The sequence below is a fragment of the Pungitius pungitius genome, chromosome 9 (genome assembly GCF_949316345.1).
Source record: "Pungitius pungitius chromosome 9, fPunPun2.1, whole genome shotgun sequence".
In the NCBI taxonomy this organism is placed as follows: domain Eukaryota; kingdom Metazoa; phylum Chordata; class Actinopteri; order Perciformes; family Gasterosteidae; genus Pungitius; species Pungitius pungitius.
This window is the reverse complement of record NC_084908.1, coordinates 9,972,489-10,097,262: the sequence shown is the minus strand read 5'-3', so window position 1 is coordinate 10,097,262 and position 124,774 is coordinate 9,972,489. Positions and strand designations below refer to the sequence as shown.

Genomic DNA, 124,774 nt, shown 5'->3' with positions numbered 1-124,774 from the left:
GCATTTCAACTGGCTCTTTAGTAACTGAAATCCAATAGAAGAATGTACTTTTTCTTCCCTGCTGTGCAGTGGAGCTGGTATGGATTCAGAGACACTGCCTGGGTGTGTCTGCATTTGTTCTCGCTCCTTTGCAGCTAACTGTAAGGCGGAGCGGTTCCCTCCCAATGCTCAGAGCTAAAATTAAAATTCCTCTGCAATCCCAGGAGTAAAACTCTGTTGTGTTTGGTTTTTCTTATTGTTTTTTACCCCTCCAATATCCCAGAAGCGTCCCAGAAGAGTGCAGAGCTTTCAAACAGATTGTACATAGTGGCCAAACCACATCTTTACCACATTCGAGACAGTCACATGATGTCATTGGGCCTGAAAACACTTTCCCATAGATTTACATCTGGTAGCAATGTCTGTACTTAAGAAAATTCAATTGTTGTATCCAGTATACATCCACAACATCCCAACATCACATTTTTGATCAGAGTGAAATGGGCTGCTCAGTAATAATTCACATAAAAAAATTTCCTTCAACATTGGGACTGTGTTTTTTTGTACCTGACTGCGTCCATCATTTCTGTGGTGGTCTCTTGTGGTTTTTAACTAAAAAGCCCATGTATAATTTCTGCATCTTTGAGAAGGGCACCTTTCTAAATGAATGCACATGAGGAGCCAAAGTGTCTTAATCTTCGTATTATCAGCGTCTGGTAAATGCACAAATATAAAAAACAGTTAGTTGAAGTCGAATAATCTTCAGAAAATTGCAGGCCTCCAAAGATGTGTGGGGCCTGAATCATATATCATGTTTTAGTGCACACCTCAAAAAGCACACTCCTCACACATTTCACCCAATGTTACAATATGCGAATTGAGAAGAATCTCATTAACATTAGAATGTTCTATTGTATTTATATGATGGAGTCGTATGGAAATGTGTGTGATTAGGACCTTCATTTAGAAGTGACATGTCAAACAGTTTGCCATACCAAATATTATGGTAAAAATGACGTTACCACATCAGCATTGATCTGCAATTTTATTTTCATCCACATAAACATTGCATGGCAGTATTCTGCTGCATGCAGGACAGATGCAATAACAAATGTAAGCAGTAGACATGAAGGCTACCATCCTTCCATATCTTACATCCATATCTGAGCTGAAATCATTAACCTTTAACAACATTCTACCATTCGTGTTCATCAGCAATACACTTTAAAAATTATTTAAAGAAGTCAACACGTGCCAGCCAATCAGCCATATATGGTGGGGAAAAAATGATCAAAGTACCATTTCAAGCCACGCTACTGCCAATGGCTGTGAGAGGGTTCATTTGCCGTGCAGATGAGATAGCACTTGAACAATTCCCCCCAAAATGGGCTATTTATGAAGTTTCTCATCAAACCGTTTAAACTCTCTTCAACAATTATTGCAGGTTTACTTTTAAGTTACCACCTGCCACCATTGCCAAAGGTTCCCTACCCCCTGTCGAGAGGATACAGAGAAACGTTCATTAGCATTCATTTGGATTCATCCTGGTGAATTAAGTCAAATATTCACACTGTTTAGTTCTACTCTAGTCTCCACCTATTTCTTTTCTGTCTCCTTTTTAGGCAGCTAAATGTTCCACTGTGTTCAAAGGGTTGTCTCCAAATGGGTAAAGCCTGAGCACACTAAACCAAACTCCCCCCACGAGGACCCCATTGTTCTCCTCTCTACCCTGGCTAACAACACTGTGATATTTATTTAAAGGCTTTGAGCATGCTAATGTGAAAGCTCCCACAACTGTTTCAACGGTGGCATTGGTTGGCCTTCCCATTCAAAGAAGACTTGTGTGTGATATTAAGGTCACGGTTTCATTCATATTCAAACAAGAACTGAAGCTCTTAATAAAATTGCTGTAATGTTACCAAGATCTGACACACAAGGGATGGTTACATCAGACTCCTTGTTGATAATTGAATGAACCCCACATTGAGGCATTCATCATCTTTACTGTGTTCAACAAGTGATAGAGCTTTGGGCAACTAAAGTCTGCAGATGGGATAAATGACTATAAGCAAACAAAAAAGCCCCATTGAAATAGATTTGAATTTACTTCGCTATTACGTGTATTTTTGTGGTGTAAGGAAGACCTTGGATGACTCTGTTCCCTGTGAATCGCAATTAAAACTCAGAAAGCTTTGGGGACAGTGTAGCATTATTCAACACTAAAGAAAGGCAATACTCTTAACACTTAATTGAATAGTGCTGAGAAAACACACTGACACCCTCATAAAAGATGTCCCTGGTCAAAGCCATTATTGGTCTGTTTGTTTCTGAGCAACAAGCCGCTGAGGTGAAAAAATAAGATTGTGGTCCTGACACGGACAGCAGATACAGCTTTCTGACACTTTGATAGCTGGTTATATGTTGAATGACAGGGAAAATAAGGTAATTGGGGGACAAAAACAAGAAAATTGCTGGATGTGACACCAGACAAAGTTTAGCATACATCAAGCCTTGAGCTGGGAAGTGAATTATATACTGTAGTGGCTGCTGAAACACTAAGTTATTATTAAAAGAGCCGTACTGTGGTTTTCATCCCCAGGATTTTCTCAGCTGACACGCAGACAAAGCACTAAAAGCAAAGCCCAAAACAACCATTCTGTAGGAGACAAAGGCAGATATTTCTGTCAGAGTGCGCTGACCTTGTGCTTCTCAAATCGACAAGGCAATTAGACATTCCTCTCATTTGCAGAATTACTTTTGGGCTGCTCACAATAGCTGCTCATTTAAAGCTTAACTGTGTGTTAAGCGTATCCCTGTACTCTCGCCCCCCGTATCAAACCATTTCAAACAATGGCCAAATGAGAAAGGCTGTCAAACTGTAGACAAAAAGAGGGGGGGGGCAATTCCTTCCTGTCAACAGTTTTGCAGGACATCGCATAGGAATATAATATTGTTGGATTGTAGCACTTCTCCAAAAGGTTGAGAAGTTGAGAGTCTGAGATAGGAGGAGAGAGAGGGACAGTGAGATATCGACAGACACAGAGAGAGGGAGAGAGAGAGAGAGAGGGGGAGAGAGAGAGAGGGACAGAGAGAGATCGACAGACACAGAGAGAGGGAGATAGAGAGAGAGAGAGAGAGAGAGAGAGAGAGAGGGAGAGAGAGAGAGAGACAGGCAGAGAGGAGCTGCCAACAAATGAAATGTAAAGTTGCTAATTACGGTCGAGATGAGAGACAGTATAAGAGGAATGAGGCAGGAGATGCATGTGCTGCCATAAACGAGAGCAAAATGAAAGAGGAGCGAGATAAGGAACAGTTACAAGACAAAACTAGATGTAATTGGAAAGAAGGGCCAGAAAGACAGAAACGGGAGAATCAACGCGTGGCAAGCTCGCCTAAATTAGTAGAGAGCCCGCAAGTGACAAATGAGACAGACTGAGAGCAGAAAACCATAACCATCCGTGAACTCAATGTAAAGAGATTACAAAACTGAGAAAATAAAATAAAAACAAGACTGAGAGCCAGCTCATGCTCCCCACTGCCTCTCATTAGCTCCGGCTCCGTTGCTCCGGGGACCGAGTGGGCCGACTGCCGCCACGACAATGGTTGCCGTTCCCCGCGGCAACAAATGCTGATTTTAATTAGAGCCGACCTCTTTGTCACTCAGACAGATGGACACGCGCGCGCACGGACTGACCAGAGTGGCTCCCCGCGCGACTCAAGCGAGCACGAGGTAGATGGCGAGACAGATGAGCAGCCAGCTGGTGGAGTGCGTCTGGGACAGGAGGAGGGAGGGGGGGAGAGAGAGGGAGGAACCCAGGGTGGGCTCCGCACACCACCCGCCTGCAGCCTCAGGCGTCCCGCTGTAGGACACCACAGAGCGTTCAGTGTTTTATGTAATCAGGCAGCGCGCGGACTGGAGTGGAGTAAGAACACAGCGCATCACAGCGGCGGACAGGTGTCCTTGACAGCGAGGCCCCGGGGGAGCAGAGAGAGCCTTTTTCTCTCTCACTGCGGTACCACAAGAGACGATAGAAGCCAGTGGGTTGTTCTTTTTTCTGTCTGGTGCTATTCTATCCACAGTAGGAAAACACGTTTTTTATTACTATTTTGGTTTTACTTAACTTGCTGGGCGCTAAGAATTAAGACTTTGCCTTTTATTGCCAGTGACGAAGATTGATCCCTTTTTAGTTTTTGAGAGTTTTGAAGGCTTGTTGGTGCTTTAGTTTAAAGCTGTTTTGATGATGTTCTCTAAACTCATAGAAATAGGAGTGAAATGGACATTTAATGGTTTACCGTGGTCATGTGATCAAGAACGTCACACTTCAATGGAGAGGTATATTGTGGTCATTGCTCATCAACACTGGTGGCCATCCTGCTATTTGAATGGCATTTATTTTCCTAATGCTATTTTGTGTTTAATGCAAAGCTCTTACACCCAAACAACAATTATCCATTTATACCTAAACATATGGATTTCCCCCCATTGGCAAAGTTGCTGTCTGTCAAATAGCCAGCAAGAGGTGACTTCATATGTCATATTGTATTGTATTGATGAGACCAAATGAGAAATGAGAAGCCATCCTCTATACCTACTTTAGACAAGAAAAACAAGGTCATGCACTTATGCCTGTTCTGTGTCCCAGAGCTTTTACCACCAGTGCCAGGGGTCACAAAGGTCACAGCAAGGTTTCTAAAAGGCAGTATATTCAAATATTCCCCAAGCACATGAGACATCGTTGATGTGACAGTGGCGCAGCGGTGGCAGCTTGCTGCAGTGATTGGCTCATTTGCCGAGTCTGGTGATCTGAAGTCAGTTATCCCATATGGTGAGAGGGCTGCACATCAGCTTCCAGTGTGCACGTGTGCATGTGAATGTGCTTCCTGGGGATATGGATGTATTCCAAGATAGTAAGCTTTTCTCACTTCAGACAGCCATATCCTGGAGGAACACAGCACCTCTTATCAGGCGTACAGCTAAAATCACCACCAGGGAAAACAGGCCGATGTGAAGCTGCAGCTTCAAAAGGGCAAACGGATAAAGAAGTCTGAAACCAGCAAACAGAATATTTCCATCCATCTTAGGTTTTTAAAAGTGGAAAACCATTAAACCATGAAGAAATGTATTTGCATATTGGTGTGGTGATTTGATGTATTGTTTGGAATGGGGTGGTATTACTATTAATATTATGGTATAATCTGGTTTTATGTGTCTTCATGTGGAAAAGTAATTGGATTTCAAAGCAATCATTTTGGTCCCAATGTTCTCTTTAAAGACAACTGTCAACATAGTTGAAGGTCAGCCCTTGATTTGTTACTGTTGCTTAGCGACAAAAACAGCACATGTTGAGTATGCTAGCAAACATTTCCATTAACAGAAGTTTCTTATTGGATAACAATAATTATTTGTTCTGATAATTGCTTTGTTCTTTCTCCTTGATATGAACCTGTCCTCCATAATATTCTATTTCCTGCATTAGTAAACAGCAAACATGCTCATCATTTGTTTTTTGTTGACAGCAGATAATCACGACAGAGAGTTTCACTAGAGTCAAGTGGTGACGCCAAACAATAGCAACCATTGAACACCATTCGCGCTAAATGCTCACATCAGCATGCTAACATGCTCACACTGACTCTGCCTGCATGCTGATATTTAGCAGGTGTGATGCTGTACCCTGTCACGCTGGTCTCATCCAGCATGCACTTAAAAGTGGAATTCCCATAAGAATGACGTGGTACGAGATCCACGTGAACGTCAACAGAGAAGTGTAATGACACAAAGCAAAAATCCCCAAATCCTAAAATCCAAGCGTTCCCTCTCAGAACCCGACGGTATGGATGTGGTGTCAAGTCATGTCGGCAGTATTAACCTTTGGGAAATAGCACAGTTCTCTGTAGTTTTATATCTATTAGTAATGGTATTCTATGACCTTATAGCTATTCTGTTTGTCCCAAGTCCTTCAGTGAACCTCCTCTCCTGAGGATGCACCAGTTTACAGAGTAAATTTACCCTAGTGCACCTTCATTAAAGAACTGAATAATTTATCCTTCCCTCCAGTTTTTCTGCCGACCAGACAATCTAAAGCACAGTTAAATAGTTTTAAATGAGTCAGACACACACTGACGTCTTGTGCATTGCCATCCTCTCCTCTGATCATGAGTTATTCATTTGACATAGAAGCCAGAGATACATTGATTATATCAAATGGACTGCGTGAGCTATGCCAGTAGGAAGATATTGTATTTCATACAAACAGAACCCTCCATAACCCAGTTGAGCATTGTACTTATATTGTCACCATATACAGTGTGTACTTTGAACCGAAATAAGGTTTTGGCATCATGAGGCACAATCTAATGCTTTTGCTAATCATGTTTATTGCTAAGGCATCACTAAGTCATATACATACACTACGTTACCACAGTGCTGGTTGGTGGATCTTTGCCTGGCTAATCAGCTTTTGCTAGGTTGTCTGTTTTTTGTTTTTGTCTATAAATATAAGGACAATAGCAACAACAACATATACAGATAATAAATATAATATAAAGTGTAAAATATTAAATGGGGCCAGGTGGTGGTTAGCTTAGCAAAACGAGTGAAAAGCGCTGACATGGCTCTTTTTAGGATGACTCAAATCCAAAGCAATAATTAAATAACTGATGCATTTTATTAAAGTTAATATGGGAGAGGGTACAAATCAAATAGTTACTTGGTCGTTCCACTTTATTCAGTATTCAGTACCTTTTCCTTTTAGATTTTCACAGGTTTAACTTTTCTTCCCCAATGACACCAGACGACCCTGATTTAAACCCTGAATTCCTTTGTATTCACTCAGCTCCTGGCGGATTCCTTTCATCTGTCTTCCAAGTGAAGAGTTTGTCTAGCCATCGCCTGGTCTGCAGCAGGAGCTCTTTCACCCTACATCTCTACTTTCTCTCCCATCTTTCTCCATCTCGGAGGGAAGGAGGGGGGGGGGCCCTCCACTTTCAGCCCCAGGGCCCTTTTTTCTTGGGCGCCGACGTACCAGAAGCGGCGTGTCTGCATCTTCGATCTCAGGGAACATTTCTCTCCTTCGCTGCTCCTCACAGTCCTCTGTGACCAGGCAACCTTGTTAAATTAGCAAAAATAGAAACACCAGCGATGATGTGCGAGAAGCAAGACACTGTTTATAGAAAGGGCCGAGGGAGGGAGGGAGGGAGGCAGGTAATGAGGGAGTAAGAGCCTGGGAAATATATGTGCCAGCTACAGAAGCCCTCAGAGCAGCCCATCTTTCAGCTGCGTAGGTGAGAGAGATTATATGCCCCCGCTGGTTTGCCTGATTAGCAATGACCTCTGCTACAGAGGCTGCGACGTCGCAAATGGCAGAGTTTACCTCCCTTAGATCAGAATTCAAATTGTGAAGCTTTCCTATTTGAATATTAAAGGGAGACTTTTTATGTTACTTATGTCCCTTCTGTCGGGAAATTATAAGTAAAGATCTGTGGTTATGGAGTCAATAATTGTTGCATTTAAGGCTAAGGTATAAAATCAATCTAAAAAGAAAAAAAACAACAGATGGTCTTGAACGGCATGCATTTCCTCTTGGTATTTAAAAGAACAACCTTGGACAGGACATTCTTGCCTGCAAAGCTATCAAATACATTTGGAAACTTCAGAAGGTTAAACTTTAACGTTACGGCTGATATCTCAGGGAACGTCCTGTTAAAGGCGGCGTTAAAAACCAATTTAGCTTCCACCCAACTTCTTCTCTATCAATAAAATGCCAGTGCAAGCGAAGGAATGAATTGGGAATTCACATGGTTTTGTTCCTCCCCCTCGCTAGTCTCCGCTGCTGTTGTGTTTCCGCTGTTGATGCTGGTGGTTAACTCTTCCCCCTGATAATGGAACAGCGGACTGCTTATCGATTTGTTTGTCTAGATACAAGTCAGCGCGCTCTCTCGGCTGAGCGCTGCTGCCACGTTTCTGTGCATTGTGTGGCCGCCTGGAGCGCCTATAATTCAAATTAGGGAGTGACAAGTTGGGGTTGAAAATAGGGCACATGTCAGATAATGACAAACATTGTACAGTTTCAGCCAATTTGTTTTCTTTGTGCACTTGATGAGTTCAGTGATGAATCTAATCTATAAATACCCCTCGCACTGACAATGAGCAATACCTCCCTGGCAGGGAGCGCTGCATGCATCAGGTTAGTCTCCCTCTCTGAGCATTGTGATGAATGAGAGCCGTTAGAGTTGATGCATGTGATTTCTGCCCCACTTAGACCTTTAATATTAGACCGACACCCTAAATGTATATATAATGGGGTTTTTTTTTTCATTTCATCCGAGCCCGATTTCCCTCTCTCGCTTGTTCTGGGCAACAGTAGACGTTCAGTACATCTGATATCCAGGTGGCTCTGTTCCATCAACAGGTCAAAGACCTATTATGCGATAAATGGAGTTGCCTTTTAGCAACAGGAGGGCAGGTGCATGTGCTCAGAGTACGGCATATGGAGGTGTGTGTGTGTGTGTGTGTGTGTGTGTGTAAGGGGGTTGGGGTTGTGGGCAGCTTTCATCTCAGCAGTGCTTTAAGGCCAATATAGCAAATGGCGCGGACTGACCAGCTGCTTGACGTGCTGTTCAACCGGCAGACTTTCTCCAGAGTCACCACTGGCTCGCTGCCCGCATCTACCTAACTCTCTCCTCCACTATCTCTCTGCTCCTGCCATGCTTCTGTCTTTCTCTCTGTCCTGTCATTCAATTAATCAGGGTTTGTCGTCTATTTGATCTCAGGCTTTTTTATTTTTTTCTAAAATTTACACAGAAGAATTTGACTCACCTCCTGTCGCCGCTACTTGTCCCTGAGCCTGCACATTAGATGGTTGTCTACTTTTCAGGCAGTTGTCCCCCCCCAGGCCTTTGTTATCTAATTCTACGTTACGGGCACTATCATAATTATCTTGACAGTCACGTGGTGAGAGAGGCCTACAAATAAGTGTGGGTGGAGTTCTCCTCACACACAGATTTAGCGCTGTCAAGGTCCTCCTGTCCTTAGCCCACAGCCTCTGGTCATGGCTGGTTCTGTTGTCTGAGCAGATTAGCACAGCGCAGTCATGCAAAACCATGCTCAAACAATACAAGCAAATACACTCATGTGCTCGCCTATGCATGTTGCTGATACATGCACCGTAGGGACGCATCGTAGGAACTGCCCGGTCGCCGTGGCTCTTTGCCTTCGGACGACCCAAAAAGGATGTTTTGAACCAAAGCTGTGTTTTGGATCGGAATATGTTTATTTGATGATTCAGCGCAGCTGAGATTCTCTCGCCTTGGCGAATGAGTCTCTCGTTTATCGGACAGACAGCAGTCTATTCCTGGACAGAGCTCCGCTGCTTTTTGGAGTAGAAATTGAGGATATCATTTAATTATCTTCCAATTTTAAAACTGAAGAAAAGATTGCCCTTGCCAGCCTTTGTAAACAAATAAACAACAGCTTCGCCCCCCCCACACACAATGTAGAACTTTCCATACTGTGGCCCAGTGGTGGCTGGTCCATAGAGGGCAATGGGGGGCGGGGGGGGGGGGTTGGCCCACCTTGAGCCCCTCCCCCCAAAAAGATTATATATTTTTTAATTATTATTAATAACAAACAATCTTTCTACATGGCTCATGGCACACAAACAAAGCAATCAATTAACAGTGCACCTGTTAACAGTCTGACAGTAAATCATAAAGACAATTAAATTCATAAACTGACTCACGTTAATTCACGTAGACGCACACAGTACACATCAGAGTGTAGTGCAAAGAATGAGGCAAAGGGTTCAAAGGGTTCAATTTATAGGCCACAGGTGAGGCGGGCGTGGTCAGGTGGCGAGTATCTCTGAAAGAGCGAAATGGAGTGGAATGGAAACGGAATAGATTTTACAAATGGTCTATTTGGGATTCTACTAATATACCCGGTATTATTTGTAAATTAAGATATCGGCACAAAATCTATGCTTTTCCTGCACGTCCTCGCCGCATGTCTCAGCTGGGCTCAGGTCCCAAAGCGCCGGGTCTAAGAAGCAGTTTAGCCAATCAATACATATATTTAGTTTGTCATATATTTATCCTTTTATTTAATATATTTATTATATGATATTTATATTAAATATTTATAATAGTTACAATATGGAAGTTATGTCATATTATCAATAGAGTTTGATACTCGTTTCCTGAAACTGATTGGCTGGTCCTACCAAAATAGAAATCCAGCAGCCACCACTGATGTGGCCAATAAATACGCCTTTGATAGTTTATATTTTAGTTTTACAGACAAAGTGGGTAGAATTCTTCTTTAGTTTTACCCTTTACTCACCGGAGCGGGTGTGTGATCAGTATTTAGCGGGGTTTTGGGTTGAACGTGACTCCCACAGTCTTTACGTTTCAGTTGAGACCATCTCTGCTCCAGTTTGCCAGCTGTGACTTTTAAGGCAGGCTGAGTGCTTGTCCCTAAATTGCTGTTGTTGTCGCTGACTTTGAAGCAAGGTGATGACACAAACATCACTCAAAATGCAATTACACCCAACCTCTTTCTTTTTGAGACCCAATGGAGTGTTAAAGTGAATGAAGGGAAATGTAGTGTGAAACCAGTTAGTCCTCATGGGCCGGGCTGATGGAAGCCACAGGAACCAGTCTATCTACGAGGACTCCCTTCTCCTTTTCCTTCTCCCTTTAAAAGTCACATCATGTTGATGGAGTGAGAGGAAGATGGCGGGAGGACTGAGTCAAACTCAAGTGAGAGTAATTGAGGATTTTATACAAGATGAAAAGCACTATTCATCGGAACTGGGATATGTGTTGAAGCACGGTCAGACCCCAGAAGGTGTTGTTATGAGGGGGGCATGACTTGAACGTGTATGTTCAGTGTGTGTGTCTTTAGCCCATCTGCGTTGGGGGTATGTCACTATTCATTTCTCTCACTTTAGGCACCATTTTAAGTTACAGGCACGAGCAGCATCCTCTTGCACGTTGCAAACCGCTGAGTGTGCGGCAACAGCTCCATTGGCTCTCTCCAGAGGGATGAGAGAGATACAGAGATGGGGAGGAGAGAACTGTAATAACATGGTACACACTACATATGAGGAAAAAAGAAAAGAAAGAAAGAAAGAAAAAAGAGCCATAGTACAACAAAGTAATAAGTGAGAAAATATTAATAGAATGTAGCGTGTCTCTGCAGAGAAGCCAGACTCGCAGAACCACCAAGGGAAAGAATGGAGAGAATGGCCTGTATTGTTTTCCCTTCCCTTTGATTTTCTGCCCTCAGCAATACCCACACCCCCCTGTCCAGTTACTCACATGTACAGAAAGATTCAGGGTTTGTTCCTAACCAAAGATATTTCCCTCCGACAGTGACCAAAAAACATGAAACACTCCTTATTTGCTTCTAAAGCTCTCTAATGTCTTCAAGGGATAAAATAAAACAGCTCTCCAAGAACCTAATATTCAAGAAGGTGCAACAAGTTCAGTTTTTAACATGCACACCTAAGTTATGCACACCATCACACAATAATGACTTGATATGTTTGAAATTAAGTCATTATTATATATATATATATAAATTGCTGTACTGAAAGATTCTTCTAATCTTTTCTGCAGTCGCATTTCTGTTTTTGAGCATAAAGTTTCCTTCGTCTCAAAATGGTTACTTCATGTCCCAAAAGGGACATAAAGTCAAGGACAATTACAACGTAGCCACACCCTAAAGCATACCGTCCTTTATGGTCCATTTTACCCTTGATGGGACCATGATCTACTAAATGAACATCAAGCTGTAATGAAAATGATTTGCCACGAGCAATTGAGGCCATAAGCTCATGTCCACAATGTTTACGAAAGTAATAAATAGGCAGCGTAATTTTCTCTTGGACTTCAATGTGACCTAATTTTACTAAGTGAGAAGTTGCCCCTTGCCGGGCCATTAGAGTGAATGCCGGTTTAAGGCACTAGAGAACTAACACCTTAGAGTCAAAGTAACCGTGTGGACGAAGAGTTAAACAAATTAAGTTTACTAATCAACCTCGCGATTAGTTGCCAAACTGAAATTTACGAGTGAAACCAAACCAATCATCAACGAACCAAAGAATTTCCCTCTGCTGCTCACTAAAAATTGTTGTACTCGTACTTGTCAGAGAGAAATGGCGCAGGATCACCTCAGGACTTCCTGTCCGCTTCTTGACATCTTACAAAAGCCTGGCGGGGCGCTGAGGGATGCCAGGCACGAGGACCGGAAGCTGTGCTTCTGAATGCCAATCAGAGACTCTGGAGACACCTGATCCCTAAAACCTTCTCTCCTTTCCTCTCATCTCATCTCTACTTTTTTTTGTGTGTATGCTCAGGGCTACACGTGTTGAGCAGATGTGAGGGAATTGGTGAAAACATCAAGGTTAAGATGAAAGGTGCAGAGAAAACCCCAGGCACCTGTGTTACCTGTGTAAGTATTAGTGTGGTAGAGTTGGAAGGGAAGATTATTTGTTTGCATACAGTTATTTGTTCACATCAGAATCAGAATTAGAGTCAAAAGCCATTTATTGCCACATATGTTAAACAGGAGAGGAGTTTGACTTGGTGCATTTGTGCAATATAAGAATAAGATATAAGAATAAAATAAGAGTAAACTAAGATAAAAATATAGAGGCAAGAATAAACAATGTAAACAGATAAGTACATTAAAACATGTACGTATGTCGATATGTTTCCATGCTGAGAAAAACCACTCTGCAAATGTTCCAGGAAGTATTTGGGTCAATGAGGGACACGGACTTGGTTTAATAGACCAACTGCTAACGGGAAAAAACTGCATATGTGTACATGTGTAGCATGTTCATTAAGTGCATCCCATGGTTGATGCAGGTCTGTTTATTTATCAGTGTTAATGTTCATTTTAAAGAGCTTCTATGTTGAATGTGAAAATAGGATATTTATCATCAAATTTAAATGCCAGAGCGCATGATGATATAAAATAAACAAAAATTCATAGCCCTAGTTGTGCACGTATTTGTGCAGCATATTTTAAAGATATGTATTTGGTGTGTTGGTGTATCTTGGCTCATGTATCGCTAACTATAGTTTAGCCAATGCATACACACATGCGTATGTGAATGCATTAAATGCAATGTACTATGTATAGAAATACAGGATATCCATGAACCCATTCTTATAGAAGTAATAATTAAATAGATGTGTTCTGGGTGTGCACCTATAGTTTTCATAATGGTATATAACTAACCATTGTAAGTGTCATGTAGATGCCATAAGGATGTTTATTAATAATACAGGGTGTTGGGAGTGGAGAGCAGTACTGTTCACACATCTGTCAGAAGAATCCATGCAATCAGGGTGAAGCCTGCTCGCATGGATCCAGCTAGCGTTTCTCTCTGTATGTTTAATGAGGATGACGATATGATGATACAACAACAACTGCATTCAGCCGCATCATTTCAACCAGCTTCAAAACTCTCTCTGATGGGATGAGAAATCCTCTGCTGTCTCCACAGGTAACGGTGATGCTGACTTAAGTTGTGAAGAACAAAACCTGGATAAATAATGGACTTGTTCTGAATGAAGAGCCATAGAGGAGCTTCATGAGGTTGTTTTCAGTCTATGACACTAATGGCTAAGGACCTCTATAATGTGTAATACATCCAGTTCAATTTGAAATATCTACTTTCTATGTTTGAAATCAGCTCTTGACTACATACAGAAGTTATTATAACTACTACTTCAATATATATGGGACGGAATCACAAGTTAAAAATCAATGTGGCATTCTGAACATTCTGGTCTAAGAGTATCGACTCTCTTTTGGAGCCGGGAACCTACCTCAACAGGTTTTCCAAAACTAACAGGACTGTGAAGGCAAAGTCAACCAAGCACATTGCCCAACCAGTCCCAAGAATAGACCTGACGGGAATTATTCAAATGAATGAGTCGTCCGATATACCTAATCTATTTTTTTTTTAATCATCTTACACACCTTAGATCCTTGGCTGCAGTTTTTTTTAAATACCAAATCACACAAAAATCAGAAAATTGGTAGCTCAGAATCTTTTAACGATGCAATAAATCTCTGCAATTGCCAAGGGTATAAGAGATGGTAACTAAAGGAACTTTGTTTTTAACAACAATTCTTTCTTCTATTTTCCTTTGGGCACTTGAATAGCTTCAGCCTCAAGCACATCCTTTGGCAGGTGTAACAAAAATAACCGGAGAATGACAGTGATATTGATTAGCTTAACTCTCACAAACAGTTCTGAGAAGAGTGCTAATTAGCCTGAAGTGGAAACACCTGTGTGTGTGTGTGTACCTATGCTGCTTGAGCATTGTCTTTCATCGTTATGGTAGAAGACCTATTTACAAATGCTGATAAAAATATCCATGTCTAAATAGGATTATAGTTGAGCTTCTCCGACCAAGTGCATTTCTCACCATTCTTCTTGTAGAATTCTTTTTGTTGAAAAGGTGTCTCATTATTATTATTTAAAAACTGCCACCGAACAGGGAAAGGGTACATTAAATCCAGATGAAAACTGACTGAACTTATCTATTCATTAAAAACAATATGTCGAGTGCCTTTGGCAGCTCAGGTTTGCTCTTTTATCAAAAGACTTCCACACCGAAGTTCATCAGAATCAGAAAGAAAGATTTATTGTCAAGTATGTTGCATATACAAGAAATCTTTATTGTAAAATAATGAACATCATCAACAATAGAAATAAATAGACAAACATATACAGACAAAAAGTGCAAGAAAAGTTCGTATATATTAAAATAAAGTGCTGTTTATTAGATGTTAGAAATTAAATAAAAAGCAGAGAGGATGTGCAAAAATTGTCTTTGGAATGCAGGACGTGGGAGACAGAGTCATGAGTCCTAATTTATGAGCCCAAGAAGCTGCTTTTATGGTGAGAGGTCTTGGTCTTGATGAACCGCAGCCTGCTGCCAGAAGGTAGGGGCTCAGGGAGGGTGCGAGGGTGCGAGGGGTCGGCTACAATCGTCCTCACTCGCTTCAGGGTCCTAAAAGGGAACAATCCCTGCAGGGCTGGCAGATTTTGCCAATCACCCTCTCAGCAGAGCGAATAACATGCCGGTGCAGATGGCCGTGTGGAAGTGCACCATCTTTGCATTTGGCAGCTTGAATCTCTTCAGCTGTCTCAGGAAGTCCATCTTCTGCCGAGCCTTCTTGGCGATGGTCCTGATGTTCAGCTCCCACTCAAGGTCGTCTGTGATGGATATCAGGTGGGACAGGTCAAAGCATTCAAAAGAAAAACTGTGATCAAAATTAGTCTCATTTCTGTTTGTCATAATATTCAAAAGATATTTCAGTTACACAAAGCATAAACACCTATTCTTTACATTAAGCACCACTAACAACCTCACAATCTACATATTATCCCTGTGGTTGTCAGCTTTCACAACAAAATGTCAACAATTATGAAAGTAAACGGTAGTGTCAGCAACGACAAACAACACAGCCTGTGAAACTAGGTTGCACAGTATATGTGATCATAGAATTTGTTAGTTTTGGTTTCAAGCACCATGCCAAGATAATGTAATTACTGATCAGTGAATGTCGTCAAGAAAGCACTTCAGTTTTGGGCCGTATAGCTGAATTTATAATCAGATGAACCCTTCAGATCAAAAACCCATTTGATGTTTTGCTGATAGCAGAGTACACACAAAAAGAACGATACACACGCACACAGACACTGCATGGATTAGTATGTAGTGTATGTCTACACGGGAGATGACAAAACACACATACATGCACAACAATTAACATGCAGATCTGCCCTTCTTCCTTTTCTTCCTCAAACATGCTCTGTCTGATGAACACATGCTGAATAAATACACATTATCATAAATACAATACACACATCTTTGATCTCACATGTTCTGCTGCCTAATTAAGATTAGCAACTAAAACACAACATGAATGCTAGCAGCAGCGTGTAATATTCAAAAGTCCACAAGTGCCCAGAGTGAACAGCGTATACCAAAGAGTATTCATACCTGAGGCGAGTGAAACCCTCTTCCTCTTCCTCTTTCCCTGTTTGGAACCAAAGAGTTAAACCAAATCCTAAACCAAAACTTTTCTGGCCAGCCCGTCCAAACCATGCACGGGTCCCAGCTGTCGCTCTGCAGACATGCGTCCCAGAGAGAAACAAACATAGAGCGCTGCTCCTTCTCTGAATGCCACCCATCGATCATCAACAGTGGCGCCCCGTGCCTTTGTGCGTTTGTAGGTGTGTGCGTCTCTGTGTTTGTGCAGATACAACAGATGACTGCAGGACATTCTGGAGACATCCTGTGCGGTACCAGCCAGACACCTGCCACCTCCCAGCCGCGTGCCCTGCTGCTTCCTCCAGCAGGTAGACTCCATCCTGCTCCCACCATATGTGTGAGGGCGGTTGCGCATTGGTGGAGAGGGACAAATAATACAGTGGGAGGTTGAAATGAGATAGTGAGATGAAGTAAATGAAAAATGTATCCCACAGGGACTGAAGACAGGAGATTAAAGGGGTAAACAATACAAGTGGGTGGGGAAAGGAGAGGAAGAGTGGGATTAGAATCACAGCGATGGATCCCTTTCTTCTCGCTCCATGCTCACATCCAGGGGCTATCTTCATCCCCGACTCCCCCAGCCTCATCACCTGTACTCCCTCCCCCAGCCCACACGCCTCCAGGCTGTCTTCTCTCTCTCATCACACCACCCTCTGTCCTGAAGAAAAGTTCAATCTTTGCATTTTCATCCAGGTTGCACACACCAACCCCTGTGCCTCATGAAAGTTTCATCCCCCCACCTCGCTCTCTCTCTCTCTCTCTCTCTCTCTTAGCCTCTTGTCACACATGCATCGATGGCTGGATACTGCTCCCCAGGTGAGGAATGATTATGAAGAAGCAGCAGGCAACCAGCAGAGATATTGCATGCTGGTCTATAGCCAGCTCTGCTCGGGGGTGAATGAAAACAGCCCGCGTGGAGAAGACTGGAGTTGACTTCATATCTACGCCACATAGCCGAGAGCAAAAGGATGCAGCTCGTCTGATTTGAGACCTTTTTGCCTCACTGGTACAAAGGTCTTTTGGGAAAATACCTCCCTGGATGAATCCAATGTATGCTCGGGGCACACGGCCGAGATAGCAGACACGAACGGAGACTCTTAGTGTCAGGCTCATGCATGCCAAGTGAAAGTCTGCATGCACATGTAAGCGTTTGTAATATTTATTCATGTTCACATTATCACAAAACAAACACTGGCAGCTGAGAACAGGCCCAAGTTGTCGTGAGCCAGAGGGGGCCTATAAAAAGGCCCCTGCTAGCATGCCAGGCATTCACATTATCGGGAAAGGTTACCACGGTGACTACCTCAAGACGGAAGAAATTTGATATGATTAAAATGGCAGAATCCTTTTTCTGTTCCACCTGGTAAACAGCATTACCTCAGCAGAACGAATCCAATCTATAGCTCCGATGTCACTGCAGTAATTCCTCAACTCAGTGGTTCCCACCCCGGGGGAAGAGGAAACATCGCGAGGGGTTCACACACACAGAAAAGTGCTCCCAACTACTGCTGCTATCGGAATTTAGATTAGCACTTATTTAGACAACATGTTAAGTTACAGAGTGGTTTATTTTTGGCAGCATAGGAGAAAGACAGAAGTGTTTTTTATTATCAAAAAATGGCAAAACCTTGTCTCAGCTTTGCTTTTTCATCCAGATCTAATAAAGCCTGTAAAAAACGGAAGATCATGATTGGTTTCAATTAAAAATGACAAAATATCTAATATCTTTTTTGCTCTGGTTCATAAAAATGATTAAAAAAAGAGACTACTACAGCCATGCTGGAGGTTGTACTTTAGTACAGCAGCCTGAAATAGAGTTAACATCCTCGCTGAGACATTCACTGACAGATTTTCTCCAAACCGGTGAAGCTCTGCCTTTTATTGATTGTTCAAATCATGCCTCCTGCCCAAAGAAGCAGCGAGAACAGCTGTCATGGATCCTCTATTGGATCCCTGGAAGCCAGCAGGCACCTGATGTCAATTCAGATAAATCAAGCAACCTCTAACAAATAAAAAACCTCCAGCGAGAAATCATTTTGCTTATTTACAGGAGCTCCTTAAACCAGAATGTCAATGTGTTGCTATTACTAAGAGTGGGAGGGAGAAAGAGACGGAAGAAAAACATTACCTACTTAATACCAAATTATAGTGGGCCGTCAGAATGAGGGGGAAACACTATCATATACATGTCAGGGTGACGGCTTGAGGATCTCTGTATCAGGTGCGGTTGCCCATGATTAATCTTTAATGCCAATGCAACACGGCCTTCACTCCTTCACTCCTGCCGCTCCCCTTCTTTGGAGAAGAAACCCTTCTTCAGTCGTGTTCACATCCTTGCACCGCTCCTCTTCCACATGTTTGTCTCTCTCCCTAAAACTCTTGTTACATTCGTTTCATAACCCTATCCTGAGACATCCTTAATGAGCAAGCGGAAGAACTGGATATACTTGTAGCAAAAAGTCTCTTCTCTTTTACAGTCCAATATCAATGAGTTGATTTTGCATTGTTCTTGTCAAATCTTTTGCTTGCATCTACACTTTTAAGCGATTCGATGAATACCTACATAGAGGAGTAGGTGAGACAGAGGCAGATGGGCTGTGCAGATAAAAATGACAATGCAATAATTGGCATTAAGACACAATCTAATTCATATAAAGATTTACTACTTGGATTCTGGAGTATCAAAAACATGAACAATGCTCAAGCATCTCATAGGGCTGAGTTGGTGGCGGTGCCTTGGAGCAGATTAATGGACAGATTACCCTGCTTTTTTTAAATTTTATTTTTTATTATTGATATGGGAATCGATTTGTCCAAATCAATTTTCGGATTTGTTGGGAATGCCTTCTGTCTTTCCTGCCATAAATAATCATGTTCTCCTTCAACAGCAATTCAAGGAGGGATAAGGTTCAACTATACCCTCCATAGCTTTAGCCTACAAATTAAACTACTGGCTTATTTATCCTTCAGATTCACCAGCATTGCAGATGTGTTGCTTCTACACAATTAATATAAACTTTCTCTTTTACCTAAAAAATTATACAGGCTTGTGTATCTTTCTATCTGCCTTGGATCGATCAATATGCTGCAATGAGGAACTAAAAACAGTGATAAAGGTTATCAGACCTATCAATAGCTCAGCCTACAGCTTAGCCTCACTGCTTCGTGCTTTACGGCTGGATCTATAATACTATTCTGCACCTTGTGCACCATGATCACTATCTGGAGTGTTGATGCTGCGATCCCCACGATGCTGGAGAAGACTTATCAGCAGAATTCCCACTGCACCGAGAGGTCTGGTGAGAATCAGGTGGGCGCCTTAGCTCTCTCTCTGGGTCCAGTGTTTGGTTTATCATTTTTCTGGGACCTGCTCCCATCTAGATATGAAGTGTTCTTTCTAATGAAAACATTGTTTTCACTATTTCATTCCATTTCTGTTAATAGATTACTCCGAATGCTCACACTGGCCCTTTAAGATGGTGTCTAAGTCGGTAACCATTACAACATCAGCCAATCCAGCAAAACCCTACTGTCTTCACATACCCGGTCTGTTGCTCTGATAACATGATGTGTGCAGTTGCCATCTGCTACCAGCACTTGTTCCTGTGCGATTATCTGAGAGGTGTGTACCATCATCTGACTTCGCTTCCATGTGGCTGTTATGGATCCTGAGATATATTCAGACATTCTTGAGCAGCTCGACAGAGCCTCTTTGTAATCAAACGCCGAAGGAGGGGGAGGCAAATCAAAATGGCTCTGATTTCCAATCATTTCAGCCGTTATTGAGTACATATATTGATGGGCAATGATGTGTGTGTCATTCGAACAGAGCTCCCAACCGGGAGGGCCCCCACAGTGAGAGCTGGGGGGGGGGGAGGATAGAGCTTTGGGCAACGCGTGGATCAAGATGGATCAGGAGACAGAGACAATTTAAGCACCCGCGAAACGGATGGGTGTATAGATACAAGAAAAATGAAACAATTCAAGACATCAAAGGAGAACCTGAAACAGAGAATGCTGTTTGAGTAGGCGAATGTGTAGCGATAAAGGGGGGGAGGATGCTGATAGCTGGGATAAGATGAGTCTGTCTAGGCTAGGTGAGATGGATTAGTGTGTCTCCTGCTACCTGCGCGGGGGTCAGTGTTAAACTGCCGAGGCCAGATAAGAGCCTGGCAATAGCGCCAGTGTGGGCAAGCATTGACTGGTTACCTCATTGATTTAGCTTGGAGGGAGCACAGAGCGATGAGCAGAGGTCAGACCTGCACAGGTGTTCATCAATGTGTCAGGGACTGCAGCGCCCACCAAGGCCCAGGCCCTCTACGACACAATCACCTGCCGCTCACTCCGTCTAACGCCGACGAGACGCCAGGGACTGAAATATGGGGCGTGATCTGAACCTTTTTGGACCTTGGTGTACACAATCTAATCCAAATATAATTTGTCACCCATTTTCTCGATTAGACGTCCAAAATGTGACATATTGTCAGATGTGTGTATTACTTACATGTTACAGTAAACACATCAGTACGCACACATTTCAGTGGTTTCCATTAAAATGAGAGGGACGGAGAGATGAATTACTCACAGAAATGTAATAAAGCGTTCAAACGGATCAATCACTCAAAGCCCACTAAAATAAAACATTTCACTTTCTAATAAGCCACTCCGTCTTACATTAGACTAATATATTACATGGCTGCATGACGGTTCACTTTGGAAGCCCACTTGTGCTCAGCTTAACATACGGACTAGAGGCAGAACTACACAAACAAGATATAATATGTTAATTTGTGAGTTTGTTAGAATCCAAAAAACATTAATTTATGTATAAAAATTTAATTTAAGTATACGAACATTCCATTTTCAATAAAATATAGAAGAATGTAAAATAGAAGGATTTGAAATAAAAATAAAGTGCACAGTTGCAGTTTTTGAGAGTCAGCTACAATCTTTCAAGCTCGCTTCAGGGTCCTTGAAGCGAAACAAGTCCTGGAGGGACAGACGACTGCAGCCAATCATCATCTCTGCTTTGAGACATTGGATGAATGACCATTTTTCTGATTATTTTGATCAACTTATTATTTAAATCTCATCTTGTTGTGCAACTATTCCCTTACTCCATCTGTTTTCTTTAGCTTGTGTAGCCTTGAGCGTTTCACTCAATGAGGCATTATACAAAACAAATTAAATGTGCACAAAGTTGAACCAAATCAAGAAGAAGCAAAATGCTAAATGGCTGAAGGACACACAAAACTGTGCATGTAGAGACAGTGAATCCCCCGAAACACAATGCTGTACTCAGCAGAGAAGTCTTCTATTTCTCGCTTTCTCCTTCGGGGCGCAGTGCTGTTCCGACATTTGTTGTGGTAGTGGTGGTGGTGAGGGGTGGGGGGTTAGGGGCAGGTGGTGGGAGGTGGACGCTGGGAGAGGAACGGCCCAGGGTAGGATGTCTATAATTACATATTGATTTCTCGGGGGCCGCTGTTCAGCCAGCACTGTGAATGTGTAAAATAAATCACTTGGCCCTCTATGATAGCTAAGTATTTATTCTTTTTAATTCTGTTTATAGTGATCTTGATTCATGCCCTCCAACCCCGGTCACGCCTCAACGCGGCTGCCACCTTCATGTCAGGGGAGACGCGGTACGTTGCTTTTCGTGTTTTAACATGCACGAGTATGAGGGACAGTGGGTCCCTGTGAAAATGAAGGCTTCTAGAGTAAAGGGCCCTTTACAGTAACTGATCCTCATCCCAGTCTGGGAGATTATTCTTAAAGGCCTTTTCCTCATAAGTGTCAATGAAAACAGACAGTTACGGCTACTACTGGAAATGTGGCTTTCTTTCTGGATGCTTTGTGAAGCAGAACTGATTTTCTAAAAACATGTTCCTCTCCTCCCTGCATGGTGATGTTTCCAAAGAAATTAAACCCGATTCACTGATGATATCTAAGACAAAGTCCATTAAACAACTGGAGAACTGACAAATAGTGAAAAATATAAAATGTGTATAATGGCTTGTAGTAGACAATTCTATGGCTGCCCTGTTGTTAGTGGAGTATTGATCCCTGAGGATAAATCTAATAGTACTGCAGCCAAAATATTGCAAAGATAAAATATAGTGCAACCAGCGTATTTACTGATCATATTAAAGATTAGCAATAGGTTGCATCTAAAGGATTTCCAGCTAAAGTAACAATTTACAGATTCGGCTGCAGATCTTTTTCAGTGCACTGCAGCAGCATGCTGGATGTACTTTGTGGAGATGTGTATCTTTGTTGCTGTCTAAGTGATGGCTAAAGGCTGTGTAACGTTGGCTGTGTAAAGATGAGATGAAAGTGAACAAATGCTTCTTTGGCTTTTTGTCTCACTTCAAATTAACAATTTTGTTTTATAGCACGCTCTGTTTAAACTCTGACATCTGCACTTTATACATACCTACAATGGTTCTAATAGTTACACTCATTGATAGCTTTCTTTCTGGTCTTCTGGATGTGTGTAAAGCTCTTTGCGGTTAAGTTAACCATTTACAGTCTATAGTGGGATAAACACTTCATTCTGGCCTAAATAACATTTGTTGACATGTTATCGCATGACAGTCTACCAGAGTGTCTTATTTAATTCAAAGGTGAAATAAATTCATACCATTATGAAATAAATCTTTAATTTAATTCAAATCTGGTATGATTGGCACCATCCATAAATAGAAAGATGTTACGGTATTGAAAGGAAACGCACATGGAACAACCAGCTTGTCACTGCGTCTGGCGGTCATTATTTCTCTGACTGCCTCGGGTGCACTTTGAGCAGCGCAGTGTCATTTTGTCAGCTTCTGAATTTGATCAAGACAGAGGCACAATGAGAGGCACCATTAATGTGATTTATAGTTCTCATCACGGTTGCTATGTCAACCCAACTTTCAATACTCATACCTCTGTAAAAGCAGGCTGGATCCCTATTGCTAGCCCACTAATGCACATTAGTGTCGGCACACTATGGTACGTATGTGAAAGCACACAGAGACCATTAACTCTATATAACACACACACCACACTAACTAGCACCCACACATAGCTCGGTGAAAGGCGCACTATTCTCCGAAGGACCTTGTGAAACACTCATGTGACACCTTGAGCTAAAAGCATTGCAATCAAATATGAATTCAATTCATTTGCCCTAAAATAAGAGCACACAAACAATTTAAAAACACACTTTCCTCCCTTCACTGCAGCAGCTGAGTGGCTGCACCCGTAGCATGAGTCATGGCTGGAATAAAAAGACAGAGAAATCCAATCCACCAGTGCTGTCATTGTGCCTGATGAGTATGTAACCGGGGCGGCTGTGCGCCTGATCACAATGGTGACAACGCCACGTTGGGATTCTCACCCAAAGAATACTGAACGGTTCGTTATAATAAAAAAGGACCAGAGAGGTGAATTTCTAGTTTTGAAACAATGTCATTTTTTATTTACAGGTAAGTTTAATATTGAAAAGATGGTCAGTCCAAAAATATTGGCTTAAAAGAGATCACTATACTGAGGTACTCTACCAGCACAAGGTGACCACCAGAGAGGCCTACAGGGGTGGGGGAGTGAAAGGGAAAAGGGGGCCACCACCAGGTAAGAGGGAAAACGAAAAAAGAAACGAAAAGAAACTAACTGGAGAAAAACACAAATTAACGATTCATGATCAAAATGCTATATAGACAAGGTTACCATAGGTTCACAAAATATATTTCAAACAAGGGCACAAACAGCAGTGACTAGGGCTCGGCGCTGCAGCACAAGAACATCACTTCCGTTCCTGTTACAAGAGACAAAGGTAAATAACTCCAATAAACATTGACACACTGCTAAAAGAGCATATTAAAACATGAAACGATAAGGAAACCACTGCTCCAAAAACCAGACATACCTGTAAATTTCGCTCTAAACAGGCACCACTCTACACATGGCGAGCGCTGCACCGATGCCGTGGGAGCCCTACAACAAGCCATCATAATGCCACCTCAGCCCATCCCTCAAACTCTCACTTGTGTTTCGTCTGTCTGAGCCCCAGCACCTCGTTGCTGTTTTGCTCCTGTTGTCACCCATCAAAGTCAAGGTAAGGTTTCAGTCATGTGGCTGTTTTCAGCTCTTATGTTTTCACCCAGGTGATGCTTTTAGCAATCGCCCCCATTGGCGTTCATGAACTGCATCGCCACAAGACGGCACAGCGCAGCAATTCGCACATGACGGATATAGAGATACAAAGTGGATTGAATGTGTAATCTGCGAAGGGAGGGGTCGAGCAGACTTTAAGAGTCTCTGTGAGGAATGAGAGACTTTCGCGTTTTATGACAAATATCCTGTCTGAGAAATCCGCTGGCTGCTTAGAGGGATTACATTGTTCCATCTAAAATGTTGCTTAAGCGACATTGCAGTAAACAAAAAACTTTCCCCAAGCTAAGTTGCTCTCAATGCCTGAGGTACACTACTTAATAAAAAAAGTAAAGCCGAGAAAGACTGTACTGTTCGTCTAGAAAAGGCTGGATCCGAACATCGGCAGAGCGAAGGTGCCCCTTCGCTGTCGCAGCAATCTCAAAACACCACATCAAACTGTATCCAAAACACCATTACAGTTTATTGTTGCTTTAATGCCGCATCCATGTGAACATGAACTCATCCGTGACCCCCTGCATTCATTTCATCTCTACTCTACTTCACGCTCAAAAGGACCATGTAGGTTCTCTCATTTAAAGCATCACAACAGTGATTTGCCAAATGCTAACCTGAGTAATGCTGTGAGGGGTGATGAACTGATTTAGTCATTTTAATGTCTTATAATAGAGTAAGTAATGTGAACATACTAAGCAGAGGTAGCCTGATATTTGTATTCCCTCTAAGTGAGCTGATTTCCTGTCAAGAAGGGGGATTACTTTGCGGTTTCTAACCATAACCATCGGCCAAGTGCAATAACATCACATAGTTTTTGTTAGCCTCTGATGTAAAACTACTTGTTTTAATGTAAGGTTTAATGACTAAATGACTGATTGATTTCAGGTAAAGACAACTTTGCCAACTCTGACAGTGAGTGACATTGCCATCCCAACAAAGTCATTTCCGGTGTAAACTGTGCAATTTCTGAGCCATTCCTATTTAAAAACATGTATTTAAGTGTTGTTATTTATGCGTCTACATACAACCAACAGCTGTGTTGGCTTCTTTCATCTTTTTCTGTAGCTAGGTGGCTAGCTAGTGTATGTAGAATGATGAATTCCCCATTAATAGTCTTGCATTATAAGCACATATTTTCACAGTAGGAAAAGCACAAGTTAAATGGATTCATTTACATTACATTAAGGATTCCATTTAGCTATTCCAGTGAGCCAGTTTGCAGAATGCCAGCGCCTCCACTTAGTGGAATGAAACTACCATTAATGTTATTGAAAACACTTATTTATGTCAAAATGTCTGCTGTGAAAAAAAGGTCCATTGGTAGACTGTTTCCCCAGCGATGGGATGCATCCTTACATGAGCGCAGCACCACGCACTGCAGAACCAATCAGAGTGTGTCGGCAGGAGTTTCTAAGGATTAGTCAGACACCTCAAGTGTCTGTAGGATTTCACAGATGAAGTAAATCAATCCGAAACATTTGGCCGTAGTGTCCCAGTCTGCATGCTGTGCTGTGCACCTAGCGCCTTCAAATTGGTTTTAGGTTGATGTGATGTATCAAATCAATGCAAAGTGCAAAGTCATACAGAGAGTGATTAAAACAACGGTTGTCCGGATATTCCTCAGTGCTTGTTTACGTTTCCCTGTAACTCGACATGAAACTTTTTGCCAGGTCTAGCGTACTATTGTTTAGGGGTAAAAAAAAGACAAACAAACAGCCAAAACATCAACCCAAGGTTTGGTTTGGATTGCAATAATAACTTTGTTTAAAGCCAGCCGAGGGTTTAATAATCCTGTAGCAACATTTTACCTGCCAAATGATCCATATTATTTAAATGAGTCAATGGTACAATGAAGATTAGCCACATGGGCATACCTGACCTGTGAAGTACGCTCCATCCATCTCACCCGTCTCCGTCTGTCCTCCCACTTTATCTTGTTTCATACTGTGTCCAGGTGTTTAGCTCTAGCCTGTTTTTATATGATAGCTTTTCTCTCTTTGAATTTAGAAACGTGGTAAAACTGGACATAATTAAAGAATTCCTCCCATTGGTTTTAAAATAAAATGGTAAAGTGGCCGTTTCACATGTGTGGCATTTTGCAAGGTTGTTGTGGGTGTCGATTTGTGCCTGTGGACTATTATTTCTCTCTTTGGCCTGTCCTTTTCTTGGCTGCCTTTACCTTTTGTTTTTGCCAACAAAGTAATTTCACCTCAGCCTCCAACTTTATTTACATCTCCCTCGATTCCCTCTGCAATAAAGGCCACAGCTCAAGGCAACCGCAAGGACATGTGCTCGAGCTGGGGGCCTTGCTTTATACGTGTTTATGCATGCCTGCGCGTGGTATGTGCGTGTTGTGAATTCCTAAAACTCTACTCACACACTTTACATGATGTTCGGAGGAGAAGAAATGTTAAAAAGGGTCATTTAGCATATGCAGAAAATTCGAAAGCATGCGAAATAAAGTCCGCCCTTCAGCCGTTCAGACTGTCTCGTGTCCCTCAACCTCATCTCTGGGTCAACAACCTCCTCGAAAAGTCCTATCAGAACTTCACAATTAGTTTATTGAACCTGCCTTCAGTGAGACCTCTGCCTGGGCACACAGTGGAACTGATGTCCTCACCTGCCAGAGGCAATTAACTCTAAATACGGCGCTCTCCGCTCATGCACCGCAATTCTCCTCCCAGCTGAGTATAATAAGGTTGAACTACGTTGAAGTTGAAGAGGCGGCGGGAGGCCCGCTGACGGTCCCCAGACGCTGATGGGTATTTACTTTCATCAGATTTACTGGCAGTCGTGCGGAAAGGTGGACGACTGTCTTTTGACCCCTGTGGGTAAGAGGAAGCTGCGATCTTTTTTCCCCCTGCGGGTCACCTGGTACAGGAGGGTGAAGAGGGATGGAGGCGAGGCGAGTGGTGGCTTCAAGGGAAGGTTAGGTGATTAATCGGAGGAGCAGCTCAGGGTCAGCCTCCATTGTTGGGGTGATGGGTTAAATGAGTGCGACATTGAGTGCGTCACCTGATGTATGTCCTCGTCTATGATTGAAAGATGAAGTTGTAACTCAGAGCGGAGAAAGTGAGGAAAGGAAGGTACTGGAGAGACAAAAAAACAGATTCCTCTGATTTGGGGTCCCCGACTCCCGACTGACATTTCAATTAAATTTCTATCAAGAGCATTGTTGACCTATATATCTCAAATCTGAAGGATTTGAATTACTTCAAAAAGTGTAGGGAACAACTAAGGAGAGTTGTAAGTCGAAGTAGTAGAACCTACTAGACTGTCAAAAGCAACATTTTCATTCGTTCGAAAAACATATAAAAGTAAGATCATTCCTGTTCACTGTTCTATTTAGTTTTTCTCCCTTTATTCAATTCCTCAGCGGTGTCTATGGTGCAAAATCCACTGCAGCTCCCTTCAGCCGCTGAGCCATACGACAGATCTTTGACGGCTCACCCCTCTCTCGTCCCAGGTGACGTTCCTCCGCTTTGTGGCCTGAAATGAAGAGAACTTCGAGCTGTGTGACATTACGATGCTGTATGTCAAACCCATTGCCACACTCTTGACAGTGGTGCATGTTTCTTGACTATTCCCTCTTTATTCTTCACACTATCTCCTGCATGCCGAATGTTATTTTTTATGGTGCTGTATACTGTACCCCTGATGTCCTTGGAAGAAAAAAAACAATGAAGATCTAGAGAATTCTATGATGAGGCACATGGGCGTATCATTGATAGCAGCGGCGAGCTATCAATCTCTGAAACAGATGGCCTATCAGTTGCACGGCTTTGTCCTTGACATGCCTAATATGCTGCATAGAGGTGACCTTTCCTAGATAGGGCCCAATAAAGATGATGGCATGTGCTTGATTCCTTCCAAAAGTAAATATACTTTACTTTAATACATGGAAAGGGTGCATATCTAAAGTAGTTTGATACAATTGATAATCACAATGACTGCAGATAGATTAACATTATTCAATCGCTTTCCATGCACTATTTTCCTGGAAGCTAATGAAAGCTGGGATGAAATGTGAAATAAACGACGAGGCTGTAACCAGCTGCCCATTGTTCCAGCACCACATCCGACTTATCAACAGCTCCATGTTGGCTTTCACGGCACAAGAAAGAGCAGCCATGTCAATCCTCATTAATTCTCCCAGTGAATTAGAGTAGATGATAGGAAATTAATGTCTGCAAGGAGATACTTAAATTATTCAACAGTAACAGGATTATGATGAAAGATCACTCTGCTGGATTCTTTCTCTCCATCCCCATCTATTCTTCCTCCTCTCAACCTCCCACTCTTTTTTTTTGTGCATCCTCGCTTTTCATTTATTACTTTCAGATGGCAGCCATTGCCTGTTGTGTGTGTGTGTGTGTATATATAAATATATATTAAATCCTGCCCTATACTTGTGTTGTCCCTATTGTTGGTGTTCAACCCACGTAATATTACTTATCCTTTAAAGTTTTTTTTTAAATATGTTCAGTAGAAGAAAGAGAGATTATCTTTGCAGTCCTGATAGCAGGAGAATCTAAAGGAGGAAAGACAGTGAACTGCAAAAATGGTGAGTTTGCCATCTATCAGCGGACTTGTTACTTTTCCAAAACAAAAAGACTTTATTTGCTGGAGAGCAAAACGCAGGGATGTGCATGTAACGAGACTCACCAACAGTGAATGAGGAAGCGGCGTGGTTTAAATCCACCAGGGAGGTGCAGGTGATCGGACACAGCAGGAAACAATCAGTAACACAGCAGACAATCCCACTCACAGGGGAAAAGAAGGGAAGTTAAGCCAGGGACACGAGAGGCAAGGGACTACAAAATAAAACAGGAAACAAACCCTCACCATGACATCGGCTGTAGGAACAGTATTTTGTTTGTGTTATAAATCTGGATTCATATATTTGTTCAGAATTTGTCACTCTCACTATGATAAGATATATACAATCGTGTAACAAATTGTTTTGTGAATAAATAATGGTACATATGTATATGTAGTTGAAGTGTTAAACTGACATATTATGTCAGTTTTGAGGAGCCTACTTGGATTAAACATGAAATTGTTTTTTGTACAGATTTGACAGACCAGATGTAGCTTGTTCAACAGTGATAGTTTACCTTTTTTTCAGTTTCGAACATGACAAACTATTTATTTAAAAACTTTGTTTCAAAGAATTAACAAATAATCTGTAGTTGAAAATACAGACAGAAAAAGTTAGAGCGTGCTGGTGTTCCTGTACTTTTTAGAGTTTGTGAGGATAACCTGAACTTGGGTGTAGCTTCAGTACTCAGCCGACCTTCATATGAGGAGAGAACAAAACACTTTTTTCAATGAAATACCAATCTTTAGTTTTCCACCTGATAATTACCAGTGTCCACAGGTGATAAGAGTATTTTTCCCAAGTAAAAGTACTGTTCATTAAAATAAATGATTCTACTCAAATGAAAGTGTCAGTTTAAAAGCATTACTGGGTTATTTAAAGAACATTGTAGAAAATGTATCTTATTAAATGTCACACACCGTTTATCACAAGTTTATCTTGAGCCTTTTTTTAATTTACAGGTAACATACCTGTTAGTAATATGACACATCATACGTTTTCTTAATCTTGAAAAATCTGACATGCTATCTTTTGGAATAGATTATGAAGCGTGTTACACAGCATTTAAAATACACTTTTCCGACACAGTCAGGAGGAATACTTAAATGCACAACAGTTGTTTCTGCAGACTGTCGCATGAAATGATAAAATGCAGCCATTGCTTTGTCCTCAGACGGCACTGCAGGATGTCTTCAGAGGAGCAACCCGAGGCCACGGGGTGTACAACCACTGTGCACCAATTATTAACTGCTTCTGAAATTAAATATTCATCTGTGATGGGCTACTGATACAAGACAACATTGTGAAAGAAAATGTTTCAGAGATCTTTATTCTTCTGTATCTTTATTCCAAAAGCACTATTGGGATTTTGTCTGTTAACACAATAAAGTTGTCAGGCTGATGGTTGTGACAACATTTGATATCATCCATGTCTGACTTTATTTACAGTATCGAGGAATCACAGAATTTATTTTTCCGTGACCTTATCGAAAAACCTAATAATTAAACATTATATTGAGTAATGGCACTTGCAAACAGCGTAGATTTGGAGTGAATAACTGGGTGAACAAAAACAAAAGGTCCTTCTAATGTCAGGGAGCCTGCAGGAGAGTGGGGGCAGGGGAGGGGGGGGGGGGTAGATGTGAGGCGTTTGATGAATTAGCTCTTTAGGCTAAAAAAAAAAAGAATGAAAAAGAAATGATACGGGCAAGTGGAAGAAAGGGACAGTGAGCAGTTGGGTTTCTTTCATTGTTTTTCCTGAGGTGAGAGAAAGGAGAAGAGGAAAGAGGTGGATGTTCAAAGGAAGGGGTAATTGGACACTAAGAGCAAGGAATCTTTTACAGCACAGCGAACATGCATCATGCCCTCGCATTGCCTCCGAGACATCCTCTTTAATTCAATAGTTTTCCTGTTCGTTGACTGAGCTCCACAGATTGAACTACAAATAATGTAAGAAGGTAAGAAGGCTGACTACCAGGCAAAAAAAGTTTCTTCAGGCCACTGGAAAAGCAGCAAAGATTTATGTTTTTTTCCAAGATATTAACACTTTAAATATGTTATCACTTTATAAAGTTGTTGTTGTGAATGCGTTGCATAGTTGCCAATCCAGCAAATACAGAACAACATGAACATCCATTTGGATTTCCTTAAACTCCTGGTGGTCTCTACTAATTTCTAATGGAAATATCTGACTCTCTATTCCCATCTGTCTGCTGTTTTTATGCTGCATAACGGTATATTTTGAGAGCTTCTCCACTGAAAATAGTTGACTGTTGCAGTCAAACAAACCACACTATAAGAGTTGAGACAGTGATAGCGTGTAAAATACTAAATACCAAAACACTAAAGTTACTAAAGTTGGGGGTCTGAAAACGTAAAACGGGCTGAAAGACATATAGTCACTCGAATCATTATTCATATAAGAAGATTTCTTATTACAGTTTTAAGTGGGAATTAAATATGACAAGAACCAACATTTGATTTGTTTGATTGAAACAAATTAAAACTCTCTGAAAATGTATGAGTGTGTGTGGTGGCTTAAATTCTTAAACTGATGTCTTTTATGACGCAGTTTGGCATGTCTGTTTCATCATCGTTTTTATGAGTTGGTGATCTGATCAATTTAAAGTTGACGCATGCGATAATCAGACCTTATCTAAAGTTTTTTTCTTTCACTCTTCTGTTTTCATGTTGTTTAAAAACATTTCCCATGTGTTTTTCTTGTCGCTGCTACTGTAACTACTATATGGTGTACAGTTTGTATTACAATATTTTATACTTCATACACAAGATATTCATTAGATATTTCATTTCCAGCAGCAAGACATAAACCAGCCAAGAGTTTCCTTTTGCAGCGACAATAACACTAAAACACCAAAAGTAACATGAAGGGATCAAAAATAGCAGCAGTGGTTCTGAAAGAAAGACACGCTATTTACATGTAAACCTTCTCCCCACATTGAAACCTACTCAAAAAAGCATCCACTTCGTCGCCAACTGAGAAGCTTTCCTAGCACCTTCCACAGACACTGCTCAGCCTAATGTCACCTCCCTTATAGAAAAGAGGGAGTGAACGCATTACCGAGACAGCATCTATTCAAAAGCAGCCGATCGAGTAAGCCAGATGTCAGATGTGTTTTCATATTAGTCACAGCTCACTGGCACAGAGGATGGAGTTGGCTGCAGCAACAGGACACTCTGGCAAACCGCCGGAGTTGTGCAGGCATACGCAGGCGACAGCCCCATCCACGGGATGACAAAGCCAGGGGGCTAAGATAATGTGCCGTAATTCATTGACATTTGAAGTTTGCTGAGCCATTCAAAAGGCTTTCTGCAGAAAATGGAGCTAACAGATGCCAGATGAGAATATTAAGCTGGCTGGAAAAAAAGATTTTTGAGAGTCTCTCGTCCATATTGATGTTCAGCAGTGAGTATCAGCATCGGCTTTGTTTTTTCCCCAACTCTGAACACAGGTCTCTCTTGCGTGAAGAAGAGTAAAAACAACATGCATGTTTCAAGCTGAAACCTGCAGCGGTTTCCTTTTTTTTTGCCGAAACTACACCACCCTTTTGTTTCTGTAATCACCTTCTGCAGGTTAAAGAACTTCGAAGAGATCTGACAAAGGTTGTTCAGGGAATTACCCAGAGGCGTTGTGCGCTAAACTGTCTTGGTTTTTCCCTGAAAGCATGCAACGCTCTCTTCATTTTGACAGGATCGAGGGCCTGGAGCAGCTTGGGAATGCAATGATAGCGTAGTACATACTTTTCTTGGTTTGATGTAACGTACTGTGAACCCTTGGAGAGGTGTAGCTGCTCACACTTGTACCCATATTCAAACAAAACGTGCAATTATGAATATTTTTGCCCTTACGAATGCTTTCTCATTGCAAGCGTGAAATGCTATGTTAATAATATAGTAGATAAAAGGATCAGGGTTTTTTTTCTGATGAGTTCTGATGAGTTTGACCAGAGTTTGGTGGCTTTGGAGATATCCTATTAGTTGTATGATTGTATGTAATAAACAATTGTGCATGGTACATACCTATAGATTTTACATATCACATTTTCAATTCAACACGTAAAACATAGCATTGCAGCAGAAAAGGGCGTCCACAAGGGTTTCCATAACTTCCCGTTGGGTGCTACAGCTATTAAAGGAAGTGGTCTAATATGAAATAAGCTGTATAGACTGTCAAGTACAGACGAAACAGGACATGTAGGTGGCCGACAAGATGGATACAAGTGGAGTGTGAATACCTACTGTTTTATTTTCGCTCTGACAGTGGTATTTTTTCCTGTGGGTGTCCAGCATTGAGAGAAACAAACTCTTGTCGCTTGAAACAAAAAACACCAGAACATAAATTACAAAAGTGCACGGGGTCAAAGGTCTGCATGTCTGCAGCGGGACAAAATTTAGCTTGAAGCAGGAAAAACAGTGAGGTGAGAACGAAGGTCGGGTCTCTGGTTAACAAGGTCAGACCTAACAGTGCAGTCAATCCACTGCCAGACATGAACTCCACTTTGATAAAAGACCTCTATACAAAGGTCAAGTCACTGGACATGAAAGTTGCCTGAGTTTCATTTTGTAAGAATAAAATCAACACTGCAACAGGCGCATATTGTACAAAGAAGCTGTTGATTAATCTCCTCAGTGTTGAATGAGATGGATGTTTTAAAAGACCTCAAAAGCTTCATACAGGGGGAAAGGACATAAAAAGAGTTATTTAACTTCTCATTTCAACAGTCTAAAGGATTTTTGAAGGCATCTTTTTTTGGATGGTTGATTGAACTCTTGTTAACGTAATATGCTTTAAGGTCTTTAAAGAGCATTTCATTAACCATACTTCACAGTAAAGTGGTTCTGGTTCATACTCGCTGCCACTCACATTTCCTCTGCATGCTGATGACAATAAATCCCCCAAAAGCCCATTAAATGCCTCTGTTGTGAATAAAAGAAGGACCAGGCCAACAGCTTTTCTGATGCAATCAGTGTAAATGTTTTCCTAAATGTTACAGGAACAAATTTGTTACCCATGGACTGCCATTGACCTGGAGCCACTGTCTCTGCTCTGAATGGCACCACAATGCACTGAAAATAAAGCACCTATGAGTCACTACAGCGGAGGTGGAGAGAGCTTCATTTTTGTTCACGGCAACGCAAATAAAAAGTGGGATACATAATGTAAAGAGTTTCCTGTGACAGACTTTTGCCGGAATGTCGGTGGCTGAGTAAGAAGAGAAGAGAGACAGCGATTTTATCAAGATTATGGCTCCCTTGTCCTTGCAGTAGGTTTGTGAAAAAGGGCTGATTCTGAAAAGCAAACCCATCTGCAACCATTTCGGCGTGATTTTAAACTACCCCTCTCCCCCTCCCTCCTCTCGCCCCCAACTCCAAGATATTCTTAGTGATTTATTACCCATGTATTACCGTATCTCCATGTCCACGACACTGGTCCAGCCCCCCGTAAATAACCTTGTGTCCCCCTCATTAGCAGGACAGCCATGTCTCCCTTGGTCTTATTGGCACATAAACACGCGCCATCCCCCTCAGGACCGGGCCGGCCATCATAAATCCATCGGGCTCACAGTGGGGCAGCGACGGTTGGGCCGCAAATTATTCAGTCAAGTAGGGAAGGGCATGCAGGGGACCCAGGCTCTCCGGGAAACCCAGAGATACAGAGAGCGATACACGCTGAGGGAAAAGCCTATAGGGTCCTCCACTCAAGGGGGGGGCGGGGGGGGCTCTCTACTGAAAAGGAACTAATCAATTGTCCACTTGTTGCTAATTAAGAGGGTCTAAAGTTCTGATGCACCGAGTGGATGGACAGATTTTCACCCAAATGAAAAAACAAAATGAAGGGAAAGGTTCTTAGACATTGTACCCTCTTGGTTCAATGCGTGCATTGTAAGTTGCTTTGCATGCGAGCGTCACCTGAATGAAAAAATGTATTATTGTGACATGTTTTATAACTAGTTAAGAGGTTGCCTCCTCTTTTATATATTAGTCTTTTAGCTTTTGGTTTATGGGGTGCCATTTGTAAAATGTCTCACATTCTAAAATCCTGCTCAGTTCTGTTACATTTAGCATTATCATATAATAAAAGCAGGACAATATTCATATGTCACTTTTTTTAACATTTACAGAGAAATTCAGTAACTTTTCCAAAGATAATTGTGAGGAGCGTGGGTCGTTCGGGCTCCTGGACGGAGGTGACTCGACACCAGGATCGTGGTATAGAATGCTTTTTATTTTTATCGGCAAATGCGCCGGCGTCCAGCTCACTCGTCGTTTCTCTCTCCTCACTCGCGCTGCCTTACTGAACATAAAGAGAGGAGAGCACACACACATCAATCACCGCCAGCTGATTGTCATTGTTTCCACCTGGCACTGTTCCCCGAGCCACTCCCCCTCTCTCCCCCCTGCAGTCGAGCCGAAACCACGGCCGCCACCACAATAATGACAGTAACACAAAGTTGTTAAATAATATAAATATTCAATGTAAATGTTAAATGTAAATGTTAAATGTAAATGTTAAATGTAAATGTTAAATGTAAATGTTAAATGTAAATGTTAAATGTAAATGTAAATATTATATATACATGTTAAATGTAAATGTTAAATATAAATGTAAATGTTAAACGTCCTTTCGTCAACGGGGCTGGGGGCACAATCGCGAATTGTCGCGCAACCCTCGTCTACAGGACCATCCCTATTGTGCCCCCGAGGCCCGATGGTTTCACTGGTCCGGCCCGCGTGACATGATAATGCTAAATCAGAAAATTTATATACCAAAACTTCTCAGGATTTTAAAACGTGCGACATTTTACAAACGGCACCCCATATGTTGTCATTATTGTACTGTCTTCTGTCATGCACCAACCGCCGAGACAATTTCCATGTATGTCCAACATATTATGGCAACGTTTCCTGATTCCTGATTACTGATATTTGTTGGCTTAGTAATTTGTTAATTGTAATAATCACTTAAGATAACTGTAAAAAAAAACAGCAGATCCAATCACTACACCATTTTTTACCTCACAATTTACATTCCTCAGGAACGCGAATGCAGGATGCCGTGTGCCCTTTATTGAGCAAGATGGAATGTAAAAGCATGATGGATGAGCAAGTGGACTTGAATGTGGACGACCAGCGCTCCTGACAAGCAGAGAACAGAGTGTTTTTAATTAACTAGCCGTAATCATAACTTAATCAGGAGTAATGTGCTCATCTTTAATTCACTATAATCCTATTATCAATGTGAAGGTATTTCAGATATTTGGCATTCCAATATGTTGAGAATTTTCTCAGCAAAGTAGGTTCTTCGTGTCTGAAAATAGATTACATTAAGCTTATTTGTTTTCACTCCCCTCAGGCGGGAAGCTGTTTCCATGCGATGCAACGCTGTCATTCTTTCTTTCTGTCTTCAGCGCAGCCTTTCATTTCAACATCCCTCCATATTGCTTTGTTCCCTGTTATATCCCAGCACGGACTAAGACTCTCTGATCATCATTTGATATTAAAAGTGAAATTCAGCCCAGAGTGAGATCTTTGAGCTTGTGAAGCCCCATCATCTATCACATTTCTTTCACTCCTACCGTCTCCTGTCAGCACCTGTTTCCACTGCAATCAGACCTGTGTTCTGCACATTGCACAGCGGCTGGATACAATTTGACAACCCAATCAAGACAACCAGTGGGAAACCAGTAGTAGGTAACCACACTCAAAATTGTACTACAGCTCAGTTAGCAGCCAACCTAAAGTCACGGTGTCTTGATGATTTCTGAATCATCATTTTTCCTATTTCTGTTCTTTGGTTTGGGTTTGGGCGGAAAAACATCTTAAAAAACAAACATGTATAATCTCGAAAAAGCCCGCTATTTCCTTTTTTTAAAATTAGGTCTGAAAATGAACAGGTGGTTCTGTTACGAGCAGATGCAATTTCTTCAACCACTTTCACTATCACAACAGCCCAGAGATTTGAATCAAATAGTCTGGGCTCTGTAAAATCGCTAAGGCTAAGAATATAAGTCTACTGCAGCCTAGAACAAAAGCTGTCCCTCAGTGACACCCTTGTTCTGCTGAGGAGCTGAGCAAGCGAGGGCTTACTCCTCGCATAGAGTGTGTGTGTGTGTGTGGCAGAAAGTGCACGGGAAGTCGAGGTTTGACTCCTGCCACCTCAGCAGTCATCCGACAAATCCATTTTAGCGACACCGCTCTTTAAACTGTGGACCTGCCAACCTCAAACACCAATCAGAAAGAACCATGCTCATTATTCAGGACAATTAGCCAATGGGCTGGGTGTTCCCTGTCGTTACTCATGGCCCATTTGGTCCCAGTCGGATGACGGCGCCGTGTCCAGTCAGGTTTTATGTCACTCAAGGGGGCTGACACAGAAAGACGGAGAGAGAGAGAGAGAGAGAGAGAGAGAGAGCGAGAGAGAGAGAGAGAGAGAGAGAGAGAGAGAGGGCGAGAGAGAGAGGCCAGCTCGAGATCAGGCTCAGCCAGGAACCCGGCCCTCGTGGAACGCGTGTTACAGAGTACACACACACCTGCCTGCTTTGCTGAACAAAGTGAAAAAAGGAGAGGCAAAGAATCTGCTGTTAGGGATAACAAGCCAATAACAGCACAACACAGTGAGCATGATCAAGTTTCTGAGGAGGCAAAATATCTTACATCATTCATCAGACCTGAAGGAACTCTAGTTGGCAGCCTGGCGGCCAGAAATACTGTTTATGTGCGGACACAGAACTACACATACACACACAAATTGACAGATGAAACTGTGTATGCATGACTAATCCAGTTAACACTCTGGCCCCCGCCAGTCTGACACGTATCAACCAGTTACCCACAAGTTGGATGCTCCACTTGCGTGTGTGTGCACGTGTTATTGGCCATTTATTATCGACATAAAAAGCCAATGCCGGAAATGAATCATCAACTAAAGATGTTGCTCAAGTACTTTTGACCTCAGTGATTTTTTCTTTAATGTATCAATTTATCTACAACAAACTAAACGCAAATTATATTTATATATATATTTGACCAATATATAAATAACACAGCATGTAGTTGTTAAGTTCAGTAAAAGTATTTTTAACAATCTTATTATTATATTTATGATTTATGTCATTTGATTATATCTAGAAGCACTCTTGTGTTGTATTACTTAAAATGTAATATTATTATCCCAGTTTATGGGGCCTATTTGTCTGAGATCATCACCTTTCAGCCACATTAATAACTGCTTGGCGCATCGCTTGTTGAAAACTAGATTCTTTACGAGAAAAAACAATTGTTTTATTGTAAATGTGTTCACTAACATCAAACTTGAATCAAAGTCATCAATCAACCTTGTAAAAGGCCGCACAGAGAGCCCGTTGTGCAACAGGTGTTGAGGTGAGGTATGAGTGATAAACCCTAGAGTATGTACTGAGGGGTTGGAACAGATGTCTTTAAATCATTTATATGTTTCCCCATGTTAGAGAAAATATTGCATAATACCTTTGGTGGGCGGATTGCAGACAGCAGGGTCTAATCTCTAGGATTTACAAGCAGGTGAATATATTAAATGACTCCGGTTTCCATTAGGCATGTTGCACCAAATTGTTTATCGACCCATATCTCTGCGCTGACACTCCTGATTAATGATGTTATTAAGGAGGGAGGAGCGGCGGAGGGAGAAAGATGACAGGCCATTCTCTGATTGACCATTTACAAGTGTGTGTGTGTGTGTGTGTGTGTGTGTGTGTGTGTGTGAGAGAGATTGTGTGTATATTTGTGCATGTAGTTTTGAACAGGCTCATTCTGCCACGTGTCTGTACAGAAAATTAGCACTTGAATGTGCACCTGAGCACGCATTTGTTTTCAGCGATGCATTCATGCAAGCAGTATGTCTTTTGATGTGTATCAATGCATATATTCTGATGAGCTGTGTGTAAGGATATATGAGTGGATGAAAGAAAAATGCATGCACAGACAGTCAAAAACAGCCTGACGCTGAAGAGCTTTGGTTCTTTTCCACTTTTGTTGGGTAATTTCCCAGATAAACCCGTATGACAGTAAATTGCTGCTACAAATACATATTTTTAAAAAATCATCTCCATACCGCACTTCAAATTGCCAAATTGAGGTGCTTTCATTCGGGATGACAATGACCCTTTAGCCTGGTTAAGTGTTCAGCTGCTGTTTTGAACAGCATGCTTATATTGTTAAGCACATTCCAAAGAAATGATCTAAACGCCAGCTACTATGCTCCAATCGCCTACGACGCAGAGGAGGCCTCTTCCACTGCAGATTGAAGGGATGATGTCTCAAAATCATATGTTAAGAGTGATCACCAATCAAGAACCACGGCAGGCCGAGCCCCCAGCAGCTCAGGCATGTTTTAGGGTTGATTTCCCCATAAGTGACACTTCCCATCCCCCTGCATGCGACTAGACATGTTCTGTTCAACTGCTGGCTGTGATCCCATCCATCCAAAGACTAGTAGGTCTAATTGACCTTTGAACTGTGGCCGACCGCAAGTCATCTGACGCTTTTCAATCACATCTCTTCCAGGACCATGGGTCGCTGATTTGAGTATATGCGTGCTTGCCTCGCATAGAGAGAGAGACACCTACAACGGATCAGTTGGGGGGTGGGGAGTAGGAGAAAAATGAACTAATCAGACTCTCCAGTGGTGGAATCTCACCCAATTTATTTCCAAGCTAACAGGCTTTGGCTAATGAGCTGAAGCAAAGCATCCTCTCTCTTCCTTCTCTCTCTCCTCTCCTCCTGTCCTCTGCCGTTCCACTGGTGATTCTGCGGACCGAACCAATTACTCGTCAGCGCATCCCGTTCATGTGCACATGCATTCACATTTCTGTGTCCAATCACATGTATTCACATCCAGCAAAAATAAAAGAGAAATACACACGCCTTATGAATAGACATGCTGTAGCCTCACACACACACAAACACACACACACACACACACTCTGAGCTCAGTGTTTGGTCTGCCAATTACTGAAAGTTTGTGGAAGGGTAAAAGGCTCAGTATATAAAGAATAAAACTGAGACCCAGACAGTGTCATTACCAAAAGATTTTACCAGACATAATATCCGTGGTAGTCAAACTGAAAATAGCAGCTTTTGGATTTTTGTTGAGAGCAAGGATGCAGCTGACACCGTCCTTTCGGGGATAATTCCTTGCAGATTGTAGGAAGGCAAACCCACTGTGGTACATGATTGTTTCCGTGTTTTTGGAGCAGAATAAGAATTTACATTCAGGTCTTATTTTACTCAGAGTTTCAACAAGCTCTTATGCATGAGCTTGTTGGAATGCAAATATGCTCACAGCATTCACACACTCAACGCATTGTCAGCTGGAGAATTTTCATTGCAACACTGCAGAGTTAGTCCAAGAAACTGTGTGCTGTGACTTCAAAATGTACTGTCTGTGGTCTGCAGCAAACACCTACAGAGAACAAAGCTGTCTTTAGTAGTCCATGCACAGTATCATATAAGAAACCCTTCATGCATATTATCCTTTTTGTCAATTGTTTGACAAAGAAACACACAACTGTAGTGTACAAGTTAACAAGTCCCCCACATTGTGTCAATTGTCTATGTCCCTCTGGAACAACAGAATTTCTTTTTTTTCTGATCCAAAGCCCCTCTCAGTCATGGTTGTGTGGGGCTGGAACCAAGAGCAAGAACATCAGGGCAGGGGTAATTCAGCTTTCTTTATTTTAACAGAGCCAGAAGTGTGACAGGTAAGGGGTCGGGGATAGGCGTCCTATGCGGGCCGGCATGCCTCAGACCAGGCGGGTTCCGAGGAAAGCGATGGTTCTGGCTTGGAAAGCCCAGACAAGAAATGAAGGGATAGCTGGAGTAAATAAACTGTGGGGCTTGATGAGTGAATGGGTTGCTTGTGTGCAGGTTAATTGGCAGATGGGGGCGGAACCACACCCAAGCAGACACACACCTGCATACAGGACTGTCACGGATCGGTGCTGGAGGTGCGGGCGGAAGCAGGCAGGACTCAGGCGCAGGATTCTCAACAGAAGTGTTCTTTATTAAACACACAGAAACAGGGACAGAGGCGTGCTCCAACGGACGGTTGACAAGACAATGACGCGACCAAGGACAACTGGCACACAGGGCTTAAATACACAAGGGAGGTGCAGGTGATTGGACACAGGTGGAAGCAATCAGGCAATCACAGGACAGGAAGTGAAGCTCACCCAGAGACACGAGACACAAGAAAGCTACAAAATAAGACAAGCAGAGGGCCCAAACCGTGACAGAACCCCCCCCTCAAGGACCGAATTCCAGACGGTCCTAAAGGGGAGCAGAACCGGAGAAAATCAGACAAGGGGAGGGAGGGTGGGGACCCGACGATCCTGGACCGCGCGGGGAACTCCGGGTGATGGCGGCCCTGTGTCGGGTCCTTCGGGGGGCCGGCCGGGCCTCAGGGTCTCGGGGGGTCTGGCGGGGCGGCGGCCGGGCCTCAGGGTCTCGGGGGGTCTGGCGGGGCGGCGGCCGGGCCTCAGGGTCTCGGGGGGTCTGCCGGGTCGGCGGCCGGGCCTCAGGGTCTCGGGGGGTCTGCCGGGTCGGCGGCCGGGCCTCAGGGTCTCGGGGGGTCTGCCGGGTCGGCGGCCGTGCGTTGTGGCGGGGGGCGCCGAGCTGTGCGGCTGCGGCGTCGTCGCGGAGGGGGGCGCCGAGCAGTGCGGCTCCGGCGTCGTCGTGGCGGGGGGCGCCGAGCAGTGCGGCTCCGGCGTCGTCGTGGCGGGGGGCGCCGAGCAGTGCGGCTGCGGCGTCGTCGTGGCGGGGGGCGCCGAGCAGTGCGGCTGCGGCGTCGTCGTGGCGGGGGGCGCCGAGCTGTGCGGCTCCGGCGTCGTCGTGGCGGGGGGCGCCGAGCTGGGCGGCTCCGGCGTCGTCGTGGCGGGGGGCGCCGAGCTGTGCGGCTGCGGCGTCGTCGTGGCGGGGGGCGCCGAGCAGTGCGGCTCCGGCGTCGTCGTGGCGGGGGGCGCCGAGCAGTGCGGCTGCGGCGGCCCAACCCCTGACCCCACCCCCCCCTCAAGGGCCGGATCCCAGACGGCCCCCAGGGGTGGGGGGGAGAGGACCAAGGGATGGGAGGGAGGGGGCACGATCAGGGGCCGTGGGGACGGGCCAGGAGACTGGACTCTGGGGGCCGGAACGGGCGGAGACTGGACTCTGGGGGGCGGAGACTGGACTCTGGGGGGCGGAGACTGGACTCTGGGGGGCGGAGACTGGACTCTGGGGGGCGGAGACTGGACTCTGGGGGGCGGAGACTGGACTCTGGGGGGCGGAGACTGGACTCTGGGGGGCGGAGACTGGACTCTGGGGGGCGGAGACTGGACTCTGGGGGGCGGAGACTGGACTCTGGGGGGCGGAGACTGGACTCTGGGGGGCGGAGACTGGACTCTGGGGGGCGGAGACTGGACTCTGGGGGCCGGAACGGGCGGAGACTGGACTCTGGGGGCCGGAACGGGCGGAGACTGGACTCTGGGGGCCGGAACGGGCGGAGACTGGACTCTGGGGGCCGGAACGGGCGGAGACTGGACTCTGGGGGCCGGAACGGGCGGAGACTGGACTCTGGGGGCCGGAACGGGCGGAGACTGGACTCTGGGGGCCGGAACGGGCGGAGACTGGACTCTGGGGGCCGGAACGGGCGGAGACGGGCGTCTTGGGGCCCGCTCAGGCTGGAACGGGCGTCTTGGGGCCCGCTCAGGCTGGAACGGATATCTGGGGGCCGAGTCTGGAGCCGGGACTGCGGGGGTTCGTCGGCTCCTTCTCCTCGGATTGAGGAGGTCCCGGAGCCTGAAGCATTCCTCCTGGTAGCTCCTGGGGCCAACAACGATGTTAGTCTTCCACTGGAAGAAAGGGCTCCTTAAATCGAGGTAGTCAGGCCCCAAGTCGCTCCAGGAGTCCGCTGGCAAGCCGGTGTTGCTGTTGCGCCGGGCAGCCTGCTGCACGCTGCGTGGGCCCCCTAACGCAAGGCGAGTTCCCAAAAACTCCTCCTTTGGGTAACACCCTGCTGAGTCCTTTCTTGGTCGCGTCATTCTGTCACGGATCGGTGCTGGAGGTGCGGGCGGAAGCAGGCAGGACTCAGGCGCAGGATTCTCAACAGAAGTGTTCTTTATTAAACACACAGAAACAGGGACAGAGGCGTGCTCCAACGGACGGTTGACAAGACAATGACGCGACCAAGGACAACTGGCACACAGGGCTTAAATACACAAGGGAGGTGCAGGTGATTGGACACAGGTGGAAGCAATCAGGCAATCACAGGACAGGAAGTGAAGCTCACCCAGAGACACGAGACACAAGAAAGCTACAAAATAAGACAAGCAGAGGGCCCAAACCGTGACAAGGACAAACGGGGGACCAATGCAAATTACAATGAAGAGAAAACAGCTTAGCATCAAGACATGGGAAGATTTAATGGAATAATGGTATTGTGTCAGTGCAGTCCAAAACAAGCTGGTCTATTATGGAAAGGTGTATTCAGCAAATCTCTTCTCTTCTCTTCTTAAGTGTTAGAATGTAATATAATAGAAATATACTGATAGTATCAGCAGAACGCACTATGACAAACAAATCACAAATAACAACAACAAATAACCTAACTGCTAAGTAGACTGCAGAAACTTCCCAAATAATTAGGGCCAAATTAACATTTCGAGGCAATAACACTTCTCTGGATTGAAAAACTTCTTCAAAGTAGAAGGTGATTTGGGGGAAATGGTGATAAAACCTCACATTTCTATTTCATATTTCTTCTTTTGGGCCAAAAACTGATTCAAACACAAATAATACGCTTGGTATCTGATATATAATAGTTTTGCCTTGCTAAAAACAGACATTAATGCAAGAAAGAATAAAAAGTCAATATAACTGGTGACTCCAAACTTTTGGACACAATTCTGCTTGCGTTTGTGTTTTCCAAAATCTTTTTAGGAAGGATTTCGTCACTAGTAGGGGTAAGTATCAGAAACCACAACATATTAGTGTCTGACTGCTTTTTTTCAAACCATTGCCCATCTGAAGAGAACAGCGTATGCGGTTCAAACTCAGCTGCTTTTACATGTTGCACATCATCTGATCCCATAACTCTGCACTCAATAACTAGAACACTCGAGGACTCGGCCCACCTAGAGGTGCCAATACTATCGGGCGTATCGGCAAGGAAGCATATTCTAAAAGTCAAATAACATAAGAGTAAATGGTCCAGGTGACCTTTTGAGAAAATGCCAGTGAAAGCTTCCAGCTAAATCCCACATTCGTGGAACAGCAGTCTTGACATTATGGAGGGGATTTGAAAAATCTTTAACAGTGAAAGGTGACCAAATCTGTTTTCAAATGAGGACAGTTAGCTGACGGAAACTCACAGCGGAATTAAACCCTGATCACCATCTTCAAGCCTTCTAAACTTTTACAAAAACTGGGGGACGTCCGACTGGAAAAATCAGCCAAAGACTGATGAAAAGGACTGAGTGTACTATATTCATTTACATTTCATTGGTATGAATAATTATCTGCATTATACTGTAGTTATTAACATTGAATATAAACTGTCTTAGATTTTTAATAAGCTTGTCACATATGTCATCTGTCTGTGGCTCTGTGCAGCCGTCATATAATTAAACAAGAATATTTTCATTAGTGGCAGTCTGAATAGTGTTATACTTGAAAAGTAAAGGGGGACTCAATGATAGATTTAGTTTCCTCCACTGAATATTAATGGTAATTATGTACTCTGCAGTGATAGATAATCCTGAATTTTCATTCAAAGGTTCCAAACTGATAAATGTCCTGGTTTGATTGAAAGTGACAGCATCTTTTGTATGAAAAAAATTAAGTTGTCAAAATGTACATCTGTGACAGCGTTCATAGGAAAATAATCTCATAACCGAAAGCATATGCAGCAGAATTTGTGAGTGCAGAGAAATTGATGTGTCAACTCTGATAAATCATTTCATGATTTCAAGCCCTTGAGGAGTCCTTCGTTGAGGTTACATGGACAGTTTCTGCTATTTTTAAATGCGCGAGACGTGCACCCTTGAAATGTAATGTGCTCAGGTTAAAATAAGCAAGAAACCTTTCTCCTTTGTTTTTTACATGACTTTGTGTTCTTCTACCTTTGTGGCACCGGAACCTATCAATCATTTACGTGTATATCCCCCCATAATCTCCGCTCATCACTGCTAACCCGAGGTCTCCTGTGAGGGCCGATCGTTTGATGCAGAGCCGCAGCAGAGGAACCCAAGAGATCGACACCAAACCCCCCTGCGCGCACACTGGGCACCTGCTCGTCATGCTCCCACGATGGGAGTCCCTCCCTCCGGCCCCGTGGATACCAGGCGCCCTTCTGGGTGCCGAGAGCAGGAAGACACGGGAGAGCAGGCTGAATCGCTCAATATTCTATCTGAGCAGAGCTTCATGGAGAAATCGATAAAGACACAACATATTTAAGCACACACGCTGTTTGGCGCTGTACAGGGAAAATTCCAGGGGATGTCTCTCAATCAATACCAACATCTAAGACACTGACAAAATCCATGAAATAATGTGCCCACCGCTCTCAGCTTTATTGTAACATTGTTTATTTTCGTCTTTTCCACTGCGGCCTTCTCCGAACTCCTTTCATAAGGATACAAAAGAGAGGCTTCTTTTTGCGGAAGGGAAGAATCGGCAGCAATTAAAAGGCAAGTGGCTTTAACATTCCAAGCGTATATCTGAGTGCTGCTTGGGCAGTAATTAAGTCCTCCAGAGTGTTTCTGCCATTAGAGCTACGATGCAACCAAACGAGGACACACCCGGCCCAGTGTGACCAGATTAAAAGAAGAGAAATCCGCTTCCTCGCTGCTCCGAAATGGCCACCATTGCCTCAGGCAGTCCATCAGTCTACAATGTACGACTTGAATCCCCATCCAATCAGCATGAAAGTGACATAAACCTCCCAGTTGGCTGCTTAACGACTGTCACTCTAAACTGTATTTACACCAAATGTAATGACAAAATACTGTCTCAAAGCTTTTTAAGAAGTCTTCTGGGTGTATTTTGTGGGATGATAAATTCCTTGCTAAAATATGACAAACAATAACTTACTTTCAGATAATATCCCATTCTTGACATCTTATATCTTTCATTACACAAAATTGGCAATTGGAGAAGTCAGCCAATGTAACCGGAGACAATAATAACAGCCTTTCAATCCAACGGGTTGCATAATTAGCTAGCTAGCAGGCTAAAGCTGATATAATGTGCCTCAACCATCGGCGCTTGAGCGGGAGTTTCCAGCTAGAAATGATAAGCGTGCTTTTGTCTACTGCCGTGTGAAATCAACAACCCATTTCTATAAAGATTTTCATGTGGCAAATTGTCTAACCGCAATTCTGCATATAGTGGAAATGGAAATACTGATGCAAAGCGTCATTACCTGAGAGGGCAGTGTTTAGCTAATCGCAATATTAACAATATTTCTATCATCCTTTTCCCAAACGTTGTTTACATGGTCCCACACGGAAAAACAAAAGAAAGGAAAGAAAAAATATTTTGTTGTTTATTATATTAAAAATATGTTTTACAAATAGTCAATTATTGTGTTTTTAAAACGTGCATTATGAACCCGGTAATATTTTGCTGCATGTCCTCATCCACATGTCTCAGCTGGGCTGGAAAACAAGGACATTTTATTCAAAATAATTCATTGTGTGAAGTTTTGTGGGGCTTTTCAGTTGGTCCTTAACAAACTGATTGGGTGTTTCCCCAACTAGATTCATTCAGTGCATCTCAATATGGACGTATATATACACATATACACGTTCTAATAGATTTTATATAAATACATTTATATTGTAATATATCTATCCTTTGATATATTTTTTATATGATATTTATATTATATATTTATAATAGTTACAATATGGTAGATTCTGATTATTGTTATATTATTATATATTCATTGGTATACTAAATTGTTTGAATAAGATGTCCTTATTATGTTAAACTGTTAGAACAAATAAATATTAAACTGCAAAATAATAATGCGTGTTTGATACCCTTTTTTTAACTGATTGGCTGGCCACCAGCTGCCACTGGATTCCAGTGAACATACCAGTCAAGCACAGTCTACCATCAGTAGTATCGAGCCCACTTCTTTCAATTGGTCTTCTACTTCAAGACCTCCTGAAGAAATATGACGCAAGGCTACTTGGGGGGAAGCAAGGAAAACTCTTTCATTACCCCCGGTGTCCACGGTGTGGGAGAAATCAATAGAGGTGTCCATGCTGGATTCATCTATATTCTACAGTGTGAACCTAATACCCTCACATGGGGAAAGGAAGACGAGTGGGTGGCTTGGGGGGGAAGAGGTGAGGGAGTGTGAGAGGAAGGGAGGTGCACTGAAGGGTAAAAGAAAGTGAGGGAAGGAGAGATTAGAGCGTTATCAATACGAAACGTTTTCAGGTGCACTCACACAGGTTGGAGTAACATGGTCGGGTTGGAGCGACTTTGGGGGAGAAATTGAGGGACTATTCTAGATTTAGATACAGGTGGGATTCAGTGGCTGCACAAAAAACCCTTGTGGGCTGTGCACAAAGCCCGTGGTCATCTCCCGAGGCTTAGAGATGTACAAATGACGAGAAGCATCTTCAAGAAGCGCATGTAAGAGTAACATGACATGCTGGATACATTAACAGACACGCTAACGAGACGCTTGTTCAACTGCTGCGAAAATCCTTTGCACGCACACACGACCACAATCTAACAACCACATCACCCGTCAGTGAGAGCCTCATTAAGCTGACAGGCGCTGGCCTCTCAGGGCAGGCCAGGATGTCAGAGCCCTCTCCTTCCTGTCATGACATGATGGATCCCTCCACCACTGGCTGCCAAGCTGCCACTCAAGTCCACCTTCCTGTGGGCGTCCATCAGGAAACACTTGGTAAGCATTCTCTTGATCTCATTTGTATATATTCACCATCGCTGTTCACGTCAAAATGTGATTGCAAGTCGATGGGACGATCGGGATTGGCTCTATTGGGAAGCTCTTCCCTGCCTCTCACTCTCAACATATGTATGGATGTATGTTGTGCTTAACCAACAGCAAACTCTACATCACACTATATAGCCTGCAATTTGTCCCACTATGAAAACACCTCCAGTTTGTTCATTGATCCGTAATGGTTTGGTTTAGTGTTCGGCCATTTCCCTTGTTGGAAAACATTCCTACCAAGCGGAGCTCAGTAGGATTGAGAACAATATTTGTAAAATTGAAAAAAATTGTGACACTCTCTATACCACTGTCCGGCTGCTGAATGATGGAAAATGAGACTAATTGGAAGTTCAGTTTAAGATTGGCCGCTATAACTGATATTTCAAAAATACTAGTATTTTTTTCTTTTTTTACAGCATTTTATTCAATGTTTGACGTGAAGCTGTCTGTCAGCGTTGTGTTGGAATGGCTTAAATCCACTTAATTCCTTTGAGGAGTAAAGGTTTTCATGTAGAGGGAGAACCCCTCAGCAGCTCATCACTAGTGACAGCAGGGCTTTGATGGATTCCAATACAAGTGTCAGCATCTTGAGGCTGGAGATTGAGCCTGATTGGACAGCTGTCGGAGCAGCACAAATATATTATTCAGTGTAGGATGCAAATTTGTTTGTTGTGGTCACAACAAAAATCTTTTCTTACCATAAAGAGATGTGAATAGAAATAATTATGAGTTTAAGAAATGATTTAAGCTTTCTGAGACGTGTGATGCTCTAACCGTTAGACACCACTTTGTTTGAAATTATACAGTCATTTTTAGTTTTGTATCTGCATGCTTTTACTTCCATTTTTATTGTTTGCATGTTTTTGATTGTCTGTGTGTGGTGGTTAATGTATTATTGCAGATGCGGATTTATTTGTTTATCTACCTTTTATCAAGTGAGTGTCTAATGGTGCACCTCATTAGGGCCGGAATTGACGGAAGGTGTGCCACTCTGCACCTTAAAGAGTCTTGTGCAATACGGGGGAAAGGTGGCAGTTGGAGCAGCACGGCGTTGGAGGTGGAGGTGGACAGGAGGACGACAGGTTGACAAAAAATGTTGACCAGTGTGTTTTTAAGAGCTTTTAGAAATCCTTTTAATACATTGGTAAGCAAATTGTCCTTGTGATGTAATTACCCACGTTTGTCCGTGCTGGCCCAATCTGGTGTCCTTTTTAAATTGTCTTTTTAAATATAGTTGCATTTCTTTTACTGGGCCTATCATTTTAGACATTGTTTTTATATTGAGTTTGACTGTTTTAACTGTAGTTTGTGGAATAAATGATATTTTAAGTTAATTTAGTCACAACTATTGTGGCATATACACCACCTAACTGAGAAAGCCACCCTTTGGTTACAATGCCTAATAAAGAATAGTACTTCATAATATAAAAATTGATTGCCTACAGATTGAATATTTCATTTTACTGCCATTTTTCTTTTTATTGTCCATGCTTGAATGGATGTTTAGTTCTTGTTAAGGGTCTTGCATGTTATCTAATAAAAAATAAGAAACGATCGATCGATGAAAAGCATGCTTCATTAAGCGTGGCTTTGGACTACCGCTTTGATCAATTTCTCTAAATTGACTTGTGACTTCTTTAGTTAAGATGAATGAAGTCGGTCGTTATGTGCGGTCACATAATTTGTGCTAATTGAGTAGAGAACACAACACACTGCAGTTAACAAAATAACCATCAAGGAAGTAGCCGAGTTGTCGTTTAATCAATGAAAACCAGGCATGAAGTTATAATTAATATGAAAAAAAGATGAAAATAAAGTTTCAGCATTACATTTTTTACTCTGGATAAAAATGTTTTACATTGTTTTTCAGAAAATATTGATTTAATTGTCATACCCAGATTTTGTCAATGAAAACGGACCTGGTGGAGACCAAAACTGAGCTCAAGGGGGAGTGACTGCTTGCTAATCTGTTCAAATTAAAAACGTTACCCCCAAAAAATATCAATTTAGGTTTAGCCTTTTTTGTAAATTAAAGTAAGCAATGACTGTCTATGTTTGATTGTATCCTACCTTCAGACACATACATGTATGGGACACAAAGTTGCATGGTTTGTTGAGTCTTTTTTTCGTTTCAAATACTTCTCTTGAAGCGCATCCAGACATCTCGCAAAGAGAAAGAACAGAGACATAGTCCGCTTTGTTGATAACAATCTCAGACAACTAAACCCCCGACGCCAGATCCCTCCGTCCAACATTCCTGTGTGAGCCTCTCTCTCTGCTTGTATCATCAAAGTGCAGCTGGTTGCACGTGGTGCCCCGTTGAGATGTGTGTGTGTCCAGCAGAGCCATCTGACAGCACAAAGCTAGCGTAAAGCACGCAGGGGCCCGTACAGGTCGTACCGATTTGATACCGACTAGTCTCATAATGCGGGTCCCAGTGGTGAGCCAGTGACCTGGGCGCTACAGAGCGGGGTGCAGTTAATAGCTTGGTGGAGACCTGTAATGAGGTTATCAATTAGAGGGAGACTTGCTCTCATTTGTCCCTGTTATGATAGTCTTTTTAAAAAGGCTTCTGGGAAAGAGGATTTCAATGTGAATTTGTAATTGTCAGTACAAGGACCTAGAAGCTGGTGTTCCATTATGGGCAGATGTTTCCAATGTGAGGTTGAGGATGTGCACAATAGCTTTCCGGAAACAACAAGTGATGATGGACCATTACCCTAAGAAGGATAAAGGTACACCCTTGAAAGGCAGCACATGATTAACGTTTTGGACATTTTATCTGCACAAAGGTCTTGTGCTCATGCGTAGTATACACGCGTTTGCATATGAGTAACCTGCCTTTAAAAGGTGTAACTATGTGTGCGTTATAAGAGATCACTCAGTATTCCTCCCTGCAGCTGGCCAGCCGCTGTGAGGGTCCCAAGAGGTGAGCAGACAAAAGAAATATCCCGGGTCAGGGATCCTACTCTCCCTCCGAAGCATCAGAGGTTATGTATTATTCACATTCAAAACAAGGCACGTGCTCCAGTCGGAGAGAACTGGAGATGGCAGCGCTCGGGCTACAGGGCCCTGTGAGAAGGAGAGCAACTGATGGAGGGGGCCGATGAACATTAAGTAGCCAGATCAAAAGTGAGAGGAAGATAAACTTTGTAATGGACCAAACAGTGCGCCGCGGAGAGCGTTGCGTCTGTGTCAGACACTCAGAGCGTTTCATTTGGCTGATTAGCACACCTTCAGTCAGAGGGGAGGAACTAATCAGTGAAATCTCCTGCTCTTGTGTTCAGCTCAGACGCAAATCTGCGTAAACATGATTTCACTGGCGAAAGACCACTGAGCTCATCACTTTGATTGGGATAGTTTTTTCTGGAAAAGATGCACAGAAGCGAAAGTATGACTCACTTTTTACCTCTCCATTCTAATACACAATTCACATTCAAAATAATAATGTTTAATAATGTTTTTATATTAAGAACGGATGACTTAAAAGAGGATTAATACCCAATTCTGCGGTTCCCCTCAGCTATGAAAAGCTGTACGTATTGGTTTGCTTTCCAGCCAGAAATGTTACTGTTTTCTGTTTGTTGTCACTGTGCTCACAGCAGACTTTAAGAAAAAAAGAATAAGAAAAGCTCTGTAACGCACGTTACCTGAACTTTACCGTTTAGCAAAGTTAGCTATTAGCGTCTCAGCATATAGTGGAGCACTCAGCAACCAAAGAGCCCGATGTTTCTGCCTTAATGATGTTGTATCTGCTGAATGTGTGTGCAAATATTTCACTAAATCAACTTAATGCAATAATATCTCAGTGTATTTATGACTTGTTTCGACGGCACCTGCAGTCTTTTTTTAGCCGTATTTTATGGGTAACCAGTTTTTTTTTAATCACTCGACCCAGCCTCCACCACCGGTGCCCATTGGGGACCCCGTCCTATTGATGGGAGAATACTTCATGTGGATCTTGTCCATTGAGTTCAAGCCGCTGAAGGAGCTCTAGCTCAATTTCCACTGGATACGCAGTGCATTATTACTGTGGTCATGGAGCTTTCAGCACAGTGGGGTGTTATTTAAAACGCAGGAGTGGCTTGTAGATACCACCAGTCGCCTCGGCTTTGATTGTCCACGCTGAAATAAACATCTCCAGACTAATGTTCAAAGGATTTTAGGATGATTAAAAAGCGCATCAGATTTCTGCTAATGTTCCATCTATGTGTTTTCCCTCTTGCACCAAAGGCCGCCCCCACACTAGCTTACCCGTTCCCACTGTGTCATCTCTTCATCCTCAGGGCTAACCAACAGTGGAGGTCAGTGAGGATAAGTCTCTCACACGCACATACAGGCGCACGCACGTACACCCATGTACCACTTTTTTTCCTCACTCTGACAGCCTCTCTGCTTCACAGAAACACACACATCAAATTAGATTTGCACACAAAACCCTGTTATGCTATCACTTGGCTGACTATTCAGCCACTTAATTAATCCAATTAATCAAAAGAAGGTATAAGAGCCTAATGAAAACATGTGTGTTGTATCCAGCAGCATCATCAGTATCTCCCCCCGCTGCTCATCAAAGTGTGAAGGGCGAGTCGAGGAAACTTTAATTCAGGATTTCTTCTCCTGTTTTCATTATGTTTAATTATTTTGAAACATGGAATTTTCCAAAACTATAGACTCCAGAGCTTTTAAAAGCTGCCGTCAGACACATGGAACGCTGGCTTTGAGTCCATAAACAACGTCTTGTTTGTTTGTTTAATGTTGGCGCAGCCGGGTCTTGAAACCACCTTGTGAAAATCCTCGTTAGAAGAGTGCGTTCACATTTGCCTCCTCGGTAAAACACAGATAAACAAAAGCGGAGCGCACATTTCACCCGACAGTTGTGGAAATCCATGGGCCAAGATATGCGACGCAATTAAATTTAACGAATAGCTGCTCTAACGAAAAGGTAAAACATCAGAACCACACCTTTCACACAAACAAACTGTATTGTGTTTGAATTAAGTCAGACCCCCCTGGTCTGGAAGGAAAGCTTTAATGACTGCTCGGGCAATAATCAATACTGGTAGCGCCGCTAGCTGCTGTTAAATATTCAACATTCAAGGCTCATCCCACTGATGCACTAAGGAAAGGTCTTCGTGTGTTGAATCCCTCGGTTCAAAGCCCCCTCCAGGGTGTCAGCAGCCTCTTTCGTCCCACACAACACGACTTTAGTCAAGGACTTCTGAAAGTTCGGTCAACTTCTCCCCTGTATGCGCACACGCACATGCCAGACATCCCTCTGTCTCCCTGTGCCCCCTCTGCCTCACTCCTCCTCCTCCTCCCCCCTTTTGTCAGGCTCCAGTTGATCGTACAGATGACAGTATGGACTCCGGCACCAGTGTGTCGGAACCAAGAGCCGAGGAGAGCGATGTCTGAGGGAGAGGAGAGAGGACACAAAGCGAGATGGATGGAGTAAGGGGGAGCGAGGGGGAGTCAGTCCTTCCCCAGAGCCCGGCAGCCTTTATATTACCATAATGTCTGTGCTTGTATCCTAATAGCCAATGGGGTGGCAGCTACAGAGACCTTACTGAACGGCGAGTGGGCCCGAGCGCTCATTTGATCAACGCGGCGTTTGAGCATTGCAGGCGAGACCTCGAGGGCTGGAAAGGGCTGGAAAGGGCTGGAAAGGGCTGGAGGGCAGACGGTTCACCTTGTGCAGGATGGAGGGGGATGGCGGACTGCATACTGAGGACAGCCAGTGGCAGTGGGCCGTGTCACACACGTGTTCGAGGAGAGATTTGTGGACAGGCAGAGGATTAGAAGGCGGTGTTCGTACATGGCTCGCCTTCCGAGGCTCTGAGATGTTTTTTTTTTTTAAGACGTCAGCGCTCATGTGTCTGAGGGGAATAACATGCAGGAAAAGCAAGATAGAGAAACAAAAAGACGGATGTGAATTAATCTAAAATATTTTTACTTAGTCACCAATTAATCCAACACCCAACATGCAGAAACACTCGAAATGAAGGAAAACAATCTGCAAACTCCACTGCATTGGAATACACGGTCTCCCTCTTTTAGCTCTGTTTTTGGTCTCCACTACCCCCTGAGGGAAGTAGCACCTAAGCACCTTTTGGTGCTGTGCAGGTAATGCACAGTGGCTTTTTTTCTAAAACCGCTGCTACTGGAAATGATGCCGATAAGTGTGAAACTCCACCGTGAAAAGGCAACGTATTAGTACCAATCTTTAAGCCAAGCAGAGTAATATAAAACTTGGTGTGCACAGTGGCTTTCCTCGCTCTCAAAGGTCAGCAGCAAAGGTCAAGAACACCATTTGCAAATGATCAACCGTACAAATGTGCATATATAAGTTTACCACTGAAATGTTGCTGTCACAATGGCTGGTGTGACTAAACGCTTGTTGCACAATACTATTGTGATTCTAAGTCACAGTGTGCATGAATGATGCCAGACTTTTAATGCCTTCTTGTGCACTTTTGATCTCTCTGATCACATGTTAAGAGGCGCAGACGGCTCCGCCATTATCACATCCGGCGTACAGTAAGCAGGTATTAGCTTTTACAAAAAGGCGCCATGGCACATTCCTCGCTCTGATAGAAACTGGCCCTCGAGAGTGCGTCTGGGTTGTGTCGTCATAGACACCGGCTTCGGCTCCCACAAAAAAAGCAGCCAGTAGATACTTCTACACATCATCCTCACCCCTGCACGTCTTGTCATCATCGCTCATGAATATTCTATTCTATTCTGTTCCTCTCGCCCGTCTCTAGCCTTCCCATCAAACGTCTTGTAAATGTGCCACAGACTGCGTGCGGCGCCCTTCTCCACCTCCTCCCCTGCACTACAATGACTTGTGTCCTGGCCAATGCATTATGGCTGGTAGGGGTGACTCAGGCCGGGCAGCAAGCCACTCGAGTGTGGGGTGACATGAACAGAGACAGGGATTACGTCCGGTGACACGATGTTGATTCAAGTGCAGCCGACTTCGGAACGGTTTTTTATTTCTTTTGGACAAGACTTCATTTTTATTCAATAAATGATGGAACAGGTTCACTTAGAGCAAGCCAACCTTCATTTAAAAGGTTATGCGTGGTAAAGATTTAGCAGTAACAGTGTAGGTGCAGAAAGTTCTCACAAGAAGACAAATACTTCACATTATCTGGTTTAAAATGCTTCCACTAATCTACGCTTTGATGGGGACTTCTTATAAACCCAGAAGGATCTGGGAAGGTCCCTGAAATATAATCCAGGAGCTACTTGCCGGCTGTGTAAAGCACACAACTAGTGCTTTGAAAGCGATGGTAATGACAATGAGTTAAACATCTTCTGAAAAACAGCGGTTGGCGTGAAATACTAGTTGAATGTCACTCAATTGTATCATAATCATCCCTGTAAGGAGAAATGGCTGCAACACAATAACAGCCTAAACTGTTTTTTAAAGAAGTATAAAATAGCGTTGCAACAGGCTGCCATTCAGTATGAACTCGAGGAATGTCACTGCTGACCCTGATGTGTTGTTGTTGTTGTTTGTTCCTTCATTCCTCGGGTCGCTTCAGACAGACGTCGATCTGAGCGCCTCACACTAATTGGCTGCATCTCTTTGAGACTAAAGGCAAGCGGATAAGCCCAGCTACCGTCTAAAGGCCGTGCATTGAGCGGCCAGCAGAATTCTTTAGCATCCTAATCTTGTGAAACTCAAGAAAGGAAAGTCCTTTTAACAAAAGATGTTACAAACATTAAAAGTCAAATTAAATAATAATTTCATTGTTATTGTTTTTTTTGTTTATGCATTAATGTCACAGGCTCCGTGCAGTGATATTTGATTCCCTTTCCCTATTTCTAAATGTGGCAAAAATCTTTGAAGTAACATATCTTTCAGGTGCCATCCATCTACACACACACATACACACACACACACACACACACACACACACACACACACACACACACACACACTTTTAGCTAGAAAATAAATTAAATTCAAATTGTAATGTGTCCGCTTCTTTTTAACTGTATTTCATATTAGCTATTGTAATCACAACTTATCTTATTATTACTTGATTAGGATTCACTGGCACTCATGCACCATTTTCAGTTCAAACACTCTCATTTGAATGCCAACAAAACAGGTGTCTCTTCTTGTTAAAATGGCAATTACTTAACTATTGAAATACAGCCGAATAGAGCATTGGCAGAAAACACTCAATAGGTGCCAAGTTTCATGTTGAATCACTAACAATTATTGGCTTATAGCAGGGCCAGGCGACCATTTATTCATATATCTACATAGACACCAACATGCCCACTAACATTAATAGTCATATAGAGAACTAGCTCGGTCAACAAAATGCACACACCAGCACAAACCAGATGGCAGACGCATTAAATCCGTGGCTTATTCCTGAAATGAGTATCTTTCGAGGAGAGCAGGGACACACAGATCAGTCCGTGAAGACCTGTTGCTAGATACAGTGTTTCATTCATCACTGTTGGTGGGAATCTGAAGCAGGAGTAGGCCTTTGGTTGACCATGACTGCCAATCTATTGGGCAATTTATCTTCCTCTTGCTCCTGATGACGTTGTTTTGTGACAACCTTCAGCAGAATTAGATGTAAATTTATTGGGAGCGATATAAGGACCGTTCACCTGTACCGGTTCAAAGAGTCACCGTGTTATCTGGTGGTAACTTCTGCTGGGTGATTGGTCGGCGTGGGCAAATAAACAGAGGTGGGCTTTTATTTAAAAACTGACAAGTTAAAGGCTTTCTACTTGTGCTAACGTTACGTTGCAAACAGCTCGCTCAGAATAACATACCAAGACGAAGTGAGCACGTGCAGTCCATTTCTGACTATTAAAATAATTACACAATCTTTTTTTTTTTTAAATAAGGCAGAATTGGCTTTTTCAGAGGTTTATCAGTATACTTCAGATACGGTTCTACTCTTCTAGTGGGAAGCTCACATTTTAGGAAAATCTTTCAAGTAACCTCCACAATTGGCAGGTGTGTCAAGTTTTTAAATGTTGAAAACATGGGTAATAACTACAACAGATCTGTCCTCAGTAAGGCAGCGTGAACATTGCCTCGCCCTTAGAAACAACTGCAGTCATCATTTGTATGTCAGAATATCTTTTGTGTACATAGCAGTTGCATCATTAATCCAGGTTCAGTTCAACAGCTCGGGAACAGGTATCCTAGTGACAGTTAAATTTTTACTTCAACACTATTTAGAACAAATAGTGTCCACAGACCCAAAGCAGCCCATGACACCACCCAGCCACATTCCACGTGTGGCTAAAATTGCAGCATCCTCACACCAGATCTGTCACTGTGGTTATAGTATTGAAGACTAATGTGTTCTGCCTTTTATGAGCCAACAGTGGAAGCTAGATTATATATCCTCCCCGCCCCCCTTTGACACTTCCAAACCTCAGAGGTTGAATATCAGTAAAGCAATAAAAAAAATCTGAGAGGATCTTAACCTCCATTAGTTTGTCCTGGCTGCACCCTAAATGTACTCTAAAGAATTGTATATCATGAGGTGCTACAGAAAAGACATGTTTTGTTGAGTTAGTTTTTTTTTTTTAAAAGACTTTTTCAAAGACATCTGAACCTGCACTGCCCCCTAGAGGCAACAACACAAGGGTCCTCCAGTAAAACTTTATTCATTATCCCAACAAAAACAATTAACAGATTCTGACCAAATGACAATTACACACCCCCCCACCCCCCAAACAAAGTAATGAACTCCCCCTAAATGTTGATTTATTGGATTATCTTTTAACTCAGTAAGTAGTCTGCAGCCTTTTCATCTTTCAGTTAGTCAGGGACAACTGAGAGAAGATCAATTCAATACAGGAAAATAATTGGGGTCCATAGTTTACACAGTGCATTACACAGATCAGTGGTAAGACACGGCGCTTATGAAATTACAATTTGGTCTTATCTATTTAAGTTTAACTGAAGGTCATGACAGACCCTTTGTAGATACTCAAATTCATTTTTTCAGCAGATGTCATTCTTCTTGAATCCAACTTCTCAAACTTTATCTTTCAAAAATGAATACTTCTGAAGGATATTCCCCAGCATACAAACTAGGTTATCATTCACATTTGATTAGACGTATTAATAAATTAAACAACTATCGGTTATCTCCTTTAACTCCAACTGCCACACACAGCAAAAAAACAAAATGTCTCCTCAAACAGTATCCAGCATCCACCACATTCCTGAGCTGAAGCTGATCACACTCCACAGCTTATAAAATATACCATAAAATACCATCAGAAGAGGAGTGCATAACAGTAACTCATGGGTCTTTGCATTTAACTAATGTGACATGATTGACAATGATATAAAGCAGTTATTTGCTCGCGGCTTTGGCAGTCGTTCAATCGCAGTTATTAGTTACACAATCCCACATTTGCGATGGCATTTAGGAGTTACTTCAGTTTCACCATCAAAGCTACTGGGTCAAATAAAGGTCAAAAATATTTGAAGCTTGTCAAATGAAGTTTTAAAGTAAATAATATTTCCAAACATTTACAAATTTCTCATGCAACTGGTAATACAAAACAGATATTTCTGATCATTTAACAAGCTTAAAGTCATATTGATATTTGATTTCCCAGTAATCAATTTAATGAAACTATATATTTTTTAAACATCCAATGTTGGAGGTTTTTAGATGTTTCACACATTTCTGATGATTGCTTTTTGTGTATTTTAATTGAGTCCAAATGCTGGTGATCAGCCATTATGCCTCACAGTCCAAATTCATGTCAGAACTGATATCAAAAGCATACAAGTGCCTTTAAAACACAAGCAAAAGATATTAGTTGACCTAGATAAATTACAAAGGTATAAAAATGGCTCATATTTTATCACAAATATTAATAACGTTCTGAAACAATGACCATTCTGGAGTTCTAAAAAAAACAAATATATAAAAAAAAAAAAAAAAAACCTGTAAAATGTCAGCTGAGGTGGTGATGCGCACCGAGTGGATCGTGTTGGGCCAAATAACATCTCAGTGCACTAAATAGTTCTGTAGCACCCGCCACAAACCACTCCAGACTTTGAGAGGTTTAGTGGACCGGCATCTCCTCGAGGAGCTACTGCCCACGCGGTGCCGCGTCTACCATTTAGTGTACCGGGTCTGAGGGGAGCCGTGAATGCGTCCTCATGTGCGCCGGGCCTTCGGTCTCTTGGCCTGACGCTTGGCTTCATCCAGAGCGGCGCTGTCCCCGCTGGCCTGGGCCATGCTCCTCACTCCCTGGATGCGGTTCACCAGCTGTAACAGGAGGGGAATCACCTGCAAAACAAGTCCCCAAGAGGCATTAGACAGCAGATGCCTAGTTCCGTACTAAACATCAAGGAAACTCTCTGGAAGCAATTGTGGTTTAAGTGAAACGGCTACAAGAAACAGAACGCCCTTGATGGCATTTCACAACACATTCGGAGATTCAACGGTCGAGAAAGACATTGTCCGTGGCAGGCAGAGGTGATCGTGTACCTTCTCGTGGTTGTACGCCGCTAACAGGAGCAGCAGAGTGAGGGGCAGAGCGAGGTAGGAGCCCTGGGCCACATCCTGGTCAGGCACTTTACGCTGTGGGAAAGCATTCATTCATTATTTACCATAATGAATTGTTAAAAATAAATAAATCCTGCTTTCAAATAAGCTAAAAAAGGTCATTGTTGTGTGGGTTAAAGCGTGGTCTAGAAAGAAGCTCGTCTTACAGTGGGGTTGAAGGTGAGTGTGATGTGCTTGTGGTAGCCATTGGAGGTGAAGGTGACCTGAGGCAGAGTGAAGTCATACTGGGAGCGGGACAGTGTGGAGTACAGCATCAGCAGGTAGCTCTACACAAGAAAGAACACAGACTTTAGATGCATTGGACATACAATAGTGTCAACATTGAGAAGACTTATAGACCCACAATAACAGACTAGAAAAGGGGACTTGTGTCACAGTATTGTTTTTTCTCTCCATAAAGAGCAGAAATACCTCTCCATCTCTGTCCAGAGGAGGGAAGTTGAAGAAGAGGGACTGTGCCAGAGAGACACTGTTGATTGGGTTGTCTAGATTGTCACTTTTGTAAAGCTTCACCTGCAAAAAGAAAGAGAAAAAATATTAAAACGTAACACATTGAATTGCAGGGTTCACGTCGATAGTCGAGGCCAAGCAGTCCTACCGATAGTGTTGCGAGATGTTCTGGGGATGTGTGGACATTTCCACTGAGGTCAAACTGATTGATTTGCCGGAAGGCGATGATGTTGACCCCTTCAATGTCACTACTTCCGACCTGAGGGGGAACACAGAGCTTAAAGTACAGATACATCCTTGGGCTCACTCCGAATGGGAACTGTGGATAACGCTTTGTACGAGTCACTCCATGTTGTAATAACTGAGAATTAAAGAGATTTCCACCCTTGCCCAAGAGATTAGGAAGCTTGCACTTTTTCACACAAGCTAAAATGAGCAACCGAGGGGTTTAAAAGTGCAATGGGATTACCGCTGTTTTTGTTCTGCGTATAGAAAGGACTCATGTGATGAGGCTGCCGATAAGCTACAATCACAGGGTTCCCACCGTCAGTTTAACAATTCAATTACCAAAGTTTTTCTCATTCCCTCCTATCTAGCTTTACACCGGGTGTGAAAAGAAAAATGCTATGATTTTTTTAAAATGCTGCATTACCGTCTGGACTGGCAATTGGGAGTGTTATTCAAGTCAAAAACCCTTTAACTATGTCCACGTAGTAGCTGCTCCAGAGTTATTGATCATTTCACATTATTCATCAACAAATGGAGATGACCAGATGAACATTTCAGCAGTGAGAAGTCCTTAGGGTGCTCACAAAGACATTGATGTGTACACATCTTTCCAGGCAATTAGGCAAATTCCAATCTGCTGATGAAGACCTCTGATATAAAAAGCCCCAGACAGCCTCTAGATGGACCTTGGGGTTGTTCCCCCAAAAATAGTGTTCCTACCGTTTGCCTCAAGATAAAATACTTGCTGCACTCACCTCAAAGCAATTGCATTACAAACCTGCTGCGTGAAACAAGGAAAGCCTTTGAGGCTCCTTACCTCTATAAGCCGGTGCTGTGGTAAGGCCCTCTCTATGTGGTCGTTGCCTTCTGCTCGAAGCTGAATTACATATTTGCAACTTGGCTGCAAGGGAACAATGCTTGCATTAGGTCATACGATATGTACTTATAAACAGTGGAATTCAATGTGCTTGTACAGGTGTCTGATGCCGACTAAAGTGCTGCTTACAATTTGCCCTTGAATACTCACCAAAAGGCCTCTGAGTCTGAAGCGACCCTCCTCATCGGTGACGGTGTCCTCGCTGTAGAGGCTACACTCCCCCTGCCCCACCGCCTCCACGGCCACGTCCCTCTCTGCGTCCCCACTCAGAGACTGCACAGCGCCGTAGCAGCTGAGGAGCAGAGTGCGACAACGTGACAGCAATCAGACACACACTCTGGGGACATTTTTGGACTAAAAAAAAAGTAAGAAAAAATAAGCACCAAAAAGCATTTGTATACCTGTAAGCTGTCTTAATACCAGCAATGTCAATACTGAGGTTTTGACCTTCCTCCACGGTGATCATCTGAGACACTGGCTCAAAGCGAAACTCCTTCATCATGGGTTTAAAGTAATACTGGCCGGGACTCTGAGGAGAGAAGAAAGCAGTGATTTCATCAAATAGGAATTGGCCAGAGCGTCGTTACACAACAAAAAGAAAATAGTGGTGAAAGCAAACAAATTGCTGTGTCTGTACCAGGTTATTAAAAGTTAGCAGGCCGGTGTCCTGAGTCAACAGATTGGATCGAAACTGTCCTCCACTCAGAGACAGGAGGACACCCGATAGGGGAAGACCATCCTCCGATTTAATCTAAAGCCCAGAGGGACAGAGAGTACAGGTCATGGATCTCATGTCAATCGGAGCACGAGTTTCAGCAAAATGAGTGCAGGTTTAAAAAAAAAAGCTGGGATGAAAAATGTATGAGTCAGTATTGATGACATTGTACCTTGAAGGTGACACCAGCGAGAGCGAACGCCTTGAAATCGCCCTGCGTTCCCTCCACAGGACTGAGGACGAAGCCCTCCTTGCTGGCGCTGATGTTGTACTGCCGGTCGCTGTGCAGCGGACCCACACTGAGGGAAGGAGAGGGGCCTTGTGATTACAATACTCTCCCACATACTAAACTAAATTACATTCATTCAGAGATGAGACTACAGAACTAGATTTAACTTAACCCATCAACCCTCATGCAGTTAAAAACATAATAATTGTCCCTTTTCACATTCTCAGCCGTGGTGCTCATATGGTGCAGCCTTTGAAGGCGTGCAGAATTGTGATCGAGGTTCTCATACCTGTATCCTCCCATCTCATTAGTGGCCACGGTGATGAGCGGCGCAGCAGCGCCTCTCTCAGTGATGGAGATCTCAACACCCTGTAGCTCCGGCGACACCTTTCCCTCCAGGAAGAGACCAGCGCGACCTGCGATGTCCACGGGCCGACCTGGACACGACTCTGTCCAGAGAGTGCAATTACTTTTCAGGTCATACAGGGAAGATATAATTGATCTACTACTGTGTGTGAGTGTGTGTATGAACATACCTCCGGTAATAGTGGCCTCTACCTCAGGCGGGTAGAAGAGTAGTTCCTTGGATGAGGGCGTCACGGTGATCTTCTCTCCAGCCCTGTTCAGTCATACAGTCCATAGTAAGTCACTGCTGCATCATCACATGGGTTCCGGTCTAAGCAAGACTCCCAGACATGATAGTATTATAATAATAATAAGGTTGCAAAGTGATAGGATGTCTGTCTCCTTCCTGACTGCAAGTGGCAGTAGACAAAGAGGATGTGACACAGAGCTCCCACATAAGAGCTGTTGAACCTCTCGTCTGGATATCCTGTGCTTGATTGCTAGTTTATTGAGCCGGCAGCAGGCTTGGAGCTTACGCTACAAAATGTGTCTCAGCAGTAGAGCAGGGTCCGACCGCACACTGTGGTCCGCCACAGTTCCTGCTTGAATTACATGGCTAAGCGGCTATTCACGTGCGCAGGCTGGCAGCTGGATGGATTAGCCTCTTGTTTGCTGGTGTGTTAACGTCTGCCTTTGAACTTTGAACAGAAAAGATGTCAGTTCGTGTAAGCTGACCTGGCCCAGTAGGAGAACTCATAGTGGAAGGGGCCGGCCAGTTCATCGGCCTTCTCTTGGATGGGAGGACTGTCGTCTCTGGCGCCGGCGTCTTCTTCAGCAGCGCGCCGCTCCCGTTCCTGACGCCGCAGTTGAATCTCTTGCAACTGCTGCTCCTGCCTCGTCTCCTCCAGGCTCCGTAGGGGACCAAGCACCAGCGCCGGCTCACTCTCAATAGACGATCTGCGCAAAAGGGGAGGAAGAAAATAAACAAAAAACACAATGGCGACGGAACATTTGCATGGGGATGACGAACAGGGTTTCTAGCGTAACCACGGCGAGTCATTACTTGATGGTGACTGTGACGTCTAGCATCTGGTCGGTGGTGATGAGCCCAGTCATGTGATGCCGCACCGCGGTCAGCACCAGGATGCTGGGGGCCGAGCTGTTGAACACAGATTTACAATAGACGGTTCAACTGAATGTGGGAAAGGCTGATTTGCAGCGGAAATGGTTTGTAAACGGCATGGCCATACTTACGTATCGTAGGTGTAGAAATCCTGCTCAAACTGGTGACAGGAGCGAGGGGTGACTTTGTAAACACCTGGAGGGGAAGGTTTTAGTTTATTCATTACTCTGCTCAAAAGGCCTTTCAGCTCAAAACGCCACAATGTAACAAGGTAGGGAACACTGATACTTCTTCAGGGGCTAATCCATGCTACGTTTAGCTGCTAAGAGGCCGGGACAATGAACCTCACCAGGCTTGGAGAGGCAGAAGCGGTTGACTCCCTTAGAGAGGTTGTACACGCCGACGTTCTCGGGTTGGCTGCCGTCTTGGAAAAACTCCTGTGCAGTTGGAACCCAGTCAGTTCAGAATCAGAATAACAATTTCAACAACTGACACGACCCACGCCAGGTACCGCTCACTCACCAAAGTAATGGCATGGGAGAGGGAGCAGCGCAGGATGTAGCCGATCTGTCTGAACTCCACCCCCAAAACATCAGAGTCCAGAACCTCCACTTCCATAGACTTGTGCTTCCAGCACCACTCCTCATGAGGAATACTCACTGACGGGGAAAAGCATGAGAGGAAACAACAAATAGTCATCAACAAGGACCAACAGTTAGTCAGATTGTTGAAAAGGATTTAATCCATCACACCAGCCAAGGAGGAAAACTCTCTGAAACCATGATGGCTTCAGGTTATCATTGTAAAAAGATGTTATCTCAAAGTAAAATAATAAGTAACTCACTAATTGGGCCAGGCAACATCACAAGCCGTGTTAATAAACCCTAAAAGGTACACTGCGCGCAGATAGATAGCAGGCTTGGAACAATGAGGTGGAATGGATGCGGCACCAGAAGATTCACTCATCGGGCTGCTGCTAAACATCAATTATGATTTGGAGCTGGTAATTACCAATTGATTTCACCACAATCCTTAGGGAGTAATACAAATGGGATGGAGGAGGAAATGGTTCATGAGCTATCCTCAGTTGGAGTTCTCTCCGTCAAAATATGCATGCCGACTTTGGATTTGTGCACCCCTTAAATGAAAATTTACAAAACTAAGACTATTTAAAACCGCTGTTTTTAATTTCTAAAAATAATTCCCAAAGTAGTTGCAAAATATTGAAACACCACGATTATTAGAGGTGGTAAGTGTTATGGAGAGTGAGTCCTGACCTTTGTATTTCCCCGGTAAGACATCGTCAAAGGAGAAGCTGAGGATGTCACTGCTGCCAGACAGAGCCACCGTCCTCCTCTCTCCCTGCCGACTCACCGGCTGCAGGGTCACCGACAGGTCATCACAGGACGCTGGAGGTCAATCAGAGGACACGGGCTCAGGAAAAAAAGCCTCACAGTTCCATGGGGTTGACGCCTCATGCAGGACAAGAACTGTATTGCAGAAGTGTAGACGAGCCGGTCCTCACCTAAGCAGTAGACTTTCCCAGAGACAGAAGCCATGAATTGGGTGAAGAGCAGGTCGGTGAGGGGCTGGTCCACAACGGAGACCTCCAGGGCTTGAGGCTGCAGAGCAAGGCCGGCCTTCACCTCCAGCTCGGGGAGCGACACCTGAACAGTCAAATATGATGCAAGTTTCCTTATAGTGATCTACTTTGCAGGCACTGAAAATCACTTACATCACATTGTAGATAGTTTCGGTACATGTATGAAAGATTTGGACTGCTGGGCTTTCATTAGTTTTGGATTATGGTCATCATTTTTATGTATATTGTAATTACACAAATACTGGCAATCAGAAAATCAGTTGAAAGTATGCCTCTTGTCTTGCTGTGTGCGCTGATGAACTGTCTTTTTTTTTTAAAATATCCTTGTCAAAGTGCATTTGGATTTCGTACGGACGAGCTGGAAACATTGTGCCGCAGGGGGATGATAATAAAGTAGGTGCTGGCAGCCTTACATGGACACTGTACTCTCCGGGTTTGGCCTGAAAGCAGAAGGCCCCCTGAGGATCAGAGTCGACGGTCCTGCTGGAGGCCTTTTCCTGTCCTCGCTGCGTCAGAGTGATCTTGAAGCGGCCCTGCTGCTTCATGCCTTCGGGCAGCCGGCTGATGGAGATCTGCCCACACACGCTGAACCTGTTTGGGGGCCGGCAGAAGAGTTTTACATCAAGCCAATTAGCCGCGTCGAGACCACTGAGGCGGATGTTTTACTATTCATTTTGAAACACGTCCAGTGTAAGAATTTCATTTCTTTGTAAAAAAAAAAAAAAAAGGCATTCAAGCCTGACGCACCCAGCTGTGATGATGTCGGGGAGTTGTGGTGTGCTGGGGGCGATCTTCACTGTGACCGACTCAAAGAGCATGAGCTCCTTGCTGACCCGGATGGTGTACGTACCGGCCGTCATGTTCTCCAACCGGAAAGAGCCGTCCTCCTTGCTGAGGACTGTGAGGACACAAGGGTGCACTGTTAATGTGTGTATACGTACCGTAGGAACAAAGGAATGCGGAACTATTACTTACTTACTATTATTTACACAAAGTATTGACATATTTGGGGAGTCTTCTTTACCTTTGATCTGGTTGTTGAGGGACACTGTGGCGTCAGCGACTCCTTCCCCACCGACACTGTTGAGAACTCGGCCCGTCACAGAGAAGCCCATGACGCGGAAGATGGGCTGCGTGAAAAGACGAAACGAGGTAGAATACTTTAAAAGCTTTCTAGTTCAAAGAAAAAGCTCAAATGAATAGTTAGAAATAATTGGATTCTTTACCTCCAGTTTCAAACTGTTGTGTTCCACCTTGAAATTCATCCTTGAAGGAGCGACATCGAATGTTATTCTCTCCCCTCGGTAGAAGGGAACCTGAAGGGAAGGAGTTCACAAAAGCAGAATTAGTGAAAGAAAACACGAGAAAAACGAGTTACATTGTAATGTAATCCAATTAAGCTCGTCCCTTATCCAGCAATAGACACCCTCAATGTTCGCTATTTCACTAAATTGTGAAGATGTGCTGCTTCACCGGCAATGCCCCCAAGATGAGAGCTTCACTCTTAAGCAGAACCATTTTATTTACAGTATCTGCCACAGTAGCGGCGTGCTGAGGTTTTTAGACTGATAGCCTCGGGTTGGATTAGAACAGGGGCAAGTCCGTCTTCTGCCTCACGAGGGAAGCTTACCACGGTGTATTCGCCGCTGGCCAGTGAGGGGAAGGTGAAGGTCCCATCTTCCCTGGAGAGAGCGCTGCACAGGTAGACCAGGGAGCCGTCCCCAGGATCTGCCCCTACCACTGGAGAAGTGTTACAGACCCCGACGTCCTGAACACAAATAAATTGTGGTTAGAATTCCTTGATACTCCTGGAAAGGACTGCAGCCTCTAAAATGAGAGTATACTATTTAGGTTCACCTCTTTCTTGACTGTGGCCGAGTACAGTAGGAAGGTGACCTCCTTCATGGGCTCGCCATCACTGCGCACCTCCCCCGAGACGTCGTAGCCCCCGACCACCAGATGGTCGGCGGCCGGGGCGTTGGAATTGGAAACCAGCACTGAGGTGGTGCTCTATGGGAAGAAGGGACGGGGAGGATGGGAGTAACGTCCTCATCAGGAGCAGTGAGATTACTGCTTGATATCATTAGTTATAAACCCGCTGAGCTGATTGAATTAACAACGCTGCTGACATTGTGCATTCTACGGGACCGAGGACACTCCTCGGGTGAAGATCTGCATTACTGTGGCGGTAGAAAGAAACAATATGGTGATCAAACACAGGTTTATTCTGGATGAAAATGGATCCACGGTTCTAAGCAGTGTGTTGTTGTAGTGCAAGTCTTATTTCCATTGTTTAAATCACCGGGTATTCTGGGCTAAATAATGGATATCTAGTCTGCAACTGTATATTTCCTTGTTCAGGGTTTGTGATTTAGTGGATACAAAACGTGTGTTCTCCGATGGCTCTTCTAGATAAAAACCGTTAAGAGATTGTGGGGAACATTTTGTAGAAATCTCAAATAATAAAGAAAATGTGACCATGACAGCGTCTTGCAAAGTCATTTAAATCAAGGAGTCAAGTCAAGTGTTTATGAAAGAGCAAAGATTCTTATAAAGGACTCCATGACCCCTAGAAAGTTTAGTCTTTAGTCTCAATGATCCTTAATTATCATTTGCAAAACAGCAAATGCATATTTGGGTCCCTAAAGCTTCTTAAGTCGCATCCTGAGTTTACCAGCGTATCACGCCACAGCTCCGCCACAGAGTTTGACCCTGTAGCTTTAAAAAAACAGCAAACTGAAAGAACACAACCTAAAATGAAACACATCTTTAAAAAGCATGATACGTTCATGTGTCTATGTAGTCCGTACTGTTGATAATGCTTAAATAAAACTAAAGTGAAGGGACCAACCTGCTCCAGGGTCCAGGAGGGATGGGCAGCTGTGATGTCATAACTTCCAGGTAGTACCTTTGAAAAGGTATACCTGTTTTAGGAAGATGAAAAAAAGAAAGCCAATGAAATGGCGAACAATTTACGATTTACATTTGTTTAATAACAGGTTCGGAGCTTTAAACAAAAAGAAAGGTGGGAGGAGCCACTTGCTTTCCTCCGGGCTGCGTGACCACCGTCTGAAGTCTCTCCTCTGTCCCCACTCGGGTGAGTTTGACTTCTACACCAGCTGGACCCAGGAGATGGCCTTTACTCAGAACCTGAAGAGAGATTTATGACTTATTATTTTGCCAATAAGCCTTTAGGGTGTTCAAAACAAAAACTTTTATATGATTGAGGGATGAAATCCTTCAGAATTCTCACCGCTCCGGAGACTGAAAAGCCATTAAAAACAAAGTTGATGTCCTCTTCTTTCGTACAGATGTCAGTCACTCCATCCACGTGGAGCTCAACGCTAGTGGGCTCTGGGAAGAATGAAAAAACACACACACAGCATTTTAGCATTTCTTGAACAGCCGTTTAAAAAAAGATTTGATGAATCTTAAGGATGCAGCAGTCTTACCAAAGCTCCATCCCAGAGGGGGCTCAATCTTCAAAACAAAGTCTCCCTGTGTAAAACAGAACACTTTATAGATTACAATCGCCATCAGTGATTTTAGTTATATAAAAAAAGTCAATTAAAGGTTACCTTGTCATAGAGAGGGATCATGAAGTAGCCATTGATCGGAGCACAATCAGTCTGATATTTCAAGGAGCCTTGTTTGGTGTAAAGTTTGATCTTATCATGGAAGACAGAAACGGATCATTGCATTATTTTAAACTACTGTACATTAACTGAACGGGTAATTGCTTGAGTATTGAGCCTCAGCTGTCATTCACAAACGCAGCGGTCGGTCCGGGATTTAGTTAATGTCACTAATCAAGCTAATGGCTAATCCGATGCAGCCTGTGAATGAGCCGGGATTACGACAGAAGACGAGCACTTCACGTGTTCCTTTACATACAACAACAGCGTTTAACACGGATAACTTATAACCACGGTGAAGTAATGCACATCCCGGGTACTGGGTGGACCGTGACCGCTTATAGAAACATCCGCAGTAATAGCAGACTAACGTTAGCAGGTGGCTACATTCTACATTCTCCCGATTTGTGTTTTCTGGGTAGAAAAAGGCAAGTTACAGACACAGTAGACTCGTGCTGTGGTGAATTAATTCAAACTGTAATTCAAACAAATCTCCAGTGTCCGTCCAACCTTCATCTTACTGCGTTGCAGCGGCTAACTGCTAGCTAGCTGCTAGCAAGCTAGTTGCACTCTCACCTCGATCAGTGAGTAGTTGATCTCAACGTCGGACTTCACGAAGCCCCCGCACGCCACCACAATGTCATCCGAGGACACGGTCAAGAACTGGGAATAGGTGATGCAGAAAAACACCCAAAGGGCTCCCACGTCCGCCCGGATCGTAATTCTCAACATTTCTCTTTTTTCCTTCTTCTTTCAGCTGACTGATCTCTCGACGAGCCGAGCAACAGCACGCTGCCTCCGGTTCCGTAGCAGCTGAGCTGCTGTCACTGACGCACGAAACGTCCGGAGCGGCGACCCCTAGCGGCCCGGAGGCAGAGCGCAGAGCGGCGAGCAGCCCGCACGACCGGCGTGTGGTCAAAGAGACGAAAGAAAAGCTTGCTGCGTTTCAGTGTTTATTGTCCAGTCACCAGCGTTACAGTGAGTGAATGATAAAGAAGTAAGACAACCCAACATCCACAATGAGTCAGCAAAATGTCGACAGTTGTATGTAACCTTTGTTATATCATTTGAGTGAGTAAAAATACTGGATCAAAATCCTACGGCCAAGATGTATATTAATAATTTGTTCTTTGGTAGACAGCGGCGCTTCCATTTCTCCACATGATTCACATATTCAGTGGTAGGCACTTTTTGACTTAATACATTTTTTGATAATTTGACGTAATACAAAATTTGTTCAGGGTTTGTGATTTGCGTTTGTGATATATATATATGTGTGTGTGTGTTTTTTTTACCCTTAATATTAATTGTTTAATGTCAATGGGGGATGTGTTAAATGTAGATTTTATATACACTATTTGGGTGTATAAAATCTTTAAATAAACAATATGTTTACGTAGTTACAGGTGGAAAATGTATTAGTTTGCATTATTATTTTTGATCATGATAAAAACACACATTGAAGACTGAAAACACAAAAGTTATAAAAATAGGAAAACACTAGTGTTAATACATTTAAAGTGCAGACAATATAGAAAAGTCTTTCAAACTCCAGCTATAGCAATTCAAGTCCTTCTCAGAAGGAAAAAATATTCACATCACAAGAAAAAATCCCACCACAAAACACCATACAAGCAATAATAGTTCTGGTTTAAAAATACTTAAAACATTGCAGCCCCCTAAAAGCTTTATAACAACACATACATGTAAGGAGGGCCATAGCAGCTAATATCCTTTGTCCCACATCCGGTACCTGGCTTTTGTTCTGTAATATCAGGCTTCACACATGCGTGGAGGAGTTAGGAGGTGGCTGTGCCAGAAACACAGCTTCATTAAAGTTGTTGGAGAAGCTGGTGTGATAGCTGGGGCTGCTTCTGCTGCCGCTTCTGCGGGGTTGGGATTTGGACACCGGTGATTGGACAGCTGAGACCTTCTGGGCCTGGCACAGCTTTTGGATTAAAAAACGCTTGTCACGGCCGTCCTAGAAAAAAAAAAAAAAAACATGTTGCACACAGGTAGTAGATCCCAATTTCTTTTAAAAACTCATAAGATGATTCAGCATGGACAATGTGTCATTATGAGAAAACGAATATAGAAAAATGGTAAAATAGATTTAACTAGACTTGGTTTTGGAAACACCTACCATAGCTAGTTGCTCCCTCAGTTGGTTAATAACTCTCTTGTGAGCTCCAGCCAGTGCGATCACATAAAACATGGCCAAACTGCATGGGAAAATAAAAGTGTTGGAAGGTACAACCAAGGAGGGAAAACACCAGTTGTTTTCAACAGATGGAACACCCGAGGGAACCACGTACCACGTGACAACAAAGAAGGAGACAGCGAAGGCCTCGGATGAGAGAGCAAAGAGGAGTGTTTTGATTCCATGAGGCAGCTGAGACACGGTCTTTGGCAGCACCTCCCAGGAGGTTGTGTAATTAACAAACGGTCCACAGGCCTGGGAAGCCTTTATTCTGTGCAACAGAAGGGGGGTGAATGAGCCACTAGTAAACAAAAGCCATGAGCTGTAAAAATGACGTGGTTATCGACAATGCGTTTACTCACTGTGCCAAACTAAAAGAGACGGGCAGACAGGCCAGAGCGAGGCCTATCAGCAGCACGACCAGGAAGAAGAAGTTGGAGCTGGAAGCTCGGAACGGACGCGTGGCCGGACGGCAGTTGTACATCAACGTGACCTGAAACAAAGAGCCGATAGGACGTCCCACACTCCTACGACATCTCATTTCCATCCAAGTTAAATAAAAAACAAAAGAAAAGAAAGTGTGATGTAGACCAACCTTTTTGATATAGAAGATGAAGATGTATTTTATAGTGCAGATGGCCGGTAGAAGCGGGCTGTAGAACGTGCCGATCCAGCAGATGGTCTGACCGTAGACGATCTCGAGCACATTCTGAGGAATAGCAAACTCCTGCTGGCCCCACCACTTAGCCAGGCCACAGTCACAGTAATTCACAATCAGCCTGGGGAGTAAAAGGGGCAACACAAGGACGCCATTACAAGTGAGTGAGAACTAAGGCGAAGCGAAAGACTTCCACCTAAAAGTATCGCCACAGGAAGGGCCAGAAAATGTAAAGACACATTCAGATTCAGTCGAGATGATGGAGATGTTGGTTTTAAAGACGAGAACTTACTTTCTGGGAAACTCCACAAAGATGGTGACTGCGACAATGATGATGAAGTCAAAGATGGTGAGTTTGTACATCTCCTGGCCCACACGGGTCTCCCAACACTGCAGACAACAAGAAAACAGGGTATGCATGACAGAGATATAAGTGGGTTTGATGCTGGCACCTGCGCGTTATTCAAAGGAGTCAAATGTACACTAGGATCGTCAAATAGAGACCTCATGCCCCAGATTCGGATTGACTCGTTATACATTTAATCATGAGCCCATTTTGATTTTCCATAGGTCACACAGCTGCAAACTTTAATCAGATGTTCATGATTGAATACCTCAGGCCATGCATTAAGACGCCGGAACGCCTGCATCCAAGCCGTTCTGTAGTGTTTTTCACTCTTTCATGTTTTTTTAACAAAACAATACATGAAATAACAAACCCTCTGATTTTTGTCACTAACAAAAATCACATCTCTTTTTAAAATGCAAGATTGCGTTTTGATTGCGTCTCCGTTGCAGCTTTGGCCTTAGTTCCTTTCAGTTGCCCAAATGAATAATATTGCGTTACGTGTGTACTTCACCGATGTAAAACAAAGCATGTGATGGTATAGCTCAATAACCAGTATTGATCATTAAAAAAAAAGCATTTATCTGCCCCAGTACGGGACATCCCCATTGTGTATTGTAGTTAGGCAGGAAAATTACTTACGGAGTAAAGCTTGTGGTTATAGCCACAAATGCAATCCCCGTTATCACATTTAGTGACCTGAGACCAGAGAGAGAAGAGCAAAACCCCAATACTGGTCAACCGCATGAAGACGCACCTGCAAAGAAAAGGAAAACACATCAGTAGTACAGAAGCGGCAGGATGACCAAATTGTCTTCTTTTACACCTATTGAGCGTCATTTCTGATTCTCAATAGTCCCTTGTTTCCTGATGCAATTCTTTTTCCAGTACACCTGAGCCATAAAGAAGGGAGAAGTAAATGGTCCACAAATGGCAGTCCACCGTACCTCATCAGCGTGAAGCGGATCTCGAACGCAGGCGAGTAGTCCTCATAGTTGATGATAACGGAGAAGAGGAGTGGGGTGATGAAGTTGGCCATGGTGATGACAATGGAGGGTAGATACTCATAGACAAGATCCACAATGAAATTCTCCTGCAATCAAGCAAACAGTGTCGTTCTGTTGAAGGTCTTTGCCTTTATTGGTCACATTTTACTCCAAGAGCTGATTTTAAGTTCTGAATAAATATTGATATCACCTCACACAAAACCTGATTTTAAGTTGCTGACGTGCAGCAGTGACAAGCAGTTACTCAGAAAGAAAGAAAGAAAGAATTAAGACCAGCCAAGTGGAGAGCAGAGGACATTGTTACCTTTTTCATTTTCATCTGTTCTCTCTGTGAGAAGACGGTGGCTTCATAAATGCTGTAGAAGCAGCTAGCCAGTACAGCAATAACAAAAAGGTTGAGAACCAGGCGGATGAGGTAAATCCGACATCTCTCTCTACTGGTGCGATCTGCTATTTTCTGTTTGATTCTCTCCTCCTCCAAATCCGTCTGGGGATATAAAAATGTGCAATTTTAGAACAAGAGACAAACATTCGGTGGATGTAAAGATTAATAAATTGCAACTAACCCTAAATTCTGAGAGAAAGATAACAATGATTGGTCTACATTCCTGAGAGGAGCTTTTTGAAAGGCTCCTAAAAATAAAAAATTCCCAAAGAGAACAAAAGTCAAACTTCTGCCGTTTTTGTTTACCTGGGACTCTGAGCATGCTTCTGTTAAACGAAGCATTTTGTCCTACAGAACAATTGGTTGAGTGCAAATGACTTACCCTGAGCTCGTACAGCAAACTGCTTCTCTTCAGGCGCACGGCGTTCTCGTTTGTTATGCAGAAGTCCCAGCCTGAAAAAATCTTATTGCAAAAGCTCTGAAAGCGATCCTCATCCTGAACCAGGTTCCGTTTAAATCCTGTGGCAGACCTTGAAGAAGAATGATTCAACGTTTAGAATGTTGCCAGAAATGTATTTATTTACTGATGATGATTTTTTTTAACCTTTTAACAATCCATATGAGACTGAGGAACAGGTAGGCAATAGTGACGAGCAGGTAGGCCAGCGGCAAATTGTAAGTGGCTTTCGGAAAGTGTATTTTGTCCACTTTGTAGTAGCCGTAAAAAAGATAGGTCTGTTCCAGAAAGCCCTACGGATAAAGCACAAAAAGGTGAGTGAAGAAACCACCTTCAAACTACTTTTGTACATCCAGAATCCATTCATTACAGTCCAAGTGAACAGACTTACTCCACCAGACAGCAGATCTGTAATGTGCTGATGGAAGATGACCAGACCCCTACGGGCGCTGCTTGGATAAACCCCGCACGGTCCTCCTGCAGTCAAACACAGGAAGAAACAAGCTTTAAGGCCTAAGTTCATGCTCGAGGTCGTACCGAGCAAGCGTCCTCTCTCACCGTCGTTCTGGCTGTAGGTGATATTGCCCGAAGCGGTCGGGGCTATGATGATGGGTAACATGACGAAGCTGAACATAAGCACGAAGATGATCAAGTTGAGCGTGACCAGGAAGCGCAGAAAGGAGAAGTAGGACAGGATACCTGTGCCGAACATCCCTATTCGGTTGTAAAGGAGAAGAGACGGAGAAACACACTATATGTTGGAGCAAAACATGTGTTTACTCATTTGAGCCATCCTGAGTAGAAGTCAGTGAATGCATCTGAGGCTGCAGGACGGTCCCTTTCATTTCTCGCCTCTCACCCTCTATGAGGTGGATGTCCCCCCTCCAGAGCTTCAGTGAGCTCAGCCATTCATGAGCATCCTCCCTCAGCCTCCTCAGAAACCTGCGGGCGCTTAGCCTCAGCTGTCCCAACCGGTCGAGCTCTCGATTCTCCTCCAGGCGCTGTGTTCTAAGGAAGAAAAAGAGCTGAGCAAATGGGGCGAGTCTTTTTTTAGTAATGACGCTACAGTGACGGGTACCCTACTCGTCTCTGCGTTTCTCGGCCATGGTCTTAGGTAGTTCCCGGACGGGCCTCTGAGCCGCCTGGCTCTTTGGTTTCTCCTCATTTCGGCCGAATGTGCTCACGCCCCATTTGCCACTGCCAGAGGAGCCGAGTCGGGCCCTGGAGCTGCTCCTTCGCTTGGAGGCGACAATGGACGACTTGCGGCGGTACAGCAGCGACTGGTAGCTGGGAAGCTGGTCCAACAGTGGGTTGCCACTGACTCTTCCACTGTGGTCAGTGTAGAACACTAGAACACATGAATACAAACCATTAGATTAGAGTATGACCTTCCAATAACATATTTCGCCATAGTTAGGATTCGGTTTCAACTGGACACAATGAGCGACAGGCAATAATGTTCCTGGACGAATAATCACACAACAAACACAGCTGCCAACATTAGCGTGCAATTAAAACCCACTGAGATCAACATCAGGATATGAAGTCATCTTTCATGTCTTATCATGACTTCCCGTAGAAGCTTTCAAAGTGTACTTTTCCTGCTGTGACTCATATTGCATATAAAAACGGCATGACTTCATGATTCTGTATTGGATCGTAAATGTTAATATTTACAGTGGGACCTACATATATCCCGGTGAGAAGACATGCGTGTATCAAACGCGGGGCAAAATGACAACAGTTTCACACCGTTTAAAATAACGGGTGGAGGGCATTTTAATAGCTTGTACCCGTTAAAACGTGTGAGGACAATAAGACAAACACCAGAGAACGTTAACGTCGAGCAACACGCAGACTCAGCAAGTAAAGTCAAAAGTAACAACTTAAGGGACAGACTGAACCGAGACGAGCTTAAAACAATTACCCCCCAACATGCGCTGTAACGGGTGCTTTAGCTGAAGATGAGAGCCTTTTATCGGACTAAAGCGGGCACCGGCCGTGGCTCTGTTGTTGCGGGCTCCGTGGCTGCGACGGGGCGGTTAGCATCGTTAGCTGCTGAGCTAACGTTTGCGTCACTTGGCCAAAGTGCAACGCACAAAACACAACGACCGCTCTAATTTAAAGTTTACCTGAGTCGACCTCCTCCATCGTCTCCTTGTGTGGTTGCAACAAACAAACAAAAAACAATCTATTAATGGCCTTCTATTAGTTACGAGTGGACGTAGAGGAGTTTTTCCAGCCTCCCTCTGCGGAGCCAGGCAACTTCCTGAATGCGGATGGTGTGGATGACTTGAGGAAAAGTCTGTTTTTTTTCACTGTTTTGAAAAGATATAGTCAATCTAGTATGTTTCTCACAATTACTGCAATGCCTCATCTAGCCTCATCTAAGTTACTATATGGAGTTGGGTTAGATTTTTAAAGAGAGAAATTGAAACTCTGAATGAAAAGGTTCTTTTTAAAGGCAGGTTCAACCAGACATAATGGATATATAACATGATTAGATCATAAGGACTTCATGTGTTTGGTAATGTGGTGCCCGAGGCAACTGTTTAACAACAACTTTTCAAGTTATGAATAATGGTTCAAATTGACAAATTATGAAATGATTTTGTTCCTACTGGATTGAAGTAAATTATAGCTATATTTAAACATATACGTTATATCTCTTTCTATCTCTAAGAAAACTTAAATAATTGAGACAGGCAAAGCCATAGCAGATAGAACATGGACTCTTGGATACCCATTTTAAATCCTGGATGCCTATTAAAGTTCAACCTCAGGGGTTTGGTTATTTTGTCACAACACACGATGTCCACATGGAGTTTGCATGGCTTATCCAGAGGCAGTGGACTTTTACCTTTATGAGCTCTGCCCACATTTCCTGGTAGCCACACAGTGCTTTGTAGTTTCTCATGGACGGTGTTTCGCAGACTCTCAGTTTAACCCTCTGGCTTGCACTACAAACAAGAAGAGAAGCCACAGTACTTTCTTATTGTTGCTACCTCCCACCATCACACCATTACCAGGTAAGGGTTTGAGAACAGAACCGAATAGAATGTAGTTTGTCAATAACAACCATCATCTGCACAGAACAGTAAATATATCAGCTCATACACAGCTTTTTTAAATATTTGAATTTGAACGTCCATTGTTGATGTGTCAAACTGCAATTATCTGTTCATTGTTATTGAGATTTTCCTATTCTGCCATCCACCAGTGACTCCAGTGCGTGAGAACTGTAGAATACTGCATGGGATGGAAACCAAGCCTAGTGTATGAATTAATGATGAACGGAGGAGAATGGCTGCAAAAGATTAAATTACACACGCTTTTCCACCCGACAATGTAGCTGTCACTATGAGCAAAGGGCAGGCACTCTGCCTCAACATGTGACACTACTTGTTTGGGCTATATTCAAATTGACTTGGCAGAAAACTGAAGCCTCAATATCTCGTGCGATAAAGGCATGTAGTTTTATCTTTCTCAAAGAACTTAATATTAAAACAAAAACTTTAAAAAGTACTTTGTTGTGTATTCCTGAACCTGGACCAAATAAACAGAGTGACTGCCACACGGTGAGCTGAAGGATCGCCGCTGCCTCCAAAGAAGTGAGAAAGGAACCTTTTGACAGATCTCATGACAAGTTACGGAACTGGAGGATTATTCAACCCTGCCTACCATGACAGCGAAACTCTGGAAATTGATAGAAGGTTTGTGATAATAAAACATCAATGTGTCCTTGAATGTTCATCACTGAATCGTTAATTCATCAAAGTGCGTTTGAGTGAGTGCTGTGCGTACTTGTTATCAAATAGCTTGTATGTCCTGTGTCGGAATGAACAGGATGTCCTCAAGCAGCAGCCGGCTGGTACTTATCCTCCCCGGCTATAGAAGGGATTCCTTTCATTTTTTTACCATTTGGAGGAAAAATTTGAAGGTCTTATAAAAAGTGTCCAAAAAGCCATTACAGTGAACTTGAGAGACACAATATTAGCTCATTCTTTTTCTAGTGTGGAAACTAAATCCTGCACGTCTTTGAAGGGTATTATATCCTTTAAATGACCAACAAGACAAAAGAAATCCCCTGCAACTTTACCTTTGACACATTTATAACACTTAATCACGTTTACGATCTTGAAATTCCAGTTCCTCCCCTGAACTGATTGGACCCTTTACTGTACCGCCACAACGATTCACCTCTCACGTAGCTATACGTGCTTTGTTCCGTGTGTCTTTTATGTCTCGTAGTAAAAGCCTGCAAGCTAACCCCTATGCCAGGGTTGAGAGGGCAGACGGACTCTACTCGCCCGGTCAAACCAGCGCTGATGGCTCTGTGGGGACAGTGCCACTGGGGGGCTGGCATGAGGAGAGCCGCAGGGCGGGAGAAAGCTTCCCCATGGGCGTCACCTCATCTCACCCAGAGAGTGCTGCGTGGCAGCGTGACACCGGTAAGTGACCAGGTGGAACTAAGGAAACAACATTAGTCCTGATACCTGAGCACTGGGTCGCAGGGAAAAAAAGCTCCCAGCCGTTTGTCTCTCTGAGTTTATGTGTTACTAAGTGACACTTCTGTTGATACTTTGATTGTATATCTTCTTTTTTTATGAAGATCACAATAGGTTCCCCCCAGACTCTCTGTATGATCGATCACCTCCTGTGCGCCTTTCTTCTGCAATGTCAGGTAACGGTTGAACCAATCTTACTTTATACACAATAGGTTTTCACAGTTGTTGTGAGTTCTGTTGTTGTGGTAACGCCAAAAACACACATGTTCATGTGTTAAGAGACAATCTCTGACCTTTCAGCCCTGGTTGGTGTAGACATTTTTTTTTCTAGCAATACACTGCCAAACTTTCATTAGAGGGCCATATAGACTCAATCCCCCTTGTGTTACCACAGTCACAGTCAGTTACAAATAAACTCCACTTTAAGTGCATTACAAAAAATAATTGAAAAGAAATGTTCATTTAGATCAGTTGACTTTATCCTTCTAGAGAATTATTAATAGAGGCTAATCACATCAAATAAAAGACAAGGAAGTTGGCAAAGAAAATGTAAGGGGGGAAAAAGGGCAATGAGGAAAATGTTGTCTTGATCTGAAGTACATTAGACACATTTAAAATAACTCACATTACATTCCTGTCTGCTGGAATTGTACTATATGTTTAATTATAATTAGCAAATGGTGGCATTTTAACAAAGTGGTGAACAACATTATACCTGGCAAGCATCAACGGGAAAGTAAATCAATGCCAAGCTGTGGCATGTTTACACGTGCGAGTAGCTGCGATTGTTACATTTAAAAAGCCAACCTCGACGTCACCTTGTTCTTGTATTCCCCATTTGCCTCGTGAGTTCACTGTTAGTTCCCAAACTCTCACCGGCTCTCAGTACTCCACATTTATCTCCACTCCCTTCGTTCATCCAGGTAACTTGACGATGAGATGGAGGGGACTAACAATGAGAAGAATGAGCATGTTTCCTAGCGGGGACCCTGCCAACGAAGCCTTCACAGCGGATGCCATCAGGAACGAGATGGAGAATGGTGAGAGCGTGTGGCCACTACGCGGCGAATTACTATGGGAAGAGTGACATGTAAGTTCTGTGTAAAGATCACAGGAAGGTCTTATCTTGTCTTCCTGTGTTTGACAGAGGAACAGAACCTAGTAAAGGAGCTCATTGCTTTGTCAACACGAGACCAAATTCGAGCCATTCGGGATCTTCCAATGACCTTTGAGGAGAAGAAACATATCAGGTGGGTCCTGACGTTTATAAGCTTCCTTGTGGTTAACCATTACACCCTGCAGTGAACCATAAAATAAGGGCAGTGTTTTAATAGAGATCACTGGATGAAAAGATCAATATGTGTGCACAAAAACACACATATACTCACTGCTCTCTTGTTTCAAAGTAGATTTCACTAGAAACAATAAAAATGACAGAAACTTTTTGGGAGGCATTATGTCACACTTCAATAGATCAATTTCATCAGGAGATTACGAGATTAAGATACTTTAATGGTTCTTCTGTAATTATCTCACAGATATTGTTTTGACTTCATTCCGCAGGAGTCAAGTGCTGGCGTTGAAGTCTTCGAAGCGATCTCGCCAGTTTCCATGTTTTGCAGATTGCTCTGAGAATGTGTCACTGGTAAGTAAACAACACCCTGCAACACCAAGCTTAACCAGGCACAGTCCTCTGGTAATTAAAAGTAAATGTGGCGTTCATTTAGATCAGTTGACTTTGATTTGTACAGAAAAGTCCTTCTAGATAATTATTAATAGAGGCTAATCACATAAAAAAAGACAAGGAAGTTGGCAAAGAAGATTTAAGGGGGGAAAAGGGGTTGTGAGGAAAAGTCACAAGGTGTTCTTTCAGTCTTTCCGCAGGTTTGGCTACAGTCTGAGTTCAGCCAGGCAGACCCTGCAGCTTTGGCAAGGCGTCATGAAAGAGATCGGTGGCAAATTCGGCACCAGTGTCGTCATCTATTTCGTGTTCCTCAAGTGGCTGCTCATGTTCAACATCTTCTCATTCCTGGTCAACTTTGGCTTCATCACCATCCCGCTGCTTGTTTACGACGCTTCCCCCAACATTCCTGCCAATGTGAGCTTCAGCGGACTGGAGATACTAACTGGAGCTGTAAGTGGAGACTTGCTAATGCAAAGCTATCCCAATGGTCCCTAATGGTCCCTTCACATCATTTGTTTTCTTTATGCAATTTATATCAACTGTAAATTAAATGAGTTTGATTTACATTTAAAAGTGGTTCATGACCAAAGAATAAATTGTAGACTAAAAGTAGTGCCCATGTTTTTTCCAACGCATAGTAAATGTGTCTTGGTTTCTCCAGGGTTACTTCCACTACACTGTCATGTACTACGGTGGCTACAGCAATGAAACCCTGCATGGCCTTGGGGATTACAACATGCAGTTGGCCTATTTCTTCACCATTTCCGTCTACATGGTTCTGTGTGGAATTGCACTTATCTTCAAGTTAGTTCACAAAAATGTAGTTTACAGTATTTTAGGTCTATTGCACATTCCCTTTGCCTTTACCCCCCTGAATTGTCAAACAGGTTGGAAGCCCTTTGAATGCAAAGAAATGTATGTTGCCCATTTTCCATCTTGCAGCATGGGCAGCTCATTCATGAAAAACTACGTCCTGGCAGACCCAACATCAAACGGTGCATGGCAGCTTCTATGCAGCTGGGACTTCAGTATTACCAACGAGAGAGCAGTGAGACAGCGCAAGAACAACCTACGCGTCCAACTCAAGGTGACCATCACACTGTTGCTAACCCCCTTCTCCTCACTCAACACACCTCTGTATCAAGGGATCTATCTGAAACAAGCACTTTTGAATGAATGTTGGTGATTGTGCACTACCTTTCCACTGTTTCGTATTGGCTACTATAAGATTTGCATTTCCATGATGCAAGTCGGCTATTCCCACAAATGAAAATAACGCAATTAACTTTCAAAAAAACTTCTGACACTTTGCTCTGTCAGATGTTAAATCCTGTTTAAAACCAAATCACGAAGCCTCATTGTTTTCCACATCCCCGATCATCCTCTCGCCGTCTCTTCAGGAGTCCTTATCAGAGAAGGCCCAGAGGGAGCTGCTGACCCTCTCGGAACAGCTGAAGCACTTTGGGATTTATTTGGGTTCATGGCTCCTCTCCACCGGCTTGGCTGTTGGGTGTGGAGCTAGCATCTATTATCTCTGCCAATACGAACAGAAGGTAAAGATCGAAGAATTACACCTCTTGTTAAATTGGAATCATTGTTTTCATTTGATAAAAGGTTTTCTTTTTTCTCCGCTTGGAAAATGATTGAACTAAAACCAGTGTTAACATCTATAGAAGTGCACAGTTGCAGATGCCTTTATTGGCCTCAGATACACTGCGTATGATAATACTAAATGGCCTTGCAAAGTATTTGGTCCCAAGATCTGTATGAGCGTGCGTCATGAGATTTTTTTTTCCGCAATGAGTCAAGTATTTGACTGGCAGATAAGGGTTATCTAAAGGTGACATATATCTTGTATCTTTATAGCAGGCAACAGATGCCGCCAACTGGTCTCTGCTTCAGGATGCAAAGACTCTCCTGGTTCCCTTTGTGGTGTCTCTAATCAACCTGGTGGTCCCACTCTTCTACTCACTCTTCAACAAGTTTGAACACTACTCCAGCCAGCGCAGACAGATCTACGCTCTGGTAGTCAGGTTAGAAAGCAGAGACACATTCTTTTATGGCATCAAGGAATGTGAAGTTTAGACATGTTGCAAAATGCATGTATTTGCTGTATTACCAAGAACCAGATGGGAGGATTCACAGATCTGTCAATTCAAAAGGAAACATCTATGTTCCTCTGTTTCTAGTCTTTATGCTAAGCTAAGCTAACCCACTGAGGGTTCCTGCTTTGTATTTACTGTAGAGTCACATAGCGATACATAGATCTTCTCATTTAATTCTGAGCATGAAAGCAAAAGGCATCGTTTCCTTAAAGTAAATCTATACCTTTAAACGCCCATAATCCTTTTTTTCCTTCCTTCCCAAAGAAACGTGCTTCTCAAGATGTCCATTCTGGCAGTCTTGTGTTATTACTGGATGAACGTGGTGGCAAAGCGGTTTTCAGTAGGTTTGAAAGGGGTCAACTCTTTCTTGCCATCTTTCAACACACAGTTATTAGTTTTGTCAGAACATAGTGAGTCATTTACGAAGCGGTTGTGTTCTCCACAGTGTTGGGAGTCCATTGTGGGACAGGCTTTGTACCGTCTGGTCATTGTTGATTTCCTTTTTCTGATGTTGGGATCCTTCTTCGGAGAGTTTCTTAGCAAGTGAGTTCTACATTTTCAGTTTACTGTTTTCAGTATTCTTTTCCGTATTTTAACCTATACCAAATCCTAATTTATTTGTAACAGTGTGATTGGGACTAGATTACTTCCTCGTCTGGGAGTTCCAGAGTTTGACGTGGCCAGAAATGTCCTTGAAATCATCTACGCACAGACTCTGGCATGGTAACATCTGCAGACACCTCAATGCAATTAGAATCAGGATTTGTGTTTTCTTTTTCGCTCTCAGTTCAAATTTGAATTTTAAAAGTAACTTTACGCTTTTATCTCCTCTTAGGATTGGAATCTACTTCTCTCCTCTGCTGCCTGCCATCCAAATCCTCAAGTTTTTCATTTTGTTTTACTTAAAGAAGGTAAATGCAGGTCCATACATTCAGAGGAGTTGTTGCTCTAAAGCTGAGCTGCCACGATGACAAACGGTCATACGATACTATGCCATTGCTGCCTGAGCTGCTCCGTAGAAGGTTTTGGGCTCATGTTACACTCTTTGTTCCCCTGCTTCAATTATTAAATTAAATCCTTTCATCAAACTGAAAGAGTAAACCTTTTGGTTTTTTTATGCCCTGAAAAGGCAATCATTCCCAGAGTAAATTAATTCTGTTTGAATGCTAACTTGAGGCAGGTAAGAGCTGGTGTTGTTAATGTTTCCTTAAGATGCACGAGTGACCTTTGAAGCAATGCTTTTCAAACCTCTTAGGAGATTGTCAAGTTCTTTATTAGGGAGTGAAACAGATTTGATGTTCAAAGCTTTAATAATGTGTGTGTGTGTGTGTGTGTGTGTGTGTGTGTGTGTGTGTGTGTGTGTGTGTGTGTGTGTGTGTGTGTGTGTGTGTGTGTGTGTGTGTGTGTGTGCTCCCCAGGTCAGCTTGATCCAGAACTGCCAGCCTCCCCGACGGTCGGGGAGAGCAGCTCAGATGCAAACCATCTTCATGGCCCTCCTCTTCTTCCCTTTCTTTGTGGGAGCCCTGTCCATGGTTGCATACACTGCCTGGAGGTACAAGGACATGACCTACTTGGAATATTATGAACTTAAATTTGACCTGTGCACAAATCCCACCAGAACAACCCTTGTCTTGTTTTGCCCACTCCTTGTAGCCTGAGTCCCTCGGAGCAGTGCGGCCCTTTTCGAGGACTCAACAACACCTTCAGTGTGGTAGGAGTGTGGATGGAGGATTTGGAGAAGATCCCCGGTTCTCAATGGGCCGTCTGGATCTACCAAAATGTCATCAGAAGTGAAATCTTCTACTTTTTTATCTCACTCATCATTGTGTAAGTGTGTAACACAGATTGTGTTGGTGCAGATGAAATGTGGTTGAGATCTATATAAATAAATTCAACATATGCATGTATATATATATGTGTGTGTATTCATGTACAATTAACCATATTTGTGTCATGTATGTTATCATGTTTTCCTATTCAGTGTCATTATATACATCTTCTGGCAAGTCACTCAGGGCCGCAAGCAACTTATTCGTCTACTGAAACAACGGATAGTTAATGTGAGTGTATTTTTCAAACTATCCTTTGAATGTTGTTTTGTGTATTTCTGCTTAACCCATGGCTGTATTTTAAATCATTCTCTCTCTCTCTCTTTCTCTCTCTACACTCAGGAGGGGAAAGACAAGTCCTTCTTGTTAGATAAGCTTCAGAACCTCCAAAAATCCCAACCCGATAAATCCAAACAGAAGAATCAGAAAAAGGTTTGATTTGAATATGATTTCATGGAAACTAAACCTGAGATTAGTTATCAACATCGCTGCATTTATTTTCTCCTGTCCTTAGCACTCCAAACAGCGTCGGGATGACCACTCCTCTACCGGCCATTCCAACTCAAATGCCATGGTTCAGGCGCTACTCGCTCGCCAGCAGCTTGAACAGGAAGAAAAGACTGGCAGCGCTGGTGGAGTGCCCGTCCCCTCCGACATCTCCTCCTCCAGCGCGCTCACTCAGGCCATGTTGGCCCGCCAGCGAGCCGAGGACCAGGACGCAGACACGCAGCGGCCGTTCTCAAGAGCCTTCGCGGTGGCCGCGCAGGCCAGGCAGAGGGATGAATACTTCAGCGTGGGTTTTCCTGACACCCCAATCGGCACGTCCAGCACGTCCAGCAAGGTCACACGGGATACGCAAGCCGGGCAAAGAGCGGAGGAGCCGCCGTCCTCCGCTTCAAGTGTCATGATGCAAGTCATGCAGGCCAGACAGAGAGCGGAGGAAGAGGAGAGGCCTCAGTGGGTGCCAGCTCCCCCACAGAACTCAGCGCCAGCAGGCTCGAGTGCTCTCATACAGGCCATGTTGGCCCGGCAACAGGCCCAGAACGAGTATGATGACGGTTACTGACCAAGGCCGACTGACTTCATCTAATTGTGTGGGGGGAGGTGACAACTGAAAAGAACCACAGCTGACTGGAATTACACTTTTCAATTTGTGATTTTAGTTGTCACCCATAGATACGTTAGCATCAGACAGTAAGATTTCTCCAAACTGCTGTAAATGCCCAAGAACAAAGGGCTGACATTTCTAATGTAGCAGGGCTAGAAACGAGTGCAGGTCCACTTATTTATGCTCTATTTTTGTTTTAATATGTTTTAGTGACCGAACACAAGCCTTTAAGATAAATACTGTATGTATTAAAACAAATATACACTGGGCCTAATAATGTGCCTGATTTTAATTCTGTATCATCAACACCAACTGTTTTATATTCTCTGGGAAATGTAGTTTAAAAGAAAGTCCAAAAGGCACTTGTCAATGTCCTTTTGTCGTGCTGGCATAAAATATGAGGGCTAAGATGGTTTAGCCAGGTTAATGAAAAAAAGTACTGCAAAGTAATTTATCAACATGTAGTTGACTATTACAAAGGGCCAAAAAAAAACTGCAGTTTCAGTGAGAATGAATAAAAACTACAGCAAACAATAGAAAGCTGCAGCCCCGAAGCGAGCAAAGCATTCACACAATTATTACACCACAATTTATTGAAGATTATGGAGTTTCTGCTGACAACACAATTCATATATCAATGTTGATTACATAGCAATGAGCCCCCACGAAGAAAACACAAAAAACTGTCATTTCGAGCCAAGTGAAAATAAAGAATGCAACTTTTTCACACTGAAGGAGAACTGTGCCTAAATAATCCAGTATCCACAAGCAAGAAAACAGTTCCCAGTTAACATCCAGTGGAAGGCATTTTGTACAGTCTGCTATAACAACAGTGCCCTCTGTAGGGATTAGGAATACAATGCCACAGAGTAGCTATTGGGTTTTGGGTTTTATATTGGATATTATTTTTCCAGTATATTAGTCTTAGGACAATGAAAACACATTCCCACATTACTGAGTATGTATTTTACTGTAAAGCGGAAACATTTAATGTAATTACATTAATGTAATTACATGCTGTCCTGAAAAGAAATTAAAAATACTGCAAAGGTCTATGGTATAAGTAAGTACTTAATCAGGCATAATATAGAATACAACAGTAACAGAAAAATGATTTTCCCGTCGCTCTGTGTACAAATACAATGCACACTTACACACCACAACGTGCTAACAATTTATATATGTAGGCACATCATTTTTGCAAAAAAAAAATGAGAACCAGTAACCACTGTCTGCATTGATTTATTGATTGACTGAAAAAGGAACTTTCATTTTTTCAATTCTTGCGGCGTCTCTGAGCACCACAGTCCCCTCACAGACTTACTTCCCTGCAGCAGGGGTCAGACCGTCTGCCCCTCTCGGTCCCGGTTCCAATGGGTCTCCCTTTCCTCCAGCGGGGGGGGAGTGGGGGGTCCAGCAGCGAGGTGTCGACTCCCAGCTTCTGATGAACCATTATTATTTCATCTGATTCCACACACAATCTGTCACGGTGGACCCAATTTAAGATTGAGAAGAACTACTTCAAAAAAGCCAGTCTACTTGCCGATGGTCTTGTTTAGTCATGTAAAGTGATACAGAGGTTATTGATGTTTCATAACGGGTGAAAAGCTCCTCACAATGACTTCAATAAGGCTATTAGCGTCTGAGAGGCCCTCGCTCTATTTCTACCGGGACACATGGCGTTTTCTTTTAATTCTACATTGTGCTGGGTTACACAAACCGGGAGATTAGCTCATGTCCACTTTTCCCAGTTGAATCTGTTTGACCCAAAATTAAGGCAGTAAAACAGGAGATGACGATGCTTCCTGAAATCCAATCAGCTGTTTATCCCTAAATTGAATGCCGACCACATACGGACAACAACCATCCATCAAGCTGCCACCCTGCAGGCGAAGCCACACTCCCCCCCCCCCCCCCCCCCCCCCCCCCTCGCCCCGCTCAGCACTGCTCCTCCCCCAAAGATGCTGCAATGTCACTCAGATCCAGAGAGTCAGCTGGTATGGGAGTTTTCCTGCCACTCTTCGGGGTCTGGCTGGAGTAAACCTCCACAGATTTGGAGATAGAGTGCAATGAACATTCCCGGAAATGTCCGAAAGCCTCTCGTGCGCGCTCCTCGCGTATGCTTTGTTCGAAGGTCTTGCGTTTGTGCCTGAACTCGATGACGGTCTTCGTGTAGGAGTTGAGTGTGGTGACCGATGCGCCCATGCAGCAGGTGAAGGAGGCCCAGGCCATGCTGAAAACAGACCAAAAAAAGGGATGAATCCACTTTGAAATTCTGCATGGGGTGAAAAGCGCTGAGTCCTCTCTAAGGACAGAATTCAGGATGCGTTTGGACATTTCCTTCCCTCGCTATTTTTGTTTTGCAGAGATTTGTGTGAACCACTTTAAATCCTCGTGCTCCCCTCAAGCCATACCGGCCCACATGGGAGATCGGACTATCATCGTCTTATGTATTTTTCATGAGTTCTGGTTAAAGCCCACAAAAGGTCGAGAATTGTTTAGCCCCCAAAGCAAATTGTCAGCATCCTGTGGTGTGCATATTGTAAGGGAGTGAAATGTCATCTCTTTATGCAATTCCAATCACGCCTGTATTGGGGCTTTGGACACCAAAGCCTAATCCTGCCATAACATGAGAGCTTTGGGATGTTTTCATTAGACAGTGACGGAGGAGTGAGAGCACAGCTAAGATTCCACTATTTGAGGCCGCTGCCGGCAGTACGGAATCCCTCATCTGGTCTCTGCGAATGGGTGAGATCGCTGGACCTTATTTATAGAGCATTGTGCGAAATTATAACTGTCATACCAGAAGGACCAGCCGTAGTCCCAGTTGTAGGGCCTCCAATCAGGCGGGCCGAGGCTGACCGTGACCTGGAAGACCTGCGTGTACATCACATGAGCCACCATGCCCAGAAGACCTTAAGTAACGCACACAATATGTAGGTGGTTAGAGGCTGCATGGCGGGTGGTTCAAATACGAAATGTACACAAATAACTCTTCAGCAGGTTGGACCATCTGTTTCCACCAGCCTCTGGGTTGATGAACAAATGAAAGGCGACTGACCAGAGAGCACGGTGAAGACAGCGGCGAAGGCGTTGAGCTTAAGTCCGTCGATGACGTTGCTAGAGCGGACCAGGTCCAAACACATGAGGCTGAAGCCCACCACCAGCAGAACAATGTACAGCAACTCGGAAACCAGCGACAGCCACAGCATCCCTGCAGGAGGGGGCCCATTTCATTAATATCCACATATAACTTGGTGTTTTTACAATATGTTACAACAAGCCCATAGTCACTCTGAGTACGGAGTTTGATTGACAAGTCATTTTAAACATACTGCTGGTAAATAGACTCTAATTAAACTGATTTTTTTATATCATATAAATGTGGAATAAAAAAAGAGTCGGAGAGGTGGACTTTTAACATCCCAGTGGTTCACCCGGCATTAAATTGGGGCTGATGTTTCACGTCCAAGTTGTACAATGCAGAATTTCAAATGATGTCAGAGTGCTAAAATCTACTCCGAATCTTATTTAGCTTTCCAAAGAATCAAGCCAAGCTTAATCTCATCTCCATTGCAGTCTTCCTCTCATCTTTGATCCCATTGAACCATTTGACAGAGAGACAGGAAATGAGTATTTCTCAAACCATGGCGCAAAAATCTCAAACATCAAATGTGTGTGGCTGTATTTATGGCTCCGTGGTTTCATATTAAGTGAAAGTTAGCTGCTTATTAAATTTGGCACGTGGGAAGTCAGAGAAGAGGACCAAACATGGTGCCATGTAACACGTATGTATTTAACACACTTGGTCACATTCATCCTCCGTGTCTCCATTATCATTATAAAATGATCAGTGGGAATTGTATATCACACCTGGATCAATAGGTACAATTGTTTGGAAAATGAATACATTTGAAGTTGTAGGAGCAACCAATGACAATCAGATCATTAATATCGCAGCAAACGCATGTAAGTGGTGTAAATATGATGTAAAAAGTGATGCATCTGTCTGAGCAGAAGAGGAAGTTGCTATCATTTGATCATCAAAAACATGACAGTTTTTTTTTTCAGAAAGACCGAGATGTTGTTCCAGCCGTTGCACGTTGGTTCGTGAGAATACAACAAGCCGCTGTAACCCAAGTCAAGCAGCATTTAAATAGATCACACTAAATGGATTGTCATTGTTGGACCTCCTGATGATGAGCAGCCAACACTCACCTTTCTCTGAGGGTGGGGCCAAGTCGATGAAGCTTCTGCACATCTCGCCTACGGCAGAGAGACAACGTATTGTCAGAACTGGGCGGGATCTTTAGCCAAACAAGTAGCGAACTGAGAGAGGCCTAAGTCCAAGTCCTATGGAGCTATTGAATACATTGTATTCACACACCTGGACAGACATTGTATTCCAGGTTGTCCAGGTTGTGTGTTTTTCTGTATCGGCTTAGACCTCTTGGCCAATGACCAGACAGCAACAACAGAATCAGAGTTCACAAGTTGCAAGATGGATGAACAGAATGTTGAATAAGAGGCATATGTGTGGTGTCTGCTTAGCATCCGGCTCCTATTCTATTGAATTACAGACATTCTGAATGAGAGAAAAGAACACAGATATGATTCTGAAGAAGAAATAAAAAGAAAAGAGAGAGAGGGGGGGGAGAGAGACAGAGGGGGGGAGAGAGAGGGAGACACGGAGCGCCAGACCACAAAAAAAATTGGGGTTACAACTTATTGTAAGTCGCTTTGGATAAACGCGTCAGCTAAATGACATGTAATGTAATGTTCTGAGGACCTGCCACTGCTTTAGGGGACCTAATAGCAGCCCGTTTCAATCGAAATAAACGGGACGTAAATAACTAAACACATTCCAGGCAGATGCGCCGCTTCTTCCTTCAAGCACCGAGCAAAGTGTGTCGCTGGATTTGTGAAATGAACCCTTTAATCAGGTACAAGGAGGATGGCAACAGCTGTTTTGAGGAAAAACTCATCAAGGCCCCTGTTACATAATCCTTATTAACTCAAGCTGGCCTCGCACACTTGATGAGATGAACATGTGCTATGAGATCCTTCTTAAGTAATCTCCTCATTTAGTTCATTTTTAGTTTTAAGCATCATGAACATATTCATTATTAGCACAATATCCCCAAGCTATAATTGACTGAATTTGAAGTAGCCACATCAACCAGAGAGGATTAATCTGCCTTGGTCCCTCATTTGACCTCCTGTGAAGAAATGAAGCTCTACTAGGTATAATTCACGTTTCTCTTCCGTATGGCCGAAGCTGTGAAGCAATCACATTGTGCACCTACCAAAAGCTGCTCAGTCTCCCACTTAAGGCCCCAGAGTATCTGAATCTGTGTAGGAGGGCCTTCTTTCGGACTCTCTGTTTTTTACTCTGCATTGCATGCCAGATAAAAACCATCCCACCAGATTCCTGCAAGTCAGCGTATTAGGAAGGCGATGATCCCAAAAATTGTCATGAAAGGGAATCAAATGAATTGAGAGCTTCATTGTTGCAAAGAAAAGGAGCGAATGGGCAAATTGATTAACTGAAATTATTATTATTATCTTTGTTTATGTGAGGGATTGTGTTTTAAAAATGGGAATGGCCACTGGTTGTGTATGCTATGTCTGGTTGAGTAAACCGTGATGGTGATGACAATGGTCATCTATTCTGCTGTAATAATAAAGATAATAATAAAAAGTAGAACTCAAGTAAAATCAATTGCATCATTGACAATCAGCAGTGAAACAGCACATCAAAGCTTTTCAAAATGTCCTCATCAACGCTACCAATTAAGTAGACCCCCCCCCCGCATCCACACACGCGCTCCTCTTACTTTCATCGTGGATGTTCTCCGCGCACGACAGCCAGATGCCGGTGTGGAACTGGCGGAACAGGAAGCGGTCGTCCCCGGTCTCCCAGCTGTAGACCACCTTGTTGGGGTCCGTCTCGTTCACGCCGTAGTCGATGCACTGGTGGGTCCGCAGCTTGCTGCACTTGGGCTTCGGGACCCTCTGCGTCCCCACGCACCAGTAGGTCGTCGCGAACGCGGTGATTGAGAAGAAGAGGGCGAGGAGGTTCAAGCCGACGGACCACAGGCTCCGGCACTTGCGAGTGGTCTTCATTCTCCGCAGGGGGAAGGGGGCGGCGCGCGGGGGACCGAAAAGTTCATGGGTGCGAGTCAAGTGGAGAAGGCGCGCGCGCGCGGGTCCCGTTAGGCGCTCCACAGAGGACCGGACGTCTCCGTGGACGGATGCAGTCCGAACAACATTGAGATCAGCCGCGTGTCACTGTCCCATTGTGAGACCTTATTTTGTCACTACCCCCCCCCCTCCCCCCACACCACCACCACCACCACACCCCGCCTATAGGAGGCCCCGTTGTCAAAGGATTTAAGGCTGCCAATTGTGAGATTTTCTGATGATGCAGAATCGACCCCCCTCCTCTCTGTTAAGGATGCATCTCCACGCTCACAAGTTATCAACCAATATGTTAAGAACAGATGCAGCAGAGGTTTTAACACCAGCTGCTGCACAATAATTCAACTGCAGTTGAACTGAAATGAGAATTAAGGGAGTTTAAGGGTTCATTCTGAGAAAAGTTAGGAAGCATTGAGTTGGGGACACCAGAGATGAGTTACGTTCTATTTAAATACTTGGATATATTTATATCTTTGTTAAAAATGCTTTTCTTTTTCTGTTGTCCTTTTTTAAAAATCTCATCTTATTTTTGTTTATTTATTAAATGTGTGCAGTATGTGGAGAGCAACACAAGGGAACAACTGGAGTCAAATCCCATGCGCGTAAGCTGATTCTGACTCCAAAGTGGGGGAGATTTAGATCACTTCCTCTAAAGGCAAATAATAACTATTAGGCATTTAAGAGGTATAACTAAATGTGTAAAAATAGAGTCACAGCGAGGATGGTGAGCTTCTCCTGGTGACCACACACAAGTAGATGATCGGCAGCATGGTGAACACGTTCTAATCTGGACCGTGCTGGAGTGCACACACAACACACGTGTTGGCAGTGCAAAGACGTTTCCCGTGACTCCAGCGCTTCCTCTGTGTAAGTATTACTCACAAAAAAAACAGTGCCGCCTAAGCTTACGTGCCAACCCTATTTACAACCTCAGAGTGAATGAGGCCAGATAGGCCTGATATCTCTGTTACCTCAGCTGCACGCCTTAATGTCCAGCCCTGCGGAGGCTAAGCCGCTCTTCAACATGACTCTGAAAATGCACGAATCGGGCTGGCCGAAAACCAAAAAAAAGTGGGTCACATCGCTCCAGCTCTGAGGTCTTTGCACTGACTTCCTGACCAATGAACGAATTGACTAAAAAATCCTGCTGCTGGTTTTATAAAGCACCCGATGGTTCAGGGCCAAAATGCATTCCTTATCTGCTGCTATCTTTTAGAAACCATCACCGTTTGAGTCCGAACCAAACATGAAGAGGCAGCGTTTCCCTGCTCCTTGAATCTGGAAAAATCTCCCAGAATGCTGCATGTCTGCTGAGAATCAAAGCTGATTCAAAGACTTTTATGTTTGCGGCTGCCTGCGATTGAACCAGATTGAAGGATGTGGATCAGTTTCCTGCCGTTCTGCATTTTACCACAATATCTTTTTATCTTACGGCAGGGCAACTATTATTCTTGTTGTTAAATGTTTCAATGACTGTTTTAATTGAGGTTCTTAATTGATTTGAAATGTCCCCTTCTTTTGCCTTATGGATGGACCCTTTAATGTTTTTATGTGAAGCCCGTTGAATTGCGTTGAATTGTTGTTGCTGTGCAAATAAACCAAATACCACTGGTGTTAAAGCCTCCAAGTGGTCTTGAACGTGAAGGTTAACACGTTCAAGACCCGTTGAAAAGGTTCCAGGAGAAGAGCCACTGGAATACTGCCGGGTGAGTCATCGCGTCACCACGTCTGTGTGGAGCATCCCGACCATCGACACAACGCACAGCTTCAACCAGTGCCTTGTGTCCTGAAAACACCCAACTCTTTTCTTGCCAACAGTTGCCAAAGTCTTATTGAATATCAGCAGCACAAGTCAGAATCCTCGGTAAACACGACTGATGACTTTGACGAGGCCGGTGAGAATTTGTGGCGTTAATCTCTGCTCTTAAAGTCATTTTCTGCAGAGTGTGTGGGAATGAAATTACATTCGGCGTATCCACACAAAGCCTTTAGGAGTTCACTTGCCACATGCCAGAAGAGGCACAGAAACCACGCATCCGACTTTTTATGACATAATACAAATTACTCCATTCTTTACATTTAGCTCATCAATGATCCTGATCATTTCATTGTTGAGCACCAGGCTCTAAATTAACCAATTTGAATCTAGCTGTAATGGACTGAAACTGAACTGTTCACTTTTGTGGAACAATCTGAGGGTTCAGAATCATTTAAGCTCAGGTTAGCCTGGACCAGCCCTTAGTTAAGGTGCTAGAGGCCTCGGCTGCCGGGGGACTCCTCTCTCACTCTCACTCTCTCCTTCTACAATGATCCACGTTTCATTAATGCACATCACTAATTAATCTTCTTCCCTAGAGTGTTTTGTGCTTTCTTGCCTCGCTGCTCGCCATGGATTGCTGACTCCTGCCTGGCTGTGGACGCCTCTAACACCATTGATATTCCAATTTTTTGCACGTTATTGCGCTTCACTAACTTTGTTTCTTCCATGGAGTTTGTGTGCTTTCTCACCTCACAGGTTTCCATTGATCATGGCTCTATCTGGACCCCGTTCCTGCCTCCTTCAGATTTATAGAGTTTAGGAGGCTGGAGTCTTCGGCGCCGACCAAAACTACATGCAATCATATTCAGGAGTGTTTGCGTAGTTTTATTTTTACTCTGCAAATGAAGAAAACTTAAATAAAGTTAATAATACAGTAAATATGTAAATATTGCAATGTATTCATTAGTATGCTATGATTTGTTCTCTTTAAAGTTAGTTCTCATGGTTCTTTTTCTCTAAATTAAATGTAATGATGAAATCATCATTATAAAGATTACTATTACTACTACTATTCAAAAGGATGTGTTATTTCCTGATTAGGATACATCTAGGGCTGTGAGATTTCTTGGAATGTTTTTTGTACACAATATTAATACACATTCAGACTTCTTTTTAGCTAATTTAATTTAAATAGTAAAGGAACTTAAGTATTTTATGTATGGTATCCACGTCATCTGACTTCAGCCATGTTGGATTATTGCTATCGCATATTATATGTAGAAATATTACATAAGTTATTTGAGAAGGAAACAAAATACATTTCTCTGGCTGCTGGACTAGACCTGATCCATTAGGATTTGAGAAGATAAGACAACACATTTCCTTAAAGCTTTGCCTAAGCCGGGGAATCACATGGACATAAGAAAATAAGTGACAGAAATGACAATTTCTTTTGCTCCTCAGAACGTCATAGAACACGTGCAGCCGCACCCTCAACAGTTTGACACACAGATTAAAAAGCATGATTGCTTTCTTTTATGAGATAATTCCATATCCATGTATGGTATCACATCTCACACAGCTGCACTAAACTCGACTGAAAAATGCACAAACCTAAAAGGAGCCATTGGCATTGACGTCAAAACGGATTAAGAACCGTTGAATAGCATCCTTTTTTTGGCCTTGAACACCTTCCTCTAGAAGCCAATGTGGCTTCAAAGTTCACCAGTGTAAGGCCCAAGCTCTTGATAGACTTGACTTCAATTTGTACTTCAGTGACAAATTCTACTTAAAGCTGCTAAGAGTAGAATTTTCCTCTAAAGAGCCCCCCAGGATTAGTCTTGATAATCTGCCGTTCACTGATCCTCGAAATCATACTGTCTGGGTGCTGTGAAATCAGCTTAGTGACAGTAGATGGTGTGTGAGTAGTTTTATGATTGGGATTGCATGCCATGGAAGCATTATGTACAGTAGCAACAAACGGGGAAAAAAAAGACAATTGTTGAGGGAGAATGTCACTCGCAATCCGCACGGAGTGCCGTGGCACCTGCATGTCTAGGGTGTGCGAGGGTGAGTTTAAGGCCTCTCCGTCTGCTGCGCGCCACAGAACAGATGCCTGCTGGTGAACTGAGCATTTCTGGTTACCTCTGGGACTTCCATGTGAAAACACAGTGCACGAGTTTCTATATCTCGACGTGCCGGTGCAAGGACAGACCACACAGACAAAGTTTGTTTCCTGCCAAGAGGTCTTTATATGGATGGCAATAGGACTCCAGACAGGATCTAAATCAAACAACTGTCCCTTTAATTGAGACTTAACAGTATATAGAAGTTTGGTTGCAAAGACACTTGGGCAATCATTGGATGCAAAATACCAGATGGGGATGATGACTAAAATATACGGTGGCTTATAAAGTTAGACATCAATCTTAATGTTCATCATTGAAAGCTGAGTCGGTTGTGTTGATTCCTCAGAACATTAATCCTATTATTCAAGGGGAATTGTCTTGGAAAACACAGGTATAATCCATGTAGGATTCTCAATCTATATATATCAAATAGACTGATTAACAGGTCATCAGTGTGACGACCGACAAGCCCTGTGAACATTTCTTCAGAATTAGAAAGTACTATCATAATTTATTAATGAGAAAGTTATAAGTATATCATATATAGCTATAGACAAAGCAAACAAATACGAGCATTCTATTTAAACAGCAACTTTAACCCATTCTGATGCAGGAGACATACATTTATAGGACAGGACAAACAAAAATAAAACGAGAAATGATTGGTCTAATAATTCACCATGTTACATGTAATATCAAATATTATAAGAAAAAATGGATTTGATATTGCTTACATGGACTTTTTCACATTAGGAATGTGTTTCCCACCTTTTTTCAGTTCATTTTGTAGCATAAAGGTCATACTTTGCTCCATGAACGACACATTCTAGCAAGACAATAGAGGCGACTCTCTGTTTGTTAGTTTGTTTGTCAAACCCAAACAAACAGGGAAAGCAAATGTTAATGGATCCCGATTTCATGAACGTCTGATCACTTTGTGGTTCCACAGACGTCTACGCAGAGCTAGAAACTGCCAGTTTCTTCAAGTGGTCCATGAAGACCTGCAAGCTGACGTCATCTGTGAGAATTGGGGCACCAGTCTCCTACAGATGCACAAGAAGAAAATTAGACAAAAATCATTACTCTGATCCCACGATCAGTTTTAGTAGTGCAACTGGTTAATCACTAATCACTTATGGAGGGCCTGGTTCTCTTGATAACCTCATTGTTGGACAGCTGGTGGATGTAATCACAGCGTTTATGAACAGCGGGGTTGGGTTCTTAACGTGGGAAATAAGAGATTCATGCTATTCAATCAGCTTTAAATCTCCCATCATTTATTTTATTTAGAGGTTAGCAAATCCAAGACCTGTATTTTTAGGGCAGTTCCCTTTTCCCCTGAGGGGTACGGACAATTTTGGTGGTATTTATTTGGAAGGAAACATAAAATGACAGATTTCTAAAAACTCATGAATTGTTGTTTTGTACTGATATGCTATGAAAGCACTGTAGAACACTGCAATTCATTTCAGCCCACGGACGCTGCATCGAGTGAAAATCCACTAACGTCTTTACAGAGTCTGCCTGAAGTGTCATTGACCTCTAAAAGCAATCATTCCGCATGTAGTAAGTTGTGGCTTATAGTACCTGTCCCCAGGCGTAGAGATTGTTGTGCGTCTGTGATGGGTTGACCTTCGAGAGCAGGAAGCGAGCCTGCGAGCCTCCGTGCTCTGTGTCAATGTAGCGCGGCATGGGGAAGCGTGTCTGCAGGATCTCCTGGGCATCATCCAGTGGCGCAAGCAGCAGCTGTTTGAAGTTCTCGTACTCAGCCATTTCCTGGTAGCCGGCCTTACGCCACTGCGCTATGGTCTGGAAACGACATGAACAATCACAGCGTTAAGAAATGCTTTGTGTATCGGCTAATGTGTCCTATCCTCCAATAAGACAGTAATGACCAACATGAACGTTTTTGGAATGAATCAAATGTTGTCCTGCTAGAGATTTAAATGAATGAAACCGTCTCACCTCTCCATGGTAAATAACCAACTGGAAGAAAGTGTCCATCAGCAGGATTCGATCGGGCAGGATACTGCTGCTGTCCAGGAGGACAGGCTGCGAAGAAACACACGTTGGAACAACTTATGAGACATTGGCACACAATGCGTGCTTACTGATCTTAACAACCGTGTGGAGAGTGCGTGGCTGACCTCTGGTGGTCCATGGAAGGAGTAGGAGTAGAGGATGGGCTGGATCATGATCAGGGACTGGGTCAGGTCCTGCCTCACAAAGTGGTGCCTGTAATAAGACGACTCATCGGGGCTGTTGTTGAAAACCTGCAGGAAGGGCGACCGCCGCAGATGGAACATGAACTGCAGGTGGAGGAGAGGAAAAAGTTAGTTATTCAAATACAAATTTGAGTTAGATCTGGAAAAATTAGTCATTATTATATATTCTATTTGAGAGGTTCCCAAGTGGGGACAGGTTCACCTGTGGGTAGAGCGACAGAGACTCCGACAGTTTGAAGGAGGTGGGATCGTCTTTGTTGAACTGGCCAAACTTCTGACACTGAAACCGTGGGAGACAAAAACATTGTTCAAATGTTGTACATTGCCCTAACGTAACCCAGCACATCATACGTAAGCAACCAGGTCACTATTATTAAAAACACAAAAGGCCAAACAATGCCAACAATACACAGTTGTCGTCACTAACGCAGGTATGTAGGCGTCACTCACCAGGCGGATGAGCTGCCTGTCGAGCCAACGCAGGACATCGGGTCCCTCCTCCGACTCGGCTCTGAAGACTCCAAGGCGAGCCATGAGCACTGCGGCAGCTTCCTGGTCAAACGACGACTCGATGTGCTGAATTTGGGACTGTGCATCCGCCCAGCTGAGGCGGGGACAGGAAGAAAAGGAAGGAGGAGAGGTGCGGGTTAGTGTAGGTGTGGTGGGAATGACGTATGCACACGGCTTTGGAAATGTTCCAGTACATCACTATCTAACACTTCTAGGTCCATAATGTGGATATTTAGTGGACAGCCTTTACTGCAAAATAACTTAGCTTGTTAATAGCAATAAGAATAATAATGTTCTAGGTTGACATTGGAGGAGGCTTTCTTACTTCCTTGCGATGGTAGTGACCCGTATCCTCCTCTGTGTGTTGGAGTGCTGGTACTGGGTTACAAACTGGATCGCCCCTCGGCCGCCTTGAGGGACTGGTGCATTGTGCTACACACACACACACAAAACATTAAGGAGCCAGTAAGATCACTATTGTCAAACACCTCGCTTTTAACAAGCTTGATAAAAATGTTTTCTACCAAAAGGAAAACATCACAAACAGAAGCTAATGTTTAAAGTAATTAATTAAACAAAACCTTAATTACATTACAATTATTCACTTGGTTGATGGTATTAGTGGGTGACTTAAATAGTAATTAACGGTAGCCCCATCAGAGATCACAAAAGGTTCAGGCTGGTTTTATGTTTTTTCATTTTCTTTACCTGATTCACCACTTCAAAAAAAATGCCCAAAGTAGTGGAGGGGTTGAGGCCGCACACTTTCCACTGGTTCGTACCACCAATGCCCATCTCCTACAGATGACAGAACATATTGTGTTGGGTGCCAATAAACAAAAGCTCTCAGAGAACAATTCAAATGCTTGAAGGAAGGAATCTGACTCGCGGGAAGCGACTTACAGTCTCTGAAACACAAGAGCCCTTTGAGTTGAGTGAAACACACGGTCCAATGGACCCGCAGACCTTCACCTCCCTTGATGTCTACAGAGACAGGCAGACACACAACATAAGTATGCAAGTACAGATCGATTTTGTGCTCTTAAAAAAAGAATAATAATTAAGTTTAAACGATAAACACAAGCCTTCTTGTCAAGAAGCAAACAATGATATTCATTATGATTCCGATGACTCAGTCACTTCTTTACCTTGATTTCCAGGACACCACCAAAGGCCATGCGGAAATCTCCATTGAGGTCCTTGCTGAAGACTCTTTGGAAGGTCTGCTTGAACAGGGAGGTGTTGAAGGAGTCTCCCATAACAATGTGCCCCCTGAGAATAGATTAAAACCAATTGTTTAGAAATCCCATTTTTTGTAGTAAAACAGTAAAAAAAAAAAAAGAATGAAAAAAATAATTAACACATCCCTTTGACAGTTTGACTAATATAATCCCACACCCTAAATAATTAAACAGTGCTGACGTACCCGGTAAGATTAGATAAGCACTTCATCTCGAGCAGTCCCGTCTGGTCCAGGGCACAGGCGTAGATGTCAATACAATGGCCATTTACTGCAGAGCGGTTGGCCATGGCTTCATAGTACTGTGACACAAAAAACATGACATGAGGAACTAATGGCAGTAACCATAAATGAAGTGTGTTGAGTGCTAAATGCATTTGACTTGTTGCTTTTTGGGGGGGTTGAAAACAACACCAGAAAAGCTGTTGCCTACCTTGGTGGCTTTCTTCAGATGGCGAGCGTTGTCTTTCTGGATGTCATGCCAGGAACGAATGGGGGTTTTCAGCTCGTCTCCCACCACCATGCCTGGGCCTTGAGTGGGGGGCCCACCGATGAACAGCATCACACGAGCCCCTGTGTTGGGGAATGTACCCTGAGGATAAAGAGAGGAATAAAGACTCTTAAACAAGGCGCTGGCTTGAAAGTATAAAAAAATAGACATGATTGTCGTTTGCGTTCTATAAGGAGTGTCAGGGTCAAGGGTCATGAGTTACTAGCAGTTAAAAACAGTTAGGAGGAGTTCTTTTGATTGGATAATTTAAAAATCAAAAATCCAATATTTAGTGTGCCGTCTCAAGATTACAAACCCTAGCTCTGACTGTATGTATTTATAGAGAGTATCACAAGTCTGACTTTTGGTTTTAAGGAATCAGTTTTGAGAGCCAACCTCACAGCCAACACTAACACAACTAACTATGTAGTCCAGGAGTCCGGCAAAGTCAGAGAAGTTGACCTTTGGAAGTAGTCACAAAGCCACTGAAATCAGCTTTAAAGTAGCACTCAATCAGGGATTCATTTATAGAAAAAGGGACAAAGTGTACTCATACACAGACAACAATCAAATAAATAAGTGGTGGATTCTAAACACTTTGTGCAGTTCTACTGTTGATGTAAAACAGCTCATCCATCAAGTCGAATGTCTCTTGAACAATCCGTCCACCTGGAGTTACCGAAAGAACCAAATGTATTCTAATCAAGCCTCATCTCTCCTATCTGCTGAAGGGGAGCACGGCAGGGGAACGCTTCGTTGCATCAGTTATATAACCACTTAGATTAGCTGGAGGGTGGAGAGGATAATGATGGTGAAGGAAAGCGACAGAAGGTAAACAAGGAACAGGCCTTTGACCTGACAAAGCTCATGTGGCAAAATGCTATTTCGAAGGCCAAAGTTCAGGTTACAGAATTACAACTTAATAGTATCCAGAAAAGAAGGGGACAGGTAAGCTACTCATACGTATTATTTGAGTTCCACTGTGTGTACAGTATTATTCTGGGCTTCTGCATGTGTGTTTACTATACCTCCAGCAGGCCGACAGCAACTGTCAGCGCAACGCCGGTTGAGCGGAGCGGCCGTTTGCCCTGAGGAACTGGCCACGGGTCCCTCTGAAGCTCACCCAGCAGGTCTGTCAGATTCATATCAACTCTGTGAACGGGCTGAAGGAACCTGTATTCCAAGACAAACAGAGACTTGAACACACAAGGAAAAGCTGGGAGTGAAGTTCATTACTCTTGGAAGCCGCTAGCGTTAAAGTATTAATGCTTCTCTTTACCTGCAGGAAGCGCCGGCATCCTGAGGTGCCAGAGGGCGACCTTGTTGTGCTGATGCTGCTGGTTTTGTTAACCCAAGCATCTCCTGAAACACACACCAAGAAAAAAAAGAAACTGTTAATAATATTGGCTTTTCACTTGTGAATCTCTAAATTTGTGTCATTTCAAAATTGTCATTTCTTTGCTGCGAACCAACCTGGATTTGTTTGGAGGAGAGGTCTTTGGTGCCCCTGAACACGTAGCTCTTGGCGATCCCCTCACAGCTGAGCTCGTGAACCTGAACCATACGCCCGAATGTGATGAGGCCCACCAGGGCATTGGGGGGCAGCAGGCTGAGCGACATCTGGAGGGACTCCTTGAGGGCCTGAAGGTCCTCTTCCTCCAAACAGGTATCCACAACGTAAAGGAAGATCAGAGGGGCCGTGGTTCCTCGCTGTGAATAGGAGAGAGAAGGAAAGTTACATTCTGCTGAAATCACAAGTTCAGTGTCATACTTTCACTAGTAGAGACAATAATATTAATTTCGAAATTCACATGTGTTTGCCAAAATAGAAGTCAGGCCTAAGTTGTCTGGAAAGGTGAAGCTGTCTGCATCCCTTCAATCATTGTAACACATCAAAACACGACATCATTCTGACAAATATGTTTCACTAATAACATGGATCCCAGTTGCTGAGTTCAAGGCCTTATTTTCTCATTAAGACATGCATGTAGTTATTTACCTGTACTATGTACTCAATGGTAGAGAACTGAGGCATAAGTTCCGCTGGCTGGTTCACTTCTGATATGCCTGCATAAGAGGGAGGGAACTGCAGAGACACAATACCAGATTAACAACCTCAATAAAAGAATGCAGCGAGTCCAAATCATCGATGTTACATGAACATCTGTACTTACGGGGTTTCTCTGAAAGCAGAAGTTGCACGCCCATATTTTTGCTCTGTAGTCAACTTGACTGTGAAGTAGTGAGCAAAAGAATCGGGTTAGGGGAGCACCCATTTGGGAAGAACGTGAATATGACTGATAGTGGGCTACATATGCCCATCTGAGATGGTTAAACACAGATCTTCCGTAAAAAAAGATGGCAAAAAGATTCCATATGTTGAAATAAAAAAAGTCTGAATTCTCAAATTCTTGCGTTTGATAACTTGTCATTAAAACAAACAAAAAGCAATGTATATCTGTGAGCAGGGGCATCATTTCCTATTGGACTCACCATAGGGGGTTCAGCACTGCCTTACAGTTGGCCCGACTGCATAGAACCGGTTCGTACTGGACTGGTGGAAGGTCGGGCCTCTCCTTGAGAGGTGTGAAGAGACAGGAGACTGGGACCACGAGCCTGGTGGCCTCCAGCCGGCTGGAGGGCCAGAGGTTCCAGCTGAATCGCACCCCGTCCCTGTCCTCGTTCTGTTGGATGAACTCCTGGTAGGACGCCATCGCTGAGCTTCAGCAGAGAACGAGCACGACAGATCACAGTGAGTTTTGAAAGGTCCGACAGAAGAACTGGATGTAGTCCCTGTGACAACGGCAAGTTTCTACTCTCCGCTGGCGGCAGCGAGCCAGTCTTTATTCAGACGCTCTTTTCCCTCCCACACTGAAATACGCAGATGCTAAAAACCATGACGCACAAAGGCGTCACTACAAATCCTGAAAAGCGTGTTTTTGTATAGAGGATTCCAAAGACTATTTTAGGCAACACCTTTATTGGCGTATGTTAGGGAGGCGTCACACCTTTGTAGCATTTTTTCCCACCGTTATCAAAGGGACCGCATGTTTCCGGGGCGACACAATAGTATTTCAGCAGGGTAAAAAAAAAAGACTAAATTAGAACTAACAATATTTTGTTGTCAGCCAAGCATAAGATTACAATGCGATTTGTCAGACAACTGTGTAAAATATGTAATAACTACTTGAGGGATGCCGTTTTAGTTGAACATTTCCATTGACCCTTTGCAGGTCAAACATTAAGATATGAATAAATTATTGTTGAGAACAAATTATTTATTTTGCTTCAATAGACTAATCCAAATTTGACACCCACATTCACACTAATAGTTTTACCCTGAAATAAGTAATAACTAAATAATAATACAGTACCTTTAAAATCAAGAGTTTATAAAGTTATTTGGGCAGCAACAGTAAAAACAATAATTACAATAACAGAAAGAACAAAAGCTATATTTAAAAAAAATGCATTATTTGTGCCTCTTAATAATTATTGTAATATAACGTCTAACAATCCTTCCATTATTTATTATTGATGAATCATTAAAACCATGTTGTATGTCCTCCTTGAAATTTTCTTTGAGATTTGGACCAACCAAGCAACTTAAAAACATTGCTTTTAGAAGATGAATGCAAGTATAAACTTTGTGACTTAATGAACCACATCCACGGTGGTTCTGAGCCTCTCTGCCCGTGTGTGATGAAGGGGGCGTGGGGTTGATTTTATTGGCAGTATCCGTAAAGTTATTTGATGTTTCACCCCTTTTGCTACAAGCTACAATGGAATCTTTAAACTGTGGAAAGAAACACTGCTTTTTTCCATCTTTTACAACGGTTCAGCTTTACGTTAGATAACGCAGGCCACGTATCATTCCTGATGGACACACCGGTGAAGGTTAAGACACTTAAAAGGCAGTGAAAGGCATTAAAAAAAACACAAAAAACAGTGTTGACGGTGAGTCTATAACGGTGCACGTTAGCGTTAATCGTCGTTGCCAAATTATTCTACGTTGCCGTCACTCAAACCCCTAAAAACCAACGATTAGTTGCGTGCTAGCTAACGGAATGTAGCATTAAGCCGCTTCCTGTCCCTTTTGAATGGAACCGGCCTGCTGTCGAGCAAAGTTAGCTCGAGTCCTTACCTTTTATTTCAGGTTGGCCTCGAGGCTAGACACGGGCAAAGTGGTCCGTTGTGTTCAAAATAATTTATGGCACTTTAAGATGAAAGCAGGCGGATGCAGGGGACAAAATTGCGAAGATGAGGGGATCACTCGCTAACAGGCGGCCCTTGCGCTTCACTAAAATGACGTGTTACTCTACGTTGAGGCGTCTCCTATTGGCTTCTCTCTCTGCGACGTCGGCAGGGCGTGCTGCGCATGTCTAAAGGCTGAGGGTAAGCATGGGAAATGTAGTTTATATTGTTGGGGTAGCGCAACGTCGATGTTAGCCCTGAGGGCGTAGTAAGGGAGTTGCAAAAATGTATTGGATTATGTATTTTTTGTAGTGTAATGACGTGCCACTGTTTTTTTTCTCACTCTTTTCTATCTCACGTATTGGTTGGGCTTCCCACTGAGGTAGTTAATTACTTAAACACAGTCCTTCCAAAGTAGAAAATAGAGGTACTGAACTACAATCTTTAGGGGTGCTGTTTTAGTTAAACATTTCCATTCCGCCTTTTTAGGTCAATCATTAAAGTATGAACAAATGATTATTTATTTAGCTTCAATGGACTTATCCAAATTTTACATCCACATTAACACCAATAGTTTGATCTTGAAATGCACTTCATAGAATGTGAGGAGACAATTGACATAGCCTACATTTGACTTTTAATTGAATTGTTGGCCTGGTGTGTGTTTTTATAAGCCCAGTTAATTACGACAATAAATTAGGTATTTATTAAACTGTTAGTAACCTACATTTTATTTGCCAAATGAGGTCGTGAGAGATATCAGAAGGCGCTTTTCAAGTAAGTCAATTCAAGTAAAGGAGGTGAAGTCATCCTTTCACACCGCGTGTTGAGAGTGTCTTTGAACATTAAGCGGCGCTGTAACCAAGCAACATTTTCCGTCAAGCTTAAATCCCCGGAGTGAGAGAGCTAGAGAGGGAAAGAGAGAGAGAGGGACTGGGAGGAAGAGCTCTTCCCTCTTCCTCTCTCGGTGTTCGTGCCGTACACAGCGGACCCTCTCCCCTGTCTTCTCCCCGCGCGCTCACCCTACAGGCGGCGGCAGGTGTGTGTGTGTGTGCGTGCGTGCGCATGTGTATGCGTGCATGTCCGCCGAAGCTTTTTCCACTTTGCCCACGCTTGGCGGAGACATTTGGATGTCTCGGCGCTAACTCGCACCGTGAGCAGCCCGGTCGCAGCCCGAGGATGCTGCAGTGATCGACAGCAGAGCCGCTTCTCCGCCCGGATCTCGCGCTCAGCTGTTGCTCCAGAGGGGGGTGGAAGAGTCGCAAGCAACAGAAGGAAGAAAAAACGGCACACAAAAAGCCTCAACCATGCGAAGGACTTTCTCCCGGTAGCCGTTTTCCACTTCAATTTGACCGGGGGAGCGGATGCGAGCAGAGGTCGTCCACGAGCCTCTCGTCTATTTTCTGCCCCTTTTCGTCGGAGGAGCTGTGCCAAATGGAGAAGGCGACTCCGCCGCCGCCCCCCCAGCCGCAGCTCCAGCTGTCGATAGCGAAGGCTGAAAGTCCGGCGGAGGACATCTCCGGCGTAGCCGACGAGGAGCTGCTCAAGTGGACCAAGGAGGATCTGGTGCGGCGGCTGAGGCGATCCGAGGCCGACAAGATGAGCGTGATTCTGGACCACGGGAATCTCATCCGAGAGGTCAATCGCAGCCTCCAGCTGCACTTGAACGAGATCAGGGGGCTGAAGGTGAGGGGGCGCGCGTTGGTGAAGGATGAGATCATAGTTTCGGAGCGCACCTGAGAACGCGCATAGTATTATGGGGGGGGGGGGGGGGGGTTACGAGAACAGATGGCATTGCTGGAGTTCACTGTGGCATTGGGAGGGCCTGGATGAGAATCTGAGGTGGATGGGTGTAGACTCTGGGTTTCATGGGCAGCTCAACCTAAGTTAGGCGTTTAGGTGCATGTTTTTTGGGCGGAGGTTTTAGTCTTATAATTAAGAGTCCACATTGGAAGGGAAATCAATGTCAAATTGTATCCTTACAATGCAGCTTAGAATAGAACAAGTATGTTGGCCAATGAGGTTAAAAGTCATCCTCCCAATAGGGCGTGATCTTCTATTCATTCCTCTAGCCAATGCTGAAATCTGGTGTGCAGATCTTTCTCTCTCTCTGAGCCATGCATAAGCACACACCTCACATTCCTAGACAAATCCTGCACATAAATCTATGTGTGCAGTATCATTTTGCCTTCACAACCCAGCATGCTTTGAAAGTCAATGCAAACATTTACCTTTTCAATAACATTGTATACTGCCTTCAACTTTCTCCCCTGCTATAATATTCACAAATACGGATGAGACCCAGCCTGAGGTGGCATGGGAAACACATGGGGATCATTTGCCTTTCTTGGAGACCTTGTCACCTCTCCACCAAGATGCCTAATTACACAGGAAAGAGCTGCAGGGTAAGAAAGGGAGAGAGCGTGAGAGCGTGAGAGGGAGGGGAGAGAGGAAGGAGCTCTTGGGGAGGTGAAGGAGGGACCTTTAAGTAAATGTTGGTGGTGTTAAATGTTAGGGGCGTGAAATGTCTCTGCTCAAACCTGTTCTATATCTGTGTGTGGCCTCTCCATCCCCTGCCGTGCATTGAATGGCACACAGTGAGTCAGTGCTTTTGTGGAGAAGACGGAGGATTAGGATTCCATTGCATTGTGATTGCACACAGCGATACACTGATATCTAAAAGAGTGATAAATTGCTTGAATTCGGAGAATGGTTGCAGTGATTTGTAAGTGATCAGTGATCTGAGTTTTGTTGGAATGCATGGAATAAAACATTATTTGGTTTTCAACCAAATCTGCCCTGATCAGCATTGACCTTATTTTATGAGAGCTTCTTAATTAGCTAATCATTACATCCACAGTTTAAATGTGTCTTTTCTTCTTGTAATTTCCTTCCTCTCAGGATATTAATCAGAAGCTGCAGGAGGACAACCGTGAGCTGCGGGACTTGTGCTGCTTCCTGGATGACGACCGACAGAAAGGCAAGCGTGTATCCAGGGAGTGGCAGCGCTTGGGACGTTACAGTGCCAGCATCATGCGCAAAGAGGTGGCCCTCTACCTCCAGAAACTGAAGGAGCTGGAGCTCCGACAGGAAGAGGTAATCCGGGAGAACCTGGAGCTGAAGGAGCTCTGCCTACTGCTGGACGAGGAGAAAGGGGTGGTAGCAGGAGGAGGTGGAGGAGGAGGAGGGAGTGCCGGGCTGGGAGGGTGCCGCAACTCCATAGACAGCCAGAGTAGTTTGCTACTGGTGCCCGGGCAGGGCCTCCTGCTGAGAGATGTCGGAGACGGAAGCAGCACCTCCAGCGCAGGGAGCATTGACAGCTCCGATCACCCTCAACATAAGCAGCCTCACTTGGCTCCGGGGGTGTGCGGGGTTGGTGGCGGCGGGGAAAAAGGGAGCCCCGAGCTTGTGCACAAACCCAGGTGCAGCAGCATCAGTGGAATAGGAGGTATAAGTGGGGGTGGTAGGGAGGTTCCCAGCCCTGAGCACCCTGCTGGGCGCCACCGGAGTACAAGCCTGGAGTACCCATACACGCTGCCCCAGCTATCCCGGCCGCGCTGCGGCTCCATATCCGTGCCTGACCACAGTCGAGCCATGAGGGGCCTCAGCCCGGAGAAATACGGGAGGAACGTGGGCCGGCGCAGTCCGGAGCAGCACCCCAAGCACCACAGCTCCGATCTCCTCCTGGGCCAGAGGCAGCACTTCCTGGGTCAGGGAGGCAGCGGGGAGCTCTACCAGAGGCACCACAGGAGCAGCATCAGCAGTTTGGGCTGCGGGAGCCCCGAGTCCCGGCAGGCTCATTTAGGGGCCTCTGAGCACCATGAAAAAGGCTGCGTGTTCACAGGAGGAAGCCCTGAAACTCAGAGGCACCAGTACAGCTTGAGCCCTGACCATGTGAAGTTTGGCAGCCCTGTGAGAGACGGGCAGAGGAGGCCCGCAGGAGACGAGCTGTCGCCACACCATCGCGGCATCTACAACGGCATGAATGGTAGGTTTGTTTCTGTGTGTGTGTGTGTGTGTCTGTCTATGTGTGTGTTTCATTGTGACTGCAAGGAATGTGATCAACCCATGATTTTTTTATTTTCTAATAACCTCTAAAAACTTTATAGAGGATGATTTACACTGTTTCACTCAAACCACACACACACAGACATACACACACACACAAACAAACTAGTACACTAACAGTTAACACAAATGCTTCTCAAGGTCGTATCTGTATGTGAAGGACATGGCATGGTAGACACAGTTGTTATGTAAAAATAAAAAAAAGATGCTTGATATCGGATGCACTTATTTGATTTAGAAAACAGAGATCTCTTCCTTGTTGTGACTGTTGACATATACAGCAATATTGATTTTTTTTGCCTCTCAAGAGGACTGTGGGCGATTATTTCATTATTTTACACGTTCTGTATCTAAATCGAACCGATTCGACTCAAACGAACGACGCTCGGAGAGCGATAGCTCTGTAACACGTGTGCGTCTCTCGGGCGACAAATTACCGCTCTGACTTTGCTGCACTATCTCAGTGAGATAAGTGAGAGTAAGGGATGTCAGAGAGAAGGAGGAATATCAAAGCACCAACTTGGCTGCTGTTTAAATACCCCACCGTGGCTGATAATGATTTCTGGAGTCCGAGGGAAAAAAGTGCTGAGTGGCAGACACAGAGCTGGCAGAAGCTAAAGGACAAATTCCTCAAGGTGAAATTACTGCCTGACTTTGCAATACAGGCCTGATATTACAAGAGAAACCGTGTACACAACACCGAGTAAATCCAACACAGGAAGGAGTTCAATTACATCTCACAAAGTAATATCAGTATTTATGTGCTTGCATGCTACAGGATGTTGAGTCATTTATGACTATTGATTTTTTGGATTGATATCTTTGGTCATAAAAATATATTTAGAAAGCAATGAAATTATGTGTGTGCTAACTTTCTATCTCATTAGCATTTTACTCATTTGACACATCAGGTCACAGGGAGCACTACAAAATAGACGTCGTATTATGTAACCTGTAGCCGTGGAGGAGCTCTGCCGTGGCTAATGCCCTGCGGATGTAACTGTGATCAGGGTCATCTTGTTGTTTTTTAGGGACTGAAAAATTGTTAGAAACATGGTGTAGTGGGGTTTGAGAAAAACTACGGCGAGGGATGACCCAACTATATTATGCATTCTCCCCATTTATTTAACTAAAACACTACATTCCTGAAGTGCAATAACCATATTACAGCCACTGTAGCCTTGTAAAAATGCTTTTTCTTGCCATTTTGCAATCTCTACCGATTGCAGCTGACACACACAACTTTGAGTTGGATCATCATTCCGTTTCTATCTCAAATCTCCTTTTACTCTGTAGCCCTTTATGAGATTTCAATCTTCTTGTAACCTGAAACCCTTATGATGTCTGCCAAAGGCCACGGCACATTAATGCTTTGCAAATCCTTAATTGGAAAATGTTGTGAGTGCAGTGGGCCTCACGTCCGGTGGTTTGCCAATTGTGGCATAACTGTTTATGAACTTAGCTAATCGGGACCAAACAGCCTTTGACCAGGTTCACAAAGGCTTCTTCAAGCCTGTGTCTGAGAGAAACGTGTGTGTGTGTGTGTGTGTGTGATTTACAGTAGTAGTAGACCTATCATTATATCATTCCCCATGACTCCACTGAACTGACAAGCACTCGAACTTCAAGTGCCAGAGTATTTACACTTAAATCAAGACATGCAATCACCACAGTTGAAGGTTATGCTTTTGTAGTGTTGATACTAAATTAATTGTGTCAAAATAGAATCAGACAGGCTGTATTTTAGTGTGGAATTTAGCTGACAGATTAAAAAAAAACGAAAACAAAAAAACACACTACAGGAATGAAAGTGTAGGTACCTGATGCGAGGTGGAAGTAAATAGAGCGGCTCTGTGTCCGTGTGGGTCGTCTAGTGACCCGTCCTTACTGCCATGTCCCTTTTTGCCCGAAGAGGGAATTTGATTCCTGTGACGATGTAGTACACTCCACTCACTTGGATTATCCTCTAAGCCCCGTGCACAGTATTATTTCATTTTTTTATGTGCTTGTGTGTGTGTGTGTGTGTGATTTGGATGGATGTGTCCCATCCAGTGTCAATGTAGCAGTGTTTTATTCAGACAAATGAAAGTTGCATGTTCGCGTGCCACTCGACAGCACCGAAGCTCAGGCCATTTCAATTCGTGACAAAAATCCCAGATGACAGTGACACATCATTCTGACCTTTGCCCCTCCTAATGCAAATGACCTCTGCATGTTTTAGTGAGCTTATCACACATATTCGGTCATTTCTACAGCTGGGGGAGGGGTACAATCTTTAAAGCCACCAGAAACATTCTTAGTTTTGCTTTATAAACAATAAATAAACCAGAAAATAACAAAGGGGTGTACCTACCAAGGTATATAGAGCATTCAGAGAGTACAAAGTGCATAAATTATGATAAAATAACTGCATGTCACTTTTTTTCAGTTCCTGAAACCATTTTGTTTTGCACAAATCAAATGATTGGCCTGTAATGCATGTTAAGAGTCAATCTGACTACAAATAAACGATGAAACCGTCTGCTCAGCTGGATCCAATATGCCCGTCTTCCCAAGTGATAGACTCGCTCATAGTGAAAGATAATCAGCCGTGAACACTGTAGTCTCCTGACCCAGACGGTTTGCTAAGCCTATAGGATCTCTACACTGCAGAGGGTCTTTTTCAGAAAGAGGAGAGGCTTAATCATGTTTTCTGCTTTAGCAATCACAAGTTCTGCATATTAGCTTAAGCTGCTCAGAGGATCGTGAGGAGAAAAAAAAAGGCTGCATGGGAACAAAAGAGTGTGTGAGAACCTCTGCCCTTGTGATGCCAATGCAAACACACACACACACAGTGTAAAATCCAGAAATGTTCTGTGCATAAAGCCAAGCTCTCCCCGCAGTTTACACATGTGCGTAATTTCTATATCTGAAAATCCAACAACAAATGTGTCACATCGTCCCTCCTCTCCTGGAAAAGGTTTCCTTCTCGCATCGCCTCTTCTGAATGCTGAACATGTCTTGTCATGTTGAGGAATATGTTTTCTACATGTTAAGCCCGTGTTGTGGCAGAAGAGGATTCCTCTTTGCTTGTGTTGTGTCCCCTTCTATGTTCTTCATTTGCATTGCGTTTAACTCTTATAGCGCCGTCAAGTGACAGACACTGACGGCATAATCCTCCGTTCTTGTGAATTTTATGGTGTTTTATCTGTTTGAATTAGCACGGATCATCCCACAGCCTCATTCATTCTCATTCTATTAATTTATAATTCTAGCATCATTTCATCCAGCTCCTCTGGCTGTTTGAGAGTGCTGCTGCCGGTTTGAAACAGGAAATGTTCACTGATGCTTTGGCTTCAGATAACGCTCCCCCACTCTCCACTGTCACTGTGAAAGCCAGGCGATCTCTCTTGTCTCCTCGCTTGCCTTTCTCTCTCCTCCCATCCTAATTGGCTGCCAGTGTTAACAACCAGCTGTCGGACAGAGAGAAAACTCTGAAGACAAAGTCCTCTTCCTGGAGGATGTCTGTTTGCCAGGCTGAGCCGAGGGGAGAGGGTCGAGGAAGGATTTGACCGTATTTTTCTAAGTTGTTTTTCTTCCCCTCCAAAACATCTTCTCCTCTTCCTCTGACTCCCCCTCTCTCCTCTTCTTTTCTCGTCTGCCAGGGCGAAGGATGGAAAGCACCCGCCTGATAATTTGTGGAGTCTCGCAGCCTAAGAGGCATGAAGAAACTCACATGTTTGTCGCAGCTGCTCGGCATGAAAGGATTTGGGGGAGCATAAGGCTGCAGTAATTCAAATAGATTAGTTCACCAAAGTTGTATGTTGCATAGATTGACTTTGTATCGTGTTTCTATTGCTAAAGGCTATTTAAAGGAGTATTTTATGTTTAGTTTAATTGATCACAGTGAAGGAATGAGTGCAGGTTAGAAGCTTCAGAGAGAGTTTGGCCTGAGGCCACCAGAGGTGTTTCCCAAGGTGGATGTCTTTGTCACAACCCTGTAAATGGAAAAAAATCTTACTTTTAAATGCTATGATGGTATCTGAATTTGTAATCACACCTGAGACCAATTACCCTAAACACCCCCTGTAGGCCATCAGTGCAGCTATTTACCAAGGAGTGCATGATTAGGCTTTTTCTTTATCTACCTCCAGTGCATATCCTTTGTCATTCTTAATCAAGCCGTCTCAGCTTTTTCTATTTAAAGCTTGCTTCTCCTGGAGGGATCAAACAATGTACAATCCCGGTCCTTTGCCCAAAATTCCAGTCAAAGGCTCATGACAACAGGAATATCTTTGGGAAATGGAGTGTGAAATGTCTGAAACAAGAGAACAACATTTTTGCATGGTAAATAATAAATCAGGGGGAGGCGAGGAGAATGACAATGTACTGCAGATCTAATACATACAAACGTGTGTGTTCATCTTCAGCATTCTGTCACTCTCATGTGTCTCGATTTTTTTTCTTTTAAAACTGCTTATTCAATCAGTATTTATGTAGACATGGAGCAGTTGGCCACTGCATGGTGCATCCCAAACACCCCCCCCCCCCCTACCAGCAGTAGCTGTGTGAGTTACGAGGGAGGCCGCTCAGCGTGTACGGGCGTCGCTGCAGCCCAAACCCCAGAGGGATCTGCCAAATGTGCCGCAGTAGCTGCAGTCCTTCGGTAGACACGCAAACCCAGTGGAAGCGGGAGCAGTGTTCGCCCTTACCACGCCGCGCCAACGGGGAGCGGCCCACTGGGCTGAGAGGGAAAGAAGCTTGCTAAGCCAGGTAATTAACTGGAAGTTGAGGAGCTGCCATGCGCGAGGGCGGGACTGCGCCCCCGAGGGAACGTCTGTCAGTCCCAAAGTCAGCAGCAGTAACCGTACGTCGTGTTGCCATGCGATGTTGCATGATGACGCCGTTTCTCACGCTGAGTCTGAGGGCAGCAGGGGACGAGGTGAGCGGAGCTGGACAAATGTAACTGAGTGCATCAGGTGCACGTACACGTACGTGTGCAGCTGTTTGTTTAGCAGCTGTCAGGCATCTCCATTTGACACCAGGAAGATGGGATACTTATTTCAGTCCATGCATTGGGTGCAATGATTATATTGTTTATTCAGCCTTTGTTAAGGAGCATTCGTAGAATTAATAGGAGAAATAAATGGGTTTTCAGGTTACGCACTCATAGTCAATAACTGCATGTCATCCCAAAATAAGAGAAGTGCTGTTAATTATCATCTCTTTAGGAAAATGATTTAAATCTGATTTTGGCATTTGGCGGAGTTCAATTTCAGCCCGGAGGAATTTTTCCAAAATTTGACGGGTTTGCAAAGAAGAAAAGTATTAAGAACTTTATACAATCCTGTCGCGAATGGCCTCTACATCTACATTTAAATGTCCCATGGAGGCCTCAGTAATGAATTTAGACTGTTTCATAACAAATTCTATTGAATTCAGTGAATTCCTGTCATTAATAAAGGCTTAAATGGAAAGATAATATCCATGAGTCCTTAATGTTGCATAACAGTTCCATGTATTCCATGTCTGGAAAGGGGATCAAAGTTTAACCTTCAGAAGGTACTGCTCATTCCAGACCTGGTACTGGATTGAATTTAGCAATGGTACATTCTGTGCAGGAGAATCCAACTTTTAATCTCAGAGGAAGAGGAAGATTTTAATAGTTGTGCATTTGTATCACTCATCAATCTGTAATGATGAGCTTCTTTGCTGCTACCATCGCATGTGTGGATGGATTTTACAGCCTCAACATCTTTTATAACACGTTTGAACAGAACGTGAGATAACATATTGGGACCATAACAAGTCTAAACATTTTTATACCTCCCTTTCCCGACACGCAGGATGTAGGTTTCCATTTCCTGGGGCATAAATCTCTGGTCCGTATTGTGCATTATGTGCATTTGATGTAATGTTTTTCCTGATGAGAATGACAGCGAGGCATGTGTGCAGCTCCCATTACTGCGGATGAATGGGTTTATCCGACCGAGGTAAAAAGGACTGGCCATGTTCATATCGTTATCGCTTAGTTCTCTTCTAGAGAAGTCTTTTAGTCTGTGCGATTTCCTCTCTGAGATATTGAAATCAATTTCACTGCTCCACACTAACTGGCTCATTTCCTTTGCTCTTACTGCAAAAAGGTGCTTTTATTTACATCTTTCAATGGGCTTTTTGAGCACTTCAGCTGCAGGTAGAACATGTCAATTAAATAATTCCTGTGCTTGTTGCTTTGAACTGTAGGTGTTCTTTTCTGTGCTAGTGTGCTAACATCTTTTCAATAGTTAACTGATGAATTTACCGTAATTGAGCAATTAAATGGTATATTGATGCTCTGATTTGAATTACGGGATGCAGTCTTTTTCGGCACATAGCCGTTGTTTCCTTAATGTGAGGAAAGCTGTGTGATTTATTTGTGTGTGTGTGTGGTTTATTTTAAGAGCAAAAGAATGTAAATGTCCACACCTAATTGTAACCCCAAAGGCCCCGTACAGCAGCGTTAATGTCAGCCCATCCCTCAGGCTCCCTCAGGCTCCCTCGGGACACGATCGTACATAAATCCTATACTTCACTAAAGTGCTCTGAAGCAAACTGCCTTCACATTGTTTTTCATTTCTGATGCAACACATTGTATTGTTTCTATCTTAATACAAAGCGCATTTCAACATGCGCAACTACAGAAGGATTAGTTGTTTTCATCAGGGAGAGGAGGGATGAAACAGTGTGAGAGAGTGTAAACAAGTTTCAGCCACAGGACATGGGTCACCAAGGTCCCAAGGCTTGTGGGAGTTGAGGAGACACAAGCCATTAAAGGAAGAGAGGAAGCAGCAAAGCATCGTGGGCTACTGGAAATATGACATCATCCACAGCTGGTGCAATAACCAATATTGTGTCTCATCCTCACCCATCTGAGCCCCTCTCACACACACACACACACACACACGCACGCACGCACGCACACACACACACACACACACACACACACACACACCATAATGTTCGACACACCACTGTATGCCTGCCCTGTTATTTTATTCAACAGCGCTGAGCAGCGATGTGTAGTGACATGTTAAAAATGGAGAACAGCAGTTTATGAAGCAAATGTCTGCTTAAATATGAATGCATTCACCTTTGCTAGTTGTAGCAGAATGAGGATCCCACACCACTGTGAACACAAGCCTTGTAGAACTTGAGCACTGAGGACAACAGAAGAATTGAGGGCTGGCGATGTGCCCTCGCCTGTATAAATCTTTCTGATGGTATTTTTCTTCCTACTCTGCTGATCTCTTTTGTTTAAATATTAAACACAGAAATGGCTTCTGATTTAAGAAGAATGAGTTCCGGTACACTTACAATAACAACAATAATTCCTGGTAGTATTTAAAATGTCAAGAGCAGTAGACTCTCTTTTCATGTAGATACGTGTAGCTCTGTCTGTGCCACTGAGATCACCAAGTCAAAAGAACCACACGCACCCCCCCCCCCCCCCCCCCCCCACACACACACACAGTCACACAGCTCTTCTGGCCTACCAGGTTCCAATTATCCAGTTTACTCCAGTGAGTTTCATGCTCTCATCTCTTCAGCCTCACTGTGAGCCAAACTGCAGAAACTGTGGCTTCCAGTCATTTTCTGTTTGTTCCCGCTGCCATCTCTACCTTCATTATAGTCCTTACACAGTTCACAGGCTACACGTACGATTAGTTCGTGTAGCCTGTGAACTGTGAACAGTGTGACAGCATCCCCTTTCTTCTTCCTGTGTTTTGATACTCGGCATAGTCTTGATGTGATAATACATGTGAGCTTTAGTAATAAAAAGGGGTTGGAGCAACACAAGGAATTAGTTAGACCCAGCCTTAAATACATATAATCATAATAATGAAGAGTAATAAAATGATTCCTCTGAAAACAGCAGTAATTTCTCAGAAATATGCGTATGTGGACATCCAAATGGGCAGTAAGGCAATTCCTCACTCGGAGTCCAGCTGTTTTTGATAAAGGATTGTTTCACATGTCTGGAAAGGAGTTTATTTACTATTCTCATTATCTCACCATGGAGCTAGAGCCAGGAGCTTATTTAACATAAAGACTCCACATAAAACAACAAGGGGTAGTTTTTCATGTTCTCTGTTTGTGCACAGATTAAACAGTAGTCAGATACCCCCTGCTTTCATTCTCTCTGCTATGCTAAACTAATGACCTACCTGCTCCAGCTCCACCGTTATATTACGAGGAAGCAGGTGAAACCAATCCGAGTACAATGTTTTAGTGTAAAAAACAAACACTTACTGCATTGCGTAAGTGGGTAAAGCTGATAAAAAATATGTTTGCATGAATTCATCAGATTAAATGAACTATGCGGTAGGGCGAGAACAGGCCAGAACACAAAGTGTACTTTCTTTGTGATAGCGATACGAGCAGAAAGCACAGCCACGGCAACACGTTTAAAAGTTTAAACCAGGGACTCGGGACCGTAATTCTTTTTGTTCTGCACGAACGTAGCCTCAAGGAGCAATTAAATATCAGTGTGGCGAGTAGCATCAGGATTTAGAGCAGTGATTCTCAACTGGTGGGTCGCGGACCCGTTTTTAGCGGGTCGCGGGCCTTTGCATGGGAAAATAAAAATTAGAAAAAAAAGAAAAAAAATCATCCTGTGATTTTATTTTGAAGGGACTTTTTTAATGCAGTGAAGTGTCGTTTTTTTTGCCAGCTTGATGTTGAATAAATTTGAGATGTTGAGAATGTTCCTCGATTTGGGTCGCGGCTTGTCATTAAGGGGTAATGGTGGGTCCTGGAGCCAGACCAGTTGAGAACCACTGATTTAGAGGACGGTTTATTAGGATTTCAATTTGTAATTCTACAGGTTCCAACAAGTGAAAATGAAACTCTTCACATTCCCTGTCTGTGTAGCCTGTGTGTCTGGTCTGGATTTGACCTTTAAGATAGTAGATGTCAACAGGCTCCAGCTTCTCCAAAACAGGACTTGGACCTGTGCGCCGCTCTCCGGCAATCTTTGGTTGAATTTGAAAAGTGCAGCCTCAGTAAATGCCACCGTGATGTTATTAATTCTTTACACATAGCCGTTCATAAGAAAGACAAGCCCCGCGGTGTCTCTCCAGGACTGACTGGCCAGGATTAACCACCAGTGTAGTCACTCAGCCGACAATCCAGTGCAGCAGGAGCAGCCAAAGCGATGAAGCACCTCAGATCTCAAACGACATCCACTTGGAAGTCTAGTCTCACAAGACCGGGGCATTTCTCACATGAATCCATAAACACCCTACTCTTTTTTTTCTGTTCCGGCTAGTTAAGGATCTCTGTACTGCACACTCCAGGGTTCATCCGCGTGCCCCAGAGTGGCTCGTGACGGCACTGACTTTTAGCGGCCGAGGGGACGTCAAAGGGAAGGCCCCCCCGGAAGGTCACTGATCCACCATGCATCTCCACATGCCAGCCAGCCTGAATAGTGTATGTGCCAGATTGTTCAGAGATCTGAGGGAATGGACGTGTGAAATGACGTTGCATTGATCAGTCGAGAGAGGGAGGGGGGGGGGGGTGTGACGAGGATCAAAGAGGATTGGGAGAGCAGGTTCTCGTGTTTACTGGCATGGTTCAGACTTAAATAACAACATTATTTCCTAATTAGGAGACATTCTTACAGATACACCACTCACTCAGACTTTACTTTTCAGCGCTACTCTGAAATCCCCAAATCTTCTCTGGAATCAATAGACGCCCGATTTCGTTATAAAGCGCGTTGAACCTCTGTGGGCTTTAAAGATTGAAGATTAGTACTCATATTTTGATTACGGGTGTCTGGCAGGAACAGTGATTCCTTCCATGTGGGAGCAGCTCCTTCCCGACCAATCGCCCACATCACTTTGTGGGGAAATTTCGAGGCTTTCACTTGAGCTCTGGTGTACATAGGTGTAATTCAAGGGAGCTTAGGCCCCACATTATTCTTGAGTAATCACATTATCTTGCTCTGACCCTCACACAGGCCTCTTTCCTCTACACATCTCTCACATACCCTCAAATCCAATTTGGGGTTCAACGCCCTGCCTATAACTAAATCAACAAAGCCCCTCCAAGTGCTCTGTATGTTTTCACGCTATACAACTCTCCTTCAACAGATCTCAAGGCAAGCTTTATTAGACATGGATCAAGTTCACTTTAAAGGGATTTTCCTGGATTTTGGCACATGGCGTCTGTGTGTTCACAGGACTCCTCTATCACTAGACCGCAGTCTGTAATCTTGTGCCCCTTGTGTGTGACTGCAAACCGTGGGACAGAAAATCCATTAAAGCTAATTGTTCTCGTCCATCAGTCCAAAGACCAAGTTTGCTTCATACCAACTGTATCGTTTCTGCTCGCTCTTTAGATGTTTTTGAACCAAGCATTTCTTGTTGCCGTTGTACTCCTGACCGTAAGCATTGCAGGTGTATTCAGTCAGGAATACAAATATGACCCGCCCGAAAATGATGCAACAAGACAGAAATATGAAACATGTGTGAAACTGATCTGGAGCTAATGAGCTTAAGAACAGGGAGGCGGCCACCTTCATATGGCAGGGTGAAGACGAGGCTCTGCAGACATGTGTTTATTATTAAAAATTCCTGTGGAACACATCTGGTACAAATCACATTGCAAAGCGTTTATTTTGCCCCAATATAACCAACGTTCTGACATGAATCCCTAAAACATTGTAATAGCTTCAGCACTCTGAGATCTAAACGCCTATCATGTACAGTTCCCATAGATGTCCTGTGTCTTTGTGTGTCTTTGTTTGTCTTGTCAGGACGAATGTGATCATGTGTCTACTGCTCTCCCTCGAACCGATCTATGAGCTTGGCTCCGGCCGTGAAAACAATTCCATTCAGTACATTCTGACCTCCAGATGAAAATTCCCCGCAGCCCTACACGGCATCTCACGACTAGTGAGGGAAAGGCCAGGAAACTCAACGAAGGTGGCTCGCAGAATCTTTCATGAACTCAGCGGTCACAGGAGCGTTATGAATCTTTAATGAGAGACGTGAGCTTGCCAAGGAGAGGAAATGTGCTGAAAACATGATTATAGGCTCGTGAGAGAGAGAGAAAGAGAGCAAGGGAGACTCAAACAAGGGGGCAAAGATGAAAGAATTGTTCTGAAGGGCAAACTATGTACAGAGAGATAATATCTTTTTAAACTTGGACCGCTTTAAGGTAAAGGCATTTTTCACATTTTCCCCCAAACTAAGTTGTGGCCGAAGGTTTAAACTTTCAAACACCTTTACACTAACACAATTTTGTTTGGAAGCAACATTTTTCTTGCCAAGCAGAAAAAAAACCCCCACAGAATTTTGGTCAGGGATGTCGAGCTAGAGACCCTTACGTATGTTTACGGATTGTTGTTTATTGCAATGTATTACTTCTTAAACCAAATAAATCATCTTCCAGTGAATTCTAAAAGCTCATTCACCTGCACAATTTGGGTGTTACTATTGTCTCCAAATTCTTTGAGGTTAAAGTAGAGAAATATGAAAGCGTATGAGATTACCTGTACTGAAAGAAGGAAATGTGCTTATTAGCTTTGTAGCCTTTGGGTTGGATGAGAACACTGTCTTGTCTGGATATGATGTTGAGTTAGAGCCTCAGGGCAATAGCTGTATTTTAGCATAAAGGGTCTAAACACCTTTGCCACCAGGCAGCTCTGAGCCTCACTTATTAACACAAACTATATATCTTTTTTTTATCTGTTTTTTTAATCTGTTTTATCTGTTTTACCAAAATAAAGTCGTACAGCAATCTGCGGTTTTGTTGTTTCAAGTGTTCTTTTCCAGGCTATGCTTCCGGGAAAAGGCTCCCTTCATTTTTAGACATGAGCGGGGTAAATATTCAGGCTGTTTTTGCCAAAAAGGGTGTCTCGGACAATTACCAATCATATCTATTCTGCTAATAAAAGAATATCTACAATCTCCATAATCATCTTTTATTAATGACTACATTTCCCATTTTTGTAGCAGTATGAAAAGACGGAGGTCATGAAATCATGAGATAAATCTGTCCCTCTTCTTGTCAGAACCACACGTTCAAAACATGTCTCGCTCTTCTCCTCTCCTCTGTCACAGCTTTGATATCAGCCGGCTGCTGCACCAACAACTGCAGAAATGTCAAGCTATGGGACAGGTAAGAACACTCCTCAGAGTCTTTCAAAGAACGAACAACGGCCTAATGCTGTAATACCGTAGCTCACGTTTTTAATCGTACCTTTGGCCCTCAGCCCTGACACCCTTTCACATTCACCACTTGGGTTGGATTGTGTTTTTGAGGACAAACAGCAATAGCTCTGTTGGGATTGGACAGAAAAACTGAATATTTTCACCCTGTCCCCGTGTGAATGATTCAATGAAACAATATCTGAGAATAATATTCGGAGGCGATGGCATGTCATTGCAGGGTCAGCCCTCGAGCTAGCCCAGCGTGCTAACTCCAGATGAGTGATGTGTTTGCGTTCTTGGTGTGGCCCCGGTGTAATCACAGTGGGTTTACAGTGGGGGTACGGAGTCAGGGGTGACCCTGTCCCGTCCCTCTGTGTGCCATCCCACATCTTCAATCAGGCCCCAGTGGGAGTGTGTTAATATTTAATCACTGCGAGACAAGACATACCTGCTTCCTGCTGCATCGCCGCGCCCCCACTAGGCAGAGCGCATGCACACATGAACGTGCATAAAACACACTTATTCTCACAGTCATTCTCTCTTAAACAGTGATCTTTTCAACCCGTGGACAAATGCGTCCTCTCCTTTTTCTTTCTCATCAGTCTTTTTCCGTGCTATTCCCTCTGTGCCTGGCCTTTTTCCGCCCACTCCAACTTACTATCACACAATCATTTCAGGGACTTGAGGATCGGAAGAAAGTGTACTCCAAAAGAAAACCTTTTTTGGAAAAACCCATTGGCCCTCATGCATCTGGACCAAAATCCACTTATTAAAAATGTATTAGCAATTAGCAATGTATTGTATAAGATTTGAATATTGGCTTTATATGGTATGGTATGGTATATATGCTCTATATGGTTATGGTTTGTGTTAACATGAGTCAGTTGATCTTTTTGGCAAAAGAAGTTACAGTTAAAAGTACCTATTTTATAAATGTTTTAACTAAGCCTAACCCAGCAGAGACCGGGCTCAATGGATGAATAATCAACAATAAGTCAATTTAATACCGCACATATCATCAAGCATCTCATGAAATACGCGTGTCAATCCAAGCACAAACATAAAATCTCTCAAGGACGATTTGCATTCAATCAGAAGAGACTTCTGAACTTTTAACAATGATTTATCAAACTAGCAAAAGTATTTAAAGGGCATAGTTGTTGGTGCTTGGACTCCATCCATCCGTAAGACGGAGCAGGGGCCGGGATGCCGAGATGAGAGAGGAGGCATTTCCCCCCCTCTGAGAGTCCAGACACACCAGGTGGTAGTAGCAAATGAGTCGCTCCAATCCTTTACATTACATGTTATTTAGCTGACGCTTTTATCCAAAGCGACTTACATTGCATTATTACCCATGCATTACATTTTTGCCTAGGGAGCAATTAGGGGTTAGGTGTCTTGCTCAGGGAATCCTCTGCTACCTTGGGTTTTCCTGCTGATTAGAGGTGAAACCATCTACCAAACACTGTTGCCAAAAGCATACATTGGCTCGGCCACATTTATCCGTTGCTCTATCAATACTACCTTGCACATATTGTGTAAAACATCTCTTCTTCCTGTTGTTCTCTTCCTGTGCAGCTTTGATGCCTCCTCTTGACCCCAGCTCCCCTCAAGCGGAGCAGAGGTCACAGTGGTAAAGCCCTCCTCTGGCCTTCATGGACACGAGAGCCCCTGGATGCCATCTTCTCCGACTCCGGATGGCCTGCCGTCCACGGCTCCTTCCACGTCCATAGCCCTGAAACAGCCCGCCTCCATGTTATCATTTCTACATATCGAGAGTTTATGAGGAGAGGGGGTTTTGGGGAAGGATGCTATTAGCACGGATGGAAAATCTCGCAAAGACTGCCACAGCTCAATGGATTAGAGCGGATATCTCTCCCTTCCGACTGTGACACAGCTACGTCCCAGAGACACGGAGGGACGCTGGAGATCAGTGAGAGAAGATAGAGGACTCTTTAGTATTTGTGGCTGCTATCCTCTGTTTACAAATGTTCACCATTGGCGGAGAAGCACATGAATTAACATTTCTATCTTAACCTTTATTTGTCCGCTGCTCCCTGTCTAACCTCTTCCTCCCTCGTCCCCTTCATCTTCAAATACCCCTTATCTTCAGTGTGTAATGAGACTGGTGTAATCTAATGTTTTGTCTCTCCAATCCAGCTGCTCACATGGTTGCCATTTTCTTCAATGTTTTCAGACGTTTCAGCTGAATTTAAAAAACAAACAAAAAGCATATTTGTCAAAGATGTTCTAGCAAAGTAAAAAGAAACCTCTTCCTGTGTCTTAAACCGAGATGGGCATCATTACAAGCTGCTGACAGATGTTCTAGTTCTATAAGATGCAAATGTTCAGGTGTAATCTTTCTTTTTTGTATCATCTTCTTTGCTCTCTTAAAGCGCCTATATTGAAGCTGGGGAGAAGATTATATGTTTCTCCATGTGTTTTTTTTACAAGGAAGTAAAGTCCAAGTAAAAAGTAGATTATTGGAATAGTTTTCTATATATCTATATATAAATATATTATAATTATTATTTTTGACTTACTGGTGTTAGAACTATTATATGAAGATGCATATGATATATAACCAATAATAAACATAACTTCTTTATGTAAAAGTGCATTGCTTGTTCAGGTTTTATTTTGGTTTGCTGTATAATGACTCAGGCAAGAGTGTGCTGACCTTTACAGCCAAATGTCATATTAGACACATTTGTTAATGCCGATTATAGGTTAGGAAAGTCACATACACCAGGAATGAATATAAAGGATCAGAGCTAGCTGTTTCTCAGTTATTTGGCGCAAACCCATATGGTTCAATAATGATTATAATGCCAGAAGGGCATCCTAACTGTCGCACATTAAACATCCTACGTCGCCTTTTCCCATCCTGTCGGTTTTGAGACAATGGGGTCAAACTGGGAGGAATTTCCTGTTAAGTCACTGGAGCTGTAACAAGCAGATCCCCTTCCTCTGCACCCGTCGCCTTTCCTCACATCCTGACGCCTCAATCCAGTTGTGCTACAACATCTGCTACACTGCTAAGGATTTCTGACACCTATATATGTGTGGGGGGGTGCTTTTATGATTTGATTAAAGGGTAAAGCTGAAGATGTAACAATGATGTGGACCATCTCTTGAAAACTTACTGTCCATGGCTCTATTTCTACTAAAAAGGTACAACTTTAAAAGCTGGTCACGAAAATAAAGTTTCATCAAATGAATTAAATTTCCTGAACTTAGCAGTGAGTTTTTTAACGAATGCAGTCAAGGAGAACTAAACACAGCATTTCTCTAACATTTTGCAGCCGGAAATTAACAAACGTTTGGTGCTCTTTTGAGAAGTTAGAGGGCAGCAAATGCAGCATCGAATCAAAATGAACTACAATGGTCATATTTATCATAATAAAGCGGTGTGTTATCCAATAGTGTGGCTCAAAGGCTTATTTTTAATAGTTTGAAGAACAAAGGCTCTCTTATGAACAGAAGAACAAAATATATCAGACTGCAAGGTCACAACAAATACCAATATGTATTAGGTCATCCACTGGGTTTAAGGATTATCAGTGCACTCAGCGACGCAAACTCAGGCTGATTTAGTTTGATGGGATTGCTGCGAGTGATTAGGATTTACTTATTTGCCTCAGAAAATGTCTTTAATGAGGGTCTGCGCTCTGCTGGGCTTAAATCAGAAAACTTTGTAGTGCTGCTACATATGGTCCTCCTATGGGATGCCCTGCTAGAACCGAGTAGTCGCCTTATCTGTGAAGCAGCCACTGTTGTTGCAGCGCAAAGTAAAATTAACCGTGATAGGAAGGATTTTGCTTACATGTAGGGAAAGGGGAAAGTTATTTTTGGTCGTTCTCGGGTATAAATGTTGGAATCAGTGCAATATTTTTAGTGTATGTAATTAAATTAATATGGTGGCATGAATGTAGAGTTATACAATACTTAATGGGATTGCTCATTTGTTACTTCCACATCAAAGTACCTCATGTGTGTGTGTGTGTGTGTGTGTGTGTGTGTGTGTGTGTGTGTGCACCCACAGATATTCTCCCTCTGTGTACATGTGTGCATCTATAAAGAGATGTGTGTGAGCATGCGCCTGTTAACGCGCGGCTGAACATGCAGAGTCATGTGGGTGGGTGCATTTCAGCCAGCCAGTGGCAGGTTGATTAAGACACACCCTCGACTGCTTATCCAGGAGGAGAAAGTGTGTGTGTGTGTGTGTGTGTGTGTGTGTGTGTGTGTGTGTGTGTTTGTATTGATTTGTCTTCCACAGTGCTGTATTTATGTAGAGTAGGTGTGTTGGTGAGCTGAGGTTTATGTGTTTGAGTGTGTGTGTGTGTGTGTGTGTGTGAGAGCATGCAGCGCCACTGATGTGCTCTGCTGCATTGCAGCATGTCCTGCCCATCCCGAGGTCGCCGCCGTCGTCCCCCGTCAGGGTTCTGCTCCAAGGTCGCAGCAGGTCAATCCTCCCCGTCTGCACACCCAGCCGATAAAAAAACCACACCAGATCCTACGGACACCAGAAGAAACCAGAACCGGAGATAACCAAACTGCAACTTCATGCAACCATACTGCATACTGCACAATGAGCCATCAACGTGGGGAACAAATAAAACATATTTGACCATGGGCGTTTCTTGTGATTGTGTTTAGAAATGTGCTTTTGGTTCACTGAGTTATTAGCAACTAGTTGCTGGTGAGTACAATTCAAAGGGGGCAAATAATGATTCATCATCTAGAGGGGGTTCAACGGAGACGCAAACAAACAGATCCTCCCTGTGGGGGCGTCGCGGTGAGCTCTCTGGTGTAAAACATGAACCACTTCAGAGGTATCGTACAGGAACGGGAACATCCCTGATGATATTCTCTCTGTACTA

The 124,774-nt window shown here is 43.5% G+C and overlaps 6 protein-coding genes across 8 annotated transcripts; 2 read left to right on the top strand and 4 right to left on the bottom strand.

Moving 5' to 3' along the window:
• Positions 1-57,763: 57,763 nt before the first annotated feature.
• On the bottom strand, positions 57,764-69,465 carry nomo (nodal modulator). Its single transcript, XM_037470920.2, has 31 exons — positions 69,189-69,465; positions 68,556-68,645; positions 68,430-68,475; positions 68,231-68,331; positions 68,021-68,127; positions 67,829-67,901; positions 66,835-66,987; positions 66,608-66,745; positions 66,204-66,293; positions 66,002-66,107; positions 65,725-65,875; positions 65,391-65,568; positions 64,900-65,041; positions 64,652-64,783; positions 63,897-64,033; positions 63,724-63,811; positions 63,506-63,569; positions 63,315-63,410; positions 62,987-63,208; positions 62,443-62,525; positions 62,196-62,355; positions 61,850-61,976; positions 61,600-61,713; positions 61,364-61,491; positions 61,113-61,254; positions 60,903-60,986; positions 60,006-60,116; positions 59,819-59,920; positions 59,554-59,673; positions 59,330-59,422; positions 57,764-59,128 (listed from the first exon to the last, which is right to left on the bottom strand). The coding sequence occupies exons 1-31, from the start codon at positions 69,342-69,344 to the stop codon at positions 58,997-58,999; spliced, it is 3,666 nt and encodes a 1,221-aa protein (XP_037326817.1). The 5' UTR covers positions 69,345-69,465; the 3' UTR covers positions 57,764-58,996.
• An 87-nt stretch (positions 69,466-69,552) lies between these two features.
• On the bottom strand, positions 69,553-75,967 carry LOC119217389 (transmembrane channel-like protein 7). 2 transcript variants are annotated; one of them, XM_037470925.2, is made up of 16 exons: positions 75,798-75,967; positions 74,749-75,013; positions 74,525-74,673; positions 74,224-74,379; positions 74,057-74,142; positions 73,813-73,958; positions 73,591-73,738; positions 73,128-73,310; positions 72,764-72,909; positions 72,459-72,573; positions 71,763-71,860; positions 71,408-71,591; positions 71,175-71,305; positions 70,928-71,083; positions 70,756-70,834; positions 69,553-70,593 (listed from the first exon to the last, which is right to left on the bottom strand). In XM_037470925.2, exons 1-16 carry the CDS (start codon positions 75,814-75,816, stop codon positions 70,393-70,395), a joined length of 2,262 nt encoding a protein of 753 aa, XP_037326822.1. In that variant the 5' UTR covers positions 75,817-75,967; the 3' UTR covers positions 69,553-70,392. The 2 variants fall into 2 exon arrangements, with proteins under 2 accessions (XP_037326822.1, XP_037326823.1); XM_037470926.2 differs by lacking the exon at positions 75,798-75,967 and adding an exon at positions 75,593-75,713.
• A 538-nt stretch (positions 75,968-76,505) lies between these two features.
• tmc5 (transmembrane channel like 5) lies at positions 76,506-86,129 on the top strand. 2 transcript variants are annotated; one of them, XM_062564638.1, is made up of 21 exons: positions 76,506-76,694; positions 77,229-77,378; positions 77,917-78,116; positions 78,278-78,349; positions 79,097-79,213; positions 79,321-79,423; positions 79,737-79,818; positions 80,047-80,307; positions 80,519-80,661; positions 80,800-80,944; positions 81,258-81,410; positions 81,724-81,890; positions 82,227-82,302; positions 82,408-82,505; positions 82,590-82,685; positions 82,798-82,873; positions 83,381-83,514; positions 83,616-83,789; positions 83,944-84,022; positions 84,134-84,223; positions 84,306-86,129. In XM_062564638.1, exons 2-21 carry the CDS (start codon positions 77,305-77,307, stop codon positions 84,855-84,857), a joined length of 2,892 nt encoding a protein of 963 aa, XP_062420622.1. In that variant the 5' UTR covers positions 76,506-76,694; positions 77,229-77,304; the 3' UTR covers positions 84,858-86,129. The 2 variants fall into 2 exon arrangements, with proteins under 2 accessions (XP_062420622.1, XP_062420621.1); XM_062564637.1 differs by having other exon boundaries at positions 76,507-76,695; positions 77,216-77,378.
• A 708-nt stretch (positions 86,130-86,837) lies between these two features.
• On the bottom strand, positions 86,838-91,193 carry LOC119218344 (germ cell-specific gene 1-like protein). Its single transcript, XM_037472710.2, has 5 exons — positions 90,737-91,193; positions 89,118-89,165; positions 87,961-88,113; positions 87,703-87,814; positions 86,838-87,132 (listed from the first exon to the last, which is right to left on the bottom strand). Exons 1-5 carry the CDS (start codon positions 91,023-91,025, stop codon positions 86,838-86,840), a joined length of 897 nt encoding a protein of 298 aa, XP_037328607.1. The 5' UTR covers positions 91,026-91,193.
• Positions 91,194-95,093: 3,900 nt separating this feature from the next.
• sec23b (SEC23 homolog B, coat complex II component) lies at positions 95,094-103,797 on the bottom strand. The gene is made up of 19 exons (XM_037472316.2): positions 103,598-103,797; positions 101,947-102,174; positions 101,628-101,685; positions 101,453-101,539; positions 100,927-101,163; positions 100,733-100,815; positions 100,482-100,626; positions 99,397-99,555; positions 99,150-99,265; positions 98,872-98,995; positions 98,627-98,707; positions 98,432-98,521; positions 98,049-98,155; positions 97,664-97,817; positions 97,416-97,493; positions 97,136-97,297; positions 96,954-97,040; positions 96,576-96,797; positions 95,094-96,031 (listed from the first exon to the last, which is right to left on the bottom strand). The coding sequence occupies exons 2-19, from the start codon at positions 102,165-102,167 to the stop codon at positions 95,942-95,944; spliced, it is 2,301 nt and encodes a 766-aa protein (XP_037328213.1). The 5' UTR covers positions 102,168-102,174; positions 103,598-103,797; the 3' UTR covers positions 95,094-95,941.
• A 470-nt stretch (positions 103,798-104,267) lies between these two features.
• On the top strand, positions 104,268-123,228 carry ccdc85al (coiled-coil domain containing 85A, like). Its single transcript, XM_037472317.2, has 4 exons — positions 104,268-105,333; positions 106,549-107,635; positions 119,802-119,859; positions 121,470-123,228. The coding sequence occupies exons 1-4, from the start codon at positions 105,082-105,084 to the stop codon at positions 121,486-121,488; spliced, it is 1,416 nt and encodes a 471-aa protein (XP_037328214.2). The 5' UTR covers positions 104,268-105,081; the 3' UTR covers positions 121,489-123,228.
• Positions 123,229-124,774: the final 1,546 nt, after the last annotated feature.

Excerpts from the sequence above, each read along its gene's own strand:
- nomo (XM_037470920.2), bottom strand. The coding sequence starts at position 69,344 with ATGTTGAGAATTACGATCCGGGCGGACGTGGGAGCCCTTTGGGTGTTT. Across the intron at positions 66,746-66,834 it reads CGGCCACAGTCAAGAAAGAG|GACGTCGGGGTCTGTAACAC; the intron begins GTGAACCTAAAT and ends ATTTGTGTTCAG. Across the intron at positions 65,042-65,390 it reads CCGGAGAGTACAGTGTCCAT|GTGTCGCTCCCCGAGCTGGA; the intron begins GTAAGGCTGCCA and ends TTGACTGTTCAG.
- LOC119217389 (XM_037470925.2), bottom strand. Across the intron at positions 74,674-74,748 it reads GCCGAGAAACGCAGAGACGA|AACACAGCGCCTGGAGGAGA; the intron begins GTAGGGTACCCG and ends TTTCTTCCTTAG. Across the intron at positions 71,084-71,174 it reads GTCTCTTTTAGTTTGGCACA|AATAAAGGCTTCCCAGGCCT; the intron begins GTGAGTAAACGC and ends TCTGTTGCACAG.
- tmc5 (XM_062564638.1), top strand. The coding sequence starts at position 77,305 with ATGACAAGTTACGGAACTGGAGGATTATTCAACCCTGCCTACCATGAC. Across the intron at positions 78,117-78,277 it reads TGCGTGGCAGCGTGACACCG|ATCACAATAGGTTCCCCCCA; the intron begins GTAAGTGACCAG and ends TTTTTTATGAAG. Across the intron at positions 79,819-80,046 it reads GCTCTGAGAATGTGTCACTG|TCTTTCCGCAGGTTTGGCTA; the intron begins GTAAGTAAACAA and ends GTGTTCTTTCAG.
- LOC119218344 (XM_037472710.2), bottom strand. The coding sequence starts at position 91,025 with ATGAAGACCACTCGCAAGTGCCGGAGCCTGTGGTCCGTCGGCTTGAAC. Across the intron at positions 89,166-90,736 it reads GGAGAACATCCACGATGAAA|GCGAGATGTGCAGAAGCTTC; the intron begins GTAAGAGGAGCG and ends TCTCTGCCGTAG. Across the intron at positions 87,815-87,960 it reads TGTCTTCACCGTGCTCTCTG|GTCTTCTGGGCATGGTGGCT; the intron begins GTCAGTCGCCTT and ends GCGTTACTTAAG.
- sec23b (XM_037472316.2), bottom strand. The coding sequence starts at position 102,167 with ATGGCGTCCTACCAGGAGTTCATCCAACAGAACGAGGACAGGGACGGG. Across the intron at positions 101,540-101,627 it reads TCTGCTTTCAGAGAAACCCC|TTCCCTCCCTCTTATGCAGG; the intron begins GTAAGTACAGAT and ends GTGTCTCTGCAG. Across the intron at positions 97,041-97,135 it reads CCTTCCATGGACCACCAGAG|CCTGTCCTCCTGGACAGCAG; the intron begins GTCAGCCACGCA and ends GTTTCTTCGCAG.
- ccdc85al (XM_037472317.2), top strand. The coding sequence starts at position 105,082 with ATGGAGAAGGCGACTCCGCCGCCGCCCCCCCAGCCGCAGCTCCAGCTG. Across the intron at positions 105,334-106,548 it reads ACGAGATCAGGGGGCTGAAG|GATATTAATCAGAAGCTGCA; the intron begins GTGAGGGGGCGC and ends CCTTCCTCTCAG. Across the intron at positions 107,636-119,801 it reads CATCTACAACGGCATGAATG|CTTTGATATCAGCCGGCTGC; the intron begins GTAGGTTTGTTT and ends CCTCTGTCACAG.